Source organism: Calypte anna, chromosome 3 (assembly GCF_003957555.1).
Source record: "Calypte anna isolate BGI_N300 chromosome 3, bCalAnn1_v1.p, whole genome shotgun sequence".
Classification (NCBI taxonomy): domain Eukaryota; kingdom Metazoa; phylum Chordata; class Aves; order Apodiformes; family Trochilidae; genus Calypte; species Calypte anna.
Window position 1 is genome coordinate 95,025,731 of NC_044246.1, and position 144,179 is coordinate 95,169,909.

The window sequence follows — 144,179 nt, forward strand, 5'->3', positions numbered from 1 at the left end:
AGAGTTGCACTTGTGTATTCTTGTTTAGCACCATATCCAGTTCAATTTTCACTTCAGAAAATAAGATGGCATGTTTGTCATTCTTAAAGCAAGAAATAATTTCGCAAGTCCAACAATGCAACAATGAAAGTACAGCATGCTCATAAGGCAGATATTTTCTAGCTAACAAGATATTTGCTTTTTATGTGCAAAAAGATTGTACACCATTTGTAGCATAAATGCAGCTACAAATTTAGCAACTTTACTCAGTACGTTTAACAAATAGATTGCCTTTTGTTCATTTGATAACACATATTAACTTTTCTTGAAAAATGGCTTTTATACCTTAAGAAAATATAACCTTGCAGAATTTGATTTGTGTATAAAACAAGGTGTTTTTTTAAACAGTTTAACAGAATTAAATGGCATACTTCTCAGTGTACACAACTACCAGGAACATAAAAGTTTACTGTACCCCTTTCCTCTGCTAACTGAGGAATCACCCACCTGAATGCATTCCTGTGTGACCTTCTATAGGTGACCCTGATTTGGCAGGTGGGTTGAACTTGATGATCTTTCAAGGTCCCTTCCAACCCCTAACTTTCTATTATTTCTATGGTAACTGACCTGTTTTCCAGCATACCTCTCCATGAAATCTGCCTACCATGTTTTCCTTAAAACTGCTTTTTAAGCACCCCATGGACTTTTACTACTTGCAGACTACGTGTGTGGCTGGGCTTTAGTTAACCCGAAGCCTTTGAGGAGAAATTAAGGACTGCTGTGTGGTAGCTCAGAGGCAGCAAAATTCTTTGCTGTGGAGATATAATGTGTGCTTATGATCACTTCATGGCATCTGCACAAATACCAAGCTTGAATTCTGCTGTATCTTGACAATTTTCTGGCTTTGCATGGTGTTCCTTCTGTCTGTCACTATGTTCTAGGTGTCATCTTTCCTGCATTTCCTATGGTTTCCCTTTATTGTCTCCTTTTGTCTTTTTGACTTGAAACATTAACAAACGAATGTAAGCTACTATATGACATGATGAATGTGGCTTCATACTGTCTTCAGTTTTCTTTATAGTCGTTGTTTTACCATCACTCATGCTCATTATCCTTCATGCAACAAAAAATATATTTATTTAAAAAGAGAGTGAGTCTGCATGCCTACAATGAAGTGATGATTATTTAATACCAACATCTACCAATTCAGTTCAGGAATGCCACCCACCAACTGGATGCCAGACATTACTTGTGTGCAAACAGAACCAATAAAAAAATATACCAGATTTTCTTCTAAGTCTTAGGTATGCAAGCAGCTTTTATCTGAAGTGCTGCAGTGGAAGATTTCTACTATTGAGCCATTCTCTGAAGCACTTCATTCTGTGAGTTCTCCTATGTTGAATACAGTTATTCTTTAATAAAACTCTATATTAAAAAGCCAAATAAAGTGAGCTTCAGTTCAGCTACAGTGGTGTTTTTTCTTGATTCTGAATGATGGCCCCAGTGAAAAAGAAACAAAGTACCAACTGAGATTAAATGTCATGTAGCCATATTAATAAGCATCCTTCAATGGCCTTCCATATTTCCACCAGTTTTCAAAGGCATAACAGCAACAAGTGCTGGCCATAGAGAGTGGCCATGCAAAGTCCTTCCACCATACAGATTTTGCAGGTTGATAGAACATTATGGTTAACTTATTTGTAATACAGAGTTCTGACTTTCTCTCTTTCCAGAGTTAATTTTTGCTGCACTAGTCATTAAAAAAACATCTCATTCACCTCATGATGGTACATAAGGCAACACAATTTAATTGAGATCACAACTTTTCTCTCTGAATACACATCCAAATTCTGAGGCACTGAAGACTCAAAAGACAAAAATAACTTAACACATTTGAACACCCAGTTTCTAGGGAGACAAATTAAAGTAAAATGCCTATGAGTTCTTATTCAGCCTGATTCTGCCTTACATATTAGCAGCTCTTCACTAAGCCTTAAGGACAGATATTTAAAAAAAAAAATCAATAAACGGAAAAGTACCACCCAAAACCCCAAATATTGTGTTTCTAATGTGCATGTGTGTATTCTAGTTGTGTAAGAATTACCACTGGCAGTCAGTTTCTAGTCTTCTATTCCCATCCCACATCCTTTGTTGATATACTTGAGGCATAGTTTTTGTCATTTTCAATAGCAAAACATTTTTGCCGAAACACAAGAAAACTCAAGGCTCAGGACTTCAAGGCTTCTAGCCCTCCCTCCAAGGGCTTAGAGAATAATAGCTAGAGTTAGCTGCTACAGATACCTGATGCTGCTAGGTCAAAGTAATGAATGTTACATGAAGTGTCCGACCTTTTAAGCCAGATTTAGCAAAAAAAGGCATGAAAAGCACAGCATCATGATTAGAGCTATAGAAGTACTCATGAGACTTCTCTCAGGCAGCTGGATACAGAGCCCACTTTTAAAGTGCAATTTAAGTGGCACTCTAGTCAGTCTTAAAGATCATATTTGAAGAGGTGCTGTTCCCAATTATCATCAGCTTTAATAGTGTTTTCTGAATCCTGTACCTCTGCAAGGCTTATTAGTTAGCCTAATGTCTCAGTCAGATCTTCCTTCACACAAACTGCAGGTAAAATTCAACAGAGATTATCAGTACAGAGAGCCTCTATAAAGCTTTTTGCAAAAGTGCAGGCTCCAATGATTGTGTCTGAGCCAACTTCTACTCAATAGCCATGTAAGTTGTCATTAGCACAGCACTGGACTTTATCTCAGTTCCTGGCAGAGCTTTATTAGCTCCATACTGTATTCACACTAATTATGGCTACATGGTCTTTTTGGCCTGAAACATGCTCATGAATGACCACCTCAGAGCCTGAACAGAATGAATTCATGCATGAATAAAAATAGAAATGTATAGAAGAAACATGAATTACAGCGTAGGAGACAGCCACAACCACTTTAAGTTGACCTAAATTACTTGATTTTAACACTGTTAAGCCTATTTATCCACCTGAGGATCTGTCTAACACTTTGTGTTAGAAAGGACCTTGTAACTCCTCAGCTAAAATTCACTATGCACAAAGATCACAAAAAGCATGAAACAGCAGGGTAAAGAGAGATCTAAAGAAAAGAAGTCCGATTGCCTGCTGAACTAACTATTCCCAGAAAATTTTAAGTGTTCCCAAGCTGTTGGAGCAGGTCCAAAGAAGGGCAAAATGATGGCCTAGAGCACAAGTCTTAGGACGAACAGCTGAGGGATCTGAGATTGGTCTTGAGAAGCAGAGGCTGAGAAGAGACCTTCTTACTCTCTACAAGTATCTAAAAGGAGGTTGGTACTGAAGTAGGGGTTGGTCTCTTCTCCCAGGTAAAAAGTGACAGGACAAAAACTGTTCCTTCCAAGTCAGTTTTCAGTTGTGTTTCCTGTGCTACCAACAATGTTTGTGTCTCAGCCTCCTTCTTCAGCAATGACTTTCCAAAATAACAGATACGTAGGTTCTCACTTAGTAAAGCCTGCATTTTTCCAATTGAGGATTTGCTATACTGCAGACCCACTCAAGGAAGTTCTGTACAGACAGATCCCTGTCTTTAAACAGTACAGATGCATACCCACAGCACTGTGTTACAAGGATTTACCACTCAAATACTAATTTAGGGATATCTCTACTCTATATTCTACAGTGTTATTGATAATTGCAACTGCAATTCTACTACATATTCTAGTAGTCTTAATTATATATCTTATTTGTACATTTAGCATAGAATGTTAAGAAAATCTGAGTCGTGCAATCAGCTTGTCTATTGGTCTAGCAGTTGGCAGCATCCTCAGTGACTAACTCTGAATTCATGGGTCAATTTAAAACAGAAAGGGTTCCTAGAGATAATTTGTGAAAATTAGCAGAGAAATGAACAATAGAATCTCCACTGAGGCAAAAGCCAGCCATGGCACCAGATCTGGCAGAAGCCAAGTGCCTGGCTGACACACAGGTTTTAGCTGGGCAATGGTCTCACAGCTGTAGGATTGCAACAGCCTTGCTACTATGCCGGCTGTTATGTGGGACAGTAAAGGAATGCTGGGAAGGGGAGAGAATGAAAAGTCAGACAGTGAACACAATTCATGGGAAATTAGACTTCAGTGTTTCCATTTGCCTCAGCAGGAACTCATTTTGTGCATGTTATCCTGCTCATCACTTATCGTGATTAATTAAGACTTGCCTGTATACTTAATGCATTATCAATTCTCATGAAGAGTAGCTGAAGGAAAAATCATTTTACTTATCATTCATTTCTCTCCACCCTCGAGAAAAAAAAAAAAAAAAAAAGAGGAATTCATATTACTTGACTAGAATGCCACCAAAATATCAACATACTTCCAAGTACTTTAGAAGCACTACTTCCTGAACATTTTTTGCAGGCTTATTTGATTCCACAGGAGCAAGATTCAAATACCTAAATTAATCTTAGCAGTGTTGAGTCCATATATAGTCAGTGTGGAGATAAACTGGTATTGGGTGAAGATTGCTATTCATCTAATCCTAAAACAGACATCTTAAATAGGTCAGATGAATCATATCCTGAAAGTACTTGTTTCTCTCCATTTACTGTAAAGTGAGTTTGGGGTAACTAGCTCTAATATAGACACCTACAGTGTAAATACTAATAGTGAGGTGAAAGGAGTCTTACCTTAAAAATTAAAATGTAGAATCTACTTAATGTATATATAAACTGTATCAAAGTTCCTATAGTGTAATTTCTTAAAAATAAAAAATGATAATAAAAAACAAAAACAAAAGCCAGGCATATCTCATTAAACCCCAGCAGATTGTTCCTGTATCTCCAATACAGAAAAATAACACCCTGAATAGTTAGACAGACTCGAGAGGCAGATACCACTCACTACTTGGAAGCAGAAGTTTTTCCTGCTGTCTCCACTTCCAAACTGAGCTCTTCTGTGAGCCCCAGATTTGACACCTGACAGCACAACCTTCCTCATTGCTCTGTGGCATGCTGTCGAGAAATACCCATAGCCTCTATCTTTCCTAGTCCTTGGCAATCTGCCCTTTATTACTTCATTTTAAACCAACTGAGCAAGTTGAATAACTATATAGGATTATTTAACAAGACGTAAAATTATCTTTTAGTAAAAAAAGAAGTGAAACTGTAAGCAAAACAAATAAAACAATCAATTATAAACTAGTTACTAACAACAGCCTTTAGCACCCATGCTGACTATTTCTTACACTGGGCCTTCCAGGAGTTGACTCTACATGTAGGGACATTAACTCACACAGGGAATCCTTACACCTCAGTGCCTAATGAGGCTGTGGACCCCAGCTTTGGTTCACCATCTGACAGATGCCACTACATGCCCCTGAGACCTGGCCCACAGATCATCTGGAGCAGTAGCTGCTCAGTGCATATTGCTCCTGTATTGCTGAGTAACTAAAGCCTGGAGGTCAGGGCACAAAAATTGGAAAGGCCACTGCCCTCCCATTTCTCATATCCACAGCTGTGCAGGTTGGGGTGAGGCTCACATCCAGATCTGCAAGCTCAGAAGGGAGAGCTTCCAGAATCCACAATCCTATTGCAGGGTGTACTTCTCCACTAATGTATGGAAATCAGCTTTGGAAGCTGAACTACTTGCTCCAAGGGAGACCCTGTGAAGTCACCCAGCTATGCTCATATTTACTTCCATGCTAAGGTCTTGTAATGAAAACACATGCAAGCCAGCAATGTAATTTTCAAGGATTTTCAATCTAGTATCAGAGTTTGAGAACAAGAGTTGCCATAAAAATTCAGAAGAAAGTTGTACCAAAGCTGGTCTGGAGCCTCTATAGACTCATAAAACTTCTATTTTTCATACATTTTGGAAATCTTAAGAATGTACAGGCTACCCTGAAAACAGTTTAAGACTGCAATCACAGAATGGTTAATGTTGGAAGGGACTTAAAGATCATCTAATTTTAAACCCCCTGCATGGGCAGGGACACCTTCCACTAAACCACATTTCTCAAAGCCCTATCCAACCTGTATGAACACTTCCAGGGAGGAGGCATCCACAACCTCCTGGGGCAATACTTTATACTTCTATCTTGTCCTAACATATGCAAAACCTTATCTAGTATTCTTTCCATATCCAGCACTGATGGGAAAACAGATAGGTTTCCCAGATAGGGTGCACAACTATAAAAAAAGACTAGGATTTTGGTATCCATTTGAGAAAGCTCCTGTACATTACAGAATGTACTGTCATCTCAATAAATAAAAAAGATGTCTTCAAAGACATAAAAAAGGTTGACATGTTTACATCATAAATCTAATTCTTATTGTTGACATGTCTCCTTTTGCATAACATAGTGTATTGGAAAGGGCTGCAAAAAGTCATGCAAACTGTATGTAATATTTTAAAGGCTAAGCACTAAAATACAGAAGAGGTCAAGAAAACACAGACAAGCTATGATCTTAAACAGTAAAATAAGAACATACTATTTAACATTTTAAAGTTTATGAGGACTGTTTATCATCTAGTCTAAGCATGAAGTTCACAATACCATTAGAATGTGTGACAACCAAGAAACTCAGCTATAAAGCACCCTGACAGAATTAGTACATCAAGCAAGTCCTGACCTGGGAGTCCTGCCACTTGCTTAATTGGAAGAATGACTAGGTTTGTTTTAAAGACTGACATGTATTCCTCATCTTAAGTGATACCAGTGGATAACAGAAAAATCAGAGAGAGCAGAAAGACTGCAGAAATTACTGGAAATTTGATGCAGTTTCAGAAAAGTTCCTAGTGACACAGCTTATATAATGGAAAGGAATCAGATCATGGAAGGGAAGCTGTTTATGAGGCTGTGCAGGAAGGCCTTTAAGGTTTTTCTTCTAAAAATACATCAGGGTATTCTGAGTTAGATCTTGACTGTATCTACAGAATCCTTCTTAGGTGTTACAGGGTGAGGACGAATAGGCTTATCCTCCTGATGCACAGGGAAGAGAAATAGCAGGGCAGCATATCCATTTCTCAGTTGATGTTAAGAGCCATGGCTCAGACAACTTCAAAGGCACCACAATAATATCTACTGGGGAAGAACTGCCCCACAGTTCCGTGTACGCCCTAACAGAGAAAACTCAGCTATCTGATGGCCACAGAAGAACCAAATACAATACAATCAAAGAATATCTGCACAAGTACAGATTGTTGCTCAAAATTATCTGCACATACTGTTTCAATGTTATGCTGGCTTTGCCTGGGGTAGTTAATTTTCTTCATAGTAGGCAGTATGGGCCTATGTTTGGGATTTGTGCTTTCACATTGTCAAAGCCTTTTCTGTTCTTCCCACCACCTCATCAGCAAGTCAGCTGAGGGTGCACAAGAAGCTGAGAGGGGACACAGCTGGGACACCTGACCCCAGCTGTCCTAAGGGATATGACATACCTTATGACATCATGCTCAGCAGCAAAAAGCTGGAGAAGGAGGAGGAAGGGGGGAATGTTTGCTGTGATGCTGTTTGTCTTCCCATGTAACCGCTACATGTGATGGAGCCCAGCTTTCTTGGAGATGCCTACTGATGGGAAGTAGTGAATGATTCCTCATTTTGCTTTGCATGTGTGCACAGCTTTTGCTTTACTTATGACACCATCTTTATCTCAAACCACAAAATTTCTCACTTTCACCCTTCCAATTCTCTCCCCCATCCCACTGCAGAGGAGTAAGGGAGTGGTTGTGTGGTACTCAGTTGCCAGCTGGGGTTAAATCACAACACCTGAAAATAAAATGGGCTTGGATCATCACACCAGCCTTGTGGCACTCCACAGCTCTTGCTTTTATCACTGAAATCACTTCATCCCCTCTTCCACTTCCACAAATAAGATGCCTGCATCAGAACTATCTAGAAGGATGCCTGGGGACGTGCACAAGGAGTGCAGTGGCACTTAACTACGTGGATGGCCACATGCCAGCATGGGGACTTGGGCCCCAAACCTCTTCAGTTTACTGTGGCAGATGCAGTCCCAGACACTGAGCAGTATGGTTCACTGAACTGGTAGATATGGGAATCAAATGTGTACAAATGGGATGACCCAGTTCTACAACAGAAGAAGTTGGGTAATTACACCAAGAAGGAAAGGAAGATTTGATCAAAGAAAAGAGTGGAAAAACAGCATTTTTTTTACTGCTTATCTTTCCTGGTGCTACAGTAACAAAGATCCTAGCAATAATGCAAAAAATGCTTGATGGCACAGGGCGCATGACTTGTGTCAGAGGACGCCTTGCTTGCCCAAAGAAAGAAAATTTTCTGGGATTTCTTTGAGATGAAGATGGTATAATTGCCTAGAAGACATATTTTCAAGAAAAATGGGAGCTGAAAGGTTTAAAGAAGATAACCACTCTGTTTAATAAGGTTATTCCACATTATAAGATGACTGAAAAATGATATCCTTTTTAAGGGGAAAATTCTTCCTATATTTATAGGAATGTGTTAAATGTGTTAATGACTGCACATCCATATTCATAAAGAATTGCTTACTTGTAATATTTACCTATTCTATTTGAATCACATGCTTAACATAATATAATGTTTCTGGGAAAGTATCTTTTGCTTGGCTTGTTTTTGGTCTCTTGCTAAATAAACAGGACTATCTATCTGCAACTACATATTTTGATAAATATCATGGGGAAAATAGGAGTTTCAGATCTCAATTTGTGAGACAAATATAGCACTTTTTTATTGAGCAGGAAATGAACAGTTATGGTGGGTGCATCTTGCACGGTATGGGATGCATGTTAGAAGAATGCAGGTAATTCTCAACAGGGAGCAAATAAGTTTGACTTGATTCAGTGAGAATATTTGATAAGATATAATAGGAGATCAGTTTTTGTTTTTTTTTTTTAAAAATGAGGCTTGGGCTACACTTCCAAAGCCCATTTTAATACTGATTTTTTTTTTGGACACATCTTTACTTAATGATATAAGAGAACTACCAAAAGAAGGCAGGTAGAGTCTCAATAGCAATATTTAGAATATGCAATGCTTGCTTAGACTGATTTGCCTTTTGCTTTAACTATACATCTTTAAATCATTGGTATCAGGGATATTAATCAGATTTAAAGCTTGATGGCTTCCTAATTATGTCGCAATTCACAAAGTGCTCAGTTAATGATTATGAGAGATATTTCTAGGGAACGGTGTATTATTTCAGCATTTGCTTCTGGGCATTACTGCCCAATACTGTCACCAAAACAAAGCAAAAACCTGATAATGGATGAAGCATAAACATTGCTGTATTTGAATAAGATGTCATAAGAACTGTAGCTCAAGCACTTACATAAAAATATGTGAGCAACTGTTCCCATAGCAACAGGCAACATAATTTAGCTAACATAGCTGCTTTCCATTCTAGGAACTTCATTGTCATTGCAGGTAACAAAATACAACAGTACTTCTAAGACTCAGACACACTGAACAGACGAAACATTAGAAACGTTGAGGAAGGCAAAGCTTTCATTTCAGACGTAAGCTAATGAAATACTTCTATTCTCACCTGTGTTTCATGGGATTCTCTACCATCCTCAGTCCACTCTGTACTTATTTCATTCTCCTTATGGTGCAGGAGACCCAGTGAAAAGGACCTTAAGCTGGCCTGCCTCTGTGGTGGTCTGATTCTTTCTGGAGCGTGCAGAAGCAGCTTCTTTGCTGGCATATTCCCTTTCTCTCTCTCTCCTTCTAACTTCAGTTACCAGAATAAGATTCACCTCAATGCAGAGAGTCAGCACAACATATCTGGAGCACCTGTTAAATCATACTGAGCCTACACACAGTTACTAATTTAACACACTGCTGACACACTCCCATAGCCGTAAGTCTTTTGCTTCCCCAGTGGTTCTGTGAATCTTGTTATTTATCTGAATCACTTGAAAGTGCATTTTAAAAACAACTGGCTCTACAGTTCTCTATTTAAAAAAAATGTCAATGAGAAAGTTTTAAAATAACAACTTAAAGAGAAATGGAACTAATATTCTCATTAAAGGTCCACTGAAATTTCGCTCTTGAGTAGCTGTGATCTAAATAGAAAGATCAGGGGGAGCACCATCAATTTCTATCCACTGGAGGTATAGGATTGCCTTTGCAACCCTTGCCTTGCAAAGAATAATGCCTTACACTATTTTCTTAGTGAGGCTGGAAGAATTCTTTCTAGAGAAGAGAGCTAATTGATGTCAGCATGATAATCTCCACCTGTCCATGGGTAATGGATGCTTTTGAAAGAAAACTGCATGGGCCACTCCATTTGATGGAGTCTGCACTGAAGTCCTGTCTCTGTCTCTGAAGTTCTCCTGTGCTGAGCTCCTGAAAGGGACCCTAAGACACTCACCTCTTCAAAGATCTTCCTTCCTGCCCAACTCTATGGAAGTCAAAACCGCTAAGTTGTTACCTACACAGCTGAGAATTAATTATCCATGATATTAAGATGCGTGTAATTTATCTGACTTTAAAGGTATTTACTCATTTTGGTGAGCTGAGCAGGGCACCAGACACAGGAACTGACACAGGCAGTTGGAAAACAAGCTGTGCTTCTGGAGTACAGTCACCTGTCCTGTGGATAGGTAACATGAAACTTTGACAGCAGCAGATCAGGGATCAATGTGGGAGGTGCAATACCTGCTACTCCTGAACTCCATCTAAAAAAACCATGTAAAAAGTAACCACAGCATCTAGCTGTGTTTTGTTTTTTTTTCCAACTACAATGCAACACATGCCTTTTCCCAGATGAAGATGCTCTGACACAGGAATAATTTTCTTCTACATCCATCAAAAAAAACATACAATCTATTATTTAATTCAAACCAGCTAAGTATGTATGATCTATCACTTTGATGAAGGTTTAAGTATTCAGATGATATAAAAGACAGAAAAAGTAACATACCAACAACTGTAATTATTACAACAGTATTTTTATCTTGCAGTTGAACACACACTATGAATGAGCATTGATTGGGTTATGCTACTTAAATAGTGTCTTGGCCTTTAATGTCCTACAAGAAAAATCCTGCAATCCCCTCTCACAGACTTCATCACAAATTCAAGTCTTGGCCTGTAAGGCAGGTTGTGTAAGCCTAACAAGCTAGAAAGAACAGGAGAAAAATATTAAAAAATTGAAAAATAAAAATATAAAAAATAGGAAATAATAATAAAAAACAGTTAAAAACTAGTAAAGATATTAAAAACTATCAATAGTCAGCTCCATATTAAGCAGCAGTGTCCAGTCTTTCATTGAAATCAAGCACATATATACAAGTCACTGATCTTGATAGATTACTCTCACACTATTAAATCCCAAATTCCTGATTATAGGAATCACAGCCGTATTTACTCGGAGGCAGAGGATGCTAAGGAAAACATGAGGTGCTATCATCTCTGATCCTTATGTTCACTTCCTGGGCTGAGTTCTGAATCAGGAAACAGCTCTAGAACTATGTGAAAAAAAATTCAAATTCTATAATCAAGTTTATTTTGAAATAGTAGAGACTGCATATGGCATTTTATCTCTGGGTAGTGTCATATCATATTTTCAGAAAAATATATTTATGTAGCCATACCACTTATTCTTGTTAAAAATCTTGTAACAGTAATGAAGTACTGACTCATGATCTATGCAGTACATTAAACTGTGCAGATTTTGTTAGCATGTAGGGAGTTATCTGAACATCTATTCTCCTTGGCATAGCTTACATAATTCACAACTGAGACTGTTCATTTATAGAGAAGTGGAAACCTCAATGTCTGAAATAAAAGTATAATTTAAAAAAATGATTATGACAATTTAAACAGAATTCTCTGATGTGATTTTTTAAGGGAAAGTAAGCTTTGAGAAATAAAGATTTAAAAACTTTTTAAGAACTGTAATATAGATTTTTTTAAATCTTCCTTGTTGCATACAGTAACAACTGAAAATCCCAAAGAAGTTCTGCTTGACTGGCACTTCACTGGCCAGTGGGGATCATAATGGTCGTGATTCATCTCGTGCCCTGGAAAACATATATATCACAGAAAAAAATGTACTAATATGAACTAATTATTTTTTAAACTATTTTGGGTCCAACCTTCAGCTGCTATAAGCTGGCCTAAACATGTAACTAAGAAGCAGTATTGGACAGCAAGTATGACAGTAAATAGAAATGTTGACAATACAGTGTTTCATACTTGTTTAAACAGCTACAACCTGTAAATTTAAAAATATTTATTATGTAGCTGTGGAAAAGGCTACATCTTACCCTTGTTTCAAAAATGAGGAAATTAAAAGACAGGTTTTAAGTGAGGATGTAAAGTTTGCAATAAGTCAAGCTTTTCCTTGTGACTGTCAGACTTAATTGTCAGATTGTCTAAAACTTAAGACAGTTCTTTTTACTTTCTGACAGCATAAGAGAGAAAGCAGCCAGCTTATTACCAAAGAAATGTAAGATCTAGTGCAAAATTAAAACAAGATGGCTTTTAATAGTGACTGCAATTGAAAGCTCAATAACTCTCCAATACTTCACAGATATGCCAGGCTCTAGAGAAACTCCACACTTCGGCAGATTAATGGCAAATTTATGCCTTGAGCCAACATGATTGTCATCTTCTAAATTCAAATTGTGTGCTAAATTGTGTTCTTTAAAGATTTGCCTTTGGCTATAATTCCAGTTTAATATCTTTCGCATGGACTATGGAACTGTTTTAAAACATTTGAATGTGTTTCTTTTAGGAGACTTTAATATTTCACACTCTTCATTTGGCTTGTTTCTCATGACATTGAGTGGCTGGGGCTATTTAATTTTTCTGCAGCATAACAGGTGTAAAAAAATACCTGGCAGCATCACAGGCTAAATGTAGAGCAAGAGTAGTTAAATGACAGTTTAGAAAAATCACCGCTTTTATAGAATATTTGGGATAATTTGACAAACCCAATATCATAATCACTGTTGCTCTTGCAGCTCTCAAATAATTATCTTTCAGACTTTTCTAAAAAGAAATGTATAATTAAAATGAATCAAGCCATGAATTTATATATATTTCCAAATAAGAGATACATCATGTATCTCTGCAGTATCTAGTAAAGTCTGAGTTTTTCTTTTTTTTCAATTTTATTTTGATTTTTTCTGGTAGTAATGAATGAAGTATATATTTAATCTGTTTTATGCTGTTCCCTTAACATGAAGTACCTCTCCAGGCTTAAAAACAAGAATTAATAAAATATAATTTTCTTTTTTTTTTTTCTCTTTTTTTCCTTGTATTTTCTTTTTTCCTCCCCGTATTTAAGCAGAAAATAAACAGGTGAAATTGAAAATGCAGAAATAAATATTTAAGTTCAGGAACAAGATTCACACAACTGTTCAGTTCCTGAATGAGTCATTGTTGTCTGTTTTCCATCTCTTTTGCTCCAAGACTAAATTTTCACTCTGGAGCAAGGGCACAGCCCTGTGCTCTGCATGCCCCAGCTCAGCTTCCTCAGCTCACATGCTGTCTGCATCCCAACCTCAGGAAAGGTGACATCAGGGACATGCAGTCCTCATTGCTCAATCACCCACAAGAGGCAGAGCAACCCAGATGGGAAACTCATGAGCTGGTTTGGACTGAAAGCCTGAAGGAGCTCCGGAATAAAAAAAAAAAATTCACACAAAAAAATGTCAATCTCTTTGAAATTACTTTTAAATCTTTCCCTCTCAGTGAAAATTTTTCACTTTAGTACATAATGCTTGGTTTGCTACCTACAGGCTCATCTAGCAGCCTGGTATTTTGCACAGCAGGACTATGCATGGTTAAATCCTAATCAAGGGTCTAAACTCAGTGGAAGTACAGTACACACAAGCTTTCTCCTCACAGTTTTCACTTGAGTCAGAAAAGCCAAGGGCAATCACACTGAATTTTAGAGAAGAGGAAGCAAAACCAAAGCTCAACTATGAATGGATTTTTGCTTTGTCATGTTTACACACTCCACCCCCCTATGGTTTGATGGATTTCATTGTATTTGTTTTGGGTTGTTGGTTATGTCTTTTCGTTTGCAGTTTTGTTTTTTCTGTTTTTTGTTGTTGTTGTTGTTGTTTTGTTTGTGTGTGTTTGGTTTTTTATTGTTTTAAATCAAGCTTGTATTGGGCCTAAAATGAAATATCTTGCTCTTTTTAAGCTTGGTGTGAATAAAAAATAATGTCGATAAGGTTCAGCAGAAATGTTAGGAGCAAAAATAATGATTCAACCAGACTTCAATTCACTGGACAGGCATTTTCCTGGATAAAATCAAGAGGACAGCTAGCCAAAGAGCATCTGTGAAATAAAAATTTCTCCAAGTTTGTTCTTTAAGGGTTTGCCAAGTCTAATCAAATAGCATTGAACTTTGATATGTTGTTGTTGATACTCTTGGACCAAATTCTACTCAGTGTTATCTGTTCTGAAACATCCACTCTTCATTAATATTCTACCCAGCCTTACCCATGCTTTGGGCAAAGGCAGAAAGAAATGATAAAGATGAGACTTTCTGCTCTTCTGACTCAGTGCTGCAGTAAATGCAAATAATAGAGCTGAGAAGACACTTCCAGATAAACTTCGATTTCAACCACAATGCCCCAGTACTTGTGTAATGACTGAAATTTCCATTTAACTTTTAGACCTAGGAGATCTTTGAATAGCAAAGTGCACAGTTTAGCAGGCTATTAACTAATCTTTGAAGTGATGTTCATTATACTGACAAACTGTTATTTCTTCTGGAAAATGAGCAGGTCACCCAGCAACTACCTTGATCAGATACACACAGGAATTTGAATGGATATTTTGTGTTCACATTTGATTAGCATTTCAGACCCTCTGTCTCTAAACACTTCCCCTGGGACTGTATGTGCCAAATTTCTACCGTAGCTGGAGCTATTATCCAAAGACATGAGAATGCTTGTTTCACTTAGTTCTGTCCTAGGTCTACTGACATTGATGAAGAAAACAGTCTTTTCCCTAGACTATTAAATGACTTTCAGAAACAAAAAAAAAGAACCATTTTGTAGTTGAAATCTAGCATTACATCGCCCACAATGAAGAACTGTTAGAATAAATAACCAGCCACAGCTTTGTCCCTGAGGTATCTCAATAAAATTCAAGCTTGTTTGGATGAATTTCAACAAAAACAGTATTCATCATTAACACAATGAAAAACAAAGTCTGTGGATCTTATTGAAGGGTTTTGGGATGCTAGTAAGGAAAGGTTGGAAACACTCCATGCTAAAGCAGAATGGAAAGAAAACTCAATGTGGAGGCAGGAGGTGCATTTGTGTTATCTGCTGTACATAGATGTGTAGATTTACACATCTGAGTGTGCAAAACTAATAGAACTGAAACTGTTTTTTTGTTTGTTTGTTTGGGTTTGTTGTTTTTTTTTTAGTAACAACTGTTACTGCCTTTGTCTACAGGGGGATCGGGGATAGAACCATTCTCCATCTCCAGGCTCTTGCACAGAAGAGAATGTAAGGAATTCAAGAGCTATGCTGCTACATACATAACTTGAGTGAGCAGTCCACCCATCAGGACACTCCCTTGGGGGTCAGGAATTCCTTAGTTTTGCCTGTGTGCACATTGGGGTTTTATGCATTTATTGAAGATTGTAATACAAAATACATAACTTACCCTTCAATTAAGAATTAGAGTCCAAAACTCCATCTCTTCCTCACTATCCAGGACAAAATGTTAGTTGGAAAGCAAATAATTGCTTTGGACAAGCTACTGTCACAGATTGCATGAGCTACTGCCACCAAAAAGCGTTGTAAAACAAGTCTCAGAACCTCTTGGACAAAAGCATTTAGGTTAGACCTACAGCATGGGAGATTCTGTTCTGTAAAGCAAAGTCCCAAGAAAGCTTTCAAATTCATTATAATCTGTATAAGTTTTGTGGCACACTTACCAGTCAGACAGAAAAACATAATCCTGGAACCCAGATTTCTCAAGGTTCTGCCATGAAGGCATAGATGCAATTAAGAAAGGATGTAATTATCTAAGTATATATGAGTAATTTGGTTAAAAACACTGAGGAAAAGCCTTTGGTTACTGGACTACGCAGCACCACGTTTTCTGTTTAGCAAGCTCCTGAAACTTAGGAGGAAATTTCATATCCTTACATGCCTGTGAGTCTCTGTCCTTTTTTGCCATCCTGCTCCCTGAGATGCATGTTAGCTAATCCTCCTTCCTCTTTGGAATAATGATCACCCAAAATTAGGTGCCCACCCAGGTACAAGCAACCGAAAGAAGCCAGATTTCATGTGCTGCCATAAAGGCATTCCCTTCCACCTATCATCTCACATTAGCCACATCAAATGAGGGGAAAACCATTTTTTTCTATTGTATCAATCAGCAAAATTTTGTGATCATTACTTGGATTGCTTGACACAATCACTGAAATCCACTGAAAACCATTTTTTTCTATTGTATCAATCAGCAAAATTTTGTGATCATTACTTGGATTGCTTGACACAATCACTGAAATCTGAGCTGATAGTTCTGGACTGTAGATAAATAAATAAAAGGGAGGAGTAAGACAGGAGTGTTATGTACAAGTAAGAAATTACTTTTCTTGTAAATACAGTGTTTACAAAATTTCTACATGAGTATATTCTCTATAGTTCTCATAGGTTTCAAAAAAATGGAGAGAGTTCCTAGAACTGCCATCAGAAAACCAGTCTTACAGTGTGAGCCTTAAAGAGTACAACAGATCCAGATTACCAGAACAGAAGTTGGAAGGTGCCTTGACTACTATATAGAATTTTTTTAGTAGTCGCAGGGGTATTAAAATGGTAACAGTCTAAATACATGGAAGGTGCAAGGTTTGCAGAACAAGGCAATAACTTCATTAGGCCAGGTGGCAGAGCCAGCAGAGGTGCATAGGCTTCTGCATGCACAGGCATTTTAGCAGGTCACTCGAAATTGTTAGGTTTTCATAGACATATTCAGAAAACATATCCAAAAAAGGAAGAGTTTTCAGTCTTATTGACAAAGGCATTGCAAAAGGAAGACTGGCAGCTGAAATGAGACAAATTCAACCTTTCCACAACATTGCAGTTTCCTAGCACTAAGGGTAATTAAACATTGGAACAGCTTACCAGGGGAGCTGGTGGACTCGCCATTGCTTGGAGCTTTAGGACGAGATTAGATATCATTGTAAAAGAGATGCTTTAATCCAGCTTCTGGAAGTTCTCAACATGCCAATAACACTTGCAGCTCTGCATTAAGACAATGACTATAATCAAATCTCATACTTTAGGGTTTCAGCTGATCAACTGCAAGGGTTATAACGAATTTCTTTCTCCTTTCACAATAAAAAAAAAAAACAACACCTCAAAACCAGGGAAAGGGAAAATACTTTTTCTTAGCTTGACATTCACCATGCAGTTATATCCTAATGTGAGCTCCCTTTGAGTTTGAAGCCATCTGGATGCAAAGCACCTCTGACCTGGGAACTGTGTGGTTAGGTCAGGGCAGAACCAGCTTTTATCCATCTGCCCAGCTCAGGTCCTGGCATCAGCACCTCCTCAGCTCTGCACTCACACGCTACGTGGCTTTTGGAAAAGAGCTGTTTCATGCTCTGCTGCTGCAGAGCACTGGCAAGGGGTCAAATGAAAAACTATTGGATTGCCATGCCCTTAGAGGTCTTGTTAATGAATCTTGCTGGATTAGCTCAAAGGGAGCGCTTTTCCCAAGGTGAGATAAATAGAATCTCATTTGAATTTGTTTTGTGTTTGTTCAGTGCGAGATCCAAATCACCTGTTAATACACTAAGATCATCTGGGTATATCTTATCTAATTAACTAATTGCTATTGAAGAAGCATAAGTAACACCTTGATCTTTTCTGTCTCCTGAAAATTAACATGCTTTAACCTAACCAGAATCATCATGTTCACACAGTATCAGGATGGATTTAGTGTCCTGTGTTTTCCAGCATGACAGAAGCATCATTTTGGTGTTTAATTCAGCTGTATTATTTTAACCGAATATAGTAATGACTTAATTATTAAATAAAAGTAAAGCTGAATAAAGGAGAGGACATTCTACTGGTTTTACTGTTTTGTGTGAAAAGAGTATGTCTCAACTCTGTCAAATAAAGCATGAAATGAGAAAATGGTTCCTCTAGCAATTTCTGTGAGCTGCACAGTGACATGGCCATACTGTGAGTCTCCAAAGAAAGATCTATGTAAGACAAGTCCATGTTTCCAGGCTTTTATTCTTCTCCGTTGCCTATGCTATTCTCCTCCATCTCTTTGACAGTGAGATAAATTCAAAGATATTTCTGCCTGTGCTAAATAAGGGGCCATTTGATGGAGTTGTGCACAGCTACAGCTGGGGTGTAATGCAGGCAGAAAATTCACCTGTCCTGCAATTCAGGACATCTTCCATGCAGAATAAAGATGGTTTCTCTTTACCTTAACTCTGAAGCATCCATATTAATCTAAGGCTCAGTTATCAGTACTGCTAATTATTATTATGTTAAGATTGCCCATTTCAAAGCAAGAATGCTACACACCATGATAACACTATCTAGTGACACAAAATATGCATGTAAAGAAAAAAAAAAGAAGGGCAGTCACATTTTTTAAAAAGGAAAAAAAAAGATACACTGATAGTGCTTATCTGAATATCTGTCTTGGTGATATGTGCATCTATTTGATAACAATCGGGAAAATCATATTTACTTGACAGCCTTATTAAACAGTAAATTATTCTACAAGTAGTAAGCATTTAGGATGCTTACTAAAACCAAACCAGACTACTCAGAATAAGACTCTCTTCACCTGGGAGGAAAATGGCAATATCTGCACGAATAGTTTTCTGACTTCTTAAATGAACATCACTTGGTTTGCTGCTGTGTTTGAGTACAAATAGCTCTGACAGACTGTATCTGGATCTTCAGACAAATTTCATGATAATGAACTTCCTATCTTTTTCTGATCTCTTGTTCTACTGAGATACTACAGCATTCCTAATGCCCACAATCCAGGAATGCTTGGAAAACCTAAAATAAATCTACTGTCCCATAACTTTCAAAGATTACTATTTTAAACAAAAACTGAAGAAGGTTATGAAAGAGACACATTAGAAGCCAATTACATAATAAAGACTAATATTGTTCTAATGATAAATATGATCATAAATTTTGACTAAGCTTGTTTTCGATACAAAAACTACACCTTAGTTTTCATAACCTGTTAATTCAAATGATTAATCTAGTGAATTTTGAGAACAGGAAGCATCTTTACATTTGCAGCAGAGAAAATATATACTTTATTTCACACAGTACTCATTTATATTCCTTCCATGCCAGAATTTTTACCCAAGTAATAAAGAATTTCACAAGATCATTGAGCTTCAGATTCTCTTGTATTCCCACTAAGAAGTCAACTCAAGATGTTTGAATTTTTAAGTAGCTATCAATTATTGTTATATTATATTTTTATAATTTTGCATTTTATATTATATTATCATAATTATTATATTATAATTACATTATCAATTATTTTTAATTGTAATGTTAAGTAATTATAATTTGAAGCTTCTAAAATTTTTTACTGAGTGGATTATTTTTAAAGGTAATTTCCAAGCAGCACAAAAATGGTTGTGTGTAGTAGAATTAAGAGAATTAACACTATTGTGTTCTCATCCTTTCTTGATTCTCTACTAAAATTGTGTTACTGCTCAAAATCTGTTTCTTCAAATCTCTAGTAAGGACTAGAAACCCATCTTCTAGTTCCTGAAACTAAGCTTTCCTTAAACACTATGAGAAGTTTATTTTCTTCCTTACGGAATCATGTGCAAGTTTGACTTAAAATCATTTTTTTAGGATTTGGTATTTTGTAATTATTTTTCTCCCACCTTAATTTGCTTAATATCAAAGGTTCTACAGTTAACATTTAAAGAACAGAATTGTAAATCCTCTTTAGTGCATGTAATAGCTACCTCTTCTTCATTTATCTGCAAATGACAAAAACCTCTAACAGTACAATTTTGATATGTAATGAAATGCTGTCAGAAATACAAAATTAAAAATTTAGTCCTCCTCCCCCCACCCTTGAAAATTCAGTATAAAACAAACAAATAACATAATCTAATCTAACTGTCCACTTTACCTGGAAATGCATGCCCTGTTAGAGAATCCAAATCTGAAATTAAAACAGTGAAAAAAATATTCTTTAACACTAATTAATAGTTGAAGAAGACACACAAAAACCCCAAACAAACAAACCTAGCATCAAATACCACATGATTTTGAACATCAAATTTTTTTGCATAGATGTAAAAAAGAATTTAAAGATGAAATCTCTAACACTGAGAGAAGCTAATTTAATACTTAAGACAGACATGCCACATTTAAATAGGAATTCTGCAATATTTTAAAATGAACTGGTGCCTTTGGATGCTTGTTTCTGGTGTAAGATAATTTTTTCTCAGCTTGTACATAAGAAAAATAATTAAATCTTCAGAACGCTTTTTAGATTATACAATTTTAAAAAAAAAATTTTTTTCTTGAGCATATCAAAAGCAGTTCTAATGAAGTCCTTCTTAGTGTTCATTCTTTAATTCTTTTTTAATTTTATTTTTTTCCCCAAAATTAGCTGTTTTAAAACAACAGAGAGTAGATCTACAAGTATTCCTACTGACATGGAAAAGCATGTTAGGACTGGTTGAATCCTATCTCAAGAGAGCAAGAAGGTGCATTGAAATCAGAGTTCAGAATTTCATCTTTGAAGTGCTTTTCCTCCCCTTTGGAAATTTCATGTTCTTAAAAGAGACATATTTAGTAACTTTGAAAGAGTTATACTAGGAGATTCACTTGTAAATCTATAGCCAGAACTAAGAGAGTAGTTAGGTCTGATACAGTAACAGGACCAGCTAGGATTGCTATTGCATTACCAAGGTAAAAGGCTAATTCACAGGTGTATATGGCCAAAAAACCCTTGCAGGTAGAGTGCTGTGATGCAACAGTGATGTGAGCATGTATGGAAAACAAGTCCCATTGCTGGGAGCAGTCCTCCAGTTCCCAGTTAGCTCACCCTCAGATAGTCCTTCCCAACATCTCACAAGCAGGGTGGCAGAAGGATGCAGTAGCTACATTTGCTTGGAAAAACAGATTGTGGCGGACCAGTTCACTTTAATGCATGTACATGTTCACTTGGCTTTTATAGGAATTGTATCTATTAGAAGTGTCTAGGAAAAGGTAGCTGGACAACCTGTGCACTTTATTGGAAATATCTAGTACCATTTTCAAACTACTTAATTGAAAAAAAAATAAATACATAGTTTCCTGATTGCAACTATCAGCAGGTAAAAGATTCTAGGTTAATGGCTTAGGCCACATAAATCGTGAATTTCTTGTAGCACAGTAACTAAATCTAAAAATTACTGGGAAAATATTTACTGATGAACTCCTGCAGACTCCTGGAACTTCTCCTACTGGAAGACAGGAGGAAAGTGTGCTTTGCTTTAATAATTTATGACTGTTTAAGTGAGATAAATTTCCTGAGGACTGAGAACATGCCTAATGTTTTAAGTGAACACAGGAGAAAATCAACCCAAAATGTGACAAATGTACTAGAGAGAATTGCTTTACAAAATCCGAGACAATGCATTACCTAACACTCCCACTACCTGGGGTCTCAAGCTTTATCATACAAAACTTTATCAGAAACTACAGCAATCTCAGCATTTTTCTTTCTAGAGCCTGAAAGAAAAAAGAATGGTTTTGTTCCTGAGGATCCCATAAAAAACATAAATCATAAAAACTTATAAGTCAGACACTTGGATTTGAAAGAAAAAAAATGATGCAACCAAAAAAGTGGGACTTTTTTTTCTGAAAAGTGCATGTAGATATTGTGACTTGCAGCAGAAATCACTGTGAAAATTCTACTCTGAAACTAATGCAGATTACTTATTGCTAATTACTGAGACACTTGTCTCAGCATTACTACTTTGTAATACTGCATGTTAAGCTAATGATGTACATTGTGGCTGTATTTATTTTCTTTCAAGTCATCCTACATAAACTAAAACCAAGGCAGTTTGTCACCTGAGCATGTCACCATTGTGTGTGAACTCTTAAATAAAATCAGATCTACTTTGCTAGCTGAAGCCAGAAGAGTTTATGGCATACTGAACCCACAAATCATGATCCACATGCCCCAATTCCATCATTACATTTCACAAAGAGAGGTATGAGCTGACAGAGCAGGCGAGGCAAAGTTTCCCATATAAAGATAAATACAGAGTGCAGCATTTCCGTGTTAGACTTCAATACATGCAATTACTGCAGTAACAACAGAACAATAACTTCACTGTGACTGAAACAACCAGGGGGTTCATTCTCTGCCATAAGATTTCTTCTACTCTTCTACCGACTCCAAGGGCAGGAGAAAAATCAACATTTCCGGCTATTGTTCAGAAGACTTTGCAGTTTCTTGGACTGATTTTCAATTAAGTAAGCCTGATCAGGTGGAATCCAATTTTCCTCCATTACATTTATTTAATGAATTGCCCTGATTTGGCATCATTCACTTTCATACATGAGACTTTCTAAGCAAAGAACAAGAATATGAGATGAAAGGGGAGTACATACAAGTGAAATACATTTGTATTCCCTTTTTAAGGCAAAATAGTTAACATGTCTGCTATAGCAAATAGCAATTAATTATATTCATACAATCCATACCTGCTTCATACTATAAGTCACTGATTTAAGTAGAAAAGCCAGTGATTTGATGATAAAGCTGAATTCCAGTTATATTGAATAGCAGGATTTTTAAAAAGGGAAAGAGGATGTACTTCTCAGCAGGCAGTATCTTCAGTACACCACACTGATTTTGTTAGCTCAGGGCAAAACAGACATTGGAGATGGTACAAACTTTTCATGCCAATAAGCTAATTGTTTTTTCTTAGTCCTGATTAGCAAAAATCGAGTCCTGTCTACATCTTGCCTCCAGGTTCCTCCTCTTTCAAAGACTGTGAACACCACACAATCTAGTACACAGCCCTTGACTTTCACTCACATGGTACTCCTAAATCACACAGTAAAATACCAAAGCAAGGTATAGCTGCTACTGACATGTGTTGGCAGAGTACCAACACCATATCGAATGAACAGAAGGGAATATTTTTACAGTGTATGGGAAAACATATTTAAGGCACTGAGCACATTTAAGTCATTTGACATTAAAGGCTCTCCATGGCATTGTCAGCAAGATGATGAACTACCAAACCTTATCTGGAAGCTGATACCTGTTTAGAAAGGTTAGAAAATGCTAAGTTAAAGCTAAATCATTCTCTTGAGAATATAGAAGATTTCTTCATGCTTCTAAGTGTTTAATAGCTATTAGCAGCAGGAGATGAGGGTCTCTGCTGTGCTAAATTTCCACAGTCAGACTCTACCTTGTTTCACTGAAAGCCTATAACTGGGCAGCAGAATTCAGGAGACACTGTGGAGATGCACAACACCTGCACCATGAATTCTGCAAAGCTCATGTCTTCTTCAAATAAGAATACAGGAGTGGGGTCCAGGCCCTCATAACATTGTGAATACAAAGGGAAAGAAATAAAAAGGCTGGTCACAAAGAAGAAAGTAAAGAGCTGACAAACAGCTGTGGTGGCTGAAGATGTGAGATGACTTGCATTAACACGAAGTTACAACTGCAGCTTTGATCAGTGAACACTACAGAAATACAGCTCCAAGGACTAGACTTGGGCTACACCCTGGATTTAGAATTTAATTTGGTACTACCCAAAAGTAAAGCCAGAGGCTGAACCAGTAGGTAAGCAGTTCTTTGCATTAGCCTCTAGGGGGGGAAAGTTTCCATCAGCTTCAGAAATGATGTGCATTATTCACTATAAAGCTGTTTTTGTAGTAGAGGTAATTCTTACACAGTCCTGTTGCCTAGACTTGGAGCTGGAGTATTTATCATTATGGTGTCACTGTGTCCCTAACCCATTGAGAATCTCCTGGGTTTTTTTGTATATTATTGCAGTCATTTCCCACCTGGTAAGAGCTTAATTATAATTTTAATGGGAAAGTAAACATCTTCTGTGAGAAGAAAAAAGTAGTTACTGTAAAGGTTGCACTCAGGAACTCATAATAGCACAATCAGCATCTTACAAGCCCACTGCTCCCTCACATGGGTTGGTAGAACTTATTTTTACTCTTAGAGATAATTCAGAGGAAAAAAAAAGTCTTCCTAACTATCTGTGCAGCTAACAATATGGCATTACAAAGCCTATTTATTTCTAAAGCTATTTATATCAACCTATTAATAAAAAATTGCATCATATTGAGGCAGATAGATCACACCTACAGTGTTAAGCAGGTTCCCATTTGGCCAGCTTTCTTTTCAGTAGTACCATTAAGAGTGGGATTCAATTTTAGTTTTCTTTGGTAGAGGTGTATACATGAGAGCAAAGTGTCTGAGCTTGCTTGCATTAGCCCCAGTGAAGAAGTAGTGGAAACTGGGTCAATTAATTACATTAGAAAGCAGAAGCCAAACTTGGTCAGATGAATAGTTTTAATGACTCTTTCCATTAAGGTCTCTAAAAGGGACCTTAGAGGGCTAGCTACATAACAGATAGTGCAGGTATTTGAAGCTCAATCTCACCATGCATATATCTTTAAGAAAAATAATCTACATATATAGATGTCAACCTGAGACAGCCACAAGAATAATATGGAAATCATTTAGAGATGGAATATTAACTGTTTTGTGGTTGGTAAATCTGAAAGCTTCAGATATCTGAAATGGTTGGTTAAAATAAGTCCTAGGCAAAAATAAACTTTGTCTTGTCAGTCTCTACTGCAAAAACTTGCTCGCCAATTTCCTGAGACTCTTAAAGTTGTAGGATAATTATATGGAATGATGCCTGCAGTCATTGCCTTCCAATTTAATATTATTCCAGCATGAACTTGGACACTGGTAACAATCTGAAACACAGACATGTCCACCTGAACACACTGGCAGAGTGACAGCACTGGCACAGGTTGCTTAGGAAGGTTGTGGAATCTCCTTCCTCAGATATATTCAAAAGCCACATGGATATGGTGCCAGAGCATCTTGCTCTGGGTGGCCCTTCTTGAGCAGGGAGGGTTGGACCAGATGACCTAGAGGTCCCTTCCAACTTGCATTCTGTGATTCTGTGAAATAATACCAAATGTTGAAATAACCCAAGAGCTGGATATGGTTGTAGTGTTGACAGATCAGGAAGAAGAAATACATTTTTCCTGATGAGGGGATTGGACTGAGTGAGACAAATTACAAAAATTTAAAAGAGCTTTTATTTAAAGACTCTTTAAATATGGATTTAAAAATGGATTCTTTATTAATAGAATCCATTTGTTATAATTAATAACTGGTTATCATTTACACTGCTCATGCCTGTCTTTGCTCACACAAAGACTCTTACTCTTGCACACTCACTCACAGTTACACACTAGGCATGGCTGGATGCCAATCTCTGCCAGTGCAGAGAGGAAGGGTCAGAACAGCACCCAGGTGGCTGTCCAGAAATTCCCCCAAAGGGTCCTTAATTTCACCAGGTGTATATGAGGGTGCATGCAGCAGGAGCAGCAGCACCCTTTTGAATGTGGTCCCATTTATACAATGGCTGGTGACACCAGGGTGGGTAGGTGGCCATGTGCAGCCAACTTTTAGTGCCTCAGGTTTATCAGTTCTCACAGATGCAGCCAGACCGCCCCATCTCAGGAGCTTATCAGTGCCTGGGAGACTGCTGCCTACTGCTCTCTGCAGCTTGCTGTACCCTCACAATTTTCTCCATCTATACACCTAGGTATCTATAGAAATGACCCACACAAACTCACATAGAAGGCACTTCTATGTAATGCAGCCTCTCCCCTGCTACAAGATATGCTTTAGCAGGAGCATCTGATGGGAGACCTAAAGTCCTGATATTTCAGGTGCAAATTTATCTCTATATAGTAGTTTTGATAAACACAAAAGCTAGTAATATTACCCAATATGCATTTTCCTTAACAGATTTTATTCCAAAAGAAGAAAAGAAAGAAGAAGAAAAATACAGTTCAAAACTGTAAACAAGAAAATACAGTTCAAGATTTACTTAAGTGTGTTATTAAAACAGAAAGCTCTCTTAAGATACACTTAATGTTTTCAAATTCCCTTCCCTTGGATAGCAAATATTAATTACGTATTTTTTCCTTAGTTTCCTTAGAATAATTTAATTTCTGTGTTCCTGAAGCTATATTTATTAGGTCTGTTGGGATAAAATATCACCACCCGCCATACAAAGTTACAGTTCATATTACATTGAAAAAAAATATTAAAACGTTAGGTTATATAAAAAATCATTTGGGATTCTGGACAGAGTTGATTATAAACATATCCTGCAGGTCTAGCTTGACTTGACCAAAATCCTTCTGTAGGTCCATAGTGGGTAACATGGACCCTCTTCAGAGTAGAAGAAACCGGGATATGCCCTGGCCAACTTAACTGGATCATGGTCTGCTTCTCTACCTCCACAATTTAAGCTCTACTATTTCTTTACTCTGCCTCACTTCAGAAAAACTAGACTAATCACCATTTAAAAATAATGAAAAAAACCCAAACGAAACCCAGTTTCCTTACATTTTGAAAGCCATCATTAATCTATTTTCTCCTTCTGATCTCCAACAATCTGCCTGCTCCATGCTTCCTGGTACAATTGCTGCCTCTATTCAAATTCAACACAGAGTTAAAAATAACATCTAACAATACACTGCAGAACCTACAGCTGCACACAGCCATATAAAGATCAGAACATTAATGCTTTCCAAAGCAGCTTGCATAAGGAAACTTAAAACATTAGGGCTGAAATCTCAGACTTGGTTTCCTGCAGTGAGGGATGCTGCACTGACAGCCGCAGCAGCACCCACTCTACTCAAGTGCAGAGACTTGGGTTAGGCAGCAGTCACTAGGATGCTGATAGCAGTGATGGAGGACTGTAGTGAGACAGGACCAGGTGCCCTGAGTTATTGATGAGTGGGTGTGGGTTCACCTGTGTCTGGCCTCCCTCCTGAGCATGTGCAGGAGCAGGGGGCCAATAAGAGAGCAGCTGACACCCACGGAGGGGGCTCTCACTCTTCAGTGAGGATGGAGAAGCCCACAGCTCGAGGAGCCCCAGGAGCAGGCAAGAAGGGGTAAACCCCGAGGCCTCAGGAACAGCCCTAGGACTTCGTCCAGGAATGGGCTAAACCCTGAGGCCTCAGGATCAGCCCTAGGAGCAAGAAGGGCTCCTTCCCGCTACATTTGGTGGAGAATGTGGGCAGCATAGCAAGAATGGCTCCTCCCGCTACAGAGGACACCTATCATCAGTGATAGATATACTGTAATTTGGAACCCTCCGTAGTTCACTGCAGCATTACTTCCCTGCATCAAGCCAGGATTTCCCAAAGGCCTACCACAGGCAGGCAGTCCTTACCACGTGTAAAGATCCCAGTGCCCTGAGGAAGGCACACTGTATCTACAGGTGAACTCTAACTGGGAGTGCTGCAGATCTACACCCCCACTCAAGCTCAGTGTGTACATATGTAAAACTGACTCACACAGATAAATGAAGAAGTTTCTCAAAAACATCAGTGTAAACATAATTCATGCTTTCCCCAGTGACTTCCACTTGTGCCGTTGGTTTAGTCATTGAAGAGGTGAAAGGAATAATTTTGTAATTTACTTCAACTTCTTAGCACATCTACAAACATTCTTAAGCTCATAAGCACTTTTAAAATGTATGGCTGATCATGAAACAATCAACACCTTACATTTCAAACTTTCTAAAAAGTTTAAATTTAAACTGATTTTTAAAGGATATTTGTAAATTTATTCCAGTTCTACCAGAACTAAAGCCTGAACATATACAGGGTCTGTGAAACTATGGTTAGTACCATACAGTTCTTAAGCCAATGAAGTAAAACCTTAGCTTAGGTTCAGAGCTGATTTCCATCTTTCTAGCTCAAAAGGCAAGTATAACAAGTATTATCTGTCTGAAAAAAAGCCAAACCAGACAGAAAGAAGGCAGAGTTCAAATTGAGGAGGTGGCTAATACAGCCAGCCATAGCCTATTTATACTGATTTAAGCTTTGAAAAGTTATTTTTCAGTATCTGACAGCAAATAGATGGTAGAGCATTGAAATTCTAGTTGAATCTGATCTGTACACTCAATCAACTCTCTTCCCATATGAAAAGTTAAAGCTTAGATTTATATTGCATTAACATGGAGCATGCACATTCCATGGCTGAGAAGCAGTGACATAATACGATGATATAATGACTCTCAGAAATATCAAGCTATCAAATTTTCTAGAGCAGAAAACTAAACAATAGATGAAGTAAAAATGTACAAATAAAAATCAATGTGTTAATATGATATTGAGATATTTGTGCAAATTTCTCTGGAAATTCTGGAGGTAGACATTGGGAAAGTGAGGATTCTCCAACATAAGTTTAATACTAATACACCAAAAAAGAATTATATTTTTTTAAAAATCAGTTTTCTGAAAAATTAACTGCAAAATAATATATCTGCTCAGTTTAATTGCAATGCCTTTCTAAATCTGCTTTCTGCATGAGTAATGCAAAAAATTCTGTGATTTTAACCATTCCACTTTACAGCCCTATTCATGTCAAACACTTCGATGGATCTTTCAGAAGATGCTTCTTTGGGCTTTCAGATCCTTTCAGAGCATCTTATTCTTTCTCTTGTTCTGGAAATGCCTATTCTCATATACATTCTCTGCTTTTTGGTGACTTTGATTTTTCCTTGAAATTTATTTAAATATAAGTTCTTGAATCAGCAGGTGTTTCTAAACAAAAGACAATTTTCTCTCATTTTCACCTCAGCATCAACTTTGCCTTCTCTAACTCAGTTCAGATTGCTTCAGGTTTGGGCTCAGCTTGATCTGGTGTTTCATATATCATTCATTATCTTCTGCTAGCCAAGCCACAGTATTTTTTCATAGTCATTCTCTTATCTTTTTTTAGTTCATATCAGAAAAAAAAATGAGCATTTAATATTAAGCAACCTTTCAAGCCTTTGATGCCCTGCCTGGTTTCAGAGAGACTGAATAAGTATGTTTATACATTGATATTAAAGTACCAAGTTGAGCTTTAAAAGACAAAGCTGATTGAGTAATTTACTAAGTATTAGGACAATTCCTGTTATACTAAACAAGCTGAGTCTTCTAAGTGGATTAGATTTGCAATAGTGGGGGAAAAATAGCATCTACTTAAGTACTTAAAAGAAAAATAAAAGTCATTAAAAGTGCATGCAAGGAAGCACTTCCATGAGGCAAGTACAGGACTTTGCTAACAGATAATGCCTTTCTAGAAGGACAAGTTAGAAGAAAATTGGCACAGTCCATGCATACCATTTTGTAATCTCAAAAATTGGCACACGAGAGACTGATTAGGGCTAGAAGAATGTAGCACTTCTACATCCCAGAAGAAATACAAGGGAGGAAAAAAAAAGTTAATAAATTTGAACTAAAACCAAACAAAAACAAAACAACCCCAACAAACAAACAAAAAAAAATCCAAAACCAAATGAAAAAAACCCATAACTACCTACAGACTGGCTTTCTACATGAAAGGCAAATATATTTCCAATATAAGGACTAAAAACCTTAATTGCACAGATAACTCTGGGCTTTTAAGTCACTGAAGCTAGAATGAATGGATCATTCTGTCACTTAATACAAATAAAATACTATGTAGGAGGTTTAAATTTTATGTCATATCAACAAACACTTGAACCCTCTGCTTGAGAAAAAAATCATCCTTTTTGGGGATCAGCTGTGTCATGTACACATGGACAAAACCAGCTTCCATTGCATAATGTCTTGTTAGCTCTCTTGTGGACCTCAGTTCAGAAAACCAGTGTTCTCTGACAACTTTTCTGTGTTCTCTGAAAATTAAGACAGGTTTTTCTTAATATTTTGAAGATAGTTGGTAGACCCAGATGTTAAAACACTAGTCTATAATGAAATGGTCACTGTTGACTTGTTTTTGCTCTTAACTACCTCTTAAAATTTTATGTTTAGTTACACCTTTTCAAACCTCTGGCAATATCTGAAGAGGTCATGTTAAAATTAATTAAATCACTGAAAATGTTTAGCCCCAGTCCTGCTCTTATTGAGTCTTCTTCAGAGAGACATCAATGAGAAGAGCAGCAGGAGCAGGTTTCCCTTCTGGCTTATCATATCACAGTAATCAGGATATAAACAGATTCTGGTATAGACTTGTGAACAACAGCTTCAAGGGGGAAAATGCTTAAACAACTTAATTTTGAAATTGACATGATTTTGTCGCAGAAACAGACAAAGAGAGAAAATGCAATTTTTCTTCTGGGCCTGGAAGGAGATCAGAACTGTGGTAAAACTGCGTGCCACGAAAGTTCAGAAAATGAAAACATTTTTCCCTTACTCTATGTAAAGAAGAGAGGTATGAATTAATCATGTTGCTAAGGGAAGCAACAGAAGTTAGGAAAGTTTACCAGTTCCAAGAAATTTATGACCTTGCACAAGGAGCAAGTGCATGATGCCTCTGTTTTAACATGTTGGAAAGAGGAGCAAAGGAGAGCATGTGGGGGAGGTCCTCATTGGCTCCAGGCACAGCAATCAGGATCCCAAAGTAGCAAAGGTACAGTCAGAACACACTACATATGAGCTAATAAGCCATTTCAATGAATCATAGAATTGGCTGGGTTGGAAGGGACCTCAGAGATCATCAAGTCCAACCCTTGAACCACCGTTGCGGTTGCTAGACCATGGCAACTGAGTGCCACATCCAGGCTCTTTTGAAATATCTCCAGGGACAGAGAATCCACTACTTCCCTGGGCAGCCCATTCCAATGCCTGATCACCCTCTCCGTAAAGAAATTCTTTCTAATATCCAACCTAAACGTCCCCTGGCACAACTTAAGACCATGCCCTCTTTTCTTGTTGAAAGTCGTCTGGGAAAAGAGACCAACCACCACCTGGCTACAACCTCCTTTCAGGGAGTTGTAGAGAGTGATGAGGTCTCCTCTGAGCCACCTCTTCTCCAGGCTGAACAGCCCCAGCTCCCTCAGCCTCTCCTCATAGCGTCTGTGCTCGAGTCCCTTCACCAGCCTGGTTGCCCTCCTTTGGACCTGCTCCAGGACCTTGATATCCTTCCGGAACTGAGAGGCCCAGAACTGGACACCGTACTCAAGGTGTGGCCTCACCAGCGCTGAGTACAGGGGAAATATAGGATTCATAGCTGTAGTCCAAAGCCATTGACAAGCTGGTAAGTCCAAATCATGAGAAGCTGTTGATTTCTTTGAAAGTCTTTTCCTGAGAGGAAACCTTTATCAAAACAAACAAATATAATTCAAAGAACTTGCTGCCTTAACTAACTGAAGTCTTCCCACAGGCAGCATGGAGACACAGGAACCACTTAAAAAAAGATTATAGGAATGGGTCAACAGCTTGTAATTTAAGGCAGTACACAATAACAACTCTCTGTTCATGTCTCATTCACTGAACAATACTTAGCTTCTGAAGTGATGATTTAAGGAAGTTGTCAATGTTTTCAGCGATAAACACCAGAGTTGTGCTAGAGATAACTGCAGGACTCCTTCTGACTTCATGGGGTTATGAATTGCACAGAATTCATAAAGAAAAGACCATGAAACAGCAGAAGGGATTTCATGGGGAGAAGTTTGTAATAATGTAATTAAAATCTCTGTGCACAAGGGAACAAAGTAAAGGCTGAATTGGCTTTTGCCCACAGGCATTTCCAGATTTGATGGCTTCACTCGGTTGGTTTAGCATTCCTTCAAGACAGTTTTGTGATTTCAACATTTTTCATGTGGAATATAACCAGAGGAAAAAAGTTATTTCATGGGGTAAGTCATTGGAATCAATGAATTCCTCCAGTATGGACTACTCCAGTATGGTTCACCACCAAAAGTACTTGATTTTGTAGATTTAAAAAGCTATTAGATGAAATAACAACTTTTAACCATAATCTAAGCACTAGGTATAGCTCTTTTAAACATCATTGTAAAATGCAGGCATGCAGAGGTAACAGAAAGCAAATAGTTCAGTTACCATCTCAAAATTCAGGATACAAGATAAGTCACAAGTTAATTGTGCTCCCTGACATGCAAATGGTCAAGCAGTCAAATTGTCATGGGGCTCTTTCACTTAGACCAACCTTGGCTTTGAAAATCTTTTCAAAAGAAAAGGTGCTGAAACCACTTAGTTCCCTGTTACAAACTGAGTCTTGAAAAAGCAGCAGTTTCAAATGGAAGGAAAAGCTTTATCAGACTATTCTAAAAATAACTGTATTTGAAGGCCAAGTTTGGTCTGACATGTATAATTTGAGCTCATCTTGTCTAAATGATGAAGACCTCCTTTCACATTTCAGCATAGCTATGTATTATATGTTCTGGAGTTTACTTTAACAAAATATGTAAAAATTAGAAGGTTGCATCATTTTTTTTTTTTTAAAAACAACTTTGATATGGAAATAGATCTGCCTCAAAAATGAACTGGCTAAACTCATAGAAACAATGTCTTCTTATCTGGGTGTATTATGAACTTCCATGCAAAATTAATTATATCATGAGAGCCATAAAAATAAGCCTCTCAGAAAACACACAAAACCACAAATCTGGAGATTGTTCATGAACAAAACCAAACAAATTCTCAAAAAACTCCTGGTAACTCTCGTTTCAATTGGCATTGTTTATTTACTTTGTTAGCTCTACTTTTTCATTTTATTTCATAGTGTGCCTGTCAGGAACTTTTATAATGTAAAAAACCCCAAAACCAACAGGTTTATGACAGGATCTGTTGCTACAGTAATCAGACATAATTTTTAAAACTCTTGCTCAAAAAGATTCAGGAAGATGCATCCAGTTGTTTTCAGAAACTGATCATCAATGAAATTATTTTCAAGAAAGGGAACTATTTTTTAAGTGTCCTACAGATCTTGCAAAGATTTAGTTGCAATGATTGTTAAAAAAAACAATTACAATGACATAAAGTGGAGAGGATAATATCTATCTTTCACATTTCTTAGTTTAATTGTCTTACTGCAACTGACTATGACACACAATGTAAGAAAGATTAATGATGAGAGAAAACTGAATTCAGCAGCCTCAGGCAAGACAGTTTCTCAGAACTGGGTTTATAATCTCAAAAGTGATACGATTAACCTTAAATGAATTTCAATTTTTTACCTTTTCCTTTCTTTTCAGAGACAGCACTACAAAACTTGTTTTCAAGTTCCTTTGTATTCTGAGGAAAAATTGTAGTTTTCCAATTCATGCATGAATTTTAAAGAAATTTAAATAGTATTTCCCCCAGGCTTATTATTTCCTAACATTGATACCTTTTTTAACTATAATTGAAGGCATCCCTATCATATCTGCCCTAATTTTCTTCAATGGATTCTGCTCTGTACTAAAGCTAATCTATGAAAAGTTTATTTAGTATTATTTAGTATGTTTATAACCAACAGAGAAAGAACAGCTGCTGCGAAAGGGTAGGAATAATCTATTTCAACTTTCACAGGCAAAAAATAATGAGCTTATACAGAAACAGAGAAGACCTGGGTCAAACATTAGTTGAACTTTCTAACAGAAAGGATAGAGAAGGAGAAGAACAGACCTGCTGGGGATTTTATGGCCTTTCCATTGTTGGAAGCACTGAAAACCAGGTTAGACCAAACATCTGTTCAGCATCACTGATCCTGAGGGGTCAGGGACAGAGCGGCTGTTCTGTGCACTTCTTTTCTTCCTCTAGTTTACTGAAAGCATATGTTCTGTTTATCACAGGGGTCTACTAGAAATAATAATATTGGTTTGGTTTTTGAAAGTCAACCAACATAAAATTTATATATTTACTACTCTGTTAACATAAGACAAATCTCAATGCAATACAAATACTAATAGTAAGTTTAACAGGTTCCTAAAAGGACACATTTCACAATGCTTAATGGGATACATATCAACATTTTTCCTGTGCTGATTCAGATTAGACAAAACTAAAATGAAAGAAAGTATTAAAAAAAGGAAAACTGAATATTGCACTTAGGAGCAATAAAGAATTGTGGTGAGCACTGTGGCAAATGCTAAAACCCAAATGAAGCATTCATATAATAAAAATATAATTAAATCGTCTTTTATAGACTGCAGTGTGATGTTTCTTTGAAGCTCTCCATTAAAGTGAAAGCAAATTGAGACTGAAAGGAGCAGCACTGGACAGTAACCTTCATACCATAGCAAAAGCGATGGACATAAGAAGGGCTTTCTGTATATGCAGTGTTACATTTTCTTTCTTTGGATTTACACCTGCCTTAAAAGATACAATAGAAATGCAATTTGTCTCTTCCTTATAGACAGGTTGTAGAACTAAAGCCCTGGTTTGTTCTGTCATTGGCCTTAAGGGATAAGCATGTACTAACAATCACTTTGTTTCTGAGCACATCACTACCTTAATTTTATTCTGAAAATTTCACTCTTCCTAAATAACGTAACTTTGATTGATTTTTTTTTTTTAAGGTGTCAAAGTAAATTGAATGTTAGTAATATAAAAAGTAGAATGAAAGGCATACTCTTGAGGACTATTTTCTATTAAGTGCAACAGTCTTTCTATCCCTTCTTCTCTACATAAACACCAGTGAGCCTGGAACTCAGACACTGCTCACAGAGTTTATGTTTCCAGTTAGTCATATTTCACCAGCCTCTTACTGCTGCTGTGAAAGCATATGAAAACTGAGATGATACTTTTGACTGGAAAGGACTTTGAAACTGCCTCTAGCAGCAACAGAAACTGTGAGAGCAGCTCACACAAATCTGCTCAAGTCTGTCAAAAGTGCAAAAATTTTTTTATTATTTATTTTTTTTTTTTAGCTTATATAGAAGAATGTAGGCAAGACATGGTAACTATGAAGTTGTGAGGTTTTAACTTTGTTTTGAAATATAGCACAGTGATGGCAGGAGCAGAGAGCTAAAATGTTATGTTCTTGATCTCATATTATAACAGATGAAATGTTAGGTGGGCAGCAATTTATGGGCCAACATGGTAAATCATATCATGGAAATTTTCAAAATTAAAAATAAATTGTTTGAGGAGGGGTCACCTTGGTAATCAGTTTAACATCAGCTTTCAGAGCACAGCTTAAGACCTTCAAGGGAAAGCATGAATGAGCATTACCCTGACAAGACAGCATCAATGTAAGCAGGGCTAGCTTTAATTCAGATTGGCCCCTAGAGGAAACCAAATACTGAATATCTCCCTAATTTAGTGAATCAATATTCTAGAACTCGGCACCACTGTGTCAACAGAGAGGAAAAATCCTTTTGATTGTCTTCAATGACACATTTCTCTCTGTTGCTACATGGGACTTAGAGACTTTGAAAAGCTAAATCTGAACCAGAAGTTGTGAATATTCATAATAAGGCAACCTAGAATTGCCCTAGAAATGTCACTGTATGGACTGCAGAAAAGGAAGCATTGTATATTTCCCAGTTTCAGCATCTGGTCCCCAAACTGTCTTATGAATTTCATAAAAAAGAAAATTCTGTTTGACTGTTACAGGCAATCTCTATTTTATTTATCCATTTTCTGTCATGCTACATTCTTTCAATAGTTTATGGTTGGACAGTTGAAAGTAAGCCTCTGCTTGCCTTCCTGTGGTAGCTGCACCATCTATCTTCTGATGTGTGCAGAGGCAGAGCAGGGCTGATCCTCCCCAAGGGGGTGAAGAAATGCACTTGAGAGAGATCTCCAGCATGGGACCAGAAAAAGAATCACAAAATCATAGAATCCTAGAATTGGCTGGGTTGGAAGGGACCTCAGAGATCATCAAGTCCAACCCTTGATCCACTACCACTGCAGAGGGGCAGGTGGGGTGAAAACAGCAATTTTGGCAAAACTTTCTGGAGAGTAATTCCTTAAAAAAGACAAAACTATGCATATTATAGTAAAACAACTGTTTTGCACCTGTAAATTTCTCTACATGAAAGCATAGAGCAAAAAAAGATATGTTCTTTAAAAAAAACCCCAAAAACTGAGTCACTGTGCCACTATTCAAAATTCTGTTCTTATTCTTAAACCACATTTCATTTCAGGCTTTGTGAATTATGCATATTCTTGATCTCACATGTTTTGTTTTTAATATAGGTAACTACAGTCCCTTAGTACAAAGATTTTATGACAATTACTTGGTACATTCTCTATGGAACTTCTGGGATTGTCTATACAACCTGGATGTACAGACTCAAGAATTTTTTACTGGCAGCTTGGTCACCAAATTCAGAAAATAAAATAGACAAAGGAATTACAACACTAGCAATATTGTGTCTAGAGGTCATATTTGCAAAGAACATAAATTGATGGAGACTTCAGAAGTCCAGCAGAGATTTTACAATAATCTGAGCCTGTGTATTTATACATAAGACTGTTCATATATAAGGGTTCTTCAAACTCTCAGACATTTGCAGAAGACATGGTTCTTCAGAAGTTTTGAGATAAGAATTCCAAAGGCATTGAAAAACACTTTACCATGCCATACAGTTATAAACTTCTCATGTAAGAGAATTAGGAAAAGTCCAGCTTAAGAACCTGACCAAGACCAATCACATGAATCCTACCAACACCAGGAGGATGCTGTAAGCAAAAGCAGAGGTGAAGTCTGCACCCTGTTCTACTGGACACAACACAAGTACACCAGAAGCTGAGGCAACCATGAGATTTCCCATTAAAAAATGTCATCCCCAGCAAAGCACAAACATAGAGAAACAAAGGTTAAGCAAGGTAAAGATTTCTTAATACACAGCAAGCTCCAGTACTAATCCAGCAATAAGAAAGAACACAACTAGCCATATTTCTTCCAGAACAAATAATTCTGAGGCAGGAAGGTTTAGCTAATGATATAAAGTCTCTCACAGCTAGTGTCAAAGTTTACTGTCAATACTAATTTTAATTTAGTCCTTCCTTAAGTAACTTTCACTTTTTTTACCCTGGCTAAAATCTGAACAGTACCTCTGAAGAACAAAGAAAATGACTGAGTCAAAACAGGGACTTACTGTCATTTAACTTGAGGGTGTTTCTAGTATTTTTATCAATACTGAGAGTAAAAATATCAGTACTTGAAATAGAATCTATATTCTTGGCCCATTAGTGGAAGTAGAAGTAACATGATTATTTCCACTCTGCCTGGTACAAGCAATTACAAGAGGGTTCTACCAGATTGTGGTAGAAGTTTTGAAACCTGGAAATCATTTTAAGCAAATTGAGGTGTGAAATGAAAACTGAGAATCCCAAGAAAGTATAAGCAGCTATTTAAATCCCTCTTATAAGCTTGAGGAGCTTACATAGCATAGTAATAAAAAGAAAAAGAAAAAAACCTGAAAATTGAAACAATGACAGGAATGATTGGTATCACTAGGCAGGATTATAAACTCCCTAGAAGGGAAAAGAGCATACAACAGAGCTTTTTCTGGATGAAGTGGGTGAGTATACATTCTTCTACTCCAGGTATTTTATTCCTTTCAGTGGGATAAGAACTTCAAACAACTGTTGCTCTGATCAAGCAGAATAACCCATAGGTCCAGAAGTAACACACTATAGATTCAAAAAGAAACATCATGAAGTTTACCAGGCTTGTAAAGCAAAAATGAAATATGTTTGTCTCCTGCTGATGTTCCTTGTGTGATAAACTTGCAGGATGAACAGGTTACATCCTTCTGGGAAATATTGCAAGAGAGCTCAGAAAGCAAGTGTGGCTCCCATAACTGAGATTGTTGAAGAAAATACAGCCATACTGACAATAAAAGTAATAATGTGTTTTCATTTTAGTGACCCGGCTGCAGAAGCTTATGAGGGTGTAGCAGTTACTGAAAAATGTATTGGAAAACTGAAACTGCCCTGGCATCTTGTCAAAAAAGGAGAAAGTATGCAATGCCTTTCAGAGGATATGGTAAATCAGCTCTTCCATTAGTTTCTGCCCCATCCTCCACTTGACAGGATTCTTACAAGCAAACACATTGAATTAGAAAGAAAAGAACAAGAAGAGTTCTTCTGATGGGCAAGATATTCTTAATACCAAATTCTACTAAAGCCTCTCACAATTTAAATTACTACAGGTGATCTAAGTTTAAATCAAGAGTTTTCAGAGTAAATGCATATAAAGCACTAATCCATCAGAATTAGGTTAAAGGCAATAAAAATCCTACAACTGCAATTTTAAATTACTAATTAGCTACTTAATAGAACTAGTGCAGCTGTTCTTTTTGCTAACCATTAAACTATAAAGATATGAAGACAATGAAAGGAGAATGACCTTCTATATGTCAAAGGATATTGCTGAAGGCATTTACAGCTAATGGGCCCATGCTTGCTCGTGCAGAAAGAGTAAATAGGTTTATTAGCTTACTCAGCTGGAAAATGCTTAGCAGCTACTGGTCATCTGATAACAAATTTAATTCATAGTTCATTTAGCTACAAAGGGAACTGATTTTTTTTTAATGCTCTTATTCAAATGTCCTGAAACATAATCTGTACCCAGAGGGGATAAGACAAACTCATGAACCCTAGAACAAAACGTTTTCTACATTTTCTGTTCTAGTTTGCCTCCAGTGTATGTGAGTTTCCGATAATTTAAGCATTGATTTTCCCCAGAAAAAGATTAGTTCCTGTAACCAGAGAGAACAAATACAAAAAACTGAAAGTTTCTTGTAAACCCCATCAGCCTTGTTGCAAATACATAGATCCCATAACTATATGATTAAAAATATGTATTTTTAAGAAGTGTATTTTGTGAAAATATTTCATTTTTTACTTAACACAACATACATTTTCATAGACAGTTTTGCTCTCAAACCCCACTTATTTAGATCCTAAGGGTCTACCATCCTTTTGTTAACTGATATTAGACATAAAATCAAGAAAGGGTCATATGTACATATATTTTCCTGCAGCTACCTCCGTAAACATTTCACAGTCACTAAGTTTTTTCCACCATTGAGCTAAGAAATACAGCTAAGACTAGCACAAAAGGAAAAATAAACATTTAGGGCAAAGTAGAATATGCTCTCTACTTAGAACATCCTCAGAAATTAGCCACAAAATAAGTACTACACACTGGTACTATTTTGTTCCCCACAGAAACCCAGTTAATGACAAGCAACTGGATAAGGTCTTGATAACAGAGATCAAATATAGCCACAGTAAATGCTGCAACAGGAAGACAATCAAAATCTGTATATAAAAAGTAAGATAGCAGAGCTAGAGACAGAGATTTCATAGAGAGAAAAATGTGTGCTTTTTTGCCAGAGGATATTTTTAGACATTGATTTTTAAGCCAGGTATCATTTCATCAAATCTAGTGGAAACTTAAGCATTCAATTTTTGTTCCAGTAATTGGTTTGTCTATTGTTATTTGTTTCTTATATAGCCTTTTTACTGTCAATAATAATTCATAGAACAGTTGGAAAAAATAGGAATACTTATGTTGTATTTCTGGAACATTTAGAAAATACATTCATTAATCTATCATTAGTGTTAGTATTAATTGTTTATCATTAGTAGTTGTGTTTCCAAGTATTCTGTAAGCTGAGGAGTCTTTCTCATACCTGTGAACCCCCCCAGAAAATTTCCGCTTCTTAAAACAACGGAAATTAAAATCAAGTTTGTTAAATGACACTGCTTTTGCTTATGACAAGTATTTTTTTGAAAAAAATTATGTGTTCTTATCATAACCTTAAAACAATTGAAGGGAAATCCTTTAATATTCACTGCAAAATTGTGTGAAAAATATACTGATAAATTAAACTGGGAGGTTTGATTAAAGCTTCTGCTCAGCTAGATATCTTTAGATATCTACAGTGTTGAAACATGATGTAATGGAAAAGACAGAATTTGTTTGACATTCTGTTCATCACAGCCTGATCTTCAAACAGGAAAAAAAGAAGACCTCTAGTGTTTTCTGGTAAATCTATCAACATTAGTTTGATAGAGTGAGCACTTTAGACAGGTTATGAGGCTGTGAAACCCACTACTATGGCCTCAAGTCCCCTCGTTAAGGCATTTAACCCACATATCATGATCACCTGGGATGTGCTTTACTCTTGACTTAAGAAGTGGCATGAATCTGCTCTACAGCAGTGACCTCTCTTTACACATGAAATGGATGTGTGCATGGGTATTTTCTTTGCAGTAGAACTGTTGCAGTAGTAACTCATCAGAAGAAATTATGTGTTCAGACTATAGCAGTGTCTTTTATATGCTTTTAAAGATGTCTTATGGCTTAGGAAATTTTTGAATACAGATGGCCAGATTTAAAAACCTACATGAAAAGCATAGTTTATACGTGAATCACACACTGCAATAGAAAAAGCTTATCAGATTTCTACAAGGGATTGTATTTTTGTAAAAATAAAATGCATTAGTCTTAAAATATCAGCACAAGGCAGTAATAAATAAATCCTATTTACACACATTGCACAGTCTGAAGTCAGTCAATACTCTTATACTTGTTTTTCTTATAAACAAGCTCTAAGTAAACAGCTTCCCACCTAAGGGAACTACAGCTAAGAGGAAGGAGCAGATTCTGAGGTACACCATAAGTTGGCTGAATCAGAACTGGTGTGGTTATTGTAGTAATATATTTCTGCTGTATTTGAAGTAAAGCTCTTTGTACCCAGTGCTGTGCAGTTGTAGCATAAGAAAAAGTCACACTTACAACAAGCATTACTCTTTATAAAACATCAGAAGGAAAATATTAGAAAAATTAAGAAGAATTATAAATGTTAGAAGTTTCCACTACTGAGTGAAAACCTCATCTCTTATAACCTCTGCTAAACTAACAGTTAGGTGTAAAATGGGCAAGAAGAGAGATGAATGATATAGGAATTCAAGCAGTGGAGAAGTGAGAGAAAAAAAGAGAACAACAAACTTCTGTGAACATGATAAAAAGAAGAAAATGAGAACAAAAAAGAAAGAAGCCAAGAAAAAAAGGCGAAGAAAGAACAAAGGTCATGTCATATTCTGTTTATTTTCACTTGGGAAAAAAATCAGCAAGGCTCTGTAAAAAGAGAGAGGTGGAAGCTTTGAGAAGTAATTCAATAGAATAAAGGTTGCTGGAACTGTGGCTATGGAATACATTTGTGCTGAAGATGTAGAGCCACTGCATGCACATCCATCGATCAGAAAAGTCAGAGGGCAATAAAATCTCTTTCTTGCTGCACTCTGCTCTTTTATCATACCTAGAAATGCATTTGTGTAAGAAACTCTTCTGGTTTGTTGCATTTTGGTTTATGTACCTTAGAAAATATTCCTGTGTTGGTTTTGGTTTGGTTTTTGTTTGCTTGCTTGTTTTTAGATGTGGGAGTGTCACATCTTCTAAACAAGCTAAACATGTGGAGGTGCTTTTTCACTCCCCCACATATGTGTGAACCTGAAAATTTAAGTTCTTGTTAAAAAAATGAAGTAGAAAACTAAACCAAGATATTTTGGCTTTGGCATCTTGTATTTGTTAACCAACAGGATGAACCGGTTTTAGGAGTTATCTTAAGTGTCTTACAGGGTGATTTTTCTCCTTGTGGCAAAAAATTTCCTTTCCCAGTTTCGTACCATGCTCCTGATAAGTTATAAAGTCACTGTTTAAAAAACTGGCCCATAAGCACTATGAATAGGTAACAAAATTTTAGGCGTTTAAATACCATGATTGGTTTTCAGCTGATGAGAACTTTTTTTTTTTCCTGAAAAAAGAAAATAAGGCTATTTATCATGTAATAGCCATCAACTGGGGCTGAATATTTTAAATGGTACCTCAAAATACTAAAAACCCAACAGGCACTCTTCTCCTGAGAATCAAGAAGTTATGAAAATAACACCAAGACATAATATCGAAAAGACAGAAACTCTGTTTTGAGTTTAACCAACTCTAAATTGGTGAGACAAATGAACACTAAAAGTTACAAAACAGCATACTGAGTTCTTACCAATAATTTGAACATTATGTTTGACTAATTTCACAAGTTCTGTCTTGCCAATATATTCCACCAGTTTTCCCCAAACTTCAAAAAAAAAGCTAAAAAAATACTTATGTATTTTTCATGTTTCTAAGCAGTAGAAGGCACAGGTAGTCAGTAATGTCCCACATAACAGAACTCTTCAAAGATGGAAGTTGTATAAATATTATTGACAGAATTATTATTTTAAAATCTGGTAGAATTAATCCACTATACAAGAAGAAAGGATAAGCAGAACTGTGTGTAGTGTTACTCTGCCATATCCTGCAAAAAGTCTCCTTTAACTGAAGAGAGCTTCTTAACTGAGCACTAGGAGTAAGAATTTAAAAACAAATGTGGGAACAGGGAGGTTTTGAAAGCCTGTATGGTATCTTATATATTACTCTCTAAAAATACAGTCCTCTGAATGTAATATATATATATTAACGATATAGTAAATATAGTAACAATTGTTACTATAATGACCACAGAAATAGCCACATTTTTAAGTATACAGTAAAACCTGCTGTACCACTCACCATAACTACTGATTCATGCCACATATTATCCCTTGTATTATTGAGGTTTGTTACTGATTTTATCTGAGAATCATTTTATGCCCTGCACATAGTGTGAAAACAATTCTTAAGATTCATAATAGTCTGGGTATATACGCTCAAGAGGAACACAGGCAGACTAGGAAATAGTGAGGGAAAAGTGTCAATCCACATTTGGAAGCTTTCTCTGCATCATCAATTAATTTAAACCCTGTTAGAAATATTATGGTTTGTGTCAGGGGTGGAAAAATATACAGACATGTAGTCTTACAATAGGAATATACCTAATAAGGATCCCTTCCTTACTGAGCAATCACAGGATTATAGCAGATGCACAATATGGTAACAGAAACTCTAAAAGACAAGCGATGCATGGTATCAAAGTGCCTGAGGGTATGAATACAAACCACAAATGGTAGGTTAGTGGTCATCAAAGCTATACAACTCTGAGACATGGGTTGAACCCATTTTAGGCCATGACAGAGGACAAGGAATATGCATTCAACACTCAACCAACCTAAATTTACTGAAAACACAATGGAGGTAACAAGAAGTGTTGAGAACAGCAGCCTATGCAAAAAAGGGAACAGAGGAAGAAGAGTGAGGAGGAACAGATCCAGCTTTGGCTACCTGGGTTAGGGCTGCTGCACCCAATTGGCACCAGAGGGCCTTCAGTCCCCTTTGGCAGAGAAGACATCCCTGCCATTCATCAAATTTCACTACTCCAATTCAGAATTTGTACCTGAAGTGCTATGTTTTGCTGTGTTGCTGGGTCAAGCACAGCAGAATTAGAAGGAGCAGAATGTGTCTTTGAGTGTTTTCTGCTTCAACTTTCCCACATGACAAAGAGATTGATACCATGGCATGAGACAAAATACAGTGGGAGGCAATAGTTGAACAAAGTTTTCATGTTAATTATGGAGTCCATTTGTAACTGACCTTCCTCCTGCTCTAAATTGTGACACCTGCATTGTAATTATTAGATCATACCCAAGTAGCACCTACCTCCTCAGTGAAAAGGTTTGAAGATGTTAGTAACTGCAAATTAGATTTAGGCCAATACCTGAGCCAGAAAGTTCCTTTTTAAAAGCTTCTCTGGAATCACATAATTAGGTAGAAGGGAATTATTTTAATCTGCAAGAAATACAACTAATTTACTTTTTTGTTATTGTTGTTAAGTTTGCAACTAAGCTTTTGTGGAGTATTCACAATGCTTGTCTTTAGGTATCCACACTCCCTAAACTAGTCAAGAGAAAGAAATGGTACCTAAATTAGACAGCTGCTCCCAACCCTGGGGAGACCATCTCTATTTCTCAATATCCGAACCATAGTGACATTAGCTGTCCAATCTGGGCACTAAAGAAGTTTAACATTAGATCCTAGGAATAATTCTGTATGTTTTCAGGCTGGACTTATTAAGTCAATGTATACATTTGTATACATCATATATTTATACATTAGTAGCATTTGTTGTGGTATATCAACAATATTCTTTGTATCAACAATATTCTGTATTGTCAACAGGTACAGGTCAATGTTTCTGGCTGCTGTAAAGCAGTATAGTATAATTACTCTAAGATGCTGTATCAGATGTTAGTAAATATATTGGGTTTGAAGGGCAAAGTTTTGGTGGGGAGACTGCTACAGGACTTTCCATGGGAAGCTGCTAGAAGCTTCTCCCATGTCTGGTAGAGCCAGTGCCAGGTGGCTACAAGATGGACCTGCCCCTGGCCAAAGCCAAGGCCATCAATGATGGTGGTAGTGCCTCTGAACATATTTAAGAAGGGGGGAAAAGCTGCTGTGTAACAGCAGCTAGAGAGAGAAACAAGAATATGTGAGAGAAAGAATTCTGCAGAAACCACAGACATTGAAGAAAAGGGAGGGGAGGGGCTTGAGGCACCAGAGCAGAGATTCTCCTGCATTCCATGAAGACCATGGTGAGGCAGGTTGTTCCCCTGCAGCACATGAAGGTCACACAGTAGAGCAGATATCCACCTGGAGGCTGTGGAGGATGCCACACTAATGCAGGTGGATGTGCCCAAAGAAAGCTATGACCCTGTGGAGAGCCCATGCTGGAGCAGTTTCCCAGCAGGACCTGTGGCACTGTGGAGAGAGAAGCCTAGGCTAGAGCAGGTTTGCTGGCAGACCTTGTGACTCAGTGGGAAACCCTGTGGAAGGGACATGCACTGGAGCAGTTTGTGAAGACCTGCTCCTGTTGGAGAAGTTCATGGAGGAATGTCCCCTGTGGCAGGGATCCCATGCATGAGGAGTCCTTCCCCTCAGAAGAAAGGAGTGGCAGAGACAGCATAGGAATGGAAACCTCCATTCCATGGTGTCTAAAACTGTGCATTGGCTGTGGAAAAAGGTGCAGATGTCAGCATAGCTGGATGCTTCCAGGGATTGCTTTTCACAAGTAGATGGTTTTTTTCAATCCATTTTTTTCCATAGTAAGAATCCACAGATTCTTAGCCTGGTTTGTGAAGTAACAGGAAAAGCTTTACTTTAAATGATAGGATTACAGGAAAGAATCGATGATGTTATGTAGTTAATAATGTACCTAGTCACCAGAAAGTTATGATAAAAAAGGAAAAAAAAAATTAAAATTAAAATTGTTGTCCCTTTTTAAAAAAAAAGTATTACTTGCCAGTAGAATTATTCCCTGCACAAATATTTTAGCGGTTTCATGAGTTTCAGTTACAAGTCAGACAAGACAATAATTGGGACTTAATGGAATTCATACTAGAGAAGCAAAAAGATGTCTTGTATACATGAAAATTAGGGAGAAGAGCAAAATGATCCCCATGACTTTGTGATTTCTCTATTTTAACGGAAGCCTCCTGCCTCTCTACTAATTTGAATTTTGGTACTTATTAATGTATCATGTGTAGCTGCATTACCCAAAATAACAAATGAATGCAAAGGCACAAGATTAAATTTAAACATTCAGAACTCAACAAGCTATTTGTATGAAAAAGGAAACCAGGAACAAATCATATTTCACTAAAAACATTTCTTAAATTATATTAAAGATTTTTTCATCAACATTTTTGATTCGTGTCAGTTACAGCTTTTGCATCTTCCGCTGGTAGTTTATTACATGAGAAAATCACACAGTCCATCACATCAAGTGTTTGACTGAAGAAATGGAAAATGGCAGGCTGTTAGCACATCTGTTTATTATTTTAATGTGAAATGATCAGCTGCACTGACAAACAAAATTCATTGCCAGTTAACATGAAGAAGACACAGCTTGCAAACAGCTTAATAGGAACATGTGGGAATGATTCTTGCTGCCACATAAATTAATAGGAATTTTGCCATTGAGCTCAGTGGAAGCAAGATGAGATCCTATGCAGTAGACTCTTAATTATACTACTATAATTTGAAATTTCAGTGATAACAAATAAAATGCTATGGAACTAGATAAACTTTAAGGTCCTTTCCAACCCAAATGATTCTAAAAAAGCACAAATTGCCTTAGTGTAGATAGGAATGCGATGTCACTTGTCTTGAGCTCCTAGAACTTTTGCTAATTAAATATATCTGCATCTACCAACGTAACTCTGCACATATAAAACACTCCAAATTAATATATTATTTTCCAGAGCCTTCCAAAGATTTATTTTTTTTTCAGAACAGTGTCAGAACGGTGCCTGAGGTGTAAGAGTAGTTTGTATTAAAGAACTTTTGAAATTTTAGCTTTTCACACTCTGTGAAAGTCCACAGAAACCTACTATTTTCCAGAGAGATGATATAATTGCTTTGAAACATAAAAAACATTTTCTCTTCCAGAATCCAGTGCTATTTCTTTACAAGGTCTGACTGCACTTTCTCTTAACGTTTAAAATCAGCATTAAGAATTGATTCACTGGTGTTCCAAGATAGATTTGTCTATTCAAGACTTTGTGAAAATCATTGCCTGTGAAACATGCATAGGAATTTCCTAATGGTCATACAGATGTGGAGATTGATGACAGCATTTTACAGAAACTGTGGCAATACTCACTCAATCAGGCACGTCTGGCAACTCTTTTTCTGTTGTTTGCCTGCAAAAGCTTAGAACTTTCACTATCATCAATCTTTTTTTTTTTTTTTCTTTTTAATATCATGCAAATGGTACCATTGATAACCTCACTCTCTCTTTTACCTGTGTTCCTCCACACACAACTTCATTCTCTTCCTCTTCATACCTGTTTCACATTCAGTTGTTCCTGTGAATCCAGAAGGCACCACAGGTTTTTTTTAAGTTCTAGGTCCTATATATGGGCCAATCTATAACAGGTTTGGGTAAGATAGTCACAAGCCACTTCATAAGGTAGGTGAGATAAGAGGAATGAGCAGAATATTCCACCAGATTTTGTCTCCTCCTTTTCAAGTCCCATAGACTAGAGAACCACTACCAAACCAGTTTATTCACTTAACTGCTTACTACTTCAAAGATACAAAGGAGTAAAAATAAGGAGAACGACAAGGAAAAGGAGAACTGATATTCAAAGCAAAGTTTCATTCAATTTTTGAAGTAAAATGTATTTTTAGACACAAATTAAAAAAATTTTTAGAAATAATGCTTTAGTTAAACCAACCACTATAGCTGATTAGGTTACTTGGACTGTATGACTGTTGTGTCTTCAAGAGTTTTAAAATCTGTACTATTTCCACTAAAGTAATTTTAAAAAAAGGGAATTTTCAAGTTGGATGATATAAAAGGTTTTTTTGAATTGCAGATTAAATTAATGTAAGGAAACTGGAGGTACTGTTCTAGATAGTGGTTTAACTAATGGCTGCCAGTATTCTATTCTTGCATGTAGCATGTCACTTCCCTACCAACTTCTGCTTCCTTTCTTTCTCAACTTAATAAAAAGGATCAGATTCTTCTTTCTGAACTATGAGCGAAAGTAAAGCATTAGCTGGATACACTAATTCATTTCCTCTTTTAAGAAAGTAAATCGAGTCTTTTCTGGCTCATGCTTATTTTCTGAAATACTCTAAAACAGATATATCACAAAGTTTTACTTTTTTTGTGCTGTATCAAAGATAATGAATTAAAACACATTTTAAAAGTAAGTTTACTATTTCAGTCTTCAGTTTTTATACCTTCGATAGTTTATGTTGGGATAATTCCAACATAAGGAATGACACTCATTTAGTAGCCAACAATAACTATAATTTAGAGGTGTAGTTCAAATAATGTTAATTTGCAGCTGCAAAGACCTGGTCAGTAGTACTGTGCTAAGAATGGAAAGTTATAAGCAACTCATTTTTCATGAAAGAACAGTCAAATTAATGTGAGTGGAGCAGATGTCTCAGCAGATCAGTAATATCCCCTTGACAGTCACAAACATATGCCAAAACATAACATCTGAAAAACAATGAGGAAGAGTGAGACAATAAGCACCTGTTACATTATCCCAGCTTTATCGTTAAGGTGACACCAAGTAGTTCAAGCTGAATACAAAATATCCAACAGAGAACTTTTATATTCTGCTTAAATATTTAGTCTAAATTTAGAAGAAAAAAAATCAAAGATCACTAAAATAGTGTATGGAAAGAATGAGAAAGGAGGAAAATAATATAATATCCTGGTTTTAAGGACTCAAAACATTAGCACACATGAGAATAGATTCTGTACCAGTTTATGTGGGATTCTGTCTATTAAATTATCCTCCTGCTGTTAAAATGATTTTCCTTTATTCCTCAAACTTATTTGTTAATATGTTGAAAAATGGTAGAACGTATCTTTAAAATAACTAAAAAGGACAGATGAGAAAAGAAAGTTGCACTTTGGCCACAACAGCCAATCTCTACGTATGTTATGATCCATGAAGAAATATGTAAACGCTTATTTGGTGTCTAATTCAGACATGATCAACACTTTGAACTTAGGCTCTAATAATCACAGAATAATATAAAAATGGGGCTTGAAGGAACTGTGAGAGGTCATCTAGTCTACTTACTTAGCCCCCAGGCAAGATAAATGATATCTACATTGTTTCCAAGAGCCATTTGACCAGTTCTAAAAAACCTCAGTGGTAGTTCCATCACTTACCAAGAAATCTGACAGTTCTTCAGTGACTTTGCCATTTTAAATCGTTTTCCAACAGCAAAATAGGTCAAATTTTCCAGAACTGCAATCCATCTCATTCATTTCTTCTGGACTATCTCCACTGGACCATATAGTTCCTGAAGTGCAATGCCCCAAACTGCAGTTCTCTATCTGGCAAGCCCACCAGAGTCCTCAGTTACTCCTCCATACAGGGTAACTTCATGCATCTTGACAGCTGTACCTAAGCTCTGTGCTTGCTTTTTTTCATAGCACTGTGGCCTCATGCTCAGCTTTTCCTGAAAAAACTGTAACCAAAGCAGTTGTTCCTAGTCTGTAACACTGCAGTAAATAATTCCTGCTTCATGTTTTTACATGTTTTGCTACTTTGTCATTATAATTTTGAATTCTAATATCATACTCCAGTGTATGAGCTGTCTCCCTCCGTTTTGGATCATCTGAAGATACAATAAACTCATGCTCTATTCTATCACCTAGGTTGTTAATAAAAGTATCCTAGACAGTGTACTGCATCAAATAGAAGATACATGACAGCTAGTGCTTTGCTCCTCTACTCTATTTGACTTTTTGCTCTACATTTTTTTGAGGATTGATGTTATCTGACAACAATTGCCAGATTGTTCTCTTTGTTCTCTTTACAGTCAAGCACTGTGATTGCCTTTTTCCAATTCTCTTGCTTTCTTGTTTCCATCTGCAAGATCTCAACATAAATGTGAAGAGTTCAGGATTCAGACATTTAAAGGGTGGTAATAAAGCTCATCTCATGAAACTGTCTAGAAGGGTTGTACTGCTTACACAGCAGAAAACCCTGGAATTCTCTGCTTTAGGCATGAATTGTGAGATACCCTGGGCTATGCCAAAGTGGCATAATGCCATGAATTTGTTGCAAAAGTGATCACTGGGGAAGATAAAAATTGTTTAAATAAAATGGCAAAAAATTCTGCTGAGGGACACAAAGGACACAGGGCACACGATGTGGTTAGAACATCATCTCTCAAAAATCATGCACTGTGCAACAATGATGAAGAATTACATTTAGTAAAAATAATGGTATTAGTCACCTAACGTAAGTTATTTTTTGCAACAAAAATAAGTATGAAACACTAAAAATAATAAAAGAAATAAACAAATTAAACCAAGGAATAATATTGTATTTTGAGATCAAGGCTGCTTACAGCTAGCTCTAATCACTGAGATGAGAAAAATTGACTTATCAAAATCTAGCAATCCTCCACACTATGCAAAACTCCAAAAGGAACACAAACAGAAAACTTTGGAAATATATGCCAGCACAGGATGTTGCTGATGGAACAGTGAGATGTTTTATCAGTCTTTATTAACATCAATTGCTTGATTTTTGTTTTATATCCTTCTGACTTGGGCACTGCACAAGCAGAAATTAAGACAATTTATCCTTTTTAATTTATGACCTCCTGTTGACTGGATTAAAACTGTGATTGCAAAACAATGAAGAAAGATAAGAAAGGGTGATCTCTCTTGTGCGTGATAAATTAATTCAATTTTTAGTCTGCACAGTCTGTTTTAGGTTGGATATTTGAAAAATTTATCAAAGGCCATACAATCTTGTAAGAAGAGTCTGTTTGTTAACAAGTTATTAATGGTTCATTGATTACATAAATTAAATGTTGCTTTATTTTTTCTGCTCTTTGCATCCTATTTCATGACTTCTCCAGTTCATCATGACAAGCAAGCAACAGTCACTTGCAAGAGCAATCTATAATACAGCATAACCTTTACAGACACTTGTGGGATGCCACACTGTTAAGTCAATGTTTTGATGGATGGCCAGTTGAGTGATAAAGGCCTTTTCTACTGTAGCACTCCTGTACCACAAGAGAAACACAACAAACTAGCCAGAATGTTCCTGAAATCTCCCCAAACCAAGAAGTAGTAGAATTAAATTTCTGGAAAATATTATATCATTTGCAGTGGTAGAATCTGGTACAACTGGGGCTGTAAAGTACCTTCCAATCTACTTTCCATTTTCATATCCTCACCTCAGAATATTCACCCTCTGGGCTTGATATTCTCCAAGCCTCTGGTGAAAAGTATATTTGTTGGTAAGATATACTTGCATATATACCTTCTACTGTTTGAATTAAAAAACAATTTTAAGTCTCCATTCTTCCAGGGGCTACAGAACAAGTGTCCCATCAATGCTGTCACAGTGTCAGTCTCAGTTTTGTACAACTTTGATCACTTGTGCAAAAAAGTAAAGGATTCTTCAAAGTAGGCATTTGAGCCAACAACAGAAGTTCTAATACCCTCAGCAGGATCAGAACCCCTCTCAAATCTTAGCTTAGGAGTGACATGTAGATGATTTTTAGAGAGGAATATATCCTTTATCAAGTTTGTAACACATGGGCTGGGTTTTTTCAGTAAAAAATGGGAGTGTCTGAATACTGATTGAGCATGTAAAATACATGCTTAGAAGAAGAGGTGAGTGTGGCTCAGACAGTGCATATGAACCAGAGCAGGTCCTGGTCTCTTTATTGTCTCACCTTCAGTTTCGTATTTATTGGTTCAAACTTTTTCCAGTGTTTCTTTCACTCTTTCTTTAAATGAGTGAGCAACATTAAAATGATCTAAGGCTTTGAAAGCTGCTTAAAAACTAAACCTCTCTAAAGCCTCATACATTTTACATTTTCTGAAATATTAGCCTGCCTTATATTAGTTTAAAAATAAATACATAAAAGCTACCATAAATTTCATGGCTAAGTAGCCAAGAAATAGCATAATTTATTAATACAGAACCATAGAATTATAGAAGGGTTTGGGCTGAAGGGGACCTTTATGATCACCTAATTTCAGCCTCTCTCTTCTCTGGACTTGCTTTAAGAGCTCTATATCTTTCTTGTACTGGGAGCTCCAAAAGTGGACACTGTACTTGAGGTGAGGTCCCACAAGAGCAGATCAGAGGAGGAGAATCACCTCCCTTGACCTGCTGGCCACTCTGCTTTTGATGCAGCCCAGGATGCAGTTGGCTTTCTGGGCTGCAAGTGCACATTGCTGGCTCATGTTGAGCTTCTCATCAACCAACACCCCCAAATCCATCTCCTCAGGTACAAGTTCCAACATTTTACTGATCACCTTGAAAAGATGAATGAGAAATCAATAGCACTGCACTTGACAATAAACTGCTATAATCAGGTGGTAAGGATGATAAATATTAATTTATGTTATTGTGTACACAATATAGGGAATTTTTATTGCCACACTAAACACCTCACTAAGGACAGTTAAACCAGGTGCAGTGCTAGGATGATAGAAAAATTTATCTATGCTGATGATCTTCAGATTGGAGGAGGAAGAGGGGTTGATGTATCTGAGCTAAATAATGAAAAGGAACAAATTATCCCTTGTTTAAAGGGTGCAGTTCTTAGTTCTGTCCTGATGTTTCACACTGCCAAAAGCTTCCCAGTCATACCAAACTATCACAGTGACTAAATGTTCAAAAAAGATTTGATAAACATGCTATTTCCCAATTCACTGCAAGTAGTGAATAATCAGATACAAACTCAGTAATTATATACATTTACAAACTTTCAGTTTGCCAGAGTGATCAAAGGTGAATCTGCTCAGTGCATTTAAGGTTTGTGTATTCGTTCACCTTACCTGCTCTCTGCCAAGGCAAACCTTTCAAGTACATTGCTCTTGTGCTTTAATTGCTTTTCACGAAGTCCATCCACCCAGCCTCTTACTTTTTTATTCCTATTTATACCAGTATTAAATTTATCACATTTCTAACCTCTTACTTATTGTTTATTCCAGTCAACACACTGAACATATTGCTAAACAGGTTTGAGATGGACTTTACCAGAGTCTGCCAGGGTAACTCCTCACCTTTATTGCTTTATGTGATACAGTCACCCGACAGCAAGGTATGGGTCCTTTCCAGTCCTTGTCCCCACATCAGTCTGTGCAGCACATGGTACAAGAGAGAGAGGAGAAGTCTGGCAGGTAGAGCCATTTCCACCCACACTGTCCCCAGCACCTCTGTTAAATACCAAGCTGGCCATCCCAGTAACAACACCTGACTATCTGTAAAAATATTTTGTTTAACTGAGGCAGAAGGACCAACCTTTTTCTCCATTACACTTCACCAGAGTGGCAACAAAGTCACATATCCTTAAGCTAATAAGAAGAAAAAGTAGTAGCATGGGTGCATAAGTGAGTAATATTTTTAGTATATGGACTTGTCAAGCACAGCCACACTTAATAATCCACATGTTTTACTGACAGTGGTGTCACATACCCTTAAATTAATGTATGAGAAAAGAAATAATAGGGAAGAACAGCAGGAAGCAGATGTGACATAGCGAAAACAGAAAATTTGGAAATGGAAAGAGACTGAGAGCATTCTGCTCAAGAGTCCCTGACAACTGCTTCAGAAGGGAAGCTAATGAAAATTAGTATGACTTCTAAAAAACGTTTTAACAACCCACCTTAAATTTCAGTCTATCTTGACAGTCTTGTGTACATACACATGAATGTAAAGGTCTTCAGAAAGCTGTATGTGTGGCTGAACATGTACTTGTACTGCAAATGTATGCTTCCCCCATCCTGTAAACCTAACGTAAGTTCATTAAGTTCTATAAACAAGAGTAAAATTCATCTTCATCTGCTTCAGTTTGTCAATATCTGTGTTGAATATCTTATGATAACATTCTCTGTAAAAGATGGTTTGTAAAGTAGCAGTGTTGCTTTCTAGAGTAGACATTCCTCTCCTATAAACCAAAGAAATGCTTGAAAAACACTTTTTGCATTAGTTCACAAGTGAGGTGCAAACGCTGAATACATAGGAATACTTTATGGTAAGCACTCAAAATTTTGAAGTTCATCTGTAAAACTCAGAAATAATAAAAATCCAACAAAATAACCAAACAGTTGCGCTTACCCTCTTGTATTAGGTTTAGAATTGAATCGCAGCAGACACAGAAAACTCAGTTGTACACGGATTTGAGACAGTACAGCAAAAATGTGCAGTGCCATACATATGTATTAATAAACATACTGCTCACATCTCTACATTGGTCCTTCTCTAACCACGTTCAACTCATTGCCTCAGGAACTGACTTAAATTGCTTGAATATAAAAGTAAGTTTTGCTTTACTTTATACTTGCATTCTTTGATAGTATTTAATTGTCAGCAATACATTATTTTAGAGATCATAAAGTATTTTTTTAAAACACAAATATTTAGATATTAAAGAGTTTGGATATTTAAAGTAGAGACTAGAACAGAGATGTCAGACTTTTGAACCTGGAGAAATATCTTCTAGCACTGTTCCTAGAAACTCTTACAAAACAAAACTCATCAATGGATGCATTATTGAAGATCTATTAAACAGAGCAACTTTCAAAATTTTTGAACTTTTTTCCAAATTAAAATACTTTCTTAACACTCATTTCAGAAGAAAGAATAGAAATATTTACCATGTAAGGATGGTAAATATAGTATGAAAATTCCAGTTTGTCAAAAATTCTCACAAATTTTCAAGCTTTCACCAGTTTTTATACATGACTAGTATTGTTATGGTTACAATAACACTTAAGATGCTTGTCCATCTTGAATGTAATACACACACTGTTTGCCTTTCAAGCTTTTTCACTGTTGTCATGAGGCCCACTTTTAACACTTTAATGAAGTTTGAATAGACCTGATTGCACCCTACATTCTTTGAGAGCACATGTGGTCAGATTTACTGTCATTTCTTCTCCAGGTATCCAGTCTTTCTGGTTCTCGGTGTTCACCCCTGCCCAGGATACTAACTCCCTTTTGCCCTAAATCAGAACTGAAAGCTCACTTATTTTCTCTCAGGCTCTCAGTCATTCTGATCAGCACTAGAGAACATAGCATTCAAAGAAAAAGGATCTTGTGTAAAAGGCTTTCAAATGTCATTGTTATGATAAAGTGATACAGATTAAATACAATTTAGATAGCAAGAGTTAGTCATGCAGTGATTCTGCAGCTGTGGAAAAAGGACTTTACTAGAGCTAAGAAGTAAAAAATTAGGCAGAACACAATGGCTTTGCCACTGGATGAAATAATAGACCACTACAGAAAACTACAAACCAAAGAAGAAATAAGAATCTCTTACCCTTGGTACTTCTAATCCACTCTCAATTGCTAAAATGCTTCTGAAAAATCCTCACTGTGTTAGAAAGCCAGTCTTCAGAACTAGATTTTAGTAAAAATACCAACATGGAAATGTACTCACAACATCTTTCAAAGTATGAAAAAACAGAACATCTCCACAAAACATTATTATTTACATGTTGTGGATGGGATGGAACTTTTCCAGTGTGTTAGGTCATGTTACCAAGGGCTCATCACCATAAACACAAAGACCTCAGTGACGACTGGAGAAGCAATGTCAGGTGGAAGAACTCATGTAACCTAAAGAGTTAAAAGTGGCTTAGTGAATTGGCTGCTCACTAAGCTCACCAGGGCAAGTGATGAAGCCATAGTTATGGGGTGAAACACCCCAAGGTGACCCAGCAAAAAGACATACCCTGGCATCACCACTTTGATGGCTGGCTGATGGAATAAGTGTCAAGCAACTGCAAACAGGCAGTGGTACAGCACATCTGTCTGGCAATGCCCTGTGCTTGAACACCACACTTTAATCTTTATACACATTTAATCCTGTTTTTATTTAATTTCTATGTGGATGCAGATCTGGTATGAGTTGCGTGTGTCAAGCTAGTGAACATCAAGCTGGACTACACGGCAAATAGGATGAGAGGTCTGAACCAGAGCAGGGCTGTGGGCCTCCAAGACCCCTATGTCCATGGGGAGACCTGGGACTTAGACCAGGGCAACTTGTAGGTAGACCAAGAGTCTAAGACCAACTACTGAAGTGATCTGTAGTGTATGGGTGTATATATATACATATATATATCCGTATCTACATGTGTATGAGTGTATATGCATGCATATGAAGGGTGATACAGCTGTGTGTGTATATGTACCTGTAAGCACATAAATATATATATGCTTATGAGAAATAGGTGCTCAGCGTTGGTGAGCCTGGGGGTACAGAGCTGAGCAGCCACACTGAACTGATTCTGTAACCTCAGGCAGCATCCAAAAGAAATAATCAAAGACTCTATCTAAAAATCTTTACATTCACAGACATTGACATAGATATGCTCAGCATCTGATCTGGAAAAGAGAAAGATATCAAAAAGTAGATGCCTCTTTAAATAAATCATTGAACTAAATGAAGAGGTCACAATGCAGTGGTGAAGAAGTAACAAACAAAAGCAATAAAAGGTGTTAGATATGGCTTATGGGATGCTAATGGGAAATGAGGCAGGAAAAAAAAGGAAAAAAGATTTAGACAAAGGCAGAACTGTGAAAGGACTAATGGAAGGGAGGGGGAAAAAAAAAAAAAAAAAGAAAGAAAGAAATAAAAAAGACTAGATGCAACACATTTGGTGTATGGTAGAGTTATATCTTCCATATCCAGAAAGGCCAATGCAAAGGTGGAAATAATTGGCCATAATAAGAACAGTGTGGAATTATCTACTGTGGAATTATCTACTATTCTAGATAGGAATAAGCAAAAGATATCTGAAATAGGAAACCATCAATCATGAAAGAAAAATGGGATTCCCTCAGGGAACATGACCTCCATGGATAATTCTTCTCAGAGAGATTGAAACTGTGTGAGTCTTCTTTTCCACAGTTCCTCAATCTGTGTTTCAATTTATCAGTTACAGTATTACAGGCACAGAATCTTAGCACTTGAACTACTTTGCACCAAACTTTTTGGTAAATTATACTTTTTTAACAGTACACACTACTCATAGCTCCTGAAACCACAATATCCAGAATCTCCCTTTTGACATACCTGAAATATTTTGAAACATATGAAAATTCTAGTAAATATTTAAACACAGGTATACCAACACTTCAAACCTGAAGTACCATAAATAAATATTAACACTTGTTTAAATAAAGAATGGCCAATTTTGATTAATTCCAAAGCAAGTAGTCTCCTCCTGAGATTCCAGAAAATTACGGAGTATCCGTTCTTGGCAAAAAAGTTACAAGTGAAACATAATGAGAGCCTACTGCTCATCCATCCCACGCAGTCCAGTAGGAAATATATTGCTAACATGAAGTTTCATAAAAACTTGTTGATGGTTCTTCTGCACTGCTTTGTTGGAGGGAGCAGTTTATTTAACTGGAGCTAACTTCTGATCTGTGTTTCAGTCTTGCAGGGTATTTAAGACATAGCTATGATGAGAGGGATATTTAATTCATCAGAGCCAAGAGACACAATGAATTGCAGTCTCTGAAGAATAACCTTGATACTTTGCCATATGTTCTGTTCTGAGGATTTTTTTGCTATTTTATACACAACTACATACATGGATTAAAGGACTGCTTATCATCCTGAGGTTTCTATGAGAACATTTATTTGTCCCACTATTTTATTTTGACAGGTTTTCTGTTGTGCTCCTCTCCCAGCATTCTGATTTTTAATATGGTGTCCACAGTTCCCCTACAGGGTAAACAGATGTCAAGGAAAGAAGCTTATGCTCCTAATAGAAGTGTTATAGAGAATTTCATCTTTCTCTACTTGGTTCTGTAGTCCAAGCAGCTGAACAGTGTCAACCAATTGCTAAACTTCCTAAGCTGGCACAAGCACTGGCAACAGCTCTCTTAGGAGAGGACGATGATGGCAAACATACATTTTTGTACTAAGCCTTTTCTTTGGAGAAAATTTTGGAAATTTAAGCTAGGAAATGTGCATTCCGAGCTTAAAAAATTACAGTGTTCAGGACCAAGTATGTGCCCACATCCTGTATATACTGCTTGCAGATTCTACCGAAATAGCACTTGTTTTAGGTTTTGGCTTTCTTTTCCCTTTGGACAGACTATTCCCTGTGAAAATTAGGACAAGCTGCTTGATATTCTGAAAAGGTACAAAGTTATAAGTAAAAATACAGAAAACCAAACTATTTCCAGTGAAGAGCACTAGAATCATAGAATGATTTGGGTTGGAAAGGACCTTAATGAACACCTAGTTTCAACCCCACTGCACGGGCAGGGGCACCTCCCACTAGACCAGGTTGCTCAAAATCCAGTCCAACCTGGCCTTGAACACTTCCAGGAACTTCAAGCATTGAAAACACTAACATTATTTTCTCTTGGTTTTGAAAATTATTTCAATTACATATATTTTTTCTTTTATCTTTGGTAAGATCAAAGGTCAAGTAGTGTGTGTATATATATACACACAAATACATGTCTATAATTCACAAGTAGAGCCAAAGAGGTTCCTAACCTATGTACATGAGTATGTAAATAATTAAGGGTAGCAGAATCAAAATCTACTAAGTATTTGTTAAGAAGAAACATATGTGTGTTGCCTTTTAAATTTGTGAGAATGGGAAAAAAAAGGAAGTGTTATACTCCAGAAGAGGTACATTTCCTCTGAATTCAGTACGAAGAGGAGTACAGCTTATTCAACATGTTAATAGGAAGAAGAAAATGGACAAGGCTTTTGTGATTAATGCAGTCCAATAGTGTACAGCTGCACTATGTCAGATTTCAGTTTAATAAAGAGGAACTGATTTAGAATCTAGAGGGAGAAAATAAATTGGCAAAAAAGCTAATGTACTTAATATTTGAATTAATTGGAAGGTTGAGTAATATAAATAAGCATAATGGACTTCAAAATCCTCAAGTGTCTCTTGAAAAGAAAATCTAAGTTGGAGTAAGAAAGCTAAGGTAGAGATGCTGGAGACAGTGGACGTAGATAGGTGGTGTTTTGAAGGAGGGGTGATACAGGACCAAGATAGGAGTCACAGCATCTTCAGAGACATTGATGAAGGCAGCTTCTCCTAGCTGGTCCTTCCTACAAAATTCCAAGCTCTGCAACTGCCAAGAGCTGCTTTCTTGCATAAAAGAAAGTTGTAACTGATAATTTCATTGGCAGCATCTGTCTCTTTGAGAGGCAATATTTTCCAATTGCTGCTGAGACAGCCTTAACTTTTGGGAAAACAGAATACAGTCCAACTGGCTATGTCACTCTTAATACTGTCCTGATCAAGTGCAGAAGAACTAAATGTTCTTGTAAACAGCTACAGAAAAGCTCAAATAATTAAGAACTTGCTAATCTAAGTAACTTGTCTTGCTGAAAGCTGAATCTTTTGCTCTTTCTGCTATCATCTATGCCATGAGATGTTTCTCATCTTTGTGTGCACACTTCAAAATGTCTTGCTTAGTCTGAAAAAGGTGAAATATTTAGTGTCTTATTAAAAAAATAAATCGCAGTAAGTAGAGACATAATAACTCATTTTCACTAATGAGTGTCACATAGCTCAAAAATATTCCCAAGGCCATATTTTTGTTATCAAATGCACAAAGACAAGTTATATTTATGTGAAGAAAACAGAGGAGGAAAAGTTCTTTCTGAGATCTTTTCTGTGCTCCAGGAACTCTTTAGTGATCTGAAAGCAGAAGAGGAATCACAGAACAAGATGATAATGAGCACATATTACTGAGGATAAAGGAGTAGTTTATGTTTATAGCAAACGAAACCCAACAGCCTAGTGTCTTACTAGAACAAGAAATAGAAGGCAGCTGAAGCAGTCCATAACTATCCTTAAATGATGCAAACGAAAAGATTTTAAAAGAGAATGGAGACCAAACTACAGATTATAAAAAAGGAAGGATAACCTATTATTGCTTTTTTCTAAAATGTTCACATGGAATATGCATTGTGAAGACCTACATTAAATTTAACCAATTTAACAAGGATAATAAAATCCATTGACAAAGAAAACATGAAAGAAGGTGCAGATCAGTCAAATGTGAACAATGAAGAGGAGAATACTTGGAATTTTTTAGGAGCATAGCCATTGGAATTATGAACATTAGTAAGTAATTATCAAGGACGTGTAGGAGAAGGGGAAAAAAATCCACAACAAAAACTTCTTGAGGACAACAAAGTATGACCCAATCAAAGTATAACTTTGGAATTAAACACTAAACATACCTGTAAGACAGTAAAACAACCCATAGGCATCTGTCCAAAAGAAAGGATGTCAGGCCAGTTTACTTTTCTTCTTTGAAAAACTAACTGGATAAAGGGGAAGTTGTAGATATGATATATGCTGATTTTTAATTAAAGCTTCTTCTGTAATATTCTTATAAATAAGCTAAGGCAGGAGATGTAATCACCGTCGGGTGGGTGGAAAACCAATTGAGAAATTACTCTTGATGATTTGATGTCAGACTGGAGGAGGATTTCAAGTAGGACTAAATAAAGGACTGCAAGGGCTGAGATCTACCAAGCATTGTCCTCAGTTCTTTTAGTAAATAGCAAAGACCAAATTTGATGGCTACACTGAGTGTGGAGAGGTTCTAAGTACACTGGAGACTGGAATAAACTTTATTTTTGTGGGTTAAAATTTCAGCAGCTAGCTGGAATTTAGTAGAGACAAGTGAAAAGTGTTATACCTAGAAAACAGCTACCAAAGACAGTCATAAGACAAAAAGTTAAAGCATAAGCAGCAGCTGAGCAGATAAAGATGCAATAATTGTGTTCAGTTCAGCAGCAGTGAGCTACAAGAAATGAAGTATCCTTGTTACACAACATTTTAAAGACGACAGAGAAAATGAAGAAAATTGCAGGGAACAGTAAAACGAATTAGAAAAAGAGTAGAAAATATAACGTGCAAGCAAAGTTTCAAGCAATAGAATCAGATTAACTTCAAGATGAGAGGACTGAGTAGTGACATAGTAATATTCCTCCAACATGCACAAATGTGTTATAAACAAAAGAGTGATCAGCTTTGTCAAGTGGCCACAGTAGGGTAGTGAAAAAGATGAACTTTGAAAAAATATTGTCAAATCTGTACAGTCATAAGCTTTGAAACTGTGAGGGTGAAAGAAATTAAGAATATTACCAAATAACTTATTTGGAAAATTTTAAGTACAGATACATTTCAGGTCCAGATTATTTAAGTGTATTTGACCCTTACATGAGTTCAGAGACTGCACTGAGTTGATGTTTATTCTCGATGTTATTGATTTGAATTTGTCATTTGATATTGATTTCTACAGATGAATTAAGTACAACTGAGCAATACACGCCACTTTTAATATCAAAGATTTCTAAACTAGTAACTACTGATGAAGCAAACTCAAGCTTTTAATTTATTTGAATCATTGGGATGAATCAATTATAGCTGGAGATGCCAGTTTAGCTTCAGGCTTTCAAATGTTTACATAACAATAAATCTAAACCACTGGACAGTTACTGACTGGGAGGAATATAATGGTACCTTTGCCTTTGAAAAGCTCTTCTGACAAGGCTGATATTGCAGTGAACAGAATGCAAAACTCATCTCATCAAAATAGGAAGAGGTTGCAGATTTCATTTTTGATATCACCTAAGTTTCTGAGATAATTGGGACAATGATTTCATCACAAAGAAGAAATGTAGCAAAGCTGAACTACTCTTGCCCATCCACTTCCACACCATTTCTGAACAGTAAGAATTCTGCTTTGATGTCCCTACAATCTGGATTAGACCTGCATAATTACTTTTTACTGTTTTGTGAACATTCAGCCCAAGAACCAGGCTTTAAATTTTTTTTCACATAAACACACAGTATACCTTAACAGGGGAAACATTCTTGTTTAACCAGAACCAGATCCAGACAAACTATCTCAAGCTAACAAACTGGGAACCACATGAGCTTCACTACATGTGTAACATGTTTGCAAGAATGCATATAGCTCCATTTACCAGAGAACAGCAAAGCTTAAGTAAAAGAGGGCTCACTAGTAAATACAACACGGTGCAATAGGAAACTGAAAGAAAAAAACCATCATCAAAAGTTATAAAATCTGAAAAATACTCAAAGTACTCAAATTTATGTAGAAAGGGATTTAGTGCAGCTACAGCCAAAAGGTCACCATAGCTCCCAGGTAAATAATAAGACATTTCTTTTAATATAAATAAAGTGAGAATTCATTTTAAAATTATCTCCTTATGAAGATATATTGCTACTCTTAAGAAAGTGCTTACATAAAGAGTTTTACCCTGATTCAAATCTGCATTGTTACTGCAATCATAGCCCTGTGTTTGAATAGGTAAACAATCCACATACCTCTAAATGCAGATGAAAACCTATAGCTTACAAAGGCAGAACTGAGTTAAGCTGTTAGTGTTCTGGAGTGAAAAATATATGAGAGCTCTGTGATTTCTAATATGCCTTTCTGAAGTACACAAAAAGGGAATCATAATATCATCAAATGTACCTGTATTGCCTTTTAATTTTTTCTACTAAAACACACCAGTTAATTCAGAGACAAGTTCCTCTTTGTTAGTTTCTGTAGTTTTCAACCTCAGTGAATTTAGGAAAGATTTTGTAGGGTAGTATTTAGGAGCTTACTTTTTGGCAAACCAACAGAGAATCAAAAACCCAACGAATTATAGCTTGTACTTGACCAGGAACTTCTACAGAAACCATTATTTCTCACAGGAATGTGTGATAAAATGTAAAAATTCCACCTTTAATTAATATTTTTTACTGAGAAACTTGATTCTTTATCTTGAAGTGGCAAAGTCTTATCAGACATTAATACAATCATGTTAGTTTCTCTTTGGCTTAATGTTTTTCTTTTTTATAAAACTTCGGCTTATTTCCATAAAGAAGTCAGACAGCTGTAGCCTTCTGCTTTACAAGACACTTTCAACATCTCCCTATGGCTTTCCTGTGTTAATTTTGCAAAAAGACTAACTCTCTTCTATTTTTAAATAAGGTGAGACAAGGAGGTCATATTTGTCATTAAGCTATTGTCAGAGAACATACGAACAAGAATTTGTCTACATTTGAAGTGGATGTTCACATATATTTACTCCATTGATTGTTTTACCTGATTACCTTTATCAGCTAAATAAAAACTAAAAATAAAATCTAATATAAAATTAAAGAACCCGAACACCATTGGTTTAAATTAAAAAAACCCTACAACTATTACAGTCCAGTTGGTACTCACATTTTTTTTACACTGTTAGTACACTTGTACTATGGCAGAGAAGAGAAAAAGTATTGATAATATCCCAGGCTGTGCAATATGAACCATCTACCAGCAGCTATTGAAATACACAAAATAGATCTGTTTATCCAACTCAAGCTTTGAACAGTCTGTTCCAATTTAGAGAAAGATAAAAAGACATGTAAAACAAACCACAATAGAAAACACATCATACATTGCAAACATACTGTATTTACTGAACAGAAAATTTGATAGACCTATTTAGATTAAGATGTTTGGTTTCATTTTGGTGCGATATGGAAAGGAAAAAAAAGTATCACATTTTTATGTTTTATGCAAAAAGAAACTTTAAATTGAAGTACTTTCATAACTACTGATATTTCTAAGTACATGAAATTATCCCATTGCTTACTACAGCATAAATATAGGTGACAGTCCTAGTAAAAGATAATTAGCATATTCAATGATCCATGAAGCACACAGTTTTCAGTACAGAGCTTAATTACCACAGTCCTATGCTAGGCTGGGTATTACATTGAGATTTATAAGAAAAGTAAAGGATTACAATCTTGAACGTACTTTTGGCACAAACATATTTTCTAGACTGTTCAAGTAGACTGAGAAATTTAAAAGGTCTTCATGATAATGTGCAGTAAAGCCATTCATTCATAGAATCATAGAAGGTTTGGGTTGGAAGGGACCTTAAAGATCTAGTCCCAGCCCCAGTGGGGCTGCATTAGCAGGGACATCTCCCATTAGACCAGGTTGCCCAAAGCCCCATCCAACCCAGCACTGAACACTTCCAGGAATGGGGCATTCACAACTTCCCAGGACGACCTGAGCCAGTGTCTCATCACACTCACAGTAAAGATTTTCTTCCTAATATCTAATCTAAATCTACTTTTTTCCCAGTCTGAAATCATTAACCCTCATCCTATTGCTACAGGTTCTGATAAAGTGTTCCTCTCCAGCTTTTCTATAGGCCTCCCTTCTGATATTGGGAGGGCACTCAGGGATGTTTTCAATCCAGTTCAACCTGTATTTGTACTAGGGATTGCCCAGATCCAGGTGCAGGACCATGCACTTGACCTTGTTGAAATCCATGCAGTTTGGATAAGCACACCTCTTAAGCCTGTCCAGGACCCTCTGGATGGCATCCCCTCCCTCCAGCATGTCGACTGCACAGCACAACTTGGTGGTAATTATCAGACTCACTAAGGGTGCTACTAGTTCCACTGTCTATGATATTGATGAAAATATTAAAGAGTGCTGGTCCCAATACAGACTTCCTGAGGATTACTACTCACCATGGACGTTCACTTGAACTTCAAGCTATTGACCAAAACTCTTTGAGTGCAGCTGACCAACCAGTTCTTTATCCACCAAGTAGTCCATCTGTTAAGTGCATGTATCTCCAATTTAGAGACAAGGATGTGGTATATGCTTTGCACTGGACCAGGATGGTGACATGAGTTGCTCTTCATTTATCCACCAAATCTATAATCCTGTTGTAGATGGTCACCAAATTTATCAAGTAGTTTTTCAATTGTCTGCCACCAATGACCTTCTTATTATCCATGTGCCTTAGTATAGTGAAACTGACAATTTCCCGTGTCTGTCTTTCTGCCTTTAAAAATGTGTCTGTCTTTCTGTTTTAAAAAAGTTGTTGTTTGTTTTTTAAATCCCTTTTTCAAGTTAGTGAAAACTTCATCAGACTGCCACAACTTCTCAGATATGATGGATGGCAACCTAACAGCTTCCCCCATCTGTTCCCTCAGCATACACAGATGCATCGTATCAGGCTTCATGGACTTGTGGACCTCCAGGTTTCTTGGATGATCTCAAACCTGATCTACCCCTACTGTGGGTGCTTCTTCATTCTCTCAGTCCCTGCCTTTGCCTTCTGTAACTTGGGTGGGGTGGCCTGAACACTTGCCAGAGAAGACTGAGGCAAAGAAGTTCCTAAGCACCTCAGTATTCTCCATATTGCAGGTGACTGGGTCTCATGTTTTCTTCCAGAAAGGACATTTTTCTTAGTCTCCCTTTTATCCCCAGCATACTTATAGAAACTTTTTTTGTTGCCCTTGACCTCCCTGGCCAGATTTAATTCTGTCAAGGTTGTATACTGGGAAAAATAAAATAAAATTAAAAAATTGAAACCTAACCCAGTTAGATTAATGAAAGAAATTAAGACATTTAGTCAAAATACCCTTTTGATAAGGACTTCAGGTTTCTGACACTCTTTGTTACCTGTCTAGTGCTTTCTTATAAATATGTTGTTCTAAATAAATACTCCTGTTTTTACATTCCAATGGCAAAGCAAAAACACTTATTTTTCAAAAATGGCTCTGAAGAGAAATAGTTTTGGTACACAGTTTTCCTCCAAAAAAGCCTTTCTAAAGGTGCATTTCTAAAACAGCTTTTTAACTGGGAATCTTTTGACAGCCACCGACTTCTGAGAGCATTGTGTTAGACTGAACCCTCCTGTTCCCCTCCAAGTCTTTTCCAAGCAACTGCACCTGCAGTAAAAGGAATTCAAGGTTTGCCACTTTCTCCTCACTTTTTTTGCAAAAGGTTGGCTGCAGTTTTGAGCACAGCAGTGCACCAGCCACAATGTTAGAAACTTAGCAAAAAACCTATTCATTAGGAGCAGCAAAGCAGCACCTCTGGTTTTCCTCTTCACTCCTCCCATGGACATGTTGCTGTATCCAAAGTGCTGTGTTAAGGTTCTAGTATGCCTGTAAGTATTAAGCCACCGACTTCTGCTTCCAGTAGCAGCAATTACTCTTCACCCAGCAATGTATAAACAGGAAACATTTCTGCTCTCTAAGCACAGAAATGAGAACATTAGGCTCTAGAGGCAGAGCCAGGCAATCTAGAGAGGAACAGATCTTGATTGACTGACTGCTGCATCAAGTTATCCAAGTCTTCCAAGAGCACATTTCAAAGAAAACTGGAACAGTTACAAGGGTGGTATGCGTCTGACCAAGAGCTGATCTCTGCAGTTTTCTGTGCCATCTGCTTCTGACATTGCTTTTGCAGTCAGAATATTCATTTTACCTTGTAGAGGTCTGAAGAAAAAGTTCAGATGAACAGACTTGAAGCACAGTTGCTTGTACTGGGGTACAAACTGAAGGATGTTAGATTATGGCTAAAGGGTACAAAAAAACAAAATGTCAAACATAAAAAAGAATACATGAGCAATATGCAGAGAAAAGGAGTAGTACCAGGGCAGAGTTGGCAGAAAGACTAAGAAAAAGCTTTACAGGATAAAACTGGAAATAGAGAGAGAAATGAGGAAAGAATTAAAGGAAACTGGGATAAGGAAGCTCCCTTGCTTGAAAAACAGACACATCTAAAGAATTAAAAAATTCTGTTTCTTCAGGTTCCTAATTGCTTAAATTATTCATTTTTATGTAGCGCTATTGATGTTCTTTGCACATAAGAATAAAGCTGAAGCTCTGTATTTGAGAAAGACACAACTTCTATTTTAATTGGCGAACATGATTAACCACTGGCTCACTTAAGAAGACACTTTTCCATCTGCTATATCTTCCCACCAGAAAGGTACTTAGGTAACAGAGGATAAAACACTGGTTTTGTTCAGCTACAGCACAGGAACGAGTGTTTGTAAGTTACTCTCCTGACACTAACATAACAATCTTAACACCACCAGGAAAAAAGATCCACAGATAAATAGTGATATTTGTGCTATTTAGTGATATTTATGTCCAGGTTGACCTGGACATAAACCTTGCTAACCACAACAGTTTATTTCTTCAGTGACTGAAATAAATCAAAGTGCTACACGGCTAAAGAAGGTAAAAGAAGAGGTTTGTTAGTTAACTCCTAGAAAGGATTCAAAAGGTGGTTTTGAAGGAGGAATTTTAGATTGCTGGTTGTAATTGAAGAAGGAAATTGTTCCAGGCATAGAGAGAAAGCAATGAGAAAACACTGCAGAAATTAAAGGTTCTTCAAGGCAGGCAGTCAGCAATGCACCCAGAGTTCTGGATGGGTGCATTTTAATTAAATCAAAGTAAACAAGTCACAGCAGGGGCAAATGTGAGCCAAGCTGTAGGCAGGCTTGACATACAAGGTTTGAAGGTGAGTCTGAAGAAGTTTGAAGTTGCTGAGAAATGAGAAAAGACAACAAAGACATGAGAGCAGGGTAATATGCTTGGGAGAGAAAGACGGATGGTAACTGTATCTGCAGAATGATGAACAGCCTCCTGCAGGGAGAGATGAAGGGTGCACCGGCTGCAGGATACGTGGTATTACTTGTCAGCATGTGGCTGAGATATATAACTCAACTAGGACTTATTAGGAATGGTGCTCATGGTTTTCCAGTCCTTATCTTTGCCACAAAGAGAACAAAATACCTTTGCATTATAAAACAAGTTGGTACATTCATTTCTTAATTCTGTCTCTCAGGAACTGTGCAGTGAGTGATCAACAGATACTCTACATTTTGCAAACAACTAAAGGATTAAATTTACAAATGTTTGTAGAGATTAATAACAATAAAAAGTTTCTCAGCTTTGCTCCCTGGAAATTTTACAGGTTGTGACTTGGAGTTTATTGGGGGAAAAAAAAAAAAAAAAAAAAAGGAAAGTATTTACCTCTTTCATGAGAGGCAACCTCTTCTTTAGTAACTGCTGACTAAAGGAACAAGGATGGGTGTAGAAAATGTATGCGAAATGGAAAACAAAGAAAGAAATCTTTATATACAACTACCATTAGAGAAGTCATTATGCTGAGCTGTACCCCTTGTAGTGCAAGTGTAGTTCTTCCCTCATGTTTTCCTTGGATTGACCAAAAAATAGTTTTGTTTTTTTTTAATTTTGAATACACACATGCTTTTGTCTAAATGTCTCTCACAAAAAAAAAAGTAAAAGAAAAGAAAAGAAAACCAAGCTTGGGCTGTTTTTGTAGCACCTGATACAAGACTTTTTTCAACAGCAAATTAAATTTCATTCTCTCTGTTTACAGTGGATGAGTTAACTGCTGGAGGTATCATGGGATATCTGTATAGAGAAAATGCTCTTGTTTGATAACATAACATAACATAACATAACATAAGCATCCTGACTGTCAGTTACTAAGAGTAGCAATGTTCTCATGGAAGTAGGCTTTTAAAATACAGGTTTGCATACAGAAACTATTTCATAAACAGGTCCTATTTCAGGTATCTGGGGTTTTTATCATTTTTAGTAATTTTTTATTGCAGCCCTATATCATTAGTAACTTGATGATGCAAATACATCACAGCAGCAGAAATGCATACATGTAACATTGAAATTCCCAATATATAGCCCTGAATCCCAACTTTTCCCATCCCACTTACATTTGTTTCACTGTAGCAGTCAGTTTTACATTCTTGACAATTAAGGCTGACTTCACAATTACAAGCCTAGCCAATACTTATTTTTCAATGGGAATTCAATGGTACTGAAGCAGTCCTATTGATCTGTGAAATGAAGAATCCTTCTTTTTTTTTCCACAGCTATAAATTAAGTATACCTAATTCAACAAAAAATGTCAGCACAGGCTTAAGATGTTTATTATCAAATTAAATGAATTATTTAATCTTGACCATTTAAGGCAAAGCACGTGCTCAATTTTCCAGATGAGCAGACACCTAAACAAATAATGTATTAACCTTTCTTAGGTTACTTTCTGACTCTAAGCCAGCAATTTCACAATCGAATTTTAAATGTAAAATTGCATATGCTGTTCTTGGTTCAAGGCCTGACAACTATGTACTTCAGAATGTCTCTTGAGATCCTGCAGGGGATTGTTGTCATTGTCCTTGTGACCCAGTAGGTCAACAGGAGAATGCACAAGTGTCTTGTGATAATAATTCTTTGACTAAGGATTGACAAGTCTAGTTTCTAGATAAGGCTGCATCAGCAATATTTTTCCTCCTTCTTCTAGTAGAGGTGTCAATAGGTAGTTTGCTCATCCTCAGCTACTGAAATATTTATCTTAGGTTTATATACATTCCAGACACAGAGTATAGCAACTGCAATTCTGCAAGTGAGCTTTTTTTCCATCTACACAGCATTACTGTGCAGTGGGAACAGCCCAAGTTCTGACATGCCTGTATTCTGTAACTGCTGAAAGGCTCCAGTCAAACCAGAGCTCTAAAAGGGATGCCACAGCTGATCAAACAATTGCCAGTCTGTTGCAGACCTTCTGAGAGCTTGGGCAGTTTTCATTTATCATCATACACCCAAGTAATTGAACCTCCAGGGTAATGCTGTCAAGCATCAAACTTACCAGCACATGACACTTGTGATGCTGTTACGACTGCAGTTCATGGACATTAAGGGACAAGAAACAGTGGAAGCAGAGAATTATTTGAAGGACTTTTAAAAATATTTAATCAAACTCTCTTATGCCTCAAATATACATGTCTGGGAAAAAAATAATAATCAAAACAATCACAAGTGCTAACACAGTAATGTGCTTTAGACATTTACAAAGTCTGATTGGTAAAAACAAAACAGGAAAGCACAGAAAGGGAAATAATCTGTAGATCAATTCAGTCATCCTTCTCTTGTGCATCTGTATGAGAAAAGAGACATAGGACAGTAATGGATCTGGGTATCAAGCTTACCTAAGCAACTGAGATGCTCTGTTTCAAGATTAGGCTTAATTCCTGCTATATGCTTAATTGCAAATTTGACTTCTGTGCATTAACACAATGTGCCCAGTGAGGTTGTGGAGTCTCCTTCTCTGGAAACAGTCAAAACCTACCTAGACATGTTCCTGTGTGACCTACACTAAGTGAACCTGCCCTGGCAGGGGGCTTGGACTCAATGATCTTTCGTGGTCCTTTCCAACCCCTAATATTCTGTGATTTTTTTGCTTATTAAAAAACAACACTCTCCCCGCAAAAAAAAAAAAAAAAAACAACCAAAAAACAAGCAAACAAAAAACCCCAAAAAACCAAGAACAAAACAAATAAAAAACCAACTTGAAACCAAACCAAAGAAAAAAAAAAAAAAAAGTGAGAAACAACCCACTCATTGAAGTTTTGATCTGCACTCTCACAGCAGCCCTTGAGCTGCCCTTTGTTACTTGATGTAAACATCCAGATGTGTTTTGAGGATCAAGGCAGTTTCACCTCTCAGTGCAGAAAATAGCAATAGATGTAAATTGGCTTGAGGGTAAACAAAACATGTTGAAGAACAGAGTATTATTTTGTCTTTTTGTTTCTCATATACATGGAATACACACAAATCACACACCAAGTGGACATACTGGTATTAGATATTTATCATATATTTTAGACTCAGTTTCAAATTAATCTTTGGGACCTGATAAAGGTAGGACAGAGCAAGGCTAGCACTGCATTGCTTTAGCCAGGGCTGTAAATTCAGGCACCAGAATGTGCAGACTAGATTCAGTGTCACACTCAAAAGGAAGCTATCTGTCACTTAAGAGAATTCAGAATAGACAGTTTTATGTCAGCATCATAAACTTCATCCAAAAGCCTACTGGCAACTAGCATAGGAAGCTTCTCGTTTTACTGTTCTAAATGATAGTCAGTAAAATTGCCTTTGTAAGTAGTGGAATGCTATGCCTAGTAATCCAGTGCATGGTCTCTCAAAAATGTGATGTTTCTATATGTCTCTTAAGTACCTGGGGATATATAGCAAGAGGCAATGCTTTGGATCTGATTATAACTATTAACATTTCTTAAATTTGAAAAATGAAAATTAAAGCAAATAAATTGAAGCTAGAAAAGAGAATAATTCACTGAAGAGAGATGTTGTCTCCATGCACCTTATAAATAGAACCATAAAGGTGACTGAATTTGTTTGCATTTTTGTTTGATGTGTTCATCTGTTTCTCTTGTACCATTATGGATAAACAATCATCTACTGTGTCAAAGAAAGAAGGATTGCATAGGCCACTGGAGATCTGTTCTACTTTAGCCTATAACCCAGACCAGGAGATTCATCTGGAAAAATGGACTCTCAGCTTCAGCATCCCTCTTCTGAATTAAGTGGAGTAGGGACTGATGGGTCTCTCACATCTTCTGAAGGCAAGCTCATCAATCAGCTTCTGAGTATATTTATTTAATAAAATATTAGTAATTACATTGTCATCTGAATTCCAGTATTTCCATTAAAAGTTTTCTTTTCAACAAGTCAGATCTTTTTTACCAAAATGAACCTCAACCTGGAATTTCGGATTACCTCTATAGAATTATTATTAATTATTATTACTTCTCCTGATTGAGCAGTGGTGCTGTATCAATGTTATTCTTCCAGAAATTATGGCCACAAAAAAGCCTGCTGAAAGCTCAGTTCTGTTAGGAAGCTTATTATGACTGTATAGAGCAATTACTTCGCCAATAAATTATGCAGCATTTATTAATCAATGTATTACCTGTTCAAACAAGAAACACAATCCTTCACTGTGCATGTATTAATAGTAGATAGAGTATAATACATGATGGTGCAAGGAAACAGAAAGAAAAATGGTGTGGGGATTTAGGGCTTTAAATTTAGAGAAAGACAGGAGAGATGTTTACAACAGAATAAAAATTATTCTGTAAGGAACTGGTGAGTTGAAGAGAAGAAAGCTTTGAATATTTACAATGCATTTCTCCTTCTAAGTCAGTAAGAAAGGAAGATCCTGGCACTTTCTGGAATTGCCCTGCTGTGTTCCCACATTTTACTGTGAAAACAATTATCATTCACTTCTTCAAATCACACTGAAGTGTTGCTGTTGCTAAATAGTGTCACTTTCACTTCATAAATTTCTTTTGGCTTCACTATATATTTAATCCATTTTCAGATCATAGAGCTTATTAAGCAGATCTCTGTGAACTCATCCAAAACACACTATTATTTGAAAATTATAGTTTAGTAATCAACCAATTACTGCCAAACAAGCATAAACATACGTACCAGAGTATATGCTTTAGGTATTTAACTATATGTGTAAAGTTCTGACTCAGAGACTTCTGCTACCATTGCCACATTGCTGCTTACTGAAAGGCTCAGCATTATGTGACATGATCACAGCCAGTTCACAACAGTTTAAAATGTGACACTGACCTTTTACTGCATTAAAAACAAACAAACCAACCAAACTAAAACCAAACCCAAAAGAAACTGTAAGACCTCTGGTTAATAAACCAGGCTATAAATCCGAAAAAACGTCCCTGCCTGGGATTCCTACGTATCTTTCAGAAATAAACTGCAGCATTTAGTATTTAATTGCACTGTTTACTACCTCAGATTTAAAACTTAAAAGTCATCCAAATGTTGGTTCATTGGAACTACTTACTCTGTGGCAGAAGGTTTTTCTGGAGAAAATATCATCTGACAAAAAAGATTTATGACAGCCATGATAAGTGACTGTAATGTTTTCCTTTTTTATTATTTTATTTTTTCTTTTAGCTACAATACTATATTATTTGTTACATTATTTAACAATGGATCTGTAGAAGTGTCCCAAAATACCATATGGAACATTAATGTATATTTTAAATTATAAGTACTAAATTCTGTCTCTCGAGTTCATTGTTACAGAAGATCCAACTGAAAATACAAGTCATGTTAATGGGTAATCTCAGTTTTGGATGTGAGGATAACTTAGGTTTGTTAGTTATTTAGACCGAAGTTGTAAGTGTACTTTGATTAAAAGACTTTGTAATCAGTCAGCATCAATAGCAGCTGACTAAACTGTCAACTAAGGCTCTACTTAGTTTCTCCTTCTGTCAGTGTTATCTGCCTGCTATCTCCATCATTCCTGGAGACAGTAACAAATTGCCTTTCTTTCCCCTGAGAGTCAAAATGATTGATTTGTCAATGTCTACTTAAAACTTATTATAAATAAGCAAGATCTTGCACAAGCTTTTATATTGTCATAGTCAGAGGCTGGTCTTTCTAGAAGATAATGTTAGGCATAGCACAAATGCAGGCACAAAGCTTTCAACCTCATTTGTCTTGTAGAAGGAACAGTGTGAAACTTCCTTAAAATTCCCATTTCAAACAAATTAATCATTTCAGTTTCGGATGCCTAGTCATTCAGATATATCAAATCCTGAGCCTGCTACTGTGAAGTAATTATGGCAGAAAGGCTGCTAAACTGTGGTTTAGCAGAATACAAACATTTTCTGCAGAAGTATTAAAATGCTAAAATGGGAGGAAATTCACTGTAGGTGTTAAACCCACCATCCTTTGGAGACTACAAGGCTATGAAAAAGTGCATGAGTGGAATAGGGCAAGAATTCCAATTATGAAGTTGGACTTGGTCCCACTTTTGTTGGATAGTTCACAACATCCACATCTGATCTTTCCTCCTAAATGTTGTTGTATTTGGATTCCCCAGTAAGAGAAATGAGTGTGTTTAATCTCTTTCTGTGGTCTCTGAACTATCACCTCACATAATAAGAACTTGAAGCCCAGCTATTTTGCCTAGGGTGTTTGTTCCTTCTCAGATTATGAGTAATCTGCTCTTCTGCAATTCTTCTGTTACTTTTTTTAGGTTTTGGATCAATAGGAAGACATTCAGTAATATAGAGTATCAACAAGTCCCATATTTAAAAGAGTGCACTCACACCCAAGTTTTACAGGCAGAGAATATATGGTATCTTGCAAAATTCCTAAATTGCATACTGATGCCTACAAAGAATTTCTCATGGCAGAGACAGTCATAATATATTCTTTTCTACGAATATTTTTACAACAGGAAATACATTGTTCCAAGAAATACCCTCCCAAGCTAGGCTTAAACTCTCAGCAGCTGGCTAGCTAGAAAGCATAACGCATTCATAAACCTTATCATATCAAGAATCAGATTTAGCTAACATAAGAAAAGGCCAGAATTTGAACTGCATGGACTTTTCTTCATCTTAAAGTGTCTAGCATGTTAGCATTGGCCAAAAAAAAGCCAAAACAACCCAGTAGAATGTTTTGGTTTAGCTTCAGGAATACTCCAAAGCTCCTCTGTGCTTCTTCTGGGATATAATGCAAATACTGAAGTGGTTAACTGATCACTTAATCAGCTGCTTCCCTGCTGCCAGAAATATGTAACTTGCTAAGAGTAGCAGCAAATTAATTTTATAATATTTTAGACATAGTAAACACAAAGGAAAAAAGTGAATACCCACGTGTTCTTCATCAGCAGAGGAATGCATTTAGTTCTACATCAAGACAATAAACTAGACATTACTGAGAAAAGGTGAAAATAAAGTCTCCATTCATGAATGGCCATTGAATGCCCTTCATGACATTAACTTGGAGCTTTACTTCAGTTCATGACTTAAAATAATCTACATCAGGAATGTGGTTCCATCGCTAGTTTTGGATTGTCTTGCTAAAGCACAAACACCCCTGAGATGGAATTATCTCAACAGTTTAACTATTTCATGTTAGCTGAGAAGCATCTTAAGAAGGTTCTTTTCAGAATAGATTCTGATTAGCAAACACAGACATTCAATTCTTTAAAAAAGCCATTGACATGATATATACTTGATAAACAAAAAATGTAATGGCATAATGAAAATGCAACACAAAATAAATTCTCCATTATCTTACTTCCTCTGCATATGCTCAAAAGAAATTATTTCCATGTTATAATAAATAGTGCATCTCATAAAGAAGGCTAATAATGGCTGATAATAGTGAAACTGGCTTCAACATTCGAAGTATCTAATTAAAAAATTATTCCATTCCAAAAAGTGAAAAAAAGTTTTATATCTTTTTCTTCCAAGTAACACATTACACTATTTCCAAAGCCCAATACCGAACAGAATACATTCATCCCATTATCATTTCAAGGGTTACATTAAGGAAAATAAATAAAGACTGAACCATGGCTTTTGTGCAGCATTAACAGGTTACTATATTCTTTAAACTAATCATGGTAAGGCATACAGTGGCAATTTATACCACTGAGAAAAATAAACTGTGGGAAAAGAACTCACTGACTCAAAGTTCAGTTATATTGAATGGGATAAAAACCTGTAAAATCACCACCTGGGTAGGAAGTACACTGCGGAGAACATGCTGCCTCTTAATGCACTTCGAAAACAAGTTTTCAAGTAACTGGAACAATACCACATCAAGAATTCTCAGAAAGATTTTTCAGAGACAAGTGCTGAAGAGCTTTCTTAACATTAGGCTGCACAAGCTAATTGTTATTAACACAGTCACTGCCATTATATCATTCATCATTTTCATGGACAGTCAGCCAGCAGATAAAAAAGGTATTTCCAGCCACATATTCAAAGCTCTTTCTTTGTCACACATTACTACAAATGTTCACTTTAATATTTGATACAGTGTGTGGCGATTCTAGTGACTGAAATTGGGATGAAAGCTGATGGCAAATAATCAACAGCTAGAGAAGCCTAAACCATTTTGCTTTAAATTCTTTGCTATAATAGTCCTTGGTCTTTTTCTGTGTAATATTTCCCCTAATTGCACTTGCAGCTCTGCCCAAGGTCAGGATTTTTATATATGGCTGGTGAATGTTGCCAGAAGTTATCTAAGATTTATGTAAATGTACATTCTAGGGGAAGTCATTACTCCTTCTGTGTAGAAATCTCATTTAAATTAATGTAGTTTTTTGTTTCAGAAAAGGGTTCCTTTTCCTAGTACACTGTTTCTTAACATTTTCAAATTGATGGCGCAGAATCGAAGTAGAAATCATTCATGATCTGCTCAGTAAAATGAAATGCCTACATGCATGCAATAATAATCACATAATTTATTTGTGCATGGCTTTCAAAAGACAGATGGGAAATATTCAATCTTGAAGGTCAGTGTGTGGTGATGGGAAATTTTTATTTGCTTTTCATTGCAGCCATGCATCTCAAACCTCACAGCCACTGATTTTTTTAATATTTTCCCCCTACATAGAAGTTAAAATTGCTTGAGACACAGTAACTTCATCTTGCATATAAAAAATCCTGTGATGCTATACAGCCTTTTGCATCCCTTTGGTGTTCAATTTTACATCTAGAATTAGCTCCACCTTTTCCTGGAAGAAGGCAAAGTAATTCGTAATTCCTCTGTAGCACAAGGCTCCTGTTTGATTTTAAGCTGAAAGGCAGGCCTAGGTTTCCCTGTAAACCAGTTTGTGGAGACCAGACTGACCATCTGAGCATGCCCTGAGCCTGGAACTAAGGGACAGACCTAGGGAGTGAAAGTCAAATCAAGCTTGAAAAGTGTCCACCCCAAGCTATACACTGCAGAACTTAAAACTGACCCATAAGATCTGCCCTGCCACTTCAACTGTATTCAGTCAAATTCATGGTAACTTAAAATAAGGACTGAATGTTGAAATGTTCCCTCCTAAAAAAAAAAAAAAAAAAATTATGCTGTTTTGGTAGAAATCCATCATGTTTCTTCTGCTACAAAGGCAAAATTGTATCTTTCTAAAACATAAAGTAAGCTAGAAGCTGCAGGAAATATTCAGGAGACATTAGTGTTCAACTTAAAAAGATCAGCTCTGTATGTGTACAAAGAAGCATTACAGCTGAATGGGTTCAAAAACCCTAAGCATCACAGAGCACGGAAATTACAAGAAGAGGGAAAGCACAGACAGTTCATGCTATAAAATAAATACTCTCATTTATGACACCAACTAAAATAACAGATTTAAGAGATGCTACTGCCAAAATTAACATAGCACAAACAAGTCTGATATATAAAAATGACTGCTCAAAAAGGGACATTTCATGTGGTATAAAAACATGCTAAACAGCAAAATAAGAAAAATGAAAAAAAAGAAGTGCATGTTTATTCATACATATTGCTATCCAAAGGTTAATTAAAAATATCAGCATCTTCTAGGATGCACTGACCTTACTTATATTGATTGATGCCTACTCCAGCAAACGCTCCAGTCCTGACCTCTATAGGACTATTGGCAGAGGAAATATTCCCATTACCAATGCTGCATGCAGCCTTCCGTGTGTGCTGACTATAACCTTTGAGGCCAACTCTTCCAGCCCCAGAAATCAAATGAATTTTTCATTTATTCATTTATGTTGGAGCAAGAAGGATGAGAGGTCCTTGTGTTTGGTTTTTTTAATCACAACAATGTAAATTGCATGTAAAACTAATACCTTCAGCATCTGGGATTACATTCTATTTGTCCAAATTAAATCAGTAGATGAAAAAAAATGAAGACAGCAATGTAGTTTTGAGCACAGCTTTTTCCTGTACATATGAGAAATACAAACAGCTGAACAATTACTTTAATCTATTCTAAATATAAATGACAGGTGAGGGCCTGGAAAACACTTGTTACAAGTAAAAAATTCATTTTTTTAAACACACCAGGTAATTTTTGTTTTTATCGTAAGACTTTTAGCTTAAATTACCGCAAGATACTCTGTAAAAGAAGCAGACCAAAATTGAGATTATCTCACACTTAGCTTACACAGCTCCAAGTCCTTTAAATATCTCATTCTTAATATCAATATGTGGCTTTTAGCAACTTTATTCCTTGTTGCAGACAAAGGTATCCATTTTCCTGCTGCCATATATAACCTTAAAAACTATGCAAATATAAACTATAGACTTTAGAATGGTCCAAAATTAAATCTTTAAACATTTCAAGTATAATTAAATATGGAGAGTTTTCTCTGCAAGTAAACCTACAGCAGACATGCTGTGGACAGCCTCTGCTCTTTGCCCAAATGCAGGCAACATGTTAAAAAATGTTTTTATTTAAACATACTGTATCTCTGCTAAAATCATGACACACATCTCACTGCTTCACTTTATATAAAACCCAGCACAGTTCAAGAATAATACACATTGCGAATATCCTATCAAATGTTATCCTTAAGGAATCAGTGTATAAAATCAGACATATTAAAGTAGTGAGTAAGAGTTTAAAAAGATTTAGGATTACACAATCTCAGAATTTTTCAGGATATTTTATTACAAAAAAAATCAGCATAACTTTTGTACTGCCTTTTGATCTAAGGTACAATATTTACAGACTACATAATGGACAATTATAGCAATTCATTTCTATGTCAACTAAAAATTTTCCATGAAGATGAAAAATCAAATCACCTCACATTGAGAGTAGTAGCTAAAGCAAAGAAAAAGAGAAAGACGTATTTACAATACTTGGATCTGGAGGAAGTTTCATACTACCAGTGAATTTAACAGAACTTATTATTTAAAAGTTTAGGAGGAAATTCACACAGACACACAAATGTGAATATTCCTGGAAATTGAGGTGATTGCATATAAATGAATCAAAGCAGAGAGATCAAAGACCTTGACCCTTTATTTACATAAATTTTTTCATACAGGACTGAATAAAGTCAGAATTGTGTCAATTACAATAATAATTCCTAATTATTACCTGATGTTGATAGCAGGAACTATAATCTATTTAACTCTTTCAGTGGTATGTATGAAGGAAAAGCAACTAATGTGAACAAACAACTGTGAATTTTTTATAATTAGCAGGAAAAGAAACAATATTAAAATTGGACAAAGTAAATTTTTTAATGTTTTTTTTTAATAATGTCAGAATTATAAGCTGTGAAATACACTTCTTCTATTGATAACTTCAATTTTTATTACTGGTAACTGTTGATCTAGTAAATAGAGCATACATTTTAAAAAGTTAAGACTAAGGGACTCCTGAAAGTCATTGCTTACAGTGGTAAAACTGCCTGTTTTCAGTGTGGATTACTAAATGTTAAGATTTGCAAAATGAAGATTTGTAAAATCCTCTGGAGTTATTAATATGCCTGTAATAGTGTTCTGCTAGATACCAAGGGAAATGTTTAAATTCAGCGCCAGAGCTATCCAGATGGAACATAATCAATATTAAGACATGTAGCCAAGTTTAAGGTATTTTTCTGATAAACCGAATGTCTGGATTCTCTATTTTAACAACAAAAACAACAGGAAAAAAAACAAAAAAACAAAACAAACCACCCACCAATCAAAAAACAACCACACTAAAACCAGACTTAATTCTTCCTAACCCCAAAATGCAATACACAAGTATGTACAAGACCACAGAGGTCACCAAAGCTGGTAGTACCTAAAATAAATCCATCACTAATATTGACAGATTAGAAAAAGCTATTTTTCCCTCGAGGAAAGCATGTTTTTTTGTGGTTAGTATCAACTATTTATTTATAGTCCTATTTCACAAAGTCTACTGAATATTTTATCCATCCAAATTGTTAATCATAGTCTTTGAGTATATAGGTACCTTTTACAACTCTTTGTGAGGCAGAATTGATTACTACATGCTATGGAATTGAAATTACATTTGCCACCCAATATCTCTAGTAGAATGAGATATGACTGCTACAGTCTGCAAGTAGAGTGCAAGATCAAGCTGTACCAGATACTGGAGTGAACAACAGGCAGAACTGCCGACTACCTACTCTGCAGTCTTTGCTGCAGCACATTCTACCACTCTCATAAAGCATGAGGATCTTCTACACAGAGAAGCTTAATTTCATCATGGAATACTTATCCATAAATTGGAAATTGCTATCAGCATTACAGTAGCAGGAGAGAGTGCTTAACAACAACAGCAAAGGAGTTGGGTTTTATCCCCTATGGATATCCAAACAAAATGCTACATGCAGCCACTGTTTTTCTATATCAAACTAAAAAGAACCCAAGAAGCCCATAAGACTGCCCATAACAGAGATGCAGATCAAAGGCCAGTGTTCCCAGAGTTCTGTTGCTCATAACTGCCTATAGGAGATACTTAATAAAATGCATTTTTCCATGTTCTCCCTGGTTTTAAGAGAAAAGTGTCTGAGAACAAGCAGAGCATACAGCAATGCTTTACCTGGATTCAGTAAACTATAGTTGCTACCTTTATGATTTTTTTCTTCTGTTGAAATAGGTGATAAACTGAAATGCTGGACAGAGCCAGACCTTGTCTTAGTTCTTCACTAGAAAGATGCCCTTCAGTAGTATTCCTTTATAATACCACATTTTCCAGATCTATATGTTCAGATAAAGCATGCGTTGTCAAAGAATGCATAGTGGTGTCTACACAGGATTATTTTAAAGAAGCAAAGTAACAGAATAATCATAAGATATAGAAGTAAAAGTCACAGATGGAAACAAAAAGTCACTACTGGAGATGTCTGTGAAGGATGTTTAAAAAGCCTTAAAAAAAAAAGCTTCTATTTACATAGGCTTTGGGAAGACAGTGCTTTACTGAAACCTTGGCTGCCTTCAAACTTACTTGTCTCCTCCTTTGGTAACATAAAAAAATGTCTTTGTTAAAAAAGTCCTTTCAAAAGCTACTGTGAATAACTGTTAGAAAGAATAGAAATATCTTGAGAATTAACAGGGACAAGTGTTCCTGAAATTTCTGGTGACTACATCGGTTGTCACAAACACTGAGCCAGACATGTGACTATTAAATGCCACCCTCTCTTAAAATATGAGCAAAAACAAACCCAACCCAACAGTGTTTACTATGACTACATAATACATCAACTGCAGATCACTTCCACAAGGTGATTCTTGTAATCTGTCTGAAAACATGGCATTGCTGCTCTTTTATTTCCACAAGATGGAGAAACCTGAAGTAGCCACACTACTGGGATTTAGTAAACCACTAACTCTGCCTCCTGCAACTTTAGGTTCCTCCCCGTACAAAACAGCCTCCTGGTCTTTAAAAATCTCACACTGACAGGAATTTCAGCTGACAAGCAAGTCAAAAATAGGGTAAACTCATGATTTTTGAAACAGAACACATGAACTTTGATAGCTCATACAAAAGACTGATTCTCAGAGACCTCAGTGCCATCCATTTCTATCTCTCTGGATAGGCTGCAGAGGAAGACACATGACACATGTTTATTTATGGATCTACGAATTCCACAGGCGAAACACTGAAATGTGACATGTATTCTGACAATGTATACGTGACATGTATTCTGACAATGTATGTCTCCCTCCCATAATTGATGGGTTTTTTTTTTTCACTCTATAAAACATGCACCCACATTGTCCCATACATATACAAGATGATGCAGATAAATACACTTTCTCACTGCAGTGCAGCACTAACTCCTAAAAGCTTTGCAAACTGTCCCTAGAAAGGAGCTCTGATTTACAGTAGCTTCTTACTACATTTGCATAAGCATTTAGTAATCCATGACCAAACTGCTGCTTTGGAAGGGGAGTGATTGGTTTGAGAAGGGATGAATCACCACAATAGTGAGAGCTGCAGCTGACAGACTTGAGAATCAGAATTTGTGACTTGCAAAATGCTTTTGCTCTGCCACCTCTCTTTACATAGATGCTCAGAAACTCATCACTAGCTGCCCAGAGGTTTTTCAACAAATACTTTAAACAGCTTCAGAGAGTATTCACTGAGGAACACAGACATGGGAAGATGTGAAGCCTTGTTTTCCTCTCTCCCAAGTCGGGGAGATTTCTCCACATCTCCTATTTCATGAGTCTTTGCTTACTGTTTCGTAAATTAATATAGAAGTTATACACTATGGTGTATCTGGCCTACAATTTTGCTAATTCCCCTTAATATACTACAGTACATTAGTGAACTTTGACTGTTTTTGAAAAGTAAGCATATGGTAAATGCAATTTACAGATATTCCTTGAATTTGCCTCACATACTAAAAATGCAAACTGCAACTCACAAAGTATCTCAAATTTCTGTAGCATACTAAGAGAAAAGTCAGAAAATCCATTTAAAACATTGCAAACCAATTTTTTATTTCTTCCCTAGTTGTCTAAGTAGTACAATTACTTTACTATGTAACCATAGCAAAACTTATAGAACGTTGCAGAGGGGAATTTTTTTTTTCTGTTTGAGTTATTGTCCTTTTGGTTTATGACTTAAACAATAAAGATGCAAACTTCCTTTTAGAATGGCCTTTTGAAATCTGAACTCAATAGTTTAGTTACTTCTTCATCCCCAAATCACATAAAACTTCTGTGAAAGTCCAGTATTAGATCAGAAATTGTCCTAATCTGGCAAGGAAAAAAAACCTGATTCTGAGCATTGTCAACAGCCAAAGCTGATATTAATGTCAATATTTTTAAAACTCAGGCAGTGAAATAATAATCAGCATTCCAGTAATGCAGTATTTGAGGGGAAAATATGGTGATGCAGGGGACATTCACTCCTGGGAAAGTTCATTTCTATGCAGCTAAATTTGAGTGTGCTCCCATAGAAATACAAACATAATTATCTTTTGATTGTAGGTTTTTAGTCACACAAATCATCAGTTTATTTTTTTTAATTCCCTTTTTACAAAGTCTGTGTAGATTTATTACAATTTGCAAAGATGAATAGGTATGAAAGAACAGTATGAAGCAGGCATAGCATGTAATAAAACATCACAAATCCAATGCATAACTCTAAACTCAGAAAACCTTATCATGAAAAGAACATCTCATGAAAGGCAAACAACTCTCTTACTTTTCCTTTTCATATGTGTACCTGTGCTATTATAAACTTACAACAGAAAGAACAAAGAAAAATTAACAAATCAAGAATTGACTGTTTATTAAACAACTGCAATGTCATAATAAATCTCTAAAACAATTATTTGCCAGTAGATAATGAAGAAGCCGCAGCAGATAATTAATGTTTAATTTACTGAGTTATTTCATTAGTTGCAAGGTTGCAAAGCCTTTCACTTCCAGGCTTCATCTCTTAGTAACTACTTCCTCTTAGTTTTACAAAACATTAAAAGTTTAAATTGTTTTTTTGAATAATTGAAATTATTCAAGATAGAAAGCTTAATATCTTTGGGAACAGCCTAGAATCTGTAAATTTTTTTAATTTTTTTTTAAACTAATAGACTTTGCTTCAGCATTTACATTTGCTATTTTTTACTGTACTTCTTAGAAAGAACTGAAATGGTTGATTTGAAACTACGGTCAGTTTTCCACATTTTTTATAAGAGCACCAGTGTTAATAAATACATAAATAAGAGAGATTTTCCTCATTAATGGCCAGCTTTAAAATTCATAATCTCAATATTTCAGTGTTCATTTAGGTAAATTGTGGGTCTCACCTTGGCGTTTAATTAGTCACTTGGAAGAATCTAAACTAAACAAACCACCAGACACCTTCATGTGGGCATGTGTTTGCACTGCCTAACAGTTATTGCTTAATTATTTTTATTTCAGAAGCAATATTTGTTCATTTCACCTGTTAAAAATTGTTAGTCTCTCACAGTTCTTTATAAACTTAATATCAAATATGAAAACATTTTCTCATTTCCCTTTTATATCCAATCTTTTTGTTTTCCAACCTCAAAGTGATGTCATTTAATGTCTCTTTACACTCTGTATTACACCAAATTAGTTTGACAAACACACAAAAGAAGAACAAAATATTTCAATTTTTGCTCTAATGGAATGTTTGTCCTTCAAGATATTTCCTGCCTAGAGCATGTACTGTGCTTTACCCAGCTTAAATCAATTAATTTTTGGTATCTAACATAGGCAAGAATGCCTATTGTTTGTTCTCATAATTCAGATACCATTTCCAATCTATGGTACATGTGTATCATTTGAGTCAAGTGTTAACCTCTGAAAGCTCTGAAAAATATTAACAAGAAATCACACTCACCTTCAGGCTCTCCACAGAGTGTACACTGTGACTCTGCAAAGAAAAAGAGATGGGTTCAAATTTCTTGATTTTAAGATCTGTCATAGTTAAATCCTAACATGATAAATCTTACAGAATTTAAAGTTGGCAGGAAAAACGCAGTTCTATTTTCAGTACCCACTTTTATCAGCTGCAAAATAGCTTTCGAAAATGAATTTTCACAGGAAGACTTTTAAAATAGAACTATATAAACATCTAGTTACATTTATGTAACTATCACCTTCATAGACTCCCACTGAATGAATTCATGCAGCAGGACTTATCCTTCCACATGACTTTTTTTGTACAATATTACAGTGACAACATTCACTCAAATAAAAAGTTTAAGACTCCTAATATTTTCTTATTTGAGGTAGCAAACAGTTATAGTGACAGAGTTACTATTTTCATTTCTTATAAAAGACCTCTAAGTCCTCCCAGGCAAGAGGAGTAAGCCAAACAGATAATGTAAATGTGCAGTTATACTCCAAAAAATGTTCAAGTATAGAAATGAAGGAAATAAAACTCCATCATAACAAACAGGTCTCTAAATGTATTTTTTTCACACACCATTATTTGGAAGATGGCTGTCTTAAAAACTGTTTTGCAGAATGTACAAATACAGACACATACTGAGGAAATATTTTAAAGCATCCCTTGAGACAGAGCTGCTTCAGATATTAGCATCAAGCTGTAGAACAAAGCTATTGTTTAGAATCCAAATACCAGAATCAATCGAAATCACAGGGAATGTAGTCAAGTTGGCAGATATTTCTGATGCACTGTTAAAAGTCATAGTAGAACAAGACAACACAGTATATTTTAAAGCAGAAATCTCCCAAATCTCCATTTTAACACTCAGTTGAAAAATTACATCCCTAACAGCAACAGCTATGCTGAAGCAAATATATATATACAGGCATAGACACATTTTTACATACAATATACAATCAATATAAAAATCAGTTTAACATGCCTCGTTATATAAGAATCCAATTCAAAAGCTGCTGAAATTATCTCTGGCCTTGAAAGACAAACAAGAAATTAGACTTTACAGAATGCAAAACACAGACATTAAGTAGATTGACCTTCATAGCACCACTGTGACATGTTGTTTAGAAGTACTTTCTCCATGCAGGTAAGAGGCTGTCTCACAGTAACCCACTGTTGCAATGATACTTGACCCTACTTTTTCATATTTTCAAAAACATTAATTATAATTTTGGAGGCTGTAGCATGCATGAAGGAGAGGGATGAGAAAAACTTGTTTATTCAGGCAACTCTGCTGCTCAAAACTTTTAATACAGCATAATGTTGCATGATAAAAACCAATTTTGATGCAGATGATCAACATAAAAAATGTAGTTGAAATAAATTGATAGACTCACTAGTGTCCCCAGCAGATCTGACAAACTGAGAACAACACCCCTGTGGCAAGTTTGAGAAAAAAAAAAAAAAAAAAACAACGAAAACCATGAAAGGCTTGTTTCTTCCACCACTGGATGAAAAAAGCAATTGCCACAATCTGAAGAGATGCAGAGGAAGCAGCTCATAAGATTTTTTTATTTTTTTTACTTTTAATTCAAAGACTTTCTGAGAATTTACTGAGAGGAGCTGCCTGTCTCTGTGCAGTTTATTATCCCAATTGATAAGGAAGAACAAGTCAAGACTTGGATTTCTGAACTTCTGACTTTTCACTGATCCTCTACGTCCTGCTAATAACTGCTTCACTGGTTTGTTAAAATCTGAAGAATCTGATTGACATTTTTTGCAGCTCTAAACACCATCTTCTAAAGTTCCCCACCACAAATATAATTATAATTATATTCACTCTTTGCCTCAATAAGATAAATTAGTGCCAATGCTGCATATCTGCAGCAGAATAGATTAACTGCAAAATAAGGCTTGTGAGCTATGACTGGTGCCAGAAAGTTGTCCAAAAGCTAGGTAGGTGTCAGCAGTATCCCTGCCAGATCACTGCTTTTTTGGACTTCTTTTATAGAATCATAGAATGGCTGGGGTTGGAAAGGACCTTAAAGACCATCTAGTTCTAACCCCCCTGCAATGGCAAGGACACCTCTTACCAGACCAGGTTGCTCAAGGCTCCATCCAACCTGGCCTTGAACACTTCCAGGGAGGGGGTTGTCACAACCTCCCTGGGCAACCTGTGCCAGTGTCTCACCAACCTCAAATTAAATTTCTTCCTAATGTCTAACCAAAATCTCCCCTCTTCAAGGTTCAAACCATTGCCCCATGTCCCCTCACTACACACCCATGCAAAAAGCCCTACTCCAGCTGTCTTGCAGGCCCCTTTCAGATATTGCAAGGTTACTATAGAGTCACCTCAGAGCCACCTCTTCTCCAGGCTGAACAACACCAACTTCTTCAGCCTGGCTTCAAGGGGAAGGTGCTTCAGCCCTCTGATCACTTTAGTGGTTCTCCTCTGGAAACACTCAAGGAGCTCTGTGTCCTTCTTGTGCTGGGGACTCCAGAACTGGACACAGTACTCCACGTGGGCTCTCACAAGAGAAGAGTAGAGGGGGAGAATCATGTCCTTCAACTTGCTATCTATGCTTTGATGCAGACCAGGACCCAGTTGGCTTTCTGGGCCACAAGCACACACTGATGCCCCATGTTCAGCTTCTGGTCCACCATCATCCCCAGGTCCTTCTCCTCCGGGCTGCCCTCAATGCTTTCTTCTCCCAACCTGTATTGGTGCATGGGATTGCCTCAACTCAGGTGCAGAACCTTGCACTTGGCCTTCATGCAGTCTGGATGAGCCCACTTCTTGGCCTGTCAAGGTCCCTCTGGATGCCATCCCTTTCCTCTAGCACGCTGACAGTTTGGTGTCATCTGCAAACCTGCCAAGGGTACATGCAATTCCACTGTCTCTGTCACCAGCAAAGATGAAATAGCAGTGGTTAAATAGCATTTTGATATTTTTGTTTAAGGTTCCATGTTACCTGGTTATAGATGGGAAAGCCAGGTGTTTCTTCTCCCACCTCAGCATGGCTGGGATGAGCTCATGGGGGGATTTTAATTTACCAGTATGTGCCTTCCAGAGGCTGGGAATCATTTCAGTCTGACAACACCACCTATCTGGTAAGAAGCAAACTTTGTGGATGATTCACCAGTAAGCCTCTGTTTATGAATCTCCCCACTGTAGTTTGCTGCTGCTGGGGAGGACTGGGTACGTTTTTTGTTCTGCTTGACACATACCGATCCAGTGACACAGAACCACTTTGAGAAGAACATGACAGGGAGGTTGTACAGAGCAGTGTTTCCCACAGAGGTTGTGTCTGTGTGTCTGTGCATGGAAACACACAGAGAAAGAATTGACTATTTGGATCTGTAAATTCCATGGCAATTGTTGGAAGATTGCATGTCTTAATTTTACAAGACCATATAAGACATGCATGTCACACTGAAACATTTGAGGTTTTATAATAAACAGAAATCTTAAAATCCTGTAAAGCTATGCCTTGAAACTTATTTTAACTTCTTTTCTCTGTAAGGAAGTTGCTGTATCTTGGTAGAAAAGATCTCTTTGGAGGATAGGTCGTTACTAAACACCTCTACTAATTTGAAAATTCTCTAGTTTAAATTTCAGTTCTGAAGTCAGATGACAGCAATGAAGGACACAACAACATAAAAAGTTACATAAGTGAAATGACATTGTTTAGGCTGAGATGCACCTCACTTAAGGTTGAGTGTTTCAGCATTAGTGTTCAAAATCCAAACAAGTGTTAAAAGACTTACCAATTAGTGGAAAGTAAAGTAATAACCACTTAACCTACCTCATAGAACTAGACTAGCATGAGATAGATCAATAAATCACTTTTTGTAAGCACCCATTCCTTTTTTCTTGTTTTGTTTTGTTTTGTAGGAGGTCTTAGACTTATGCTAAAATTTCACAATAACATTCAAGAGAGAGCTGTTCATTGCAAGTGACTTCTGAAGGTCTCCAAGCAAGCAGGGTTGTCCCCAGCATGAATTAAGCTCCTCTGAGACTTTGATTGTTAAGTCCTGAAAGCAACCAAGGATGGAGATTCCACAGCCTCAGTGGGCAGCCTTCTCCAGTGCTACAATCTTGTTGGGTCCTATTCTGTGGCCATTCTTCCTTGTTAAAGCATCCAGAGGCTCAAAAAGCCTTAGCCTCCATCCTGCCTGTAACTCTCCTTCAAAATACTGGCCATGGCACCATGGATCTTCACCTCAACAGACTAAATGACCCCATCTCCTTCAACCACTCTGACCAGAGTGCTGTCTGCTAGATTCCCTCCAATTTCTCCATATGGCTATGGAAGCTGGGAGACCCAGCTGCTGAATACACTGTTCCAGGTGAAGCCTCACCATCACTCAGGGAAAATAACAGGATGCTGAGCATACTCATCCTGGCACAGCAGTATGCACTTTGCATATTTTCAATGAGAACGCTGTCTGTCGACCCCTATGCAACTCCATATCCACTCCATATCCGCTCCAAAACACAAAAAAATCAGTCCCCTGATTCAAGTCTCACAACAATTATAACAGAGCCAATGTGTGACACAAGGGAAGAGGGAACAGAGGGCTAAACACAGACAGACCAAAAGACCAAGACTGCTCTTTTAAGGACTGACCAGCCTGTGGATTTGCTTAAGGGAACTGTGAAATCTCATCTTCATACAAGTAATTTTTGTTTGTCCTTCCTGGATGAAATGATGTCTATAGTTAAAGTGCCTAAGCTACTGTGCATTGTGATAAATAGGAACAGGGACATTATCCTAGTTCATACAAAGCTATTTCCGAAGCCTCTCCTTCTCACAGTTCCTTGAATTTAATTATTCCTCTACAGATATGATTCACCTAAAGTAAAATAACAATAATTTCACAGAGATGTTATTTCTTGTTATAATATCTTCTAATCAGCTGCACTTAACAAAGATGCTTGTTCTAGCTAAACACTCATTTGTGTGAGTGATTTCTTTGTCATTACTCTAAAAAGTTAAAAAAAAAAACAAAACAAAACTAAAATGGGTGAGTCTTCAGAGATTTGGGACCAAATAAATCAATAGAACAAGAAAAACCTGTACTTACATTATTAATCTCAGTCTATCATTTTGAAATTGTCTAGACAACAGAAATAATCTTCCCAGATACAAGAGCTGGTTGACAAAATGGGCTATATGACAGATCCTTTGAAAAAAACAAATTTATCATGAAGACACAAGCTCTTTATTTTTTCTCCAAATAACATGAAATTTATTTTATTTTAATAGTTTTTCTTGTCTATCTTAAATGGTGAGTAAAACCAAAGACAATAAACCCAGATTTGTAAATACTAACACTTTTTCTCCAAAAGACTGAGTTCAACATTGAGTTTTAATTAGACTGAAGACAAATTATTCTGCTAGACATGTTTATCTTTTCTTGCTTTTCTTGTATGGTTGGTGCGAGAACAATAAAAACTGATATAATGAGCTGCAATAAAGAAAACAACATATAGGCCAGGAGAAAGATACAATATAGCCATTATGAATAAATTACAATTCAAAATAGCCATGCAAGTTTTATAATGTACTAAGGCTAAATGTCAGAGGAAAACTGGAAATCACTTTTGTTTCACAGAGAAATGGCTGGCCTGACAGAAAATAATCCTGTTTACTTTTTTTTGTTTTGATTTACACAAAGTAATAATAATAACAACAACAATAAAGAAAACTATAGTAATGGAAATAGGTATAATTATGGTAGTTATACTAATAATTAATATTAATAATAAATATAACAAAGATTACATCAACCATCACCAATGATGATGATGATAGCAATAATAATAAATTGGAAAACAATTTAAAAATATCAAGTTCTAGTGAGGAAATCTAGAAGAAGGTGCTTTAGATTTTGGTTCTAATGGCAAGAAATGCAAATCTTCCTGACACTACTTCATCAGTGTCTCTTTACATCATTTTACTGATGTCTGTGAAATGGATCCCTGCAACACTTCAAGAGACATAGAATAGCCATGCATTATATTGAGATTTAGTTCACCTGAAAATTAATGTATAATTTAATTCTGTGACTTCTAATAATCTTCAGGATTTTAACCTAATGTTTGTATCTACACATGGCTATAATAATGTCAATAAAACCAAACTGTATTATGAACTATGCATTCCAATCTCTCATTTCATGTCTATTTTTTCTCCTACTCCTTTTGTCTTTACCTGTAGCTTTTCCCCCCTGTTGATATCTCACCACTGCAAAATACCACCAACTGAAATATAGACATGGCAGACCTATAGCATAAACTGCATGATTTTATCATGTTCACCAAGCTTCTCCCATTCACAGTTACCTTCTTTGTTTCGCACTGGTGCTCACTCAAAACCTGTGAAGATTTCCTGCTCCTTCTTCAGTCAGTCATGTAGTCAAGGCATTGAGAGACAACTACAAAAAACAGTCAGTCTTCTTCTGTAAACCCTATTTGAACTTTGCCCAGAAAATAGAATTTTTTCTACAATGTTCTCTAAAACCTCTGATGACAGGGAATACAGCCCTGTTCAGGTAAATTATCTCTGCTGATAAACTATCTTTGCAGTTGGACAAATTTTCCTACATTGCCCAAACAGGCATTCCCCATCTGCATAGTCAAAACCAATAACATTTTAAATGCACACAGGGAAAAAAAAAACAAAAAAATTAATTCAGATGGTAAATGTTTCCTTCATGTTTTGGTTTTTTGTTTATAAACTTTAAGACTTCCTCACAGTCATGTTGCTAATACATCTCTCACCTTTGCTGTTTTCCTCTGGAGTCTTTCCAACTCAGTCCTATCATAAAGTTATAACTGCCCCACATTGAATGCACTACAGGACCTGAACATTCTGACTGCCAGATACAACAAAATACTTACAGTCTTACATCCTTTTTATATTTCTAAGAATGCTACTGGCCTAGTTTTGGGCAGCCCTATTTTCTTGACTCAAATGATTGAGGTGCTTCTTACAACTTTTAGTTTGAAACTATGAAGTGGCAAAAATAATCAAACCGACACCACACCAAAATGACATTTTTATAGTATTTTAAGGGGCTTACAATAGCACAACAAGGAGAGAAAGCAACTGTATTTGGATTTAGATATTACTTGGGCCCATTTCCATGAGCAGTCACAAAAGAAATAAACAGAAACAGTTTCAAATTATGTAATTAAAAGAACATGCAGTTATATTCATACACACATTTAAACGTGTGCCTATGCATACGCATCTGTCTATCTTGAAACCTTTCTTCTTCTTCTTCTGAACACCAGTATTTACACATAAAAACAATTACCAGCAGTCATTTAATCACTGAAAAGATTACAAGACAATGTAACAACAAATGTTTAGAACTCTTGTGGATACAGCAATAGATGTGTCTCATCCCTCTGGAACTATTCCTACAAGCATTTCTAGCCGAGTGTAAGAGCTTTCACTCCTGCCTGCCTCTCACTGATGATCACTTGCAGTATAAGCACTCTTCAAATGAGATTCTCTTGCATTTGCAGTTGCAGTTTTCTTAAATCTTTCCTTTTAACTGTGGTCTTCATAACAAAAAGCCTTTTACTGCCCAAGATCAGGCCATAGGGTTAGGAAAAACAAATACCTAGTAGTTTTGGAGAATAGGAAAAATAAAACAGAAAAAACAGCTGCCTATGAGAGGCTACAAGCTGGGTTATTTTGGGAAAGACAGAGCAAGGGGAATGAGCAGCTCTGAGAAGGGTAGATACTGAAAGAACTTTAAATAAAAATAGAATACAGAATACAGAATTCTGTTTCCATTATCAAAACAGAATGAGTCTAAAGCAGAAGAAAATCAACCAACCTGGCAGCAAACTTTGTATCCTTTAGAGCAAAAGAACTGACATACAACCAAATGAATAAAGCAACCACTAAGAGCCCATTATTTTCCCCAGATAAAAATATAAGGTCTATGCTCAGAGCAATGACAGAACCTATTCACTGTACTTGCACATTAGATCCTTGTCCATATGGAGTTTTCACATTACACATGCATTAACCAAGCCGAAAGAGATTTCAGAAAAGAATTATGAGGCCAGACAATCTAACATTTTCATAGGCAAACAAAAATAACTGAGGCAGTAAAAGCAAAATATAAACCACTCAAGAAAGAAAGAAAGAAAGAGAAAAGCTGATGTTTCTCTTGGTGATCTTAACACAAATACTCTCTTTTCAGAGAAACAGTCATCAACACAGTAATAAAATGGATGTGCTTTAGCACACTTCTGATACACATTTCAAATGAACAGTATCAAAGTGGAGAGTCCAAGCATTCTGAATACTTCCAAAAAAGACATGAAGGTGTGTTTATAAAGAGCAAATTTACATGTTTTTCTCTGCATTTTAAAACTCAGTTTCCAGTGTTTGACATTCAAAGGCTTAAGTGAGTCATGTTCCTCACAAGCAAGGTAAAGAAAACTTAACGCCCCCTAACCACATTTCTGCATCTTTATGAAAAACACCAAGGAGAGTAAGGCTGGTGAAAAAAAATTGAGCACAAGAATTCTATGAAATACAAAACTTAAGGCCATGTGCACCAGTCTTGATCCAAATCCCCCTGGAGCCAATGCAGGTGTCATTGGAGTTCAGCAGCCTCAGAGTCAAATCATACTAATCCAAAACTGCCAGGCCTATCTATCACCATTCTTCTACTTTGTCTTTTTCTCTCTCTCTTCTTTCACTTTGCTCTTTAAGAAATCTCACTAAAAATCTCAGAGCCTCATAAGAAAAAATAAAAATGGTACAAAGCCAAGCTGAGCATGATATAGCAAAGAACCAAATAGTTGGCAAAACCTACAGAATGGGAAAGAACAATTATAGATTAGATTGTGTACCCTGGTACTCTGAAGGTTAAATTGGTTTTTTAGGTTTTTTTTTTTCCACTTCCTCCTTCTGGTCATATAGGAATAAGATTTCAAAATCATTTGAACAGAGTGGGGAGCTGACAAACAGATTTAAGGAGGTAATTCTAAATACAAAGGGTGTACAAAAAAAAAATGATGTAACCATTGGAAGAGGTAATAGATCAAGTCCAGGATGTATCAATATCTGGGCAAGACATGTGAAGTCAGTAATTAACTGTATATCAACTTAGAGCAGCACAGGTTGGAAGCCACATCCTCTCTACCTCAGTTCAGAGCACTGCCAACTTCCAAGTGATATTAAGGTTCTCAGGGCCTTGCCCACTCAAGGTTTGAAAATCTACCAGGCAGGAAAATCAAGTCGCTCTGTTCCAGTGTTTGACTAACCTTATCCCAAAGAGTTTTTTCCTTGTGTCTAATTGAAATTTCTTTTGCTGCAACAGCTATCTCTTCTTGTCCTTCCACTGTGCATGTCCATTAAGAATCTAGCTCCATCTGGCTGTAATGGCCCATTAAGCAGCTGAGGACAGTAATTAGCTCTGCTGTCCTCCTAGCTTCCTCTTCAGGCTGAACAAATCCAGGTCTCTTCAGTGTCTTCCTGGGCATCACACGCTCCAGTACTCTACCCATCCCAGTGGCCATCCTCTGGACACACTCCAATTTGTTTTATTTTGGTTTCTTGGGTTTGTTGTTTTTTGGTTTGGTTTTTTTTAAATGGGGTGAGGATGGGACTTTTTACCAGAAATATGTAAAATTCTAATAAAGAAATAGGAGTTTAGAGTCCAAAAATATTTCAGAAAACTGAAATTTGAGATAGGGAATTCAATCGCTAGAAAATAGTGTGATCTTTTTTTGCAGAAATACTCATGAATTCAACGTTAGAAGAGCCAAAAGCAAAGTTGAAACATCAGATTTAAGTTCACTATTTCTTTTCAACTGTGTGAGTCCCTCTTCTTTCTTCAGTACATCACATACAGAGCAACGTATACCTTTTAGCCAACCTTTTAGATTACTGAAGCAAGCTGGCATTCCCTGCCACTGATTTGACCTTCACTTCCTTTATACTTTTGTAATGCTCTGGTGATTTCTTTAATAGTTAGCTACAAGGAAGTCCAGATCTGCAGTATTAGGAGTCTATGGACAGAGTATCATCATTGAAAGGAGCCCTAAGGTCAAAAGAAAAAATTTTAACATACACTATTCCATAGTTGTAACTGCTACATATCATGGATCTCTATGTGTTGCTTAGAAACTTAGGGAACCTGAAGGGCAAAGACTCAAAACTCATGTCGGATTCTTTTGTCTGATTCTTATACATCATCAAAATTAGAATCTCAGCACAAGCCTTTTAGACATTGTTATCATTATACTAAAACCCTCATAAAACTCTCAATAATATATTAATGTATTAAATACTCAGTTAATTAAATACAAATAATTTGCGCTATCATCACTGGAGCAAACTTTCATTGACCGCTCTGGCCTAAGGGCAGGATACTAATAATAGCTCTATCTGAATGTTATTGTCTACTGGAAATTAAACTTTTTGCTCTGTCAAACATAAGGTGAAGTTGTGCAATTACACATCACTTTCAAGACAGTAAAAATGCAGGAGTTCATACACTAGTCCCTATTAAGTGCCTTTAATTTCTGAGATAAATCAACTGAATTAAAAGAAAAAATAGTTTCTATTCTGAATTTTTTTTCTTCTGAATCTGCTGAATAAAATTTCTTCTGTAACTGTATTTTTCAGTCTTAGAATAACTTTTTTCTGCCCCCTAAGAAGATATTGGAAACAAGTTTACATTAAAAAAATGAAAAATCATAGATTCATTGATCAGTCTACCTTTATGATGCAGTGTTTGCAGTCTATGCCAAGAACCTGCCATACTCAGGTTTTTTGGGTTTTTTTATTCTGCCTGAATATTTGAATTGGAGAAAATATGCTTCCATCACAAGTAGTTCAGTATTAATGCAACCTTTTCTTTTAGATACTCATACTAAGCTATACAGACTGACTCCTAAACAGTCATCTAAGTGAGGTTACTTGAAGGACTGGGCGTGAATTTAGAGACTACAAACATGCACATTATGTGATTTCCACAGTTTTACTGGCCTCCATCAAAGGGGTAAATTACTGAATATTTGAAACTAAGGAGATTATTATTAACAAGAAGATAATACTGAATTACTTCAAAGAGATAAGTAATTAAAAAGTTATGATCAAGCTTTCAACAGTAAAATAATAATTATACACACATTAGCCCTAAATAAATGTCACAAATAACTAGTTTATAATGCTAAATTCTCTTAATCTCAGAAACACCATTGAATTACTAATCAACAGAAAATAGACACATGCAGGTGTGAAATTAGCCATCTGTCAGATACAATATTTAATCTTTAAAATTTATTTACCATAGCTATTTTTCAGCATTATTTATCTAAGTTTTTGTGTTTAAAATACTTCAGGTTTTGGATGATGCAATTAGAAAAGTACTGCTTGACTTGAAAAACAATCACACCTCAGTTGTATTTGAAAAACAGTAAAGTATAACATGGGTTAAGATGGAGTCTAAACATAAACAACCTTTCCAATATCTGTAATACTTCATTAATATTTCAAGGCCTTTTAATGACCATAGAGTCTTCATCAACTAATCATATGGTTTACTAGCAATAACACACATCTACCTCTTCCACTTGGAAAAGCCTGAAGTTTCACAGTGCAAGTTGCCTGCATAGTCTTATAGTGTTGATAATAATCCAACGAGAATTCATTTAACATCTAAATGACCTGAGTATTCTGAGAATATTCATAAAACATTTCTACACAGCTTTTTATCTTCCCATGCTCTGAAGGCACACGAGATATTCTGTAGGATTGTAATTTTAGTTCCATATGGTCTTCTGGCATTGAAATAAATAATAAAATTATTTTTCATACCAACCAAAGGAAATTCTGTATATGAAATTACATGCTTTCATGTAATTACATGGGATACAAAACCTACAAAAGCAAACAGCTAAATAGTAACAGTGACTTCAGTAGAACTAAGTGCTCTTTTATACATTTTCTGAAATGTGTATGCTTTGAAACTGGCCCAGATTAGGAAATCCTTAAAAACCCATATAGCAAAAATAAAAGAAATATAAGAATATCGATTCTTCTGTCGATTAGAAGATATCCTTCAATTAGGCTAATGAAATAAAAACTTGAAGCATAAATAAATTAAGAAAACTGGAAAATAAAAGTACTCAAATGAAAAAGTTAAAATTGCATTTGAGAAATCAGAAGAAATGGTATCTCAAGCAAAGCTTCAAGTGAGTCACCTAATTAGCAGTGCCTCATGTTGCAGCCACTGAATGTCATGCTTAAAATTACCATTCAACTGATAGTTCTTTTTGTTAAGCAGATAAATCAAGATCAATGGCATCTTGCTGCTGAAACAGTAACTAGGAATACAATAAAAGTGGTAGTCCTGAGAAAATCTTGGTGGTGTTAAGCAGTTCTTATGCTCACTTGTCCAGCTAAATAAAAGCCTAAATTCTTCTCTTAAAAAGGCCCCTGAAAAGAATATTATTATTGATGTACAAGATCAAATGTTGCAAAAAACATTTGTTCCCTGTAGCTTCAAGTCCTTGCCATGGCATTTTAGTCACAAGCTAGCAACTTACAAATGTTATGCTATATGAACATTTTTCCATGCTGGAAAGAAATAGTTCTGGTTTGTGGCAGGTCTCCTTACAGTAATAGTTCCAAAATCCAATTCAGCTCATTTGTAAATAAAAGAGTCTATCATAAAAGAAAATATTTTCCTTGGTAGAATCTACCAAAAGATCTGCAAAGGTACAGACAGGATGAGAAGAAGGATTTGTGAGAAGAAGCTTGGTAGCAAGAATCTAGGACTGAATAAACCAACTCAACAGAAGAACATATTTTTCATCAAATAAAGTAATGAGTACCAGGAGGTAACAAGCACCATAAGAATCAAAGAGCAAAGCTTAAAATAAGCACACCAAAAGGGTACACATATACGCAGAGAAGATCAGTAGATCCAAAAAAAGAAGAAAAGATACATTTGAGAATTTAAATGTGCAATTTTTTTAAAAATGCTGTAAGCAGTGGCACTGCAAAACATCTGGGGAAGTTCACATGCACAGCCACAAACGAATTCCCAGTTCATGTTTACTGAAACATTCAGGCTTTTCGGAAGTACTGCTAACTTCATATGAATTCCCTGGAGAGACTACGCTCAGAGTATATATAAATGAAACACTCATTCACAGTAGGAACTTGGCCTAAGTGTGGGAAACAGACTTTCAATACTGTATATGAAAATTAAGAGAAGCATGACTCAGGCATTTATTTTTTTCAAAGATAGGGAACATAAAATATACAACAGTAGGCAGTGAAAGATCGGGATCTCAGCATGTGTCACCATGGCTCAGCCAAACTCAAAGGAATCTCACTTTTTATCAGTTATTTGGTCCAAGATCTTGCAATCTGTGGGTAATAACACCACTGGAGACAGAGCCAGTAATTAAGAGAATGCAGTCGGATTCAAAAGGTTTTCCATTATTTTTTTGTGACTGGATGAGCAGATGGCAAATGTAGCTTGATACAGAAAAAATGTGAAATAATTAGCAGGGAAACCAAACACCAAGTTAAAGAATATGTACTAAATGGAAATCTCATCTAGCAAGCTAATCAAGAGAGAAATTTGGGGGTTATTATGAAAAATAATTAAAACCATCAAATCATTTCACAGCTGCTGGGAAAAGAAGGCAAAGATGATAGCAGGTTACATTAATAGATAGATACACCACAAAGTAAAGTGAAGTTATCAGTGTTCAAGGCATTTATTAAGAACCATCTAGAATATTCCACCAGGCTCTGACAGGCATGGGAGTGTGTGATGAGACAGTGCATTGCAGATGAAAATTTGGTGTGCTAAAGATACTCCCAGAGTACCAGGCTTTTAGTGCTGCCAGACAGAGCCAGTCTCATTCATGATTTGCAAATACCACTCAAACCAAGGCAAGTTATTTTTTATTCCACTGCTCTTATGATGTTGTTTCAGTGCCTCAGTCTCAAATAGTTAAAACAATCCTACAAAACTACAACCCATATTTATTTATGATCAGTATATTCTTATACAGGCAATATTATTTAGAATAATTCACACTTTTTACTTCCTGCTGTTTATATCCTTGATATAGTTACAGAGAGCAATCATATTCCTTCTTGGCTTTCCCTTGCTTTGTAAAGCTTCTCAACCCATTATATTTTCTCTTGCAAAGTAAGCACTGCTCTTTCTTGATCACCATAGCAGTCCTATAAGCTCAAGTGCTCAATTTTATTCCAGTGCAGATTTTTGCTCTATGAACAGGTCTCTATGCTTACAAGAAGCACTTAAAACACTAATATCTGTGTTAGCAAGCAAGGAAACCATGCAAAGAGACATTGTTTGCACTTGCAGCAACCAACAAATTAGTCCACGTGACTATTGGGAACAAAACCAGAATGTAAGAGCAAGACATCAGCTCAGACATAGCAATATGAATTGCAGTTCCTGGACCTGGCTGGGGAAGGATGGAGATGTCTATGGAGTGCTGAGCTCAGGAGTGTCCCAGGGGAGAAGTGGGGATGGGAGGAGATGGATCCCAAGGACTGGGAGGCTCTAGGCTGAACTGGGAGTCTGGGATAGGTACTGAGACCATGGCTGGCAGACTGGCTTTGGAAGGAGTGAGAGCACTATGGGAGAGGAGATGTGTTACTCTGGGGTTTAGGTGGGGGGATTAATCTGTGGGATCAGACAGGGGTGCGTTTTAGGTAGCTCCAGATGGGGTGGGAGGAATGGCGTTGGTTTAGAATGAATTCAGAAATATTGAGGAGGCTCTAGAGCAGTGTTAATGTAATTAATATGGAGCCAATTTGTGAAGGATACACACATGCAAACTGTTCCCTTAATCATACTTCATTGTCCTTTTAATTTTTCCTTTGATAAGAAGTTTGATTATATATGACCAAACTGTCTGGCCATTGGGCAGTTATCTGACTCTTCTGTACAGGCTATTGCACCACATTTGCTTATTGTTGTGTATTCCAAAACATCTGAGAATCCCAGTATCTGGGCAGAGGAAACAGAAACCCAAAATAAGACCTCATTGGGAAGGCAGCCTCACAAGCTCAGCAACTATCAGATTTGTTCAGTTCCCCAATCAGCACAAGTATTGTGTTAAAATCAACTATTATACAAGCTGCTCCTTCCCCAGCAGCTGGGACTTAGGGGACATGGGAGAGAGCCAAGTGTACTGTTAAGAAGGTTCAGCAGATGTTACAGAGGAAGAGAAAATACTACTTGGGTAGGAGGAAAGTTATATGTAAGTAAAGGAGGAGGGAGGACCAAGATACCTGAACATAGGAACATAGGTCACTAATCTGTAAGATTTCATTACTTTCATTACTTCCAGCATTAAGCAAACAACTTGATTCCTTTCCAAATACAATATGGCATTGGAGTGTCCAGCATAAACCTCATTTTGAACTAGGAAACTATTACAAGTAATCAGTGCCAATATGTTCAGCATATGAATTTTAATATATTGGCTGAAATCAGGTATTAATTACAGTTTGATTGATGAAAAAAACACATTTAATAAATGTTTTCTTTGATTGTGTCCCTTCAGTTGAAAGAGAACTAATGATCTTAAAGCACTTTTTCATTGATATTGAAAAATCACAGTAATTTTTTAACAGAACAGAGAATGTGAAAATTCCTTTTCTTCGGAACATCTCCCTAGATCTTGTGTCCTTTGGAGCACTGTTTGATTCAGTTTGACCTCCTGTTTCTCAAAACTCCTCTCTCCCCAGCAAGTAAACTTCCTAGCCACTTCTGTTATGTCATATACATCTGACCACCTATTCCACAGTTTGGGGAACCCATTCTCTAAAAAGAGAATGGATACAAGGAAGGACCATTGAAAGATATTCAGATCACACCAGTTCATGCAGTTCAGTGCCTATTACAAAGAAAAGCATTCCTACACAATACAGACCTGAAACACAGCTGATCCGACTTGGTACAGAAGTCATTCCTTTTCATCGTGTGATATTCAACAAATTCAAAATCTAGTAGCCCTTGATTTTGCAGGAAAGTCATTCATCAGTCATGTAATACTTAATAAACATCAGAGCTCTTTTACACAGAAATCAACTTTTAGTAAAGGTGTGTGTCACAGGCACGACAAAAGTTGCAAGATATCAAATATTATTATGGCAAGTTCATGTTTATACCCTTCAACAAGAAGGTTCCTAAATACTATTGATATTTTTATTACTGTTTCTGTTGCAACATTGTTCTGCTATTTTTGAACAGAATTTTCTCAGGTAGAAAAGGAGAAGAAACAGGAAATGGATGGGTGTCTCTTTAATAAAAAAAACCAAAAAACAGCAAAAGGCTGCTGCAATCTGTTATCTTTCTCTTCGACTGTTAGTCAAGATTAACATTCTGGCTACTTTTCTGCTAGTTGTTCAAAACTGTTGCTTTTTGCCTACCAAGCCATAAGCCAGATAGACTGGCTCAATATAAATGTACGTCCATAAAGCAGCTGAATTTTCCTTTCTTTCTGAAGTTGGAGGAAAAAGCACTGTTTCAGTTTGGTATGTTTTACAAAACACTGATGCATTTAACATCTAATCATAGGATAATGTCTTGTGCTCAAAGGATCTTAAAAGTGCTTCCACTGTTTGTCTCCAGTGGGTACCATCAAGTGATTTGATTTTTTGACAGTTTACTGTTCAACAAGTAGTTACAGAAAGGACTGCGTTTTTTCTGAATGTGAACAAGTGCCCATGGGGGGATAAAAAAAAATTATGGTCATGGGGGTATGGGTCAGAATACCCTAAAGTAAAAAAAAAAAAAAAAAAAAAAAAAAAATTCCAGTAACTGATATTGCACTGAAAGCCTGCACATGAGCTAGGGCATATCCATAACAGGGAATAACAGAAAGCTAAATTCCTCCTTAGTTTACTAGTATCAGTGGTGGTAATTAGCTTTAATTTCAGATAAAGGCATAATAAATAAATACTTCTTACACTTAACTTTGCCTAGAGAAGGAAAATAATGATGAATAATAATTATGTTCATTAATAGAGATACAAATGGGCTTGCTGCTCCTTGAATACAAGATAGGTCTCTGTCTGCCTTGCCTCTGTCTTCAGTATCATTTTTGCTTTTCTGAAGGGGCCTGAAGAAAACTGATGTGCTGGCTAGCAGCATATGCTTTAGCTAAGGTGGCTGGGGTAAACGGGTTCCAGAAAATTAGCTCCACAATCCTATTTGTTAGAAAATCACACTCTTCTATGAGAATAATCTTATTAAATTTATTTGTTTAATCTGTCATTATAAAGCTAAAACAATACCGTTACAAATCAACTGAGACCATATTAATATATTAGATTGCAGCAACTGAGGAACAAAGTGGGCGTTTATAAAACAGCAATCATGATATTCAAGTTTGTTAAAACGGCATAGAGAAAGGTCATTAAATTATATTAGCTTGTACAAAAATTGGTAGGAGCTATTGCATAAATTTTGTAACACCTACCTTGGATTCTTGCCAGTTACCAGAGCAACACTGAACAAAACAAAAAATGTATCCATTTTAAATATTCCAGCTCTAATATTCCTACTCTCTTCCCACTCACCTGAAGTAAAGGATACATGTAATGATCTTCCCTAGGTGCACATGGCATCCAAAGTAAGAAGATAGTTGCTGATGTGCCTGTAGGTGATGGCACAGGCTCTGCAAAGTTTCACTGCTCAGCACACACAGTGCACACACCAAAAATTATAGTGGTGGCAAGGAGCTAACAATCAAGTCACCCAAGTGTGGAGGGCATTAAAATTTCAAAGACTGAGACAGCAGCCACCGCTGACTGCCTCTCTCAGGTTGCAGAGGATGTGGTATAATCAGCTTTCTTTGATGCAAGGCATGATGCCAAACCTATCATGCTAGACAAGTGCTTTTAACAGCTGCAATTAAAAATATACCAGAGTCTCTAGAGATATGTATTCTTCCTGCAAGTGCATTTTTCTGCCATTCTCTCACTTTCGTTCCTCCCTCATATGACACAATTCTAAGGTCCAAAACACACAAATGAACCAGTGACAGGCTTGACATTCAGTATCTGGCAATTCCCACCGAGATAGCAAATGGCACTTCATGTTACTGGGAAGTGAACATTCCTCAGAGGATCCTAGCATATGTCTCACAAACCACACTTAAAACTGAGATTTTTGTTGCTGCTGTACAGAAAACTAGCTTAGATCATTTTAAGTCCAATCTTAGAAATTTCAGCTATAAAGACAAATACTAAAAAAAAAAAATCCAAATAAGTTTAATAGATATATTACAGAGACTTTCAAAGCAGATTTGGAGGGGTTTTTTTGTGAATATACAGTCTACAAAGGAATGTAGCATAACATTTATGGTACAAGTGTTCCATACAAATATGTATTGACCTTTCCACATGAAGGCTAGCATGAATATTCAGATAGTTTTTTCACAACAGAACACCTAATATTTTTCATAGCTTTTTCCACATATCATAGGAAGTTACCAGGCAGAAAAAGAGATTCTAATTTAGATAGGAGAAACTGCATTTCTGAAGATATCAGTGAAAAAAGCCTAGTATATAGAGCTATTGTGGTCAATACACTCTGACATGGTAAAAAATCTTTACTCTGTAAACCTAAAGATTCCAAAAGCAACTTTAATTATGTCATGTCTTTTATTTTTCAACGATTCTTGCCTAAAAGAGAAGCGTTTGCTCTATCAAACTGCAAAGAAACCAAGAAGAATTAATTGAACACTTACACCTTCCCAGAAAATTAATAGTAATTTCACCACACTGATTCATGTTTAAAAACAGATAAAGCCATCTTTGAAAGGTTAAGAGAAAAGCAACTACAGTGGTGTATGCATAGGGATTCCGAGTATATTTTTCTTTAAGAGAACTATCTCAAGTCAGATTGACATCCTCGACTATGGCAAGTTACTGTGGATGGTACATTGAGGCTTTGATCTTTTTCAGTCTTCTAACTTTAGTTAGAGTCTTTCTGAACTGAGGGGCACATAAACTGAATGCAGACAGGCTTTTGCAGTACCTGAGGTCTCAAGAGAGAAGAGATGCAGATGGCAAGGTCACCAAGGCCAGCAGGTAACACAGAAGGGCAAAAAGTATCATTCATCACTACAGCAGTGTCAAAACCTTGTGAATCACAGCCACTGGCTGCCACTTGCTTATTTGTCTGGTTTAGATGGGGTCACCAGTATTTTATCTTATGGCAACAAGCAATGAAGAAGACTGAACTGAATTTCCCATGACTAGAAACTGTTTTCCCCAAATTTGTTACATTTATAAGATGATCTGAATTTTAAGTCAAGTATGTTTGATTAGACAAGAAAATTTTATTTGGCTAATTGTTTTTATTTTTGTGAACACAGCACACTAGAGCACAGTAGAAATTTTCATCTGGGATCTGCACAATAACAGCTCTAGAACTGTGCTATACACATACTACGTTCTTTACCCAAATGAATGACACAAAGATTGCTTGTCATAAGTGAAGTCAGTGAAGATTATATAAAAAAGACATCAGAACAAAAGAGATAATTTGCAGATGATGTTAGTTCTGTGAGAATGAGTGATACTTTATCAGTTCCGAGTCAGAACAATAGAAATAATTTGCAGATAAAGTTTGAAAGAAAAGCATGGGAAAAAATTGACATTTTTATCAGAGTTAAAGCTTGAAGTTTGTGATGATTAGTTTCCTGAAAGATTAGGATGATTCACTGCAGAAAAAGGAAGCTAAATAAATGAGTCCTCTTCACCCAAAAATATGTTGGAGAACATCCATGGTCATTTGAAACATATTAATCCATAAACGGGGATTATAAAAGCTTTTTTCTTTTGTTTTTTGGTGGGTTGTGGGGATTGTTTTGTTATTGTTGTTTGTTTCTAGTTGTGTTCTGACTCTTTTCACACCTATCACTGTCTTCCAAGTTCTCCCCGTGTACTCAGTCCCTCATGCAGTAATTCCAATTTCCTTCCATTCCTCTTTTCCCTGTATTTTCCCTATATTTCCCTAAATTCATCCCAATGTTTCTCCCAGGCTTCTTGATAGCTGCCACCTAGATGTGTGCCAGCATTGTGTGCTTACTGGCCCATGGGCACACACCTGTTGCCCACAGCTCTGATTTTGGAACTGAGACTGAATTTTTTCTGTCAATCTGATAGAATTTGGGTCTGTCTCCCTTCTCTAGCTGCCTCAATGTAGTAACAAAAATTGCAAACCTTGACAAATTTGAGATCAGTGGGCTTAAAAGGGTTTTGTTAGGCAATTCAGTCCATTCATCTGAACCTGCTTTGGTACTTAGCTCTGTTCAACTAGTGGTTTCCTTTCATTACCTGTCCTGCCCTTCTTTCTCTCCATATATCCATCGTATGAACATCCCCAACAGGACAGGTCACCTCCATGTACATTAGTCCCATTTGGCTATTTATCTGTAGTGTTAGGCAGTTAATCATGGCATTATCTTGTTAGATGTGTAACAGCTTGGGACTAGCATTCTGTATACATACTTCAGCCTTTTAAGGGGAAGATTTACAGACAAAATGATTGTGCACACAGATGAAGTCTAAAACTTAGGAACAATGGCACATTGCCCTGGTAAGATCTGTCAGGCAAAAACCATCTCAGTCCCAAGGGAAATTGCATTTCCAGAATCTCTCTAAAGACCATAGAGATAACTGATAAAAACTGATGAGAAGAAGGAAGAGTTTTCAGCTGGGACATGAGACAGCTGAATGAGGTCTTGCTATTACATTAGAGCAAGAGTAAGTGGTTAAAAGAAGTGCACAGGTACTTGCAGAACAAAATTTAGGCAGATGACAAAGATCTAGAAATAAGACATTGCAGTAAGGCCATGATAGAAATAAGAGTGAGAATAATGCAATTTTATCTGAATATTCTTGTCAATGCCAGGTAGCAGGGTACCAGTAAGGAAAACATAAAAGTATCAATACACATCATATATATCACAGTAACATAATGAAGGAAATTGTTAACAAACACAGGCAAGGTGTTGAATTGTGTATCTAGAACACTTGCTCTGAAAATAGGGAAGAACTAATAACCTATTGAATGTCTCTGGGTGGATCTAGCAAGAGAAAACAGTCACCATTCAGCAGTAATTAGGAGCTTAAGGGGCTATTTTTAATTTTTTTTATTTTTTTTTTAGGAAACATTCATTGGATCTTTAATGTAAAAGAAGTTCAGTAAGTTTCAAGAGGTGGAAAAATTACTGCAGAGGAGCTATTGTAAGTCTGGTTTTAACTAACAGTAGAATCAATTGGCAGTGCAGAGCTATCATGAAATTATGAAGTTAACCACATGAAAAAAAGAGATCTGAAGTTTTTGTTCTGAATTAAAAAACAGATTAAAAGAAGTTTAAAAAAGCTCCATAAATATCTCTCAAGATAATCTAAAGGAGTAATGAGCACATGAGAACCAATACCTACTGAGAGAAACTATATTGAACACACAAAAGCAAACCCCTTTTGAAGTGTAGGTAGGAAAAATATGAAGATACCATTCTAACTGCATCAGTAGTTCTTTAATTACCTGAAAATAGTAAAAGAATCATTGTAAAAGTGGAAACAAGAGTACATGGTTAATGTTAAGCATAATGGACGGCTAATCTGCCCTGTATGGATAAAAATCAAAAGGCTGGGGTGCAAAATGCATTTCAATTAGCTAGAGACATAAAAGGCAATAAGGAAAAAGTCTATAAATACATTAAGCAGTTATGGGAAGAGGAAGAGACCATTATTTAATTGGGCAGAAGACAAAAATATGGAGATGGCTAACATGTTCAACGTTTTGCTTCAGTTTTCACACACAGGAAAACCCATTACAATCATGTACCAAAACGCATTTTAAATAACAGACCAGAAAAAGGAAATCAGATGATGAATATTTAGAAAAAGCAGACATCAAGCTTCAGAAAATGAATCATTGTGGAGAACTTTTCTGACTAGCCAAAGCAGTCTCAACAGAGGGATCATCTTCAAGAATTCAATAAGGAAATAGCAGACCAGCAAACATGACACCTCAGTCTACTGGGAAAAAGAAAGACTGAGGAAACTAGAAACATATTAATATAGCTTTGAAAGTAAAAATATTTCAAAATAAGCTATCAAAAACCCCCCGAACAAACAGACAGGAAGAACTTGCCAAGCACAGTAAAGCTAATACAATTGCCAGATAACCAGCGAATATAAGAATGACTTTAATCTGGTTGGTGGTACTGCTGCAAATTTTAATTAAAAATCTTGTTAATGCCTTTAGTAACTTTAATCCCTACTACTACAGGAAAACACAACTGTCGAGGAAAAAAAAACCAAACCCAAAACATTTCTGTCATTATAAATTCTCAGGTGTCATACTTGGAGTCCCCAAACTTGGAGGACACCTTCAGTGTAGACCAAAGTCTGGGACTAAACTATATTTTCAACAATGACTTACATAATTGCAGAAGAACCTCATTCATACCATTCTAGGAATAAAAAGCATTTTGCCAGACAGCATCAGAATTTGAAACAATCATGCAAAAATTCAGATTGACGTGTGACACATGACAAAGTTTTCAAAATTCAGAAGATAAAATTCAACTGAGAGCAGGCAAAGTACTGCTATGAGAAAGGAAAAATCATAAGAAGTAATACAAAAATGGGAATATATGTTTAGGCAAGAAATAGCTGATAACAATCTAGGTGATAACAGTGAGTGCAAAGTTAATAGAAATGCCAAAGGTATTTCAGAAAAAGGACACCATTCTTTCTGGGTTGCGTTAGTAGATGATTATCTTGAGACAATGTGTCAATCATTTGGCTTTCTGAGCTGGCAGATACCTCCAAAGTTTATTATACCTTAAAAAGTGGTCCCCTTTAACAAAGCCAAAAATTAGAGCAAGTCCAAATGAAAGCAAAACATAACAAAAACCAAGCCTCAACCCCAGAATATTTAAAGTGGTTTAACCAGGATGCAAGATTGAAGGAGCAGGCTTACCACCAGCACACTGACATTATTTAGCATGGTGTTCCACATACACCTTACAGGTAACTGCAGAATGACATATTCTGTAAAAATCTGTAATCACAACACCCATGTTCATACCAATTTTCTTAATAAAATACATAATATTTTCTGTTCTTTGTGATTCCACATTAAGGTAATGACCTCAAACTGAAAATCATGCACAGCACAGTTAAGGAGAAAAATGTAGCACAGCTGAAACAATGTTTGGATCAAGCCTATTTGGCAAACAAACTAGAAAGTACCCTACAATCTCTTGCAGTGTTCTGTTTATCCTTTGGATGTTCAGTAACATTTATATACACTGAAGACACTAAGCAAGGCGTTCATATTGTAGAGGCTTTTTATTCCTTCAGGCCTCCTGCAGGTCTTAACAAAAGGCTTATTCTAAACGTTTCGATGCTTCCTCCTCTTACTGTAGTAAACCAGACATGCTTTCTTATCAGTGCAATGATAAGAAAAAATGAAAGATCACCATTCACTGTAAGATAAAGCATTGAGCCCTAGACTGAGGTAAGTGCAACCATAGCAGACTCCTCTGTTTAAACAGGAGTACATGTTGTATCTCAGCAGCCTTGCAGAGTTTTGCTATAATAACTGCTCAGTATGGTTATAATAACGTCTGCATTCTAAAAGGGGTCCTTGAGAGTAAAAGCTCAGGATGACACTAAGTGTTTTAAGAGAACAGACCGTGTTCAGGCACAGACCTGGTGCCTGGGGCTCCAGGGGGAGGAAGCAGACCCTGCAAATGGTCAGTTCCTGGCCACTAAGGGAGTGCAGCTTGGAGAGTTCAGCAGAATTGTTTTTACAGCACAATAAAGAGCAAAAAAACCTCATGTACCAAATACATAAAACTGGCCACATACAATGAAAATTTTAAGTAGAAAACAAGCAGGTATGCAAAATCACAGCCTCTATTAGAATGAGTACAAAGGAAAAACAGAAAGACTCCAGCGGCATCTCCCTTGGTTAAGGATGCTGCTTTGATTTGAAAGAGCCTGCAGAGGAAAATCAGTGGGTTTTAGTTTGCTCTTCACCTCATTTTGCTTCTGCAATTCAGAGCTCATATATGAAATGTTGTCTGTTATTATATACTTGTGTTAAGAAAACTGGAGTTTTAAGGAGTGGTAGACATGTGTGGGCTTCATTCAACAATATTCTCCTGCAAGGCAAGGTGATTGATACTGCAGCATCTAAGCAGAATAAGCTGAGGCAACAGTATATCATATTTAGATCTATTATTATTTATTATCATGAGATGGATAAGTTTACATAGATGTATTAAAACACAAGTCTATTTTTTTATAGGGTAATTACTACTCATAGGTGTGAGTCAGGTATCCTGACAAACTTCCTACAATTGTGTAAGTTCAAAGATGTCCATTATGTTTCACATATGATGTGCTAGACCTGTGCAGCAGTGGCAGAACAAACCTCCATGGTTTAAAGTTAACAAGTAAACTGGCAAGAGTCAGTGAGAAGATGCAGTTGCAGAGATTGAAAGATTGTGTTTCACACAGAATCAGGACTAAATCTGGATGCTGTACAGAACTATAACTTTGATAAATAAAAGTTAAATTCATGGGTTGGTACAAAATCTCCAAATCCTGCTTTACTTAAATGACTGAGGCAAAATAAAATGTTATTTATTTTCTCTAGGCTGCTACATCAGCTCTGGAGTCTTCTCTGTAAGATTAGTCTGTAAGTTTGCACCCACACAAAAGAGAATGGAAGAACCCTGCAATTAAGAGCCCTATGTAAACTACCCAAATTTTAGGCTTGAGTGTGTAGGAGTAAAGGAGACTGTTTGCCTAGGTATATATATCTCCTTTGAAACAGGTGAATAGAAGGAATATAGGGAAGAATAGGTGGAGATTGAAGTATTTTTCCAGACTTGTTGGCTAGAACAGCTGTGCCACTGCAGAGAGATACTAATTTCCAGAAGCAAATTACTATTCCCTTAGAGCAAGGAAGAAGCAGAACAGAAAATGTGATTCAGAGGAAAATCTGAGTCACCATACTTCCCCAGGCTGGCATTACAATGATGCAGTTCACACACCACCTCTTGCTCAAGGCTATGCCAATAGGCACAATCTTACCCTAAATTAAGAACAGGACAGTTGTGTCAGCATCTTGCAGTTTCCATAAGTAAGCTTTATATGCTGCTGTTTAAGGTTAGAGGAAGATCAAGAATCTAGGAAGCTATGAGACAGAGCATTTGCTATGTTCTTACGCTAAAAGATCCATGTCACATGCTTTGTGTCTTTTCATAGCACAGAAAGTCCCTTCTGCAGAATAAAAACCCAGATGGATCATTTTATAATGATTAGGCATCACTGTTTAAATGTAGACATCATGAATCACTCTGCAACAGCTGCCAGCGATTTGCCTTGGAAATAAAAGCAATCATCTACCAAGTTTTAAAAGCTACTTTATGGGAAAGGGATGGGAAGCATGTGTTCAAAGAGAAAAAAAAAGAAGGAAAAGAAATTCAGAAAAGGGAAGTGATTTAGATTTCTGTCAAAATGTTCTGCAATGGTTATAGACTACCATGATATAGGGCTCAAGGATTTCATCTGGTCCAACCACCTTGGCTAAAAACAGGGACAGTTCTTTTGCCATACATAAGAAAAGAAGAGTGGTCCTACTTTATTAGTTTTTCTGATAGGAAAAAGTAGAATAAGTATAGAGGAGGAAATACAAGTGGTAGCCAAAAGGTGAAAAACTCTACTATGTACATTGATTGCCTTTATAGTTGTCATAAAATTACTACAGAAAGAGCCTTTGACATAACAGCCTTTACAGGACAAATGCTTAAAATGCTGCTGGTTTTTGTTTCCTAAACAGTATCTCTTCAGCCACATTGCCTTCAAAGGTTCCAAAGTAGACATGCCCTGCAAAACTTGCTGAGTCCACCTAAAACATGAAAATCCTTTAATTTAGCAATAAGATCTCGGCATCAGTGGCAACTGCAATTAATCTCACAAGATTGATGAGTAAGAAGGAGTGGAATTATTTTAATTTTTTCTGTAACAGCCCAGGGCTGCCTTAATCCAGGAAAGCAGGAAAACAGGTCTCTTCCAAAGCCTTCTTCAGCAGGAGAGATTTAGCTGTAATATCTCTCCTTTCCCAGGAATGTAACCCAGTTTTCAGGCTGAAGGAAAGGACGGAGTGGGAATAATGGTCCCATTATAGCTGTCATATTGAATTGTAAAGAATGAAATAAACAATAAGGGCATGTAGGTAAAACACAGGAGGCAATATTATTCTGCATCTCTGTTCAGATATTCAGCTGGAAACAGAAACATCTACTTTCTTTTCTCTGCAGTCAACCTTGCTTATATTTATATTATCCTCAGACTAACACCGCTCTGGAATTTTGAGAATTTATCTTCATAGAATGATTTGGATTGAAAGGGACCTTGAAGATCATCTAGTTCCAAACCCCCTGCAAGGGCAGAGATTCATCCCATTAGTCCAGGTTGCTCAAAGCCTCATCCAACCTGGATTTAAACTCTTCCAGATAGGGAGCTTCCACAGCCTCCTTGAGTACCCTGTTCCAGTGTCTCACCACCCCTACAGTAAAGAATTTCTTCCTAATGTCTAACCTAAATCTCCCCTCTTCTAGTTTAAAGCCATTGCTCCTTGTCCTATCATTACATGCCCTTCTAAAAAGTCCCTCTCCAGCTTTCTTTTAGGCCCCCCTCAGGTACTGGAAGACTGTTATAAGATCTTCTGGAGCCTCTGCTTCTCCAGGATGAACAAGTCCAACTCACTGAGCCTGCCTTCACAGCCTGCCTTCATCTTACCACTGTATGTTACAGGAAAAAAAAAGTAAAATAGTAGGTAGGGTATCGTATCCAAGACCGTAGGTATGGCCACAGCACTTGTTACTTGAATCAGTCAGTGGAGAAACAGTGGTACTTGCTAAATTATTCTGATCTCTGAAATATCCACATCTGTTCCTACAGTTACAACAGGAAAGATAACTGTCTGAAAATGTTGACTTATAGGGCCACTACGAGTTTCATCTTCTCTTAATTTTTCTTGGCTTCCAGTGCCCTTTTCATTGATATGTCTTACTAGAGTCTTCTTGTGGTCTCACTTTGCTCACGAGTAATCCTTCATCATCTCCTTACCAAGGCAATTTTAACTTCACGGTAGTAACATGGCAAGGCAATCATCCATCTCTCTATTTAGTAAATGGATTGACTTATGGAATGGCAGAAAACACTGCATCTGAGACTTACTCGAAAGCTCTAAGGTGCCTGTTGAGAAGCTGTAGCATATAGGAGCAAGATACTTTTCCCAGGATACTCCCCTAGGAAACCATCAAGCCCCTGTTGGTTAACTCACATCCAATGAAAAATCTGAGCCCAACACATCTACTCTCCACTTAGCTAGAAGCGTCACATTATAGAGATGAATGGTTTAAAAAAACACAATTCCCCTTATCACAGACTTCATTTTAAACCATCTTTCATTTACAACACAAAAGTCACCTATCTACTAAATTTATTCCTTAAACATCCATGCTTTTCCTGGATGATCCATGCTTTTGCATGCAGTATTCCTCATGCTTCTAGATATATGACACTCAGTGAGAGATAAAAGTTCCCCTAATCACAAATAACGGTGCTATAGATGTATTTATCTGACTGTTTTGATGAAAAGAAATCACATCCATTTAGAAATCCTTCTATGAAAATTTAGACTGAAAATATCTGGCCCCATTATGAATGCAATATTTTTCTATGGTTATATATTTTGTGGACTTTTTTATTATCTGTGAATGGAAAGTTTAATGTAAAATAATATAAAAGGGGAAAAAGGAGAGGCGTGATGTATCCTGAAAGACTAATGGACAGCTAAACATAATTCATTAGGTGAGAAGGGCAGTGTACAGAATGAGAAGTTAAATCAAGCCACAATGACCTTGAACAGAGCAGCTTTTCCAGGCTACTCTACTGGATTTTTAATTTACTTTGGGAGGGGGTCCTTTTTTATTATGCAACAAACACTTCAGAGTAGGATTCATATAATCAAATGTAGACGTCTGCACTGAATTACACGTAAGCCTCACAGCAAAGAGGGAGAAATGTTTGCTTCAGGGGGACAATTCATCTCATCTGATATACAGACCTGAAAGAAGACACACCTAAAAACACCAATTTCTCCACATTCATTACAAAACCAGACACAGGTGATCAGTATAATACACAAACATCTCTATTATAACAGTACTAGGTGAAATTAATCCATCCAGCAGGACTTAGAAATTCTCATCTTTATAGCCTGCTTCAGGCATCCAGCTTAAATTCCAGCCAGGGATTTAATTTTAGAACTGGGGGATAAGGAACATATCAGCTATAATAACAAGGCTTACCTCCTACCTCCTTCTCTAAAAATACAGTTTGTCTCCCTGTTGCAATATACCTCAAAATGAGCAGACTATTGAATCATTTAAGGAAAATAGTTCTTCCCAGGAATTTATCATTTTGAGGTTTTTATTCTTTTCAATCATGAAAATCATTTTTCTCCATCTTAAAAATTTTTGTTCAATCGAATTCAATGCAAATCTGTGAAGCTGTATCTTACTAAAAATTTTCTTTCAAGAAAATATTAGAAAAATAGTAGAGAGCATGACTTTCTGCTTTCTTAGAATCTTATTCCCAACTGCAGTTTCATTTGGCATCTGGCTAAACATCCTTGCACTGACAGCACAAAGTGTGTCTAAAGCAGTAAACACAGTGACAGTATCAGGTCTGCACTGCTTGGGAACTGACAGCACACCTCTACATAGACCCATATTTTCTAGTACTGCTGAGTTTGGTTTGTACTTCAGAAATCAGCAAGGTTTGGAGCAGCTGAATACAGCCAGTAAGCACAGGTCTCCAGCTGTGAGTGTGGTGGGGTTTTTTTTGCTTTGTTTTATTTTGGTTTTTTTGCTATTCATAACAGGGTCCAGCTGTCTAGCCCATTCAGTGAGTTTTGGATAGGGAAGTCTACAACTTGTAGTGCCTCTACATGGATTAAAACTCTAGACAAACGCAAACAGCTTGCCTGCTTTTCAGTGCCTGGTAATTCACATCCTCATAAGTATTGTGAATTTTATTTTTCCTCACAGTGCATCATTTCTTCTTCTCCATGCAGGCACCACAACTATTTTTCCATAGCTTTACAAATAGCTTCACCAGAGCACAATTAAAACTACACATTCCCAGCAATCAACCATTTGCAAAGGCATTTAATAATAGTTCTATAGTTAATAATTTATTGTCCCTCTTCATTAATTATAAAAAGCTGAAAATTTTGCTACAGATGTCTGTGTTAAGAAGATCTAAGGAAGACAGACTTTGGATGTGTTATATAAAAGCATATAAGAGCAGCATTACATTTTTAAAGGGAAAGCTGCCTTTAACACTGGAATTCATCAATATTCACCCTCTTGAGACTTTGGCTAGAAGATAACTGACCTTGAAATAGGTTATGCATCTTCAGTTCAAGATGCACAACAAGTCATGGTCAATTAATACGAAACAGAGCACATAATCATGGAGATTATTGTTTGATCTGAAGAAAACATACTCAAGGGCATTACAGACTGATGTAGCTTCACAGTGAAATTGGTAATTTCAGTACCTCAACTAGTGAAACCAGAAACCACAGCACTGAGCACTGGAAACACAAACAGATCCCTAATAAACACAGACACTCTATAGAGATATTTAAAGATGAGCTATAAAATGTAAATAAGTATTGGACACATAAACTTCATTTCATAACCTTGCTAATACACAACAAAATTGTCTAAAACTTGTCCCCCTACTACTATTTCTCAACAGAAAGAAGTCATCAAAGACAAAGAATTTAACTCTGGTCTTCTCCTGGTCAGGGGTAAAGATATTCTGCAAGAAAAAGGTCAGCTGGCCAGTTCCTCACCGAGACAGCCCACTGCATGGCTCAGACCAGGCAAGTGTTGTGAAATACTCTTACAGCTCTTCAGAGCTCAAGACTAAGAAAGTACGATGCATGCCATCACTCTTCTGCTCAGCATCTTGCTTTGATCAAGAAAGTCAGAGAAAAGACCTCAGGTGCCAAGAGGTTGACTTAAAAACAGGAAGAAAATTTGAGGCTGCATTTATTTATAATTCAGAGTGTGTAAGAAAGCAATGTTCTTAATGATTGCACTTTTTTTCCTGTAGAGGCCCTGAACATCAGTAAAACTCTAATGTAATTTTCATCATAATTTTTGTAGATTATGTTTCAGTCCAAAAATGACCCTCCCTACAACCCCCCAATAAAAAGGGAAAGGAAAAATTTGGTCCCAAATCACAGCTAACTCTTTTTAAAATTAGAAATGAGTTTTACGTATGTCCTGAAGCAGCTGAAAATAGATGACTAATAAATACTCTTTTTTTTTTTTACACTTGCATTATGTGGAGGCTTTAATCTGAGGATTTTCATAGTGCTCTGAAAAGTACTATTAATTAACCTTCATTTTACTGTGAACAAGACAAATTCCTCCAACCTCCTTTTTAGCTGAGATGAAGAGAAAAAAAGGAAAGGAATTGTGCCCCCCATACTAGCTCACAATCAATAACATGCAGCATTAACTTGTGATATAACATCTCGTTGATTCTCCACATACCCAAGTCTCACAATAAAGCATTGTTTTAAACTCTAGCCAGCTGTCCTACGTGGAGACAAGAGTCAAAGGTCAAATACTAGTGGTATCCTGTCAGTAAAGCAGCGAGGAACCAGTGTAAGAAGCAGGTCAACTGATTCTCTCTTGTGCACCTCAAGGCTCTGAGATGCAGAGAAACAAAAAGCAGCTCTTGAGAATACCTGGCAGAAGAGGAAATGCTGAGGTCAGTACCTCCTTGTCCCCAAGGAAATCCCTGCTGCTGCTATGGCTTGGACTGGAGAATCATTATGGCTCCATCACACGTGCATCAAGGAATCTAAGAAATTATCTCAAACCTTTCAGGATGAAAGGTCCTGACCCATCTTGGTCACTGCCCTACAAGATGGACAAGTGGGTGAATCAGATTGCTAGCACCATCATCCTCACCTCCACTAGTAGTTTTAGGGACCAAGGAAAGCAAAGAAAGATGCCAGTGTATATATATTCTATTCAAATTAGTACCTTTTTTTTAACCCTGTGAATTGGCTTTTTCCAGCAGACTATTGAGAAAAAAAAAAACAAACTTAAAAAAACCCCAAACCAAAACCAGCCACCCAGCCTGACTCAGCTATTCTTTGCTGCTAATCCAATTGCTTTCCTGCTCTTTGTTAGTTACTTAACAGTGTAACTTTTTTTCACTCAAGGAAAGCTGAATTGACAGAAATGAACTCAATTTCTGATTTCTCAGCACTCACGTCTCCCACATTCAATAGGTATTGATTCTTCCCCTTTCCACATGAGCTGCTGGTGTGGGATGGGGGGCCAGGAAGGAATAAGAAGGGAATTTTGGAGATTATCTCAGGTACTCTTCCTTCTTTTCAGGCAAAGGGGGATTTCATCCTGAACACTGAAAATTTCCATGTCAGGTGAGGACTAGGAAACAACACATTATCATTGCAAGGTAAATCATGAAGTCTGAGTTTGAAAAATTATTACAGGGAAGAGTAAAGGGACTTCTGTAAAAACCAAGCATAACGTTTATGAAACACTTGAAGTAGCTTTAAGGTTTAATTGACAACACCAAAATAATAATCAAAACAACATGTATTGCTATGCATTCAAAATGCACATGTACATGACAACTAGAATAATGTATCTCTGATCTTCCAAACAATAGGGCTACCCTTGCCTTCCAAATTAGAATGATAATATCTTTTAGGTTGGAAAAGACCTTTACAGTCATAGAGTCTAGCCTTTAAAATAACACTGCCAAATCGACCACTGAACCATGTCCCTAAGCATCACATCTATACATCCAGGGATGGTGACTTCACCGGGCAGACTGTTCCAGTGACTGACAATCCTTTCAGTGAAGAATTTTTTCCTAATATCTAATCCAAACCTCCCCTGGCACAACTGAATAGGACTGGCCCCAAAATTGAGCCCTGGGGATCACCACAGGTGATTGGCCAGCAACTGGATTTAACTCTGTTCATCACAACTCCTTGGGCCCAGCCATCCAGCCAGTTTTTAACCCAACAAAGAGTACATCTGTCTATGCCATGAGCTGCCAGCTCATAAACAACATCCACAGCCTTTTCCTTGTTCACTAGGTGGGTCACCTGGTCACTGAAGGAGATCAGGTTGGTCAAGCAGGACTTGCCTTTCCTGAACCCATGCTGGCTGGGCCTGATCCCCTGGCTGTTTTGCACATGCTAGAGCAGTACACTCAAGATAAACCTCACAATAATTTTACCCAGTATAAGATCAGGATGACAGGATTGTAGTTCCCTGCATCCTCCTCTCCTTCCAGCCATTCTTGTAGCTGGGCATTACACTGACAGTCTTGCAGTCAGCTGGGACCTCCCATGTTGACCAGTACTGTTGATAAATGATAGTTTGATGAGCACCTCTGCCAGCTCCCTCAATAATTTCTGGCTGGCTCATGAAGTGGGCAGGGTAAATGTGACACTTTCTGCTCTGGTCATTGTAGACCTAGCTTACCAGTATATGTAAAACACAAAATTAGGCCAACTTGCTAACTGGGAGAAACAAACATTTGCCATTAGGGAGTGCCTTCAGTCTCAGAATTTTCAAACTATCTAAAAATGTTATGTTTTGAATTGAAAATTAAAATTTCAATTTCTGCTATATAGATATTTTATGCTTTCTTTGCTAGAGTTTATCTTAAGACTCATAAAGTTGATAACAAGGACATTGTTACAACCAGTCAATAATGGATGTTGCACAAGCTGGATTTTCTTACTCACAAACACCTGGAGTGTTTCATACAAGTTTTGGTTTTGGCCAAAGTATATGAGGATCCCATTGTGACACCCCCCCAAAAAAAAGGAAAACAAACAAACAAAACAACAAAAAACAAAAACAAAAAAAAAAACCAACACTCAACAAAAACACCCCACCCAAACTGCAGGGAAATAAAACAAACAAAAATAAAACCCCAATAACCATCAAAACACACAAACAAACAAAAGTGCTCTGAAAAGGAACTGTGTCAAAATAGTGTGGGTTTACAGATACATGTATATGGAATGTACAAACAGAAACTAGATTATTCTTCCAGAGAAACACTCTTAGGACTGATTAAATAAATTCCACATATTTATTCCTGTACTCTTAAAAACATTAGGTTGGTCTGACTGCAGGCTATTCATTTATCCTCATACACAGAGCTCAGTTCAAATCAAGGAATTTTCATAAAATGCTCTACATTTTAGCTACAGCTAATTTACCCCAACAAAGTGTAGTATGGACATTTAGGATCTAGAATACCACCCTTTCAGCATAGTGCTGTGACAAATAATACAGTCTTCTTTGAGGACTTCAGAAAAACAAATTTGGTAACTTTTAGTTACTTTTTAAAATACTGTTAATCTTAAATGTTATGGCTAGATCTTGAGTGCCCACTGAGATCAGTGTGCCCCTACACCTCAAAGTCATTTTAAGGAGATCTGTTCAGGATGGTGTGATTTGGTTTTTGTGACATCCTGGGTTATCAGTTCACAACATAAATGAACATTCCCAAACGGTTTAGATACTCGCACTAGTAAATGCTTATTATTTTATAAGAGACACTTAATCTAACTTTTAAACATTTGCTTTCTGACTTCTTTGTACATACTCACATGGCAGTTGTCAGAGAAAGAGCAATTGCAGCTTAAGACTTTTCAGAGGTTTGCTTAAGAATTCTATCGCAAAACAACGGAGGTAAACTTTTAACTATGATATTAATAGCTAAATACTTCACCAGGTGAGATTGCAGTTCAATATATTCAGAACATGCTCTCATTGTTCTTCCACTGAAACAACTCCCTGTGAAAGACACTGCTCCCTAGGCATCTGGAAACAACTCTTTTCCTCTTGTTAATTAGTACGAAGGTTTTAACAGATGCCCACGTGTTCCTGGCAGGCACTTCACAACCTAGAGTTAAAAGCATTTTGTGTGATTAACTTATTACCTTTTTCATGCTTATAACATGAATTACAATCATTTTAGACCACAGGGAAATGATAGTTAAACAAAGGGTAAAAATATTAGTCTCCACTTTATCTGCCGCTTTCAAGAACACTACCTCACCCCAAAAGGGTTAGATGAAATCATAAAACACTTGTTTTCACCTTTAGCCTTAATGGTCTTCTGATATTTATGTTCTCTTGCTTATAAACTTCCTTCTCATCATGAGCAACCAACAGAAAAGATATGTTTTGGATTTTCACGAGAGATATTGAAGTAATATAGCAGAAGGTTGTGTGGAAGACAAAGAAGAAATATAGAAATATTATGTTATTTATGACCTCTCTCATGGCTGACCAACTTTCCTTTCTTATTGGAACATTTATTAGTATTTTTTCTCCTGAGAAGACTTATCTCAAATGTGTCATCTCTGTTTTCTCTGCTGCAAAATACTGAGTTTACACTAAATCTTTTTCCTTTTAATTCACACAAAGTCACTTTCAAAGAATATAAAAAACCCAAACCAAAACCAAACAACCAAAAACCCACCCCAACAAACAACAAAAAAACCCCAAAAAACCCCAAAACACCACCACACAAAAAAAGCATGAGAGTGAGTGTCTGGTGTTGGGGGGTTGTATAACAGGCACACTTTCTTTCCTGGGAAATCTTTTCTGAAAACCTCACTTGTACTTTTGATGAATGTAGATACTTTGTGGATCTCTAGTGCACCTCTATAGAATGGATGGGTAACATCTAGAGGACTAGAAAAGCAAAAAAACACAAAAACTTGCTTTCGTTAACAGTGAGATAACAAGACTTTTCTTTTAGTTTGTGTGCTTCCAGGTTCTGTTTCCAGCTCAGAATAGCTTAACCCATACTGGATAAATAAGTTCATTACTAAATTCCCATATCCATCAGGGTCCACTGTACAATCCTAGCAGCAGAAAAGCTTTAAAATAAGGATGAATATAACTTAAACCAGACTTTTTTATGCTGTTTAAAAATGACACTAAGAAGCTGAATGAGTGACAGCTCCCATACTCCTCACACATGTGGAATGCAACAAGCCACAAATCTGAAAGTTTGAAACACATATTAATCCTTTCTAAAGATTAACATCAGGTAAGAGTGCAACATGCCCAAACCAAGCACGGTCGGATAGAACCAGCTATTCAGTAAATATTTTATTAACCAAGCTGGATTTTTTTTATGCCTTTCCCCTCTGCTAGTGTACCCAGTCATACTAACCATTTTTTTATTTAACTTCATCTCTCCTTAATCCCTGCTCCTTATTATCCAACTATCAAATAATTTCATGCATACCTTCCTGTCTTACAGAGAATACTCACTTTTTGGAATTCATTGATTTGAATCAATGAATTTTCACAGACTAAGAATACCATTTTATTGCTGTTGGAAATAAATGATCAATGAATCATTTATATGTTACAGTACTTACAAATATGAATTTGCTGCTCAAAAAAAAAGAGACTGGGAAAAGCCAAGCCCCGTGCAGAAAGATTCCCAGCACAATTTTCCTACCATACAACAGATGGTGGTAGCCAATGCATAAAGCTGTTGAAGAGCACAGAAATGAGCACTGCAGAAGCACTCATTTTGAAGCACACATTGAAAAGACTTGATGGTTTTCCTTTGTTATTATTTCTACTTCAAATTCATGCATACTTTTACAAATTCTTTGCACAGAACTATTAAAAACACAATTAAGGATAAGAAACTTCTAGATTTAAACTTGAGACCAGCTTCTTGTAGAAGTTAAATGCTTTAGCTGTACAAAAGGGTTAAACATAGGGCTAGCATGAGATACTGAAGACACTACCAAACACTACTATTACTGAAAGCAGGGTTTGAGCCATGAACAGCTAGCCTAATACTACTGGCAATTAAAGGCAACATAAAAATAATTCTTATAACTGTATAGTGCTAACATCTTTACAACATTCTGCATAGTATAAATGTTATGCCAGAAAGTGATAGAATTTATAATAGCCAGAAATCTTGCCATTGTAAATATTACCCAATGACAAAGAACACTTCAGAGAACCCTTCATAGCTGAGTTACTGTAAAAGTACAGCCAGGAAACAGCTTAAATTACTTACACAGAGTAAGGCTGGGCAAGGAGCTGGGAACCTCATAACAGGGTGTGTGCATGTGGATAATGTCTAAGGCTCACTCTCTGAATGTGAGGAGTTCCTTCACTCTTCTACTGACTTCTGTATGAACAGAAGGCTCTCAGCACCTGTAGGAACTGCATTGCCCTGAATGACCTCATGAACTAGAAGCTCAAGCACCTCCCTTAAGTGGTTCAATTGAATTTATTGGACCAACCCATATGCACCTGAGAATTTGGGTCTGATTCAATAAATAAGGATTCCTAAGAGAAATTGTCAAGCTAGAAGTCAGAGACTTGTCACAGAAGAGAAACCAACATATGAGGCCCTACAAAAAACACACAGCTGGCCATACAGCACTGGGACATCTGGTCCTTAGACTGGAACAGGACTGTATGGCTATGCCTCAAATAAAGCAATGTCTGCTATTGGATTGTTGGGTTTTGAGGGGATGGTTAACTGACAACATATAGTGGCAAGGTTTTAAAAATCATTTATATTGATTAAACAGTTGTGGTAATTCTGAGCTATTATTTTTAATTTAAATTCATAAATTTCAGTAGAGTTCTGCTGAGTCACACAAATTGAAAGCCTGACCAACTGTGGGGATATATGACTTACTATACTGAAACAAAACATTGCTATGTTTCTACAGTAGTTTAGCTTATGGATTTGAATATATGGATTGTGTAATTCAGATATTCAGATAGGAGGCACAACAACAGCAGTATTACTGGGAACAGTGCAAAGGGACAAGGGCAGAGGGCCTGGAAGACCAAGAACAGAGACACCCCTCAAACTATGTCTAAGGAAGATGGATCTAATGCCACCTGGATCTGTTTTAAAAAACATTTCTGGTAATTTTATACCTATTCTAACTTCATTAGATATGCTCGATTTTAAAAGGGATGTATATATTAAGGGCAGCCTGGAAGAACAACATTTACATGAATACTGATTCCAAGCATTTGTATTGTGTTCTTATTTTTCTTTATCCTACCTGAATGAGCCCTTACTTTACAAGTAATTTCATATTTTAGTTCCAGTGAAAACTAAGGAACATTAATTTCCTGTGCTGTAAGTGATGGCTCACCACCTGCTGGCTTTTCCAGGATACAGAAATATTTCTGACAACATTTCACAGGTGATGCTACTGTCAGTATTTTTGCTAATAACAGAGAAGTTATTAGGCATGCAAGACAATTTTCAGTATAAGCCAAATTTTCAGTATAAAAAAGGAACACACCTTTAAAATAACAGTGTGATCAAGTTTCCTACAACTTGGGTTTCAATTTTAACTCCATCCACTCCACCTCCACACAGTCTATTTTGAGAGCTGACCACCTACCAAGCTGACAGGCTATTGCTAAATGGGCTCTAAAGCAATTAATATACAAGAAGCAAGGGCTTTGCAGCACACACTAGGCACAGGTGGCAGAGTTTGGCAGCAGGTGCTGCTGGAGGTCCTGTCTGAGAGGTGGCCATGCACTGCCCTGCACCAGTTCCACCTGGTCCTGGCCAGTTGCAGCCAGCCCCAGGTGGTTCTTGCAGTCCCAATCGGGCCCAATCAGTTCTATCCAGTCCCAGCCAGCTCCACAATTTCCCTCATCCCACACAAAGACCCAACCATTTGGAGGAAAACATGGCACCTCTGCTCAGATGTCCTGAGAAAGGGGCCCCATGGAGGGCCCCACCGCAGCACAGCTGAATAAGCCAGAAAGATTGGAAAAAAAATGATGAGGCCCTGAGCCCACTCTCCTCTGCATCTCAAAGTGGACTGGAAACCAAGATGCCAGACTGGAGCTAGGGAAAGGGAAAGGGAAGGAAAAGGAGTCTTCCCCAAGAGTTTGTATAATTGGCTTCTTTAGTTCTCAATGCCTAAGGTAGTAATTATGTTATATGGTAAGAAATTAAATTAAATTCCCTGAGTCAAGAATGTTTTTCCAGGAAACACCATCATTTTAAAGGAATAAATTTTATCTATTAGGGTACTGTATATCTTCCAAACCTCTGCCATCTTTTAAAACATTTTGAGACATTTTAGATGGTTCGCAATATCTCCTAACAGAATATGGCATGTAACAATAATGTACAAAGACACATTAATGGATTAACATCACCCTTGGATACACATAGTTGTACAAGGCAGATTTTATACACTATTTAGGCATATTATGGGCTGCCCTGGGAGAGTCACCATCCTTGGAGATATTTAAAAAACATGTAGCTGTGGGTGTTTCAGGACATGCTCTAGTGGGCATGGTGGTTTTTTCTGGGTTGATGGTTGTTGGTAATCTTAGAGATCTTTTCAAACTGTGATGAATCTATGATATATACAACTAACACACTTGTTATATTGTAAGATCACATGAGGGGAAATTTCATCCTCACTCTGACAACATACATGTGCAGTGTTTGATATGCAAATCTGCTTCTTTGCCTTTGATCAATTCATTAAATTTGTCTGTTCTTGTTCCTTCAAGGGGAGTGTCACGCTGGTGGTGCCCCCTTAGGCGGTGGCAGAAGCTGCTCATTTCTTTGGGAAATGCAGCAGCCTCAGTTTTTGTGGAGCAGGGAGAGGAACAGGCAAAGAGAGAGCTGCACACCTGGATCCTGCAGCTCAAAGACAGCCTGAATGATTGCTAAGAGCAGCAAAGGCCCATGAGCAGACCAACAGGAGACACTGCCAAGAGCCAGTAAGCACTGTCAGAGTTTGTAGGAACACAGCAGTGAAGATATCACTGAAAGCAAAGATCATCCTGGAATGTCCCAGGGAGAAGGATGTCACTAATTTACAGACCTTGTTGCATTTCCATTCTGTTTCATCTGGCCACTTGGAGTTTTCTATAGCTTTTATTATTTATTCCAGTTCACAGTCTAAGAGAACTTGGCTTTTTGAACTTCAAAACCATTTGGATCCTCTTTGGAAAGCTCTTTGTAAAGAACGGGTGTAGGCAGCACTACCTCAAAGCTCTGGCAGTTTTTGGGCTCTCTCATGGCTCTCTGTTCTCAATGAAAGCATTTAGAAAATACACTTTACCATGAGGAACATGAGGTTTTTTACAAACTACAGAATAGAACCATTGACAAGTACAACATAAAGGGCTTATTGAGCATGTTCTGTATCTCCTACAGATTTGATTCACTCAGCCATGCAATTCTCCACTCATGTTGCTACTCTCAAAAAGGAAAGAGGTGCACTAGTATCTGTGATGCAAAAACTCCAGGGAAAGAAAGCACAGCAAGTGTCAGCAGTAAACCAACTACAAAGCACTGAAGCTGGAGTCCAAGCTGGGATAACTAGTAACACACTACCTTGAAATACAGATACCTGCAACTGTGCCAGCAATCTGTGCTGTTGCACAGCTAGAACTACACTGTACTTGAGTGTCTTAGATGCAGCTATCTGGTATGAATTGTCATTTACAGTATTTGGCCTTTATGTACACACTTTTCATTTGGAGGCAAGGCAACCAGAAACTATTTAAAGTGTTCCCAATAAAGACTGATATAGCTAGCATTAATTTCCAAACATATACTTCAATTTTTTTCTCTAAATATTCTTATTATCAAAGAGTCCAGTTTCCTCATCATCTGTATCTCAATGACCTTAGACTGAACTGCTGTGATGCTGACTTGATATCCCTTCTTAACATTTTCCAGTTTAAAACATCTTGCAAACATAATGCACTATATGAGAAAAATGATGCATATGTGCAATTTCAAAATGTTGGAATCTCTCAATGTAACACTAACATACTAGCATGGATAACAGCAAATAGAGAGGAAATATAGCCTTTCAAAGACTAATTTTCTTGATTTCAGTCATGAAAATTCCTTGAGAGATTAATGCTGTATAAAACAGAAAATTTCATCCAATGTTTTAAAGAGAACTTATTTTTTAAAAGGGAAATAAAACAATTTCCTAGTACTGAGGTTTGAGATTTTCAAAGCATACATCACTATACTTCTTTTGTAGAGAAAAATGTGCAGGTAAGTCGCCCAGATCAATAAAAATTCGAATTGTTTTACTAAGGAAAGATTCTCCATGTAAACTAAAATAGGATATTTGGATTAATGAAAATCAACAAACATTCAAACTATTATACCATGAATTGCTAACTGACACATGAGTGGAACTAGTAGACTATCAGAATAGATTAATTATCTTCTGATTTTCCTGATAAGAAACTTCTCATTAAAGTTCAAGGATCTGGGGAGTTTGGTTGCAAAAATATTCAGTGTTTATTCTTCTCCAGTAGCTGTGCAATTTGGAAATGAAATGGATGAAAACTGACTCGAAGCATTTTACAGATTTCTGAACCTCTCTCAGGAAAACTGAACAGGTTTTGAAAGGTTTTATACTGTGGAATGAACATGAATTTACTCTGCATCTAAATGTGAAGAGTCCTTTAGAGTAAGGTACAAAGTGGTATGCAATTTAATTCACCTACAAGACAGATGTCTTCACAGCTCTTGTGCTATTACTATTGTTTTACATATCAATAGGCAGAAGTAGTGGTAATAGCTTTTGAGTTACCTAACCACATGTCAAAAAACATTAAACTTCCATGAAAGAGCAGTATTCTATATTGTTAGAGCATAAAGAGACAGAAAACCTTATGTGACTAATTTTTGTACTCCTGAAATACTTTTTTTTTCCTTAAAGAATAAATACTGCTTCAACAGATGACTGCAGTGATGGCAAAGATTTCTTTTATTGTTTTTGGTTCAGTTGGCTATTTGTGTGATCTGACTTGGTAGACTTGCAGAAGAGATGACAAGGTGTTTTCCTGAGTTGACAGTGGTGGTATAAAGCAATCAATCTGTTAAAGTATAAATTTAAATTAATAGAAGATAGGTGGATATTTCTCCACACTTTTCCTTAATAATCTGTCTAGATTTCCTCATACCAATCCACCCACACTACATTAATGACAACAAAAGTTTTGCCCCTATGCCACATCTTCCAGTTCTCAGATAATGAAACATATCACATTTTACTAGACAGAGAAACTGCAAGATGAAATGTCCTCTTCTCTTCAAATTTATAAGCTTCCAATAGACAGCATGAGGCTTTACGATTTGATCTTTGTCCAAAGCCTTATAGAGAACATATTCTGATTTTTCATTATGAACTCTCTAAACATAGTTACTAATTACGTGCATCACACAAAGAAGTGTGGATATATGGTTCTTTGGAAGATACAGAGGTACTGGCTTTAGTAATATTCTGGACAGAAAACCTGAGGTATTTCTGAATATAGCAAGTGTGCCTTTTTGACAAATGAAATGTCCTCAAGCAGTTGTGTGGTTATTGACTGCTATCATAAGAAAACTATATTGTACTACCATGCAGTTTTTACAAAGCTCCTTTAAAAGATGAATATGTCAAAGTAATAAATAACATTATTTAAAACAATTACAAATCTTTCAAGCATACCAAACAAGAAAAAAAATTGTAAGGAAAGAAGTACTTTCAGGTGGGTATTTAATTCTTCATCTCTTCAGTGAAAATCTGTGATATAGAATGGCGGGTTCAAAAATAAGCCAGACTTTGACATCAGCAAGTGTTTTTAGCAATTAAAAATGGTTCTTACTTTCCAATTTATATACTTGCCAGCACCTGTAACTATATTAGCAGGGCTCTCAGTCACATTTACAGGTGGGAGAGATGCACACAAAGGTAGGTGAGAGCACTGATGTGCCTGAGGGCAGAAAGGATCTACAGCAGGACCTGAACAGGCTGAGTAAAGGAGCCAAGATCCTTTGTATTGTTCAATAAGGACAATGTTGGGTTCTCCATTTTGGTCACATCAACCCCAGGCAACGTTATGATCTTGGGGAAGAGTGGCTGGAAAGCTGTCCAGAGAAAAAGGATGTGGGGGTGCTAGTTGACACCTAGCTGAATATATGCTAGACATGTGCCAAAGTGGCCATGAAGGCCAACAGCCTCCTGGCTTGTATCAGGGACAGTGTGGCCAGCAGGAGAAAGGAAGTGATGGTGCCCCTGTACTCGACACTGGTGAGGCTGTACCTCAAGTGCTGTGTTCAGTTCTGGGCCCATTGCTACAAGACAAGGAGTTAGTGGAGGAAGTCCAGAGAAGGGCAACCAAAGGTTGGCAAAGGTTCTGGGGAACAAGTCCTGTGAGGAGTGGCTGATTTGCTTAGCATAAAGAACAAGAGGCTGATGGGTGGCCTTATAGCTCTCTACTGCTCCCTGAAAGGAGTTTGTAGGGAGGTGAGTGTTGGCCACTTCTCCCAAGTGATAAAACAAGAGGAAATCTTGCACTCAAGTTATGCAAGGAGAGGCTTAGATCAGATATTAGGAAAAATTTTTATGGAAGGAGTTATTGAGGAATAGGCTGTCCACCTCCACTGCCCCTGGAGGTGTTCAACGAATGTGTGAATATAGAACTTGAGTACACAGTTTAATTGGCTGGTGGTGTTGGGTTGATGGTTGGACTTGACGATCTTAGAGGTCCTTTACAACCTTGATGATTCTATGATTCTATTCTATAGAGAGATTAAGTCCAGTGTCACACAGACCAGGGCACTTATGATTAATCTCAGGACCTCATATTCTAAGGCCAACATCTTGACCATCAAGGTGCTGATCCTCACAAAGGCTATTGCATTCAGTTAGAATCAGATTTGTTTTCAGGTCTGAATCCTGGAAATGTCTGTCTAATGGCAAACCATTGGTTGGGCACAGAGCTGTTAGAAACCTGATGGAGTCTTCTGGAGAAGCATTTTGAGTGCAAATACAAAAGGTATTCAAAACTGTTTACAACTTGTGGACAAAATGGAGAGTGCTGTATGTTAAGTGCTACAGATTATGTTAAAAACCTGAAGTGTGTGCCTTGTTCTCACAAGGTTAATTTAAAAGAGTAATAGAGATGGCTGTAGAAAATAGAAATCCTGTGAAAGCAAGTGGGAATAATACATGAGCAGTTTCATATTGAAATACTTTTGCTTCAGAAACATACAGAAATTTCATGTCCTTCAGCATGCGTAAACCTTATTTTTAAAGCTGCATTCTCAAATTATGCTGTGCTTTCATACCATTACTTAAATGCTGTGCAGGCCATGAATACATGTTTACTGAACTCTTCCTAGCAAAAAATATTCTGTGTAGTTCATATTATAAATCACACTTAAGCTGTTATTTTTTTGTCATTATGTTTTCATATTTTAATAAATTATGGAAAAAAAAAAGAATTACTAATGACATCTGGTTTTGAACATCTACTCTGGCACTGAAAGTGATAGCAAGTAAATCTAACCCCATTAACATTAATGGAAAGGTGTGAAAACTGATCTAAAAGCACTTACAGTCAAATTTACCTTTTTCTTCTGAAATTATCAGTGTAATCTTAAAAATGGAGACATCTTAATTTATAATGTGATGGTATGTTCCTCATCACTACTGCAGCAACACTACAGTTACTCATTTACAAAGCTGGAGTTTCCCTTCCTGTTTGTTATGATGCCATCCATACAACAGCACTGTCAGTCACACAAAAAAATGTATTAAATACATGGTTAAGATACTTCAGTCTCCACACAGTCAAAATTCTTATTGATCAGGTTATCTAGTTATTATTTTTCACATCTCTTTATGCCCACAGAGTTACTATCTACTCATTGAAACTTTTGAACTTTGCTTACTATTTATGTTAATGATACAGACTTTTAAAATATTCCTTATTAAATTGGTGGAAGACACAGCTAGAAAAGGATAAAAACCTGTTTCCAGGTGAATGTGAAATGTTTTTTCACCTGAGCAGGATGAAGACCCTATTGCTGTCCACAGCTACCTGAAAGGAGGTTGTAGGGAGGTGGGTGCTGGCCTCCTCTCTCAAGTAAATAATGATAGGACTAGAGGAATGGCCTGAAGTTGCACTAAGGGGGGTTAGAATAGGTATTAGGAAGAATTTCCTTACTGAGAAAGTAGTTAGGCATTGGAATGAGCTGCCCAGGGAGGTGGTGGAGTCACCACCCTGAAGTATTTAAAAATCATTTAAATGAGACACTTTAGCTCTAGTGGGTGATACAGATATTTTTATATATATATATATATATATATATATATATAGTATAGATAGATAGATAGTATATATAGTGTGCATATATATATAAATACACACTTATTTTATTGAGAGGGGGATGTTGATGGTTGGATGTGGTGATCTTAGAGGTCTTTTCAAACTGCAACAATTCTGTGATTCTGTGAAAAAGATGTAATAGTCATTCCTGGAAAAAGAAGTAGAAAAATATCAAATATCCAGGTAAGAAGAGCTGATTTAACTAAACATAGTTTATAGTTAAACAGGGCAATCTGTGAGAAGAGCTGGTTTTATTGTGCACTTGCAATAAAAGTCAGAGGGAGCAAAGGGGATATTCTGACTGAACAAGGAATGTTCATTAACCTGTTTATACTTGTCTCTCATGAAGAAACTCTGAACAATTTGGACCACAGTCAAGATTTAGATTTTAATTGAAAGGTTTCTCCTGTGTTAATAGCTATGGAGGTATTTAAATACTAAAGAGTTTTTTCCCTAACACTAAATAATTACTGGAAGATTTAAATGGACTCTTCCAGTTTTTCAATGGTTACAATAATTTCAAGTGACACAGAAAAAAGTGTAAGCAATAAATGAAAGTATTGATAGAAATGTTTTTTTTTACCCTTTCCTTATACAATGTTTGTGATGAGTTTGGTAAACATCTGCCTCTGTCTCAGAAAAGAAATTATGAACCTGTTGTAAACAGATAATCTCTATTAAAACAAACCATTGCATCATTTTTTATTTTTTACTCATGAAGCAAAACAATTATTTGAAAGTTAATATCCAAGTAAACCATTGCAATGTAAGCAGATGTTTTGGTAAGAACCAAACAAATTTTCTGAATTAAAATATTGCAGGCAACTATATCAACACTCCAACTTTTTAGATAATTCACAGTGATGTTTTATTAGCCCCTATAAATAAATAATTTTCATGGCATTAAAGCAGTATAATTATTGTTTCTATCCAGCCAGGTGCTGGAGGTCCATTCGGTTTCCAAAATTAACTCCACTAGTAGGCAAAATCATTCTGGCTGCATAAATGTATATGTAATAATAATAATGCAGAAGGGAAACCTGTACAATTAGTAGGAAAAGAATATTTTAAAATAAGTTGTTAAAGTTTCCAAAAAAATTTATGTCAAAACCAGAGTCTGTGTTTCCTGAATGTATGGGTATGGTATGCATGTATAGACCCAAACCAAAAGGTCTCTATTAGAGTAGGGAATTCTAAAACTATTCAGCATGATGAAAGTTCTTGCTACATGTCACCTAACTTTATATAAAAGAACACACTAGAAAAACAGCAGCAAGGAATTTTTCATGAGAAAAAGAATGGGTTAGATTTCCTCCTATTATAAAGAGCTATAATTTGACAAATGGAGTCTAATGATAGCCCTGGAAAAAAAACATGAAGGAAAAAGACAACGTGGACACAGGGATCTACTTTTCATTGCTTCAGTGCAGGACAAAGGAAGGGTAGTTGTGAAGATGCTCTCTGTGCTGTGCATAATCTGGATGGAAGCTTTGAGCAAAGAGCCCTCTCAGTCTGGCTTCCTGCAGGGGCACTACATTCATTTACACAGATGATGATGCCTGAGACTACATAATGTACTAACAAGAATAATTTTTTCCCTGCCAGTGTAAGATGGTAGTGTTATTATCAAATTATCTTCTCCGTCCTATTTAATCATGGTAAACACAAGCAAAAAGTAGATTTTTACAGTAAGGGGGGGAAGAAAACCACCTCTAAATATTGTGGCAGTTCTTTGTAGTGGTTTTTTCAATTTATTTTTGAAAAAATCCAGTTCTAATAGTTTTCTGCTGTCGGGGTGATAGATGAGAGGGAGCTGAAAGCATATGGCTGACTCAGTCAGAACTCATGCTTGTATATGCTCACACTTGCTAAATATTTAGTAAAGGATAAACTTTTTTTTTATTTTTCATCTTTTTTCCCAGCCTCTCTCAGAGGTAATGAGAGGTCAACTCAGTGCAAGAAAAATTATCACCTGCGAAACAATCTTCAGGTTAAACCTTACTTCTTAGCAGCTGGGGAGATTTGTACTGAAATTATTTCTCTCCCAAACTCATCGATGTATAGAATCATGGAATCATTCAGGTTGGAAACAACCCTGAAGAGTATCAAGTCCAAGCATAAACTTTACAGTGCCAAGTCCACCACTAAACTATGTCCCTAAGCACCAGATCTACAGGGCATTTAAATACCTGCAGGTGTGGTGACCGGGGCAGTGAGCAGGGGGTGAAGGCCAGCCAGGATGTTTCAGTTGTTGACAAGAAACTTGGTGAAGAAATTTTTCCTAATATCCAGTGTAAAACACTCCTGGCACAACTCAAGGCCATTTCCTCCCATCCTGTCACCTTTTACCTGAGAAAAATGACAGATATATGCCTTCCTTCACCAGGAGAAAAGCTAACATTCATGCTGTATTATTTTAGTGAGCTCTTTGGCAGCAAATACTATGTCTATGTTCTAAATAATGTCAGAATAAGTCTACAATTCTCCAGTAAAAAGAAATTTGATCTATGGCTAATTTTGGCTTGTCTCAGTTGTGCTAGCTATAGAGGTACAACTTGTTTCTGTGCACAACATTAACTGTACTTCAGCTCAGAATTCCCATTGATTGAGGTGGAAAGGAAAAAAGATCTATAATTTGTTAAAGTTACAGCAGTCAACTTACGGATAAGAATTTTGTTCTCAGTTTAGGAGACAAACTGGCTATTTGTCTATTGAGAAAGTTCTGCAAGATGACAATATCCACCTTTCACCATAATTAAGTTTCTGCTATCTAACTGTACTCTCATAAAATAATCAATGGATTATTTCCTAGTGCTTCATAGTGTGTGTGATTTAAAGTCTTCTACAGTCCTGCTTACTTTTCATATGTTCGTATCATGATCCAGTTGCCATTTGGAATAGAAACATTTCTCCAATATTAAAAAAAACACCAAACCATCTAAACTCCATCTTTGCAAACATGCCTTTTTGTTAGATTGCTCAGAGTATTTCAGAGAAGGTCTTTAGCATAATATTTTATCTCCTACATCTTTTTTTCTGACCTATTTATTCCCTCCAAGATGAATGCAAGTGCAAAAAAATGTGGTTCCATTTCCAAGCTGTATAGGATATTTCTACCCTTTACCCTTTTTCCCTCTGACATATTATGCCTGTATCGATGGCAAATTGCCTGCATGTAGATATGAAAGACCCTTCCTATATTTACTGTGCCTTTAAGCTCTTATTTTCTCTTCCCATTTTCTATTATTTTTCTCATCCTCTATAAATTAATATCTTTTTTATTCTATCTGGTAACACCCTTGATTAATAAACAGCTAATATATCTAATTTTTGTATCTCTATTTGCATTTAATTCCAAAAAGTACTTAATTTCATATTATACTAATAAATGTAAGTCAAGTATTAAATTAAATTATGCCTATGGCACAAAAATGATTAATATAACAAACACAACCCTCCCACTTCGAGGGGTGGGGGTGGTTGAAATAAATCCATTGTGTTTTTTTAAGTTCTCCAAGCCTCCAGGAATTTGTTTTTGAAGGTGAAATATTTATAGCACCATAATTCTTGTAGTTTTCTGATGAATTGGCAATTTTCTTCTGATTTTTATACTCTTCTCTTGCACTTTCAGAAATTTTCTGGTTTTCTCCTGTGTTTCTGTCATTTAAGTACATGAGTGTGTTTTGCTTATTAGTGCTTTCCAATTAGAAAGCATTTATTGAATGCAGTCCCTGAAGAACTAAAAAGCTGAGACCACAGCCCACTATTCAAATAAGTCATGATATAGAGTAAAATATATATATATAATTACCAGCTAGCTTACCAGTTTTAAATACATCTTGAAAACAATTCTGTTGCAACTGTCAAGAGAGCACTAAGCAAAGCTTCCAAATTTAATTCCATTAGAGTCTGCCAATATAATAATATGACAATCTAGCCTTGCATAACTAAGTTGATAGAACTCTTTGAAGATAATTCTGCTGAGATAGATAAGAGTATGACATGGACAGTATGCATTTTTCAAGAAGTATTTGATAAAGCTACACATCAAAGATAATTAGTTACTATAAGGAAACCTGCCACAAAATACAAGAAATTCTACAGAATTATACAGAAAGTATAACATTAACACCAAAAAAAAAAATTTCATCTTGTAACCATTAGACAAAGGCAAGTCTGTTAGCACAGATACCACACTGCATGCATGAAAAGAGCAACAATCCATGGGATTTAGCACTGTGACACAGTACTAAACTGAAAGATTTCAGTACATATTTCTGAAAATTTTAGGTAAGAAAGGCATCTGGGTGAATAAAAGTGGAAAAATCTTTCAGTTCTATGCCAGTGCTTCTAACAAAAATAGTTTAAATAGAGGTGTACCAATGAAGTTGTGATTCTGTGTTTTTTAACTAGGGGTAAGAGGTCACTTTTCTACTGCTATTTTTCCATTTGCTCTTTTTGTTTGTTTACACCCTTTTGAAGAAGATGTGCTAAGATTAATTTAAGATTATCAGAAAGATCTACCTAGAACTGAAATTTTCCAGACTTCAGAATCTCTCTTTATAAAATTACAGCAGTCTTTAATTTGCATAATCTGTTTAAAGCATTATGGAAAAATACCAGGGCGACAGTTCCTGCAGTACAGTGACCAAGATTAAGGTTTAAGTGTTCTCTAAGCTGTGAATGACAAGATTCACAGCTTGTCTATCTCCTTCAAAACCAAGTCCCCCTAATCTCTGAAGCTCCTCCAGTGGTCAGCTCCTATCTTCGTATTTTCAGCATACACTTCACTTTCAGACTTCTGAGTCTATCATGCTCTGAGAGCAAATATATGCAATCCTGCAGGGTCAGATCAGTTTTCAGGAAGTGTCATCAACTTTTTCTAATTATTGCTTGAATTGTTACACTGCTGTTTAGGATTGATAACTAATAGAAAATGGCATTTATTCACAAACATTAGAAAACCTAAACATAGCCCTTGTGCTTTTTGATGAATATTGAAAAGTTAATAGCTACTCTTCAGTTAAACTCAGATGACAATATGACATATAACCTCTGAAAATGTTTCATAATGAGCTCTCAGTAATGATAGACTCCACTGATTTACTGTCTAGAATATCCATTGACTGAACCTATGACAATGAAGCAATTGTTTTTCTAGTACCATCTATGCTTATGCAGTATATGCAGTAATATATCTTCGGTTTGATTTTCTTTGAAACCTTATTCTGATTTCTTTTGCCTGCTTTCCAAATGTCTATATTTTTACAAAAAATCTGGAAGCATTGAACCTAAGTGCTTATTTTGTCTATTGATCCTATTAAACAACTCTTTACTACATGCTTGCAAGTTCTCTTGGGTATACCTGCCTCATCCCTATTGCAGATATCATCTTTATTTAAAGGCTTTTAAAGAATATTTTGCAATGTTATTTTCAAGCTATACCCTGGTTATGCCAATTGTTTTATTGAAATTCTGGTAAGATGTAAGGATGGGAGGATAAGGAAAGATGATGAATGTCAGGATTAAAATTGACCATAACTAACCTGTATATTCCACTGGTCTTCTAATAAAGTAAAAATTCTGCAGACCAGCAAAGATTAGATTATTCATTTCCCTATTTCTCTCTTTTGAGAGAGCATAAAAAGAATGAATCTTCATTTTATTCTTAAAAGTATAGTTCATACAGTCTTGATAGCCTTGACAGATTTAACAGTTCTTTCAAGTTGCTGGCAAGTAGAATTATAGAATCAAATGACTGGTGTTGGTATCTCACTTTTGAAGCATCTTCTTTTTAGGGTTTTCTGGATGGGCATTAGCATTTCTTTTTTGACAAGCAAACATTTAGCTTCCAGGGTTTTTGTATTTAATCACATTCATAGTAGGAGTCAGTGCTTCCATGTGAGTATGCAATATCTTATAGGATGTAGCTATCATAAACTGTTCCTCAGCAATTACATCTGACACAGACCCACAAAAATGTGTTCCCATAAAAAACCATGCACTTCAAAGCCATGTTTTAGTATATGTATTAATAGAATTCAATAATTTTATATGCTTTGCTCTGTAAAGCAGCTCAAAAATATATTCTGCTGCCATCTTGCTGCATTAATATACATCAATATTGATTTGAATCAGGAAACAAGCTTTTCAGAGTAGATGTAAATGAGTCAGAATGTATCTGACATTAATGTACACCTGCAAAGATAAATACTCAAAAATATATTAAAAAAATCCTGTGATCTCATTTATATTATTCAAATAATTTATCATTCAAGCAAAGCCATACATAAAAAGGACTCAGAGGCAGTAGCACAATGACAGAAAAATTATGGTAAAACTAGGATGAATTGGAAAAATTATAAATAAAACCTGTGGAGTGTAGTGAAAATGAGAAATTCGGGATCAAAACAGGATCAAAATGTCCCTAGACATCAAGCTAAAATGATAGTTGCAGAGGAAAAGAGTGCCTCATCTTCCTTTACTTCTATGACAGAAAAATTAACTTTGTCATTTGTGCAGGTCTGTTTTAGTTTCCATATACTTCTGCCTAATAGAATCATAGAATGGCTGGGGTTGGAAGGGACCTTAAAGATCATCAAGATCCAACCTCCTGCATGGGCAGAGACACCTCCCACTGGCCTTAAGTATCTTTGCCAATCTAAACTGCTATCAAACAGAGCAGGAAAAAAACTTTCATTACACCTAAAATCAGAACAGTGTTAACATTCAGTGGTAGAATTACAAGGAAACAGATTTTTTTTGTAGTTCATTCACACCCCACCTCTCCCCTCAGAGTTTTGTAGGGTGACATGAATATTTATGTTAATGAACTTAGGAAGAATATTGGTTCCTTACAGTATTTCAGTTCTTTCCACCTAACTGTAAGCATTCCCATGACTGAAGCATTCCCACTCCCAAGACTGAAGCTGGAAATATTTACACTTTCTACAGCCACTGGGAAACTTCCCTGACAGTAAAGAGAGACAACAGAAGCTATTACCTCTGCCACCTTAATCAACGCTCTGAAAGTTACCTGGTATAAATATTGGCTATTCTTCATTTTCACTCCATTGTGTGAACATGGGATTAACTTAAATTCTTCTTCAAATAGTGAGAAATTATTAACCTCCTAAATAAATGAGTTTCTTATAGACAGCAATCAAAACACTTCTATACTCATGTATCATTGGATTAGGAAATAATGGCTGGAAGAGATCCACATAAGTGAAGTATTATCCACCACTACACTGATGAAAACACTGGCAGCTGCTAAAATGGTCACAGTGATGAAAGTAACAACACAGGATATTTATCCTTTGCATTATATAAAACCCTGTAGAATGACCTAAGCTTGTGAAGTTCAGTAAAAAATCTATTGGCTGTTTTTCATAATAGATGGTGAAGAAAGAGGTTATTGTCAAGAATAATAAATGTGATTCTGAATAGATTTCCCCAGCAAAAAATGTATTATGAATGGGCATACAGGGGACAGTAAAAATCTTCACTCATTTACAGGCATTAATATTGGGTAAAATGCACTGTGTTTGGCTCCGTGCTTTGCTCCATCAGCCTGCCACACAATGGGGATAACTTCCTGGGTTCTGAGCCACAGCTGAAGGCTTTAGCCCTAGATCTTCACTTTCCATAATTCCAAGAGAGAACAAGGACTTAACCCTCATGCAACAAGACATATTACTGACCAAAGCACGGTGACATAGGAAATTGTAATCACTCTAACAAAGCTATCAGGCCAATCCAGCTCCTAAATTATTCTGAAAAAGAAGAGAAATACTGCTGCAGCCTGAAATTACACAGTACCTGATTTTCAGTCTTGGTTCAGTCCGTTGGTTTAGAATGGAACTGAATTCACTTGAGTGACCTGGACACATTGCAATTGTTCAGAGAGCACTTAGAAAGGGAAGGTTTTATTTGAGCCTTCTTTACAAAGGCACAGAGAGGTAAGCAAAATATCATAGTCAGTTTTTTCCTCACATCTACTTTAGATTTATTCCAGTCTTTTTTTTCCCTTTTTTTCTTTTCTTTTACAGACTGTTGATCCAGATTTACAGATTAATGACAATAATGATAATTTTATTTCCTATGGGTTCCCCCGTTGTTTCATATGTAATATCATTTTCTAGAGTTTACAAATAAATAGCTGGCCCTCTGTTACACTCTTTTTAGTGATATCAAGTGACAAGACAAGAGGTGGGTGCAAATTGAAGTACAGAAAATTCCACCTAAGAAAGAAAAAATGCTTCTCCACTGTGAGGCTGGTCATACACTGGACTGTGTAGCTCAGAGAGGCTGTAGAGTCTCCATCCTTGGAGATACACAAAACGTGGCTCACAGACAGTATCACAGGCAACCAATTCAGGACAGCAAGTGGGCTTTGTCTGGAAAATCCCCAGGCATGCTTACAAACCCAACTATTTCTATGACTCTTTGAAATAATTCCACTACAGAGCATCTGCTGAACATGTAGCTCCATATAAAAGCTTCGGTCATGATTGTGTTCCCAGGAAACAAATGATCAGACAGAAGCTCAAAGACACCTATGACACTGGAGGTGAGTATAACATTTCTTGCTGATAATATTAGACTTTATGCCAAAGTTGGTGCTATTACTGTGTTTGCAAAGCAGCTCTCTGGGGCAAATGCTATAATGTGAAAAACCTCTTTTCCAAGTCTAGAGAATTTCTTTAAACAAAGATGGGAATAATATAGCAAGTTTATATCCATTTTTATACCTATGTTATTTAAAAGATGGCTCTTGAGTGAAGATTCAGTCCCATTTTCTTTTCTTGGTTAATCCTTCTCTTACTGAATGCCACTCCAGAGTGATGTAATTGGCCAGTGTTTGAAATAACCCCATTTTTTTCACCATCATGCACACTTAACTATTTTCTAACCCTACTGACCATGGAGGGATACAGACTGTGTGGAAAGTGAAATAATTAGGCATCTAGGAGTGCTTAGCACAAGGGCCAGGTCAGATATAGTAAGAGGGAGGAGATGCACTGCTGGGAGAATCAAAAGGGACGAATTTGTCACAGGCAGACAACATGCAATGTAAAAGGCTTTAGTATTTCCAGTTACCAGTAGAATTGTTGACAAAACTCATGCCAGAGAGTCCTTAAACTGCTGACAAAATTTTGTTTCCATGCAATCTGATGCAGCTGGCTGAACACTGTAGTGAATGAAGTGCTGAAGCATTACTAAGACTTGCCCCATGTACACCAGAAAGGTATTCAAATGACACAGCAAAGCTCACAGTGACATGTGACAGAAAACTGTATTTGTTGTTTGTTAATGCAGTTTGCTATTAGCTGCCTAGATTCACTGTTTGCACTTCTGGATCAACCCTAAACTAAGGAAGCAGTATAAGTGGTTGCTTTTCTTCCTGAAGTGTTGCCATGCATAGTTTTATTAATGCCAACTTGAATTTCTCCATGCAACTCTACATATTCTATATGTTGTGAAGTGAAGCTGATGTAACACACCTGCTAAACGATATATCAATATCAACACATCAGCTTGTACAGATTGCTGACATTTTTCAAGTAAATGGTTAATTTTTACATAGAGAGTTTTCATCAATCTGGATTGTGCTCCTACTTCTGTTGACATTAGCAATGAGCAAAGCCACCTCACTATGAAAATGCCCCTAATAGGTAATTTTCTGTTTCTATACAGGATCTCTGTTAAACATTTTTTTTTCTTCTAGAGTCATACTAAACTGTATCAACTTAAAAGAGATCCCTGGCTGTCCAAAATATCCACAGAAAGGAGAGAACAAGAACACATGCTAGGTACTGGGAAGAATACCATGATGATTAATTCCTTGGCTCGATAATTTTGTCTAGTGATGGAGCTGTGATTAAATAGCCATATTAATTATTTATTTAAGACTCTGTTTAAAATATAGGTCATGGTTTCCAGATGCCTAAGGAAAACACTTTCCACTAATCCATACAGACTGCTAGAGTCATCAGCTGTCTAATCTGACCTCAAGCCTAATTTCTACCTTGACCTTTATTTCTGTTCAGTCACCTCAAGGTTGAAAATTGCACAGATGCCTTGGGATGCCAAATTCCCATTCACTTTCAGAGGTGTCCAAGGTCTTTTGGAAGAAATTCTGACATCAGAATATCTGTCTAATGACCTGGCACCCCTGTTGCCCTTGGGGGGCTGCTGCCTGCCTGCCTGCAGGGCTCTGTCCTCACTCCCCTTGCTCTTTGCCAGGCAGGCAGCTGCCTTCTCCTCACAGCTCTCCTTGCTCAGCCATTGCCATCTTCTTGCTCTCCTCATTCCTACAACTCCATCTGCTAAACACTTGTGGTCACCTTTCTCCCAAGTTTCCTCTCCTACAGAAGAAAGGATTGTGCTTATTAATATCTAGCTTCATACACAATTCAGAACATTTGTGAAAGTGGTGTCAAGCTCTGTTCTCCGACAGGCAGGATCACTCCTGATCTTATCAAGTCTGGTAGGAGTTTCTGGTTTAATTCACTGGGTTTGGTGTCAGAGCGGAATTAGAACATTTGATACTAAATTCTCAGGATGTGCCTGAATAAAAATAGTACAAATACTGTGGAATTCAAGTTTTTCATCCATAATAAATTCATTTTGAAGCGCACAGCTGCCATGCATATATTTATGTAACTGCTATCTGTAGAAATATTTAAACATTCAGTTCAACTCTGAAAAAAATACTTAGAAAAGTTAAGGAAGGCTAAATGGTGAAAGCAATCAAGGGGAGATGGTCATTATACATGGGTGTCTTCTGAAGGCAGCAAACATTCTAATGTGAATCACTAAAGAATTACAGCATAGCTAGAAAACATTCAGAGAGGAACAAGGATGGCCAGACATATGGAGTAGTCAGGAATCTAAGCAGACCACAGCCTTTCAGCCTATAATTAAACAGCTAAAGGAGGCAATGATAAGTATCTCTGTGAGATACACTGCTGAATTTTCACAGTAAAAACACTTGAAGGAATCTTTGAAATCCTGAAACATTAGGCTTAAAACAAAGACAAGGTAATTAATTTGTAAAACACATTTCCATAACATGTTTTTTAAATCAGTGATGTCAACAGGATAAAAAACAAGACCACATCATGAAAAACTGAGACATCAGGAGCTCTTAAACACAGTAAGGCTACCAGCCTAAGACCAGACACAGCTGAAGCTGGATAAGGATCAGAGGGGTGCTCCCTACAAACCTCCTCACCATATTCTTGTTCATCTCATCATCAGCTACTGAGAACTCCAGTCTCACCCATTAGGCAGCTGTCACTCACTTGTCCTAACCTGATCCCAGCCTTCAAAGATAAAAATACTGCACACAACTTTGTCTATATATGCAGTAAGTGTTGGGGCTGCAGGAACATCTCTGCCTCCCCAGTGAAACAGCAGAAACAGCTATACAGAACCACCTTACACCTGCCTCTACCTTTTCCAAATTTCTGTTCCCTTCTTTTCTAAACTCATCTGTGACAGTCTTTAGTATCACATGGTGTTACAACACAAGCATAGTCATATTAATCAGCAATATTTTATTCTGCTGCATTTCTGGCAGGCTTCTGGCAGTATAACAGCAAACATCCTAGTAATAAATGAGCTTTTAAATGCACCAGACTTTACTATTCCGCTGCTAGCATGTGGTCTCTGATCAAAACTTTAACTTATACAACCCCTGTATAAGCAGCACACCAGGCAGCAATAACAGCAACAACACTAATAAACAATGTAAGACACTGCTTTGACCTCAAGTTAAGAACACAGGTCAACTATCTCCCTAACTATAACAAAATCTATTACTTCAGAGGCTCTTTTCCTAAGCTACATCAGTACACTACTGAATTACAGTGAGGCTGGTAAGTAGGAGCACGATGCCCATTAAATCTCCATAAACAATTAACTTTTGCAGCTCAGCTCTACAACAAAACACTCTACCTGCTGCCATGGGATGGTGCTTCACTTCATGTAGGTTATTGCTGAGGTAATAGACAGTTTAACCTAGCAACAGCAGAAAAGTATCAAAATCCCAGCACAACACATCTTTGATAGATCTTAATAAAAACATAGACCAACTTTACAGCAGAAGAAATTGAAAAAGAGTAATAACCTCACTTTACTGTACCTTAAATATTTTTAAAGTATACAAGATTTTACTGCTAAAAATACCCAACAAAACATACATTCAATGTAAAAAAATGCCTTAAACTTACCTCTGAGTTTACACTGATTTAATATATTTTTTCTTCTACTTTTCAACTTTCCTTGCATCTTGGGAATATAGTGGTTTTCTCCACCCGCTTCCTTCCTCTCACCTCCTCCCCCTCCAATCTGGCCTCCTTTCCTTCCTTGGAGGTTTTTAAGCTTTAATTTGAGAGTGTAAAGCTGAAAAATATTTGATACAATTTTTTTTTTTAATTAGAGAATTGAGCTCCTCACCATGGTTGAAGCATTTCTGGGAACAGCACCAAAAAGCTGGAAGCTACTGCACTGAGTAGCCACAGCATTTCTCTTAAAATCAGCACTCATTTATTTTTCCCAGACAAGTAGTGTTTCAGCATTTTACTTACAGATATGACTGCAGTTTAGGAGACTAAGGTTAGAAATGAGTTTGTGTCTCTTTGTTTAGTTTTGGAACATGAAAAATAGATTCCCAAATTCCAGCGTGGGCCCATCTCCAGCTGGAAAGGAACAAGACTCACCAAGTGGAATTTGACAATGTATGAGCTGAGGCTGGGTTAGTCACATTTTCAGTGAGCTCAGAAGGGTATTGATGATTACATGTTCTAACTGGAGGAGGTAGTTGTCAGTCTGCCTGCAGCGTGGATGTCACCACACTGGGGAAGGGGAAATATTTTACAGCTTGTGTGGGACTGAGCTTGGTGAATGAAGTGCTTGGGAAGTCTCTTCTCCTATATTTTGGATATTGTTGGGGCAGGAAACTAAATAAAAAAATGAAAGGAATAGGTTAGATCTAACAATTTAGGGACTCTGCAACACGCATTCACACTGAGGGGTGTTGAGAGGACTCATCATTTCAATATGAAGTGAGTGGCAGCCTACAGCCTATTTTAGGTTTTCATTAATTGACACTAAGTTGTCATTTACAGCCTCTGTATTTTAAAATTATTGATGTAATGTGGTAAGAGATTGCTCTAAACTAATAACAAAGATTTCTTGTTCTGAAATAATTTTCTTAGTAATGCTAAGTTGCATTTTCTCTAAATGCTTACAGATGTTTCAGGCATGTGGATTATAGTAGTCTCCCTCTCCATTACTTGTTTGCTCAGGTATTACATCTCAGTCTTTCCTCTTGAATCAGTCTACCTAACCACCAATTTTTATTTGCTGTTGTTTGAACAACAGCAAACTGCTCCTACAATCCATCTATTTGTGTAGAACTCATCAATCACTGCTCTCTTATACAACCTATCTACACATTCTTACAAAGACAGTACTGCCCTTTAAGGTCTTACACTGATCATAAACTGGACCTTTCTCAGCCAGAAGAAAAAAGATTTAGTGTAATTTAGTGTGCATATTTCTGTATACTTAACATGAATTACTCATACAAAATGAGTTCTGAACTAATTTATCCGAGATGCATTAACTTCTTTTTTTTCTCAATAATATAATACATTGGTAACTCCTCTTGCTCAAGTTTCTAACCTCTTAAGTATCTTCTATTCTCTGTTTCCTGATGTTTACATCATCTGCTGACTTCATTAACATGCTGCTCACTTTGCTTTCTTTAATACTATTAATGAAACTGTTAAATAAGGCTGAAACAGAGACCAATCATTATAATAGTACATCGGACGACCAGAATGTGTCATCAGCCAAGCATCTTGCAGCAAGGCCTAAAAGCCAATAAAGAAACTTTGGCATAGAAAAGCTGACTATTTATGTAGTTGTTCTTATGCAAAACAAGCCTACGGGAAAGTTTGGATTTTTTTTCAGAATGAGATTTAAACTACTTACTTCGATTCTTCCTCTTTACCTTTTCATACTCACTATTTCATACCACAGTTTACCCTTACAGATATATCTGAATTAGCTTCATGCAATTGGTAAAACCAGTTGCTTAAAAGCTGTGCAGGAAAGTACATGATAACAAAGAATATTAAATAGAAGATTATTATTTACTGAGACACACATTGCATGAATATATATGAATGTACAACAGACACAAACAGTTCCAAATATATTTCAGATTTAAAGGAAGCACAAGAGGTTTCTCTCTTAAACATCAAAAACAGATAAACATGGGGAAGGAAAAGACCTATTTTACCAAACAGATAGTGGTGCCCTGCAAACAGACTAACTGAGAATAAATTAGGGTAGAAATGAGAAGGTATATAACAACCATCAGGAACATGAGGCTTCAGATAAATCTTGCAGTACATGTAGCCAAGGCAACAAAACTAATGTCTTTAATACAAAGCTGTCTTGGTTCGCAGAAGCAGTTGTCAAGTGGTTGCTATAAAAGGCAGCGCACTCAGCCCTGATCTCAGATGTGCCCATCCCCATCTTTCTCCCAGCTCTCCAAGCATAACAGTGAATATCAAGGAATCTTAAACCCCAACTTTATCTTTGAAATTAAGGATTTCTCTCAACACATTTTCTTCACACTGGAAGTCTGAAATTAATGCTGCTTGGCTTTGATGCACCTAAATTGCCTCATGAGCTATAAAAATAAGAAAATGACATTATTATTCTTCATTACTAAGTAGACAGTACCAGTGTAATTTTTAGGTGTCAAAATTCTGGCCTCTAAAACTTTAGATGTCAATAAATACAAAAGGGGGAAATGTTCACAAACCAGGGCACTCCCGAAAACAATGGGCTTAGCACTGCCCAAGGTCTTGGCTGAAAACCTCAAGTTCCCTACTCCCGCCATAGCAGCTATGACAGAGTCTGCTGCCTTCCAAATCTTATCAACACAGCCCTGGGGAGAAAGGAAATAATCTAGAGTGCAAGAACACAGCCTTGCTATTTGTTCTCCTTCAGTGCCAAGAAGCATAGAAATCTCTCCTGGGTTAGAAAAGATGGAAAATATTGAATCCAGATCTCCAGATCTATTTTGGATTTTTGGAGTGTCGAAGCTAATAGCAAAGGACACCTGGGCATTCTTTCATCTCAGAAAACACCTCCAGACATGCAAAAAAAAAATCAGCAGATCCATTTTTATGCATTAAAACTAATCTCAATTAAGAACTGTATCAAAAGATTTGCTCATGGATATGTATGAGATTTCATTGAATGAGGCATTCTTGGTCCTCCTTAGAGCACTCTCCTGTAAGTTTTCATTTCTTATCAGCAGAAGGGGCTTTGGTGAAAGAACCTATTTAACCTTTTTGGTGTATTATTTACATAGACTATTCAAAGAAAACAGGGCTGCTACTTCTAGGTATGATCTTTTTATATGGCTGAATAGTTCTTGGCCTCTTGAAAGCACAGTATTCATTGTTTTCATCAGCCTGTGATCATAATGATACAAAGAAAAATCACAGTAATTACAGAGCAGTCTTCATAAGAGCTATATTTAATAAGCTACGTTCATCTCTGTTCCAACTCCACCAGCTTCTGTCAAAAACAAGGATATATTTAACCATTCTGTGCTATCTTGCATAGCTACAATTATTATCCTTCAGAAAGCAGTAATGCTGTGGTCCATTAAGAGGTTAAACCTTACTTTCTGTCTGTTAACAAAAAAACCCTAATAGTTGAAATAAATCAAGTGTGCAATAAATGTTCATAGAGTTCAAAGCGTACTTTCTGAAGAATGTTTCTTTGATGCTCATTGTTTTCAGTTCTAAAACAAAAAAGGTAACAAAAGGCAAACATTTACATATATTTGTATGTATGCATATATAAGCTTATATACTAACATATCAGCAAGAAGTTCTAGTCAGCAGAGTTATCATCAAAGTTTTTTGGTTTTTGTTGGATTATTAGCTGCTGTAGCATGTAAGAACTACAATTCAATTTGAGAAGTCCATAAGAAGATTTTAAAAATTGGAAGACAAATATATATTCTGTCTAGAGGAGACCACAATCATCATGGGACTGCAGGAGACAGAAAGCTGCATAGCACAAGGAAGAAAATTACGAAAAAGTTTTTCAGCATACATCTTAGCAGATGAGTTCATAAATTGAATGGAGTTACATCCAACTGGCAGCCAGACACCAGCAGTGTTCCCCAGAGCTAAGTTTTGGGGCTTGTCTTGCTTAGTATCTAGCAATGATCTGGACCAGGGGTTCAATTACTCCTCAGTAAATTTTCAGACAACACCAAGTGGGGTGGGAGTGTTGATCTGCCTGAGGGTAGGAAGGCTCTACAGTGGGGCCTGGACAGGCTGGATCAATGGGCTTAGTTCAGTGGCATAATGTTTAACAAAACCACCCATGCAAGGCTGCAGGCTTGGAGAAGAGTGGCTGGAAAGCTGCCTGGTGGAAA